General features: G+C 42.8%; 3 protein-coding genes across 4 annotated transcripts in view; 2 read left to right on the top strand and 1 right to left on the bottom strand.

Annotated features, from left to right (window-relative positions):
• Positions 1–39,662: 39,662 nt before the first annotated feature.
• Positions 39,663–71,954, top strand: STEAP4 (STEAP4 metalloreductase). The gene is made up of 5 exons (XM_034760388.1): positions 39,663–39,814; positions 64,432–64,889; positions 66,748–67,275; positions 68,194–68,358; positions 70,779–71,954. The coding sequence occupies exons 2-5, from the start codon at positions 64,434–64,436 to the stop codon at positions 71,046–71,048; spliced, it is 1,419 nt and encodes a 472-aa protein (XP_034616279.1). The 5' UTR covers positions 39,663–39,814; positions 64,432–64,433; the 3' UTR covers positions 71,049–71,954.
• A 25,132-nt stretch (positions 71,955–97,086) lies between these two features.
• Positions 97,087–113,253, top strand: SRI (sorcin). Of its 2 annotated transcripts, XM_034760386.1 has the most exons (9): positions 97,087–97,165; positions 100,521–100,604; positions 104,121–104,190; positions 106,632–106,673; positions 108,537–108,580; positions 110,911–111,058; positions 111,255–111,368; positions 112,298–112,356; positions 112,940–113,253. In XM_034760386.1, the coding sequence occupies exons 1-9, from the start codon at positions 97,115–97,117 to the stop codon at positions 112,964–112,966; spliced, it is 639 nt and encodes a 212-aa protein (XP_034616277.1). In that variant the 5' UTR covers positions 97,087–97,114; the 3' UTR covers positions 112,967–113,253. The 2 variants fall into 2 exon arrangements, with proteins under 2 accessions (XP_034616277.1, XP_034616278.1); XM_034760387.1 differs by lacking the exon at positions 106,632–106,673.
• Positions 113,254–132,166: 18,913 nt separating this feature from the next.
• Positions 132,167–144,179, bottom strand: part of ADAM22 (ADAM metallopeptidase domain 22) — a 197,503-nt gene continuing 185,490 nt past the window's right edge. Inside the window, exons 31-32 of the mRNA XM_034760385.1 lie at positions 135,643–135,766; positions 132,167–133,091 (exon numbers count right to left, since the gene is read on the bottom strand). Of these exons, the coding sequence (XP_034616276.1) occupies positions 133,071–133,091; positions 135,643–135,766 (145 nt within the window). The 3' untranslated portion in view covers positions 132,167–133,070. The remainder of the gene's footprint in view (positions 133,092–135,642; positions 135,767–144,179) is intronic.

Raw genomic sequence — 144,179 nt, 5'->3', positions numbered from 1 at the left:
ACTGGAGTGAGGATGGCCAAACAGCATCTAGGATGCTTTAGGCGGCATCCACACAGCCAGGGTAGGAATGAACAAACATCCACCCATCTTCTCATTTTCACTAGGATTTGGCATCTCTACCCCCTACTTAGCAAGTGAGGTTCAAGTTAGGCTGACACCCTCAGTCAGGGCATGCTAGGTACAGTTCTGCTGCCTTTTACTCATACAGTAAGGACAACATTTCATTACCCCGGCATTCAAATTTAAAATTTTTATTAAAGCTAATGTTAAAAAATTATATAATACACAGGTTAAGAAAAGAGTGTCTGTACATCTGGGTATAGTGTACTAAAGTGAATTGGAAGCCAAAACTGATCACTTTGGCAAAGCAGCTCTGTCTGCTGGGTTCATGTGCCTGTGCAAATACAGTTTGCTCCTGAAGTCTTTTCCCCCAGTTTATCAGTAGATGTCAGGGGAGAACTGATTCAGACCCTGCTTACATCAATCTTATTAGATAGATTTTAATAATACTCATGGGTTTGGATCTTTGCAAAACATGAACAATACTGGGAGGTACTGCACAGAATTTTACAGGATTGACAAATAACAAGATAAGCCCTTTTTGAGGAGGAAATAAATTATTTCAAACTAAATGCTATTCATGATTAACAGCACTGCATGTATTGTAATTGTTTTGAGTGATTTTGCAATTCTTACATTCTTGGAAGAAGCACAAAACAGGATGTATTAATTACACACTATGAATGATTCAACACTTTTAGGTGTTATTATGAAGGCTGAATTTTGAAATTCTTTACTGGAGGGCTTAGTTCTTATTCATATGGTGCTTTTCTCCCCATGGTTTTAGAGCTTTGGATGAGGTTTTATTATAAAAGTAAAAAGAACACCACTATGGGATTTTTGCAAATATTGCACCTGAATACCATATATGAGAATTATTTCAAATGACCTTTAATAATAAAACAAAGGCATGTAGTAGGCTTCTAACATCTTAAATAATGTTTTACAGTAATATCTTACATTTCTGTAGTGTCTTCCATGCTCAAGACTCCCAAAGTGCTTTAAAAACTTTAACAAACTGTTATAGATACACAGGATTGTATAAATTTTACCAGCCACTGGAGTGGAACAGTTCAGCTATTCAGCTGCTCACAGCATAGCAGCTCTGAGCATGGACTGCAGAAGAATATATCCAACAAACTGCAAGGGGATATAGGGTAAGCAAAATATAAAATAGGTCACTAGTGGTTGGAACAGGAGTATGGCCAAGGGTTCAGTAAGGGCACCACACGGTGAGGCTCACAACATACCACTGTGAGATGATTGCAGCTGCTGAGATGCAAGGTCCAAGTGGGCTGCCACATCTAACCCTGTCCAAGTTAGTGGATCTCAGCTTGCAGCCGCAACTCTGGGAATATCTACACTGCAATGTAAGCCCAGGGTCAGTGGGACTTGAGTCAGCTAACCCTGGGTTTGAGAACCCAGGGATTGAGTGTCTACACTGATTGTTAGCCCTAGGTTAAGAATTTTCTAACCTAGACTCAAGCTTGGGGCTCTTACATCCACATTGCAGCATGCAGACCTGAGTCAAACCAACCATATTCCAGATTCCCTAGAGCCCATCCAAAATGTGTCCGCTCTAGCTTTTTCACCATGCTGGACTGTGGGACAGCTTGCCTGTCCACCCAGCACACTACAGGACGTTTGAACAGTCTGCCAACACACCCTGTTGAGCCATCATTTTAGTCAGCGTGCTCCCACCTACTGGTACCAGCAACATGGAGGAGGCACTTTTTGAGGAGCTTCTCTTGCTTGCACTTTCACTCGTGTCAGGAAATGGACTTGGGTGACTAGATGTCCCGATAAAATCGGGACTGTCCTGATATTTAACCCTTTGTCCCACGTCCCAATCAATGTACGATCGGGATGCCATTTGTTCCGATATTCAGGTAGGGAGGCGAGCGGGAGGAGGGAGCGGATTGGAGCACCCACGGGGAAAAATTGCAGCCAAGCTCCCCCCTCCTTGCCTCCTTCTCCCTCCCCTCCCCCCACCCAGCGCTTCCCGCTGCCTAACAGCTGTTTGACAGCACTTAGCGCTTTCCAGGAGGGAGGGGAGAGGAGGGGGGACATGGTGCACTCAGGAGAGGAGGTGGAGAAGAGGCAGGGCAGGGCGGGGACTTGGGGGAAGGGGGCAGAGCGAGGGCGGATGCTTGGGCAGGAAGAGGCGGGGGGTGGGAGAGCACCCACCCAGCAGAGGGGAAGTTGGTGCCATAGGGTGAGTGGGGGGGGGTGAAGAGGTGAGCGGCAGGCAGGTGGGGGGGTGAAGAGGCGAGCGAGTGGCAGGCAGGCATGGGGGTGAGGAGGCGAGCGGTGGGTGGGGGACTGAGAAGGGACACAGCAAGCCAGCAGGAGGCCAGGGAATGAGGAAGGGTGGGGGGGGGGGGGGGGGGGGGGGGGGCGGGACCTGGGGCAGAGTGGGAGCGGAGCCTGGGAGGAGCAGAGGTGGACTGTAGGCAGGGCTGACGGCACCCCAATGTGTCCTGATATTTTAGTGTTGTGATCTGGTCACCCTATACCTGGTACTTTTACTGAGGTCCAATGTTTTGCTATCCTTGCACCAGAGAGTCACCAAAATCAGGCTGTGCACCCATGACGCGACAAGCTTTGCCAAAGACTTGTTCTGTTCAGTCTCCATTGAAAACACAGAAAGCTCTCTGATGGTATATTTGCAGCTCCATGGTCAGAAGACAATGGAAGGGTTAACACTGACTCACTGAGCTGCTGTGGTACATCAAGGGTGGTTGCTTCTGTTTTCAACAGAGTAGATTCAAGATTCTTGGGACTGAGAGGACAAAAGAAGTTGGCCCATGGGATTGTGGGATACTTTGTGGAGGACTACCAGTACCTGAATCAAGCAGGGCTATATCTACATTGCAAAGCAACCCTGGGTTAAGACTTGACCTGGGCTCAGACTCTGAAGCCCTGCAGGGTCCTGGGACCCTGGATCCGAGCCCTGGGTTAGGGGGGAGAGAGAGAGAGAGAGAGAGTGTGTGAGTGTGGATGGAAAGAGGGCTAGGCTTGAGTTTGAGCCTGAGCCCAGGCTTACATTGCAGTGCTGAAGGCAGATATACACAATTGCTGCAAATCAGTAGAGTATATGCTGCATTGGGCAATTATGGCCAAAAGGGAATTACTAGGGTTATAAGGTTCTCCCTTGTGGTCCTTTATTTTTGGAAATGCCTACCTCTTGTATGGCAAGTCACCTCCCCCCTCTTCCTCCAAATCTCACTCTTTCATCAATGATTTCACCCAGGTATTCGCTCCACTTTCAGTTTGAATTGTCAGTTGCTTTGTCATCTCTCTGAGTCTGATTTCAGTTGCAGGGTCTTTGAGGGGGAGCCCAGATGGCAGATCCTCAACTAGTGTCAACTGTCACAGATGCACTGACTTTAATGGAGCTGTGACAATTGATAGCAGCTGAGGATCTGACCCTATATGTTCTTCTACTTGTATACAGTGCACAGCACCTGGATGGCATTGACTACATAATAGTTTGATATAAAGTGCCAAGGATTTGTCATGTATCCCTTTCCTCTGAAGATTGTAATGTGGACTTTTTTCCATGCTGGGGAGCCAAATTCAGGAATACAAGCAAATAGACATCTACAAGCTCCCACTGAACTTGATAAGAATTTCACGTGCCTACTAGAGGGTAAACATTGGCTCTGAGCCTTTTAAAGTGTCATTTACAAATCTGTTAGACCAGTAGGGCATGTTTTCACATTTTATCTTCCTTCAAACACATGTGTAGTTTAGAAGAATGAAAATGCCGATGGAGAGGTTAAAGAAAACAGAAGTTTAGCTAGGATATCTGCATTTTGCATTCCTGAAACTCAAACATGACTGCTACAAAAATGAAAGTATGGACTGATGCCTTTGTAGAGTGTGGACTATGCCATTTTGGTTTTTAAAAATGAATTGAAGAGTTATTAATATTGAAAATGTGGCTACTATGTATGCCCAGTAATTTTCTCATACCTTTTAAATGTGTACACTGGTATTAACATAATGACCACTCACTGCACACTAGGAATTGATAACATCTCAGAGGCTATGAAGAGCTTAGATATTAGTCTTTTGAGTACATTATACCCATGATAAGAATTTAATAATTGATTAAACACATAACCTATTTCTTGTACACTTTATAGTATCATAATGCCATCTAGAGGTGGTATATCAAAGAGGCACCCGATTTATACATTCACCAGCAGAGAAAGATTACAGTGATAGAGGTCTAATGACCTGTATGCTGCAAATACTGGAAAAACACTGGCTAATAAAAGGGAACTAGATCATGCCCCCCCTCCCCCATATTTAGAAACCTATGCAAGGGGGCTAGTGGGGATAAACTGCAAAGCTGAACATGTGGCATTTTCAAGAACTGGCCTTCTAGTGGCAGTGGTTTGGTGGGGAGCATATAGTGGACCAACCTGCCCCAGTCTGAGAATCTGCAGAGAGGGCACCCCCAGATCCACAGAGGCAAGATTTGTCCTGCTTGAACAGCTGCTCCTCTGGATAGCTTACTGGCTGGCCTGGTAGCACAGCTCTACCAGAAACTGGGCTGAAATCAGCAGTCTCCACGCAGTCGGATTGACTCCCAGTTGGAGCCGGACATGGAAATCTCCATGCTGAGCAGGGAACAATGCCCCAGATCATCCCTTCCCAACCCTGGGCTCAACCACAAAACCTTCCAGAAGAATGTCTCCTCAGAACACACATGGGGAGGTTTCTAGGGACTTTGGGGAGCCATGTCAAGGAGGCAGCACATACACACTTCCTGCAACCAGAGTTACTTCCACTCATGTAAGGAAAGGGGACCATCCAATCCACTTTGATTTTAGTAGGTTACTCCCTTGCACTACATGAATTTCAACCAGGACACAGTCAAAAAGGACAGAGCACTCCCCAAAGGATCATCTCTCTTGATCCCCAGACCTCCCTCTAGTCACCCCACACCTGCAGTGCAATGCAATGCTTTACAAAATTGTATAAAGAACAGGAGTACTTGTGGCACTTTAGAGACTAACAAATTTATTTGAGCATAAGCTTTCGAGGGCTACAGCCCACTTCTTCAGATGCATAGAATGGAACATACAGTAAGGAGATATATATACATACAGAACATGAAAAGGTGGAATTAGTCATACCAACTCTAAGAGGCTAATTAATTAAGATGAGCTATAATCAGCAGGAGAAAAAAAACTTTTGTAGTGATAATCAAGATGGTCCATTTCAGACAGTTGACAAGAGGTGTGAGGATACTTAACATGGGGAAATAGATTCAATCTGTGTAATGACTCAGCCATTCCCAGTCTTTATTCGAGCCTAAGTTAATGGTATCTAGTTTGCATATTAATTCAAGTTCAGCAGTTTCTCATTGGAGTCTGTTTTTGAAGCTTTTCTGATGCAAAATTGCCACCTTTAAATCTGTTACTGAGTGAGCAGAGAGATTGAAGTGTTCTCCTACTGGTTTTTGAATGTTAGGATTCCGGATGTCAGATTTGTGTCCATTTATTCTTTTGCATAGAGACTGTCCAGTTTGGCCAATGTACATGGCACAGAGGCATCGCTGGCACATGATGGCATATATCACATTGGTAGATGTGCAGGTGAACGAGCCCTTGATGGGGTGGCTGATGTGATTAGGTTCTATGATGGTGTCAAATTGTATAATTTGTCACTCAAAGCAATCAAACATGGCTGACAAAAGCTGAAAGAGCAACAGTTGGGAATCAATATAGGAAATCTCTTCCCCATATTCCCATGCATGTGAATCCCTCCTCACATTTTTTTTGTGCTGGAGGACAAAGAAGGGAGGGGGGTGAAGGGGGAGCGAAGGGGAGTAGGCATGAAGATGCTGTGGATGTAGTTACTGGTGGAGACAGGCAGCGGAGATGCTCAGTTGTGATTCTCAATCTAAATCTCCTTTTCACTGTCAAAATGCTTCTTGTCCTCCTACAAGACTACAATAGCAGTCAATTAAACATGTGTATTGCCATTGCAAAGATACATATCAGAAAGAAACCATCTTCCCCTTAGGTAAAGCTTAAAAGTAGACCGTAAGCCAGCCTCAGCATTACGTCTCTGCACATGAAAGCATATAGCAAGCTCGCCTCTGCACCGCAAAATGACATATAAAGGCAAGTGGTAGATCAACCACAACACACCATCACTGCAAAACCACATTGAAAGGCACACAGTAAACCAGTCTCAGTATCAGCAAAACTATAAACTACTAATGTGATTATCCCTAGAGATTTGGTATCTGGCTTATATCGGAATCTAAAGATTGGGCCTAAAGGGGCCCTCAGCAGGTCCCACAGCCCTCCATCCTCACATAATCCTCTTCCAAGCATTGTGATAGCCCATTCCCCTGAAAGCACCCATTCTCCCACTTGCTTTCTTCTCTCGGTAGGAGGACCTGCATTCTGCTAAATTCAGTTACTATCTTTGGTGGACAACAGGTCTGTTCTTTCCATTATGTTTTTCTGCAGGTGTTTCCTCTCCTTTCCTCAAAGGCCTAGAAAACAAACAAACAAACAAAAAAACAGGTCATCATGGTTCCAGCTCACACTACTAAGCACACGGAATAGGCTCAGCCAATCATGTGAGAAACCTCAATACATCCAGTAGGAAATCTGAAAGTTTACCAAGAAATTATCACTAACATCCACTTGGCAGGAAAAAAAGGTTGACTGACTAAATCTGCCGACGTGAACAATTTTGCATGAAACCCTAGTTTCCAAAAAGGCTAATTTTGTCACAAATTTTGCAAAGCTCTAATATGCTATTTCACTTCATTTTGATACGAGTTAGCAAGTCTCTGGGTACTCTGTGCTTAGCAGGGAACAGTTCTGTTCTTTCAAGTAACTTGGATACATTACAAATTCTTGCATGACTTTTTTTTTTAAAGAAAGGAATTATAAGAATATTCATGCCAGGACAGATAAGGATCTCTTTAGTCTAGCAACCTGTCTGAGATCTGCAAATACCAGAGGCTTCAGAGAAGTGATAGTCCTAAGAATTTTTTATCTGTGCTAGTGTAACTGCAGATGCTATTATTTATATACATTCCTACTCTCCTTTGAAACTATACAGATAGAATAGATTATATTTTTCTTAATTCTGGCCAGAGAGCATTTTCTCTCTAATGTTTTTTCAGAATAGTTTTGTGCATTGAATTTGCTCAGACTGAGGGCCAGATTTTCAAGTGCTCAGCACCCACAATTGGGATGAGGTTTTCTGAAAATCTGGCCACTTCTTTTGGTACCCTGGGCTCTCAAAAAATCTGGCCCTCAATTGTAGGTGATGAGTGTCCCTCAAAAATTCTGTAAATAAAACTCCAGCAAAACATTCTATCAGAACACCAATGTATCAGATAGTTTTATAAGCAGGTTGCTTCTCAATTCACAAATCTGGACACACTCAGTCCTATAGTTCAGAATAATAAAAAAAGCTGATTTAATTTTAGTTTTCTTGTGGGCTAGCAGGCTGCAGTGTTCAGATTTTGTAATTTAGCTTTATGTCATTTAGTGCTAAATTTCCCAACATGAGTCTGCTCCATGAGCTGATCTTACAAACCAATAAGCAAAAGTGACCCAAAAAAATGCATCTCTGTGACTGACAGAAATGGCACCTTAACAGGGCAGAAAATAGAAAGAAAAGCAGCTGTCCACTGCAATAAGAGAACAAACTTGTGCATGATATCCCTTGAGGGACAAATTCTATCAAGCCATATTGCATTGATAAGGAATGACAACAACCCCCTAAACAAAGGTAGTGTCACAGTACTGAATAAAACATGAATGAAAGGATGTAATAACATGAATGGCAGTGAAATATTTCCAGCAAAACCCCAAATGAGGAAGATATCAGTGGAATCACTTGACAATGAATAGAATTGGACTTCATACGTGAACCTCTTCATGGCAAAAATTAAGAGCGATCATTCGGAAAAAAAAAATAGCAATGACATTACCCTTTAAAATGCCGCAACAAGGGAGTTATAGGGAGAGTATTGCAAGGTGGTGTCGCCAGACAAGGAGCTTGAGAGATGAATGACAATTTTCCATTGACAGTCCCAAGCAGTTTTTCCATCTAATCATTTATTCTTTCTAACTCATCTTTTTTCTCATCTCATTCAGACGACATGTCATTCCAAGAGAATTAAGCACTGGGACCCAATTAAAAAGAATCCACAGAAATTTTTGCTTCTTTGTCCCTAAAGCTTTATTGGGAATAAATTCTGATCTGATGAAAGGCACGAAGGCACCTTCATGCTAGCACAGGAGGGCACTGTTGCACAATGCTGATTAAATGCACAGTAACTCTTAGTCCTTAGAGTGCCAGAGAATAGGAAACAAGACTCCCTGGACCTCAGTATTATTCAATACTCTTGATGAAGAGTGTTTTGATAAGATTTTGTGCATCTACGACTAAACTCCTTTAGACTAGCTCCACTGAGCTAAAGAGGCCACACACTCAGCAGTGGAGCACATGGGTAATTCCCCCCAGAGCTGCCATATGGTTCTATCACCCCCCCCACACACACACACAGGTAGCCTTTCCCAGCAGAGGGGATGTAACAGGGGAAATCCTGGGGAATGGAGGCATGGCCTGAATGCCACTATTCCGAGATGCTGCAACAATACAATGGGACAACAGGCAATCAGGCACACATTAGAGCAACTCTGGGGCTGCTCTAATCTGACCCAGGGTTTTAAAGTGGCCCCAAGATGGGGCAGCGTAACAGTGGCATAAGGCCCCTCAACCCCTTGGGCTCTTCATCGTGTTCCTGCTTTTCTGTATGCCATGATGCTTAATGATCTTTAGCAGAAGGCCATGTTGTTGTAGCCATGTCAGTTCCAGGATATTAGAGGTGGATCAGGTAATATCTTTTACTGGACCAATTTCTGTTGGAGAGCTAGACAGACAAGCTTTGAACTTCCCCTCCTATTTTGATCTCTCAATCACATGACTCCCCAAATTTTCTTTGAGAAACATTAACAAGTTCCATCAACAGTGGACTCAAAATCTCTCGCCTGGTCCATCTTACACTTAGAAGTATACTGTGCACCAGCTTGTGTATTTCAGGTTGCCCGTTCCCAAGAATGTTTGTCTAGTGAGAATTCATTGACCAATCTGGCAAACCTAAATCCTGTATTATTTTGGGTAGAATTTATGATGCTACAAACTACTGCATTTCTTCTGGTATTATGAAATATCAGGCAAGCCATCCAGCTCTATTAAACATTAAAATCTTTATCCAATTTGCTAATTAAACCTCATGTATTATTTAAGATACATAAATATATCTATGTAAATACCTGCAATACCTCGACTGTGGAAATGTAAAATGAATTTAGGCCCAGATCCACAAAAATTCTTAGTTTTAGGCTCCACAAAACTCCAACTCAGCTGACCTAATCCCACAAGTGCCTAAACTCACTTAATACCTAAATTTTCAGGGTAAAAATTCCCCAAAGTGCCTAAATGTCTGCCTCTGAATAGATGCAATGCTCCAGCTATCCTCTGGATAGGCTGCATCACTCTAGGCCAGTGGTTTTCAACCTCTCATTTGCAGACACCTAAAACATTTCAAATGGAGGTGCAGACCCCTTTGGAAATCTTAGGCATAGTCTGCAGACCCATAGGGTTGAGAAACACTACTGTAGGCACCTATCTTCCACCTAAGCCCCAGGGTGACCCACAAACCTAGGGAAGATAAGCACTCCTCTGCAACTCCTGATCTGCTGGGCTAAAAGTTATACAGTGGGCATCTTCTCCTCTAGCCATTGTGTGTGGAGTGCGGCAGGTGCCTAACTCATTCTAAAAAACATAGGTACATAAGCTTCCTGAATCCAGGCGAGGGTTCCTAGTTGTGGATTGCAAGCAGAGATAGGTGCCTCCCTGCAGCCTGTGTTAAGTGCCTACCTCCATGAGAGGAGTGGGACTTATGACACACCCATCTCACCAGCATTTCCCACTGGACAGTTTAACATGCTGGCTTAAAAAAAAAAAAAAAAAAGGTACATTTTAAGGTGCCTCTCTCTCCCCCTTCATTATATAGGAGCCTAGGCACCTAACTCAGGCTTTGTAAGTAGCATTGTTGTTCCTGTGACTTCTTAGGTGTCTAAAAGGCACTCGTTGTGATGCTCAGTATTGCATCTCCTAAGTCCCTTTGTGGACTCTTAGTATCATTTCATTTGTTTTCTTGACAAAACTGAAGAAAATATAAAGAAGATAGGAAATGCCTGCAGTTTTTTCAGGCTTGGGCCTGATGAAATCTGATGTGCTAAACACTTTCTCAAAATAACTACATGCATTGTACTGTTAGCTAATCTATCCTCCCCGATTCCATAGCTTTCTGGACAGGAAGTCTAAGGGTTCATCTCCAGTGAAAGGGCTATAATTATTTCTAGCCTTTTTTCTAACCTTATTTCATATATTGTCAGAGCAATTCAACTCTCTGCTGTGAATATCCATGGGCTTACGTGAAGGGAAGAGCTCATTAATTATTTCCTGTTCTAACAGCATCCTGTGATATTCCTTTTTGTTCTCATTCCAATAAGGTAAAATTCTAAGATTTCAGTGAGCCCTTTATCACTTGGACTCTTGACACCTGTGAGGATGTGCCACCTCAGCTATGAAAAGAGAAAGGAGCTAGAGACTTACTAGCTAGGAGAAGTGAACAAACCGCAACCCTGTAGTAATCAGAAGGCACATTTTACTAGCCTAATACTGCAAGGAGCGGTCTCAGATTTAAAGGGCCAGCAACCAGTCTAAACCCAAATGAGGAGCTCAGTGATGATGAAGCACTCAGAACGGAGGTCATTTGTAGGTGAAAGGGGCAAAATTCCAATCTTTTGAGGGCTAGAGATCCGATATCCTATTATGTGAGCTAGGTATATTTTTCTTTGACATCACATAGAATTACTATCCAGATCTTTTGTGGATATCATTGATGTCTTTTACTTGAGGCTTACCACCATAGCATCAGACTTTTTTTTACAACAGTTTTGTCCAATATGAATTAGAGTAAGTGTTTTGTCAACAGTCCTCTCATGTGATTATTTCTATCTAGTACAGGTAACAGTTGCAATACCATTCAAGCAGAGGTACTGATTCCCACTGTCATTTTAAAAAGTGTCCCTAACATCTTAACTGCAGAGTCTACAGAAAAAAAGTTACGGTAGATCTTCACCCAAGGCTATCCCAGGGCCAGCAACATCTTTAGATGTATATACGCTTATATCCTCCTATTAGGATATTACATAGTGCTATTTATCACATCCCAGCTAATACAATTTTGCTTCTTCACCATACAACATTTACACATAAACATATACTCCTTTGATAGTCCCTATCATGTATAGCAATACTATGTTTATTGAATAGCTGTTAGTCTCAAGTATTATAATGCACCTTACAAAGGTGTCACTCACACTAGTATCTTAACTGTAGAATATTCCCTTTGTTTATTCTCTGAGTGTTGTCTCTTATAAGATATCTTGTGGAAAGGCTGAGAACTAGGTTACTACTTGTTCTCTTGGCATAGAATCATAGAATATCAGGGTTGGAAGGGACCTCAGGAGATCATCTAGTCCAACCCCCTGCTCAAAGCAGGACCAATCCCCAGACAATTTTTTACCCCCTCAGGGATTGAGCTCACAACCCTGGGTTTAGCAGGCCACTGCTCAAACCACCGGGCTATCCCTCCCCCATACTGGTTTGCTGGCGATCACTTCTTATAGGAAGGCTGTGTGTCCTATCTTTGTAAAGTGTTCTGGTTACATATTGTAGCTATATATCAACTGGAGCATATTTTAGGGAATGTCATCTACTCTTACGGTTGCTAGCTCTTCACTGGGATCTCATTATCTATAATGTCACCTTTAAAAAAAGGTCAACAACAAATCAAAACAACATTCAGGTAGATCGATGCCATAAATGAACTTTGAAAAAAAAAATGCACCCTCATACTAGGAGGAAGGACACTCCGCAGAATTTTTAGGTAATAAAAGTCACCTAAGCCCTGAGAGTGACATTTTTAATTGATTATTTGAAGCCAAAGCTTGCAGCTTTATTTAGTCTTAGCTGTACCCTCTGAGCTTTGTCTACTGGCACTGAGTATGCTTTAACTACATTTTAAGGTCATTCCTGGACAAAGGCTACCAGATCTAGTGATTACTACTACTATGAATAGGCCCCTTGAAATCAGTAGTAAACAGTATGCTCGGCAGCTATCTGCAAGACAGAAGATGGTTGAATATGACATACGACAATGAAGACTAATCATCAGAAACAAAATTTCTGAGTATCAGAAAACAATCTGTGCTTTAAATTGAATTTCATCTGAATTGCCATCCCCAAAACAACTTTATTATTATTTTTAAATTAATTGAGTGTCAGGATCCCAACCAGGGCAATTGGGGTCAAGGGTCAGAGCAGGTGCAAACCTCAAGCTGGCAGTAGCTGAGGAGTTCATAGTAAGGATCAATACCAAGGGTCAGAGTCAAAGTCAGGAGGCAAAGTCCAAATCACGCTGAGGTCAAACCCAGGAATTCAGGAGCAAGGAGCAGATACGGTTATGGCAGCTACAGGAAATCCACACTGTTTCCTGGACACTTTATGGAATGCCCCTTGGGTTTATATAGTGTAGGGAGCCAATCAGCTGCTGTCTGTAAAACCCTTGAGATGGAACTTCCCATGGTCTGTGTCCAAGCAGCTCATGGGAAGTGGAGCACAAGTTGCTACAACTGCTACTGGGCAGCAGCCTAGAAATACTAGTTGCCTGGTGGCTCTGCAGGCCTGGATTCTAGACCCGCAGGACCTTATGTTGAGTTTGATGCTGCCTACTGAATTTGTTAATGCCAAATCCCTGATTTCACCTGGAGACATTGTATGGTAAGTTCTTTTATTTACTAGTATTGTTTTTGCAAGAGCTGTTTGTATTATACAATAGATGAGAAATGTGGTTTCATCCCGAGATAGTGGAATTGGAACATCAGCATAATCCTTCTCTAATGTTTTCTTTGCTACTTTGTCTGCACGTTTCTAAATATATCTGTGTGACTAGGGGCCCAACCAAGATCAACAGCAGCTCCAGGCAATTTAAACTGTTCACTGTAATGTATGATTTTAGGGCATCTCTCTTGTCTATTTGGATTGCTAGCAGAGACCCGATAATATTCTATAGGATTTTATCTGCTTATGTATAACTGCATCATGGGTAAATATTAACTAGCATTTAAGGCTAGTATAATGACAAACAGTTCAGCTATACACACACATGTGATCACCCAGTTCATGCAGTGTTCACACTGGTGAACACTTACGTAAGTAATTCCATTGATTTCAGTGGGACCACTTGCATGAGTAAGTGCTCAAGCATGAGCAGAGGATGTACAATTTGACCTTTCTGAACCTGCACAATTCAACTCAATAGGAGTTTTGCCATTGACTTCATGGTAACAAAAATGGATCCCTATTCTGGGGTGAAAGTGAGCTGGTACAGGCCAGTACTGAGTACCGGTAAGAACCCGCACTGGCCCATACCCAGCCCACATTAAAGCGCTGCTTTAATGGTCCGTACCAGCAGAACTGCTGACAGGGGAGGCAAAAGGAGCAGTGACATTAAAGCACTGCCACGGCAGTGCTTTAAGGATGGTCCTTTGCCACGGCAGTGCTTTAACGTTAACGTTAAAGCGCTGCCACGGCAAAGGACCCTGCAGCACTTTAACGTCTCTGCCCCTTCCCCCCCACCCCGGCCACTGACGGGGGGGGGGGGGGGCGCAAAGGTTGCAGTTGCCCTGGGGGCAAACGATTTAAAAGGGCCTGGGGCTCCAGATGCCAGTGCCGCTACCGCAGCAGCGTCTGGAGCTCCGGGCCCTTTAAATCAACATGGGACCCCTAGGCGGCACGGAAGGGCTGGCTGGAGGATGCTGACCCCCAGCCCCACCCCTTCTGCCCCCGGACCCCGCCCCTTCTGGGGGCCAGAGTCACCTCCCCTCCCCCGTACGTGTCCTCAGTTACTATATATAAATAAAAGTTAGATTTCCAAAACTCTGGGCCCCATTCACATTAATTAAACAACTATTTTGTTACTTTAAACCATAAAAAAGTTACATATATTAATGTGTATATCACACACACCAGCTATAATCTAAACACACAATAGACTACCATTAAAACTGACACTGCACTCACCTTTTGTGACTAAGTGCCTCCTATTGGCTGGTGTGGTACTTTAATTTTCTTTTTCTCCCAGGATCCTCTATAGGTTGTTGACTTCATCAGGTGGGTCTTCTTTGGCTCAGCCCTCCAGCTAAATCATGCAGTCAACAATGGCCGAATGAACCCTTCCAGAGTAATCCAACTGGGCCTATCACTGTGCCCTGTTAGTGTCTTTAGCCCATCTCTGGGCTCAGACTCTTCTGGGCTAGCTTTAAGTCCATCCCTACTCTGTTATAGAGCTCTGACCCCAGGGCTTTCTCACAGAAGACAAAGAATCCTGACCTGTTGCTACCCCAGCTCTCCAGCCCAGTCACCTTTTAAATTCAGTCCCCTTTCAGGGTAGCAAAATTCAATAAATGGTTGGCCCTCTTCAGGGTTTTCAGCCCCATCTCTGGGCCTGTTTAAACTCCAGGCCTTTTCTTGGGCTTTTAGTAAAGAGTCTTATCCCCTTCTCAGGGCTTAGGCCACTTCCCCTGTGGCCAGTTAGGGGACCCAGGCCCACCCACTACTCCAGGTAACAACCGAGGGACCCTACAAATAGCAGCCATGTGCTGCTTCATTTAACTCCTTCAATTAGCTGCTACTGTTTTCCCTGGGCTTCTTCCTTTTCACCCAGTCCCTTAGGGTTACAATTTCCAGGTCTGCTCTCTTCTTGCAGAAAGCAAAATGCAGCCAGAACTCAACTTCTAGTTATCTCTTAGGGCCAAGAGCAAAGCACTCTTCCTTGTCACTCAGATTCCACTCAGAAACTGCCAAGCCCCTACAGCTCCTTTTAACTGAGTCTGTGGGATTCTGATTGGCTGTTTCTTATGAGGCCTCTCTAGGAAGGCCTGGAGGACCCACCTTTGCTGCTGTTCTCCTGGGGTGGGGGTGTAGTAGTCCACAAGGCCTCCAGCAGGGAGCCTCAAAGGGCCAGATACACCCCGTTACAACAACAAACAAAACTCTAACAGAATCTACTGTTTTTCCTCCTCTCACTCAAGAATTTAAAATTATTGACTTGTCACATGCTTTTTGGAGTTTGTTCTATGTGGTCATTGCTACATCAACGACTCAATAGTATACAATAAAATCATACTTATTTATATCCAACCATTAGGTAACTTTTCATTACTTTAAAGAAAGTGATGCTAAGGGATGGGTATCTTATCAGTGTCCCATTTCTGAGTACAATCTGGGAATGGGCTCTGGATACTGTAATATTTTTAGTGAAGACTTCTATAGGATTAACAACTAGCTCCATGCTGATGGAACTTTTACAGTAATATTTGAATAACTCCCACTTCAGTTACTTAAAATGTCACCTTTACTTTTTTATCAATTACTGCTAATGTATGCAGAAAAAATCCTTTAGGGAAATGATCAATTGCTAATGGATCTTTTGATAAGACTCTCCAGGGTCACTTGTGAGCTAGGTCTGCTTAATACAATTCTACATCAATAAGATATAAATGGACATTAATTAAATTCATTCCTGATACCTGAGCTGAGCCTATCACTATATTGAAGTAATTAATCAGATCCTCCAAACATTTACCATTATGGTCTAATTTTCAGCGATCACAGATTGGACTAAAACCATTAAACTCTGCACATATGACAAAATAGCTGTGAAATCATTTATGACTTCCCACAGTTTTTCTAATTGTAAGCACAGACAGAGATAACACTGCACTGCATTCAGATTTACCAGTTATAGTTTAATTTCAAAATTGGTTACACCAGGCTGTATTCACTCGCAAGTTGGAGCTCCTTATAACACATTTTGACCTGATTGACTTTATGCAGTCATCACAACAATGCCAGGTAGGTATAAAATGCTATCAGATCAGAAAGGTAGCATTTTATATACACTTTGTATTGGTGTACGTGAAATGGAGAATCAAGCCCTCTGTCTCTAATAAAGAAGCATGCATGGTGTCTTAATCATATCATTCCATTTTCCCTGATAACTTTAGAGCCTGAAATTTTAAAATCTAAGCTTAGTTTTAACTATGTTTCTTGAACACTAATTACTTTAGGGTTTCATATTCTCATATACAGTGTATGAAAATGTGTGTGGGTGTGTGTATTTACCATTTGAGATTAAATTAAGAACACTGATTAAATACAACCATTCTAAAGTGTACTTGATGTAAGAAGCTTGTGTTAATTGTCACTGGAGAAACAATTTAACACTAAGTGCATAGATGGCAAGTTATATGGGCCAGTGATGCCAGTGCTCCACCAATATTCAGGAACATGGGCCCGGCTCCACCAATGTTTGGGCTTATATTTTCAGAGCCGTCCCGTCCATAGGACGGACCAGGGCAACCGCCCTGGGACCTGTGCTTTGGGAGGCCCCGTGCGTCAGGGGGACGCAGGGTCCAGGGTGGCCTGGGGAGTTAGCAGGGGCCCTGCCACTGCCAGCAGCAAGCGACCTGGCCCCAGCCCGCCCTGCCCCACTCTGTTCCCCCCCTTTCCACCCGTTCCCCCAAACCCCCACCCCACCTCTTCCCGCCCCTGCTCCGCCCCCACCCTGATTCTTCTCACCCCTGCTCTGCCCCCACCCTGCCCCCATTCCACCCCTTCCCACAAGCCTCCGCCCCCACCCCGCCTCTTTCAGGCTTCCACCACCTCCCCCGAGCGACGCTGGGAGCTGGTGGGGTGGAGCAGAGCGGGGTGGGTTGGGGTCAGGTCACTTGCTGCTGCCGGCACCAAGCCCCCCACTAACCTCCCAGGCCGCTCTGGACCCCGCGTCCCCCTGAAGTGCAGGGCCCCCCAAAGCATGGGGCACGGGGTGGTTGCCCCGGTCCATCCTATGGACGTGATGGCTCTGCTTGAACCCGTTCTGGGCATCACCAAAAATTATATAAACCTTGCACCCATGACTAAATGGTTTTCTGCAGCTTTAGAGATAATTTTTAAGATTTTCATTTTTTCGGGTGTCAGAGAAAACAGCAATAAACTGGCTATTATAAACCAGCATGAGTTTCCACTATGTTTGCAATATTTATCAGGATACTTCTCCATGACTGCTGCTTCCCTTATGGGCCCATGTTTTATGGTTCATGTCACTTACTGTGCCAGAATTTTATTGCACCATCCTACTGTTACTGGTCCAGACCATCCTTTCCTGCAGCAAATCCTATGGGATGCATCTGAGAGGGAGGCAATCTGCATGAGGATACCCTCTACATGATCACATCAGGGAGCAGAGTTTGCTCTAGCATGAAGTCAAGCTTTTCTCCCAAACCTGGCTGATGCCCAGATAATCGCAGGCGGCCAGGAGACAGTACACACAAGCACAGTGCCTCTGCAATACCTCTGGCCCCTTGCCATCCTCTCCCTCACACACCCTTCCTTATAGCAGTGCGTCTGCATTTTAGCCACACTATCCAGGGCTGCCTCCCAGAAGTCCTGGGAGGAGAGAGGGGCAGCTACTGGATGATACAAACCCAGGCTATATTTATCCTTTTTTTGTTGGTTTAAATAACAGTCCCAGAAAATACTCAGATAAAATCTGCTACTCCCAACCCAGGAATGAGCGCACGAACAAAGGAGTGAAAGCCCCCTTGTCTCCTGCACATGGCCTTTACTGTAAAACCAACAGACATTCGTTTTCAAGAGCAGTGGTTTCCCTCATTCCTCCCATTAGGCCCCATAAATAAAACACATATGTATTATATGGATATTTACTCTGGCATTCTGTTGCCCCACAAATCCCTTGAAAGGATGTCCGGATGCCCGGAGTCCATGGGATCACTTGCAAGTTTCACAGCTAACATATTTGGGATTACGTATTGTGGGGCCATTTTAAATAATACCCATGCCCTGGGAGACCTAAATGTTTCCCATTGGAGGTGCCAGGACCGCCTAGTGGGTAACTCCTGGCGCTGGAATGAATGGGTGGCCTGGCGCCATCGAGTCGCGGGTAATACCCTTACCCTCTATTTAGAGACCCCTGGCTTGTATTTTATCTGTGGCCACAGTGTCTACAAAGCTTTCCCTCCAGGTTGGCAAGGTCGGTGTGGTGTGGCCCGGGTGTTACCAGATGTCCAAGTAAACGACACATTGGATTGCAGCCAGATCCTCAACCTGGGCAGCTATTCCCATAAGTTTTTCACCTCCTCCCCCATAAAGACTCAAGCGAAACGCGCCAACGATCCCTTAATAGTCAGACAAACGGGGCTGCACTCCTTTGTTCGTGCACTCATTCCTGGGTTGGGGGTAGCAGAGTTGAAAAGAGCGGTAGTAAATATTTCTGCTGAACTTGAAAAGGCAGCTAATGCCTCTTTAGATGCCTTCCAGAAGTTACAACGAGAAATCGATGAAATAGAAATAACGCTGCAAAATAGGTGTGTGTTAGATGCCATGAATACTGAATTAGGGGGGGCTTGTGCTCGCATCGGGGAAAAATGTTGTTTCTATGTTAATCATTCTGGCTTAATTGAGCAGGATTTACAAGCCATTAAGAATGCTGCTTTTGTTTTCCATGCTGTGTCTCTTGATCATACCTTTAGTTTTGAGGACCTCCTCCCAGACCTTGGGTCATGGTTCATGGGGCTCTTCCGAAAAACTGTCAAGTGGATTATTTTCCTTCTTTTCTTTCTATGTGTTATTTGGGTAATGTTTCAATGTGCAAGATGTTTGTGTAGTGCTGTTACTAAGGGCTCTGCCACCCGTGAGAAAACCCAGTATCTGTCTCTCCGGCTTGATCGCAAATTGCCTAACGGGCCTGACAATTTTTGAGCCTGTCAGGCCCGAAGGGGGGACTGTGACAGTCAGCAGCGACCTCCCACCCCAATAGCTAGCAGCCTTTATGTCAACCAGTGGCCATTAGGGGGAAGCAGATACCTCACTACACAGTAGCCTGAACTTTTGAACTATCTTCTCTCCTCTGCCTTGAGGCAGAGGGAACTAGCCCCAAGCCGGTTTTCACTGACCAGATAGCAGAAGCACGGGTCTGGCAACCACCAGTCAAGTGTTAACATGGCAAGGGCCTTTGTCTGAATGTGTATAAAGGAACTGTAAAATGTGTGTAAGACAGAGTATTTGTACCAAGGTGCAAAGCTCTCCTTTCTTCTGCAGAATAAAGCAACTCTTCCTTATCCCTGTCTGGCTGTTATTGGCTCTCAGCTAGGCGGACCCGACATTTCGGTAACAGCTCCAAAAGGGGAGATGTTTTGCATCCCACCAATCCAGTGGCTACTGACACCTCCCTGTGGCCAGACAACTCTCCACCCCCTTCTCCACCCAACCCAGTGCAGACCCCAGCCCACACAGAGGCCAAATTTGCATACAAATTTTGGAGGTGCATACTCATGCAAAATAAATGGCTGAAAAAAATTCACTCATTTTAATGAAAATGTTTCGCTACTTTTGCACATCTACACTTTAGAATCACACTAGATGGTGAAGTGGTTTATGGGGAATGGTATAACAGGCCAAAAGCAGGAATTAGAGCAAAAAATAAGCTGCATTTTGATTCCTAGTTGATGTCTGCTAGGAAATTCAAACAGACACTTATTCTGAATGATACACAAGAACGAAAGGGGAGAGACATTTAGAAGTTCAAACCCACAATAACTAATAAAAAAAGATATTCAGTTTTATCAGCCTTGTATAAGTTATGTGTACACTGGGAGCTGGGGGGAGGGGATTCCCAGCTTGTGTAGATGTACCCATGCTCTCTCTGCTCAAATTTGCATGCTAAAAATAGCAGTGTGGCCAGGGTAGCACAGGCAGCATCTCGGGCTAACTTTCCAAGTACATACACGGGGGTCCAGGCAGGTACTTGCATGGAGTGACTAGCCTGAGCCACCACCCAGGCTACCCCAGCTACATGCTACTGTTAGTGCACTAGCTTGAGCAGAGTGAGTCTGGGTATATATATGCGAGCTGGGATTCGCATCCCCAGCTCCAGTCTAGACATAGCCATACAGTCACAGCTGTTTCAGTGGAAGGTCTCCACATACATTGTTAATCCATTGCCAAGGTGCCAACGTCTACTGATAAAGGGCTAATGCAATTTAACCCAATTGCTAAATATGTTCCTGGGGAAAAAACTGGTAGTAACAGACACTCTGTCATGGAGCCCAATATCGCATTCAACTACCCATGAACTCGAAGGTGACGTAAAGGCATATGTGAATGGATGTGGATGCATGCAGACCACCATCGGAAAAGAGACTATACCAGCCACAAAAAGCAACCTCACCGGACACACCACTTCAAGAAGTTCTAAGTAACATTAGGGCCATAGTTATCTAAAGGACACTAAGAAAGTGACAAGAGACTACTTTGTGGTACATGGACAATTAAGCAAGTCAAATGGATTCATGATTAAAGATGATTGCATTATAATTCCAAATGAAATAAAAAGAGAAATACTAAACCTCATCCATGAAGGACATCAAGGATTAACTAAATGCCATGACCAGGCCAGACGCAAAGCCAGCCTCTTCCCAATGTGTGTGTTTTTGGGGGCTGAGGTTGGCCAGACAGAAAATTGGGGTGGATGCACCTCCGTGCCCCCCACTTGCCATGACACTGCACCCCAAGGCCAGGTTGGAAGCCGGAGCCAAGCAGTGGGGGGTGCTGCCTGCTCGCAGACCATAAGAGCTGCCCTGGCAATAGCGTGACCAGACAGCAAATGTGACAAATCGGGACAGGGGATGAGGGGGTAATAGGAGCCTATATAAGAAAAAGACCCCAAAATCGGGACTGTTCCTATAAAATCTGGACATCCGATCACCCTACCTGAAGGGAACCTGGCTCCAGGGCTGGCAGAGCCTTTGGGAGCAGTGACTGTAGGAAGCAGGGCCCAGGAGCCCGAGCTGGAGTGGGTCAGTCAGGGCCACTGTGTGGAGCCACAGACTCTCCACCTGCCCTGGGTGATGCGCCTCGGTGGCCGGGGACACGGGTCACAGGCTGCTCTTGGGCACCCTGGCCTCCTGCGCAGGCTTAATTCTCTACTGCTGCCAGCAGCCAGCCAGCCAGCAACTGCCACACTCTCTACTCTGCCTTCGGAGCTGGGTGGCTAGAGTGTGGCAGCTGCCCTGGGGGGGCCAAGGCAAATTTTGGGATGGCTACAGCCCCTGCAAGTCCTCTTCCCCTCACCCTCACCCCAGTGAGCATCAGCAATGACAAAGAATAAAGTATGTGCATCTGAACATTGCAGAACTAACAGACTAACACAACACAAACAACTTTTAACAACAGCACCTCTGCCACACAGAACTTGGACAAGACTAACTTTATGTGAATTCAGAGGACATCATTGCCTGGTTGTAATGGACTATTTTTCCAAGTATATAGAAATAATATATTTAAAAGACATATTATGTTGCAGTGTTATCGAGGAACAGAAGTGCATTTTTGTTCACTTTGGTATTCCAGAACAACTAGTGATGGACAACAGACCACAACACACTGTAGCAGAATTCAAGTCATTCCAATGAAATATGATTTTGATCATAATGCTGGCAGCCCATGGTATCCACAAATGAATAGAGAGGCTGAAAGAGCTGCACAGAGGGTCAAGAAAATCCTACAGCAAGAAGATCCATTCCTTGCTCTTCTGAGCTACAGCTCAACACCACAAGCAGCTACTGGATATAGTCTAGCACAACTCCTGATGGGAAGACAACTCAGATTCTTTTCCAAAGTTGCACCGTAGTTCTGTCTCCAAAGTCACCAGACATGAAGACAATGGCCAAATTGGATAAAAAAGGGAAAAGAGCTTACAAACACTTTTACAACAGATGTCACTCAGTTAGAGAATTGCTGGTCTAGAACCTGGTGACTGTGTTCATCTCAAACTGGATGGAGAAAAAGGAGAACTCCAGCTGTCATAAAGAAAAAGAATTAATTGCCCAGATCATGTGTGACTGAAACTGACAGTGGAGTGTTCAACATCTACTGTTTGTTCCTCAGAAAGGACAGCCGACAGAGAAAACCCCACAGGAGGCAGATACGGAACAAGAAGAAGATTCAAGGGACTCCAAACCGACCACAGCCAGTCATTACCATTAATGGATAGCCAGATCACGAAGTTGTTACGCCTTCAGGATGTGTAATTAGAAAACCAGTACAATTCAGAGAAGTTTAACAGACTGATACACACCGAATTTCAAAGATAGTGTAAATTTTGTACATGTTAGGAATATAGAATTTAAAAGAGGAGATGTAATGGAAAATGAAACTATATTATGTAGTTCAGCAACATACATTATTTAAGCTAACTCAGTCATACGAGGCAGAACATTAAAGGTCTTTAGTGAACACATCTGATGTAGATCTCTCTAAAAAGGAAGCTCTGTGGCCAGTCCATATCCAGTACAGATGCCTGACCTGTTAGTAGCAGCCTTGCAACCCACCACGTACAAGAAATGAATCACACCCACCATCCTGGTAGATTATGGCTGGACAACTACAATGCAGCGTGAAGGCATCTGCCCTTAAAATACTCCAGCTAATTCAGAACAATAATGCATCTCCTCAGCAACACAGGCTACCACGAGCATATCAAACCTGTCCTCCATTCTCTGCACTGATTTCCCATAGAATAGTCAAGTTCAGTGTCAGCCCTTAATTTGAAGGTTCTCAATGGCCTAGACCCAGCATATCTAACAGCTGCAGGACAAAGTCTCTGGTCAGCAACTCTGCTTCTCTGGCACAATGAAACTTTCCACCACAAGAATAAAACTTGTCTGTCCAGGAGACAGCTTTCTTGGGGGGCTGCTTCTAGACTGTGTAACTAACTCCCATAGAAATTAAAAACTGCATGACAGCTAAAATTACCATGAAACTTACCATCTTCGGCTCTAAGCACAAGGCACACTTCTTTGACCCTGCCTTCTACAGTATAGACACATAGCAGTGTGTACGTTTGTTTGTTTTTAAATCCTACCAAAACATTACACTGTACACAGAATTTTCCACCTGGGGAAAGGATGAGAGAGAAAACAAAGCACGCTTAACAGATGTTAATCACATTGCTTAATGCCCTGCTGGTGATGAGGGTGATACAAGCGCCTATATAGAATACAACAGAATAGAATCCGAGAATAAAATTTGTATGTAGCTTTCTGCTCTTCTGAATTTGTTTTTCTTTTTGTGGTTCTGAATTTGATCTTTATGATAACTGATGGGAGTATAGTTGGTTTTAATACTCTCCATCACTCAGCGGTAGAATTGCTGGGAGAAGATAATTGATGGATTATTGGACAGTGTTGCAATGCTCCTTGTCGCAGAGAACTGAATTATTTGCTTGCCCTTTCCCTTATTGTATTGTCTATGGTTTTCTTTGGAAGGTGAGCAGGCTGGAAAGAGGGTACCCACTCTATCCTGGCTTTTGTTTTCTTCATTCATGGCCTGCTCTGAGTTGCTCTTGGTGGCCTTGATCACCCTCTTCCACCCAAAATCAGCACATAAGGGCCCTCATGTATTGACCTTCACACCTCTGCACATAAGGGCTGGCTCAGTAACCTTAGCAGCACCACTCCACCTCCACTTCCTGAGTGTGGGTTAACATTGGAGGAGGAAATGAAGTTGAGGCAGGCTAAGAGGAGGCATGGGTGGGAGGAGGCATGGAGGTATGCACATGCTATCCCCTCCTGTTGCTTTAATCAGAAAAGCTAAACCAATCTATGGCTGTATTTTTCCCCCTGCAGAACTCCCTTTGGTTCCGCAGAGGCAGACACAGGCAGGGAAAGTTCCTGGCTGAACAGCTTCAATTGAATCACATTGCCCAAGAGCTAGCGGGGATATAGAAGACTACTGCTAGTGCAGAGGTCCAGGACTATTGTGTGGATAGCCCTGTCCTCATGCAGATAACACAGAATCTGTGGGAGTCCCTAGGGTTCCCCATGGGGAAGGGGATGGCCCTGGATCTTTTTCTGCAAGGTAGGGAAGCAGGATGATGGGTGGGCAGTCTCGGTGAGAGTATTATTGTAGAAATGTTCTCTGAAGAAGCCTCCCCTTTGTGTTTCACAATGAGCACGGATGATCTGGACCTCTCCGAAGACTGTTTGAGTCTGCCTGTATTCATGCTATTTATCATTATGTATATGTATTGCAGTTGCACCTAAAGGAACCAGTCAAGCATTAATACTTCAGTCAGATCTGTTTTTCCCCAAGTAACTTCCTATGATGTTAGCAGCAGATTGTTGACATAAGTGTGGCTTTGTTGGCATTCATTTCCACAGGGGATGGTTCTGTTCCCTAGTCCATAATTTTGGTCACCAAAAAAAAACAAAAAAGTTCTCACATTACTAAAATTAGTCCAGTGGGTAACTTCTCTTTCCTGGATCTAGTCATTCTGGTGCAGATGCCTTACAAATCCTTACGAGGCCAATTTCATTTAGAGACTTGTGACTTCCTACCATGCTAAAAAAGAAAAGGATGGGGGAGGGGTCAAGTTGATGTAATAAAGGAGACTGTATTAGAAGGATGCACACGCTGAAGAATATGTAACCACTCAGGGTTTAACCTTAAGCACTAACGGGAAGTGTTCTGGGACATGATTATGAAATTAAATGTCTGATTATAACAGAGACACTAGTCAGTAAACAGGACTGCTGAGACTTTACTGTCATGTGGCTCAATGTTTGTGCTTCTGATACCGTCATCTCCACCCATAGATATGGGGAGGTTTGCTACAGGTTCCTGGGTTGGTGTTTCTGTGGTGTGGTGTGTAGTTGCTGGTGAGTATTTGCTTCAGGTTGGGGGGTTGTCTGTAAGCGAGGACTGGCCTGCCTCCCAAGGTCTGTGAGAGTGAGGGATCATTTTCCAGGATAGGTTGTAGATCGTGCCTACTCTGTCCCCATATTTACTCTGGCGACACCATCAGAGGACCCAACCACATCAGCCACACCATCAAGGGCTCATTCACCTGCACATCCACTAATGTTATATATGCCATCATGTGCCAGCAATGCCCCTCTGCCATGTACATTGGCCAAACCGGACAGTCCTTCCACAAAAGAATAAATGGACACAAATCGGACATCAGGAATGGTAACATACATAAGCCAGTAAGTGAACACTTCAATCTCCCTGATCATTCTATTACAGATTTAAAAGTCACTATCATTGAACACAAAAAACTTCAGAAACAGACTTCAAAGAGAAACAGCAGAACTAAAATTCATTTGCAAATTTAACACCATTAATCTGGGCTTGAATAGGGACTGGGAGTGGCTGGCTCATTACAGAAGCAGCTTTTCCTCTCCTGGAATTGACACCTCCTCATCTGTTATTGGGAGTGGACTACATCCACCCTGATTGAATTGGCCCTGTCAACACTGGTTCTCCACTTGCGAAGTAACTCCCTGCTCTCCATGTGTCAGTATATAATGCCTGCATCTGTAACTTTCACTCTATGCATCTGAAGAAGTGAGGTTTTTACCCATGAAAGCTTATGCCCAAATAAATCCGTTAGTCTTTAAGGTGCCACCAGACTCCTTGTTGTTTTTGTAGATACAGAGTAACACGGCTACCCCCTGATACTTGTGAGTGGAATGTCAGCTCAGAGCAAGAAGCAGGAAAGGCTGCACCTAAGGTAATGGGGCCAAACAGAGAGCTTGGAAAGAATGAAATAAATCAAATAGAACAACAGAGAAGAGAAAGAGGGAAACGAAAAGAAGAGCAGAGCAGAAAGTGGTTGATACTGTGAGGACAGGAAGATGGAGGGAAGAGGAAAAGGTGGGGAGAAGAGTTGTCAAGGGGAGAATGTGCATTACAATGTTAAGGTCAAACACAGGAGCTTCTGGAGAAAGTATGGCGGGCACAACCCATCTCCTAGGAGTATAAAGCAAAACGTTTGTACAAATGTACAACACTTCAATCCACATTGAATGTGTCTGTCCACTGATGAACTTGGAAAACTCAGCAAGTAACTTAGGAAGTACAGGCTTTTGGAGCTACTGCAGAGTAACAGTTGCAAGAAAATTTATTTCAAAATACTAGCTTCAGGAAGACAAGCCTCACAACGCTCGGGCTATGTATTCTCTATAGAGTTAACACAGGCAATAGGCACCTGGATCTGAGTACCCGAATTAGCTTAGTTCAGGTGTGAGCAGCCACACTGCAGAGCCAGATCCAAGAGCCAGTGGGTTGCTGCTGGGGGCAGAACCCTGAAGTAGAAGGGCACTGGGGTCTGGGAGGGACATGGGGGGCCAGTGGCTGGTGAGCCACCGGCCTGCAGAGGGTGCTCTGGGCTGGAAAGAGCTAATTCCCGAGATGACCAGCAGGAGGAGCCACGTGGATGAGTTGTTTCCCTGCCACATGTGGTAAAAAAGGAGTTTCATTATAACTGTTCTACGGTGTACATGAGGATGTGGCTGAACACATGCATGTGTGTGAACAATACAAATACTGACTGGTTAGAAGCGCAAGAACAACAATATATTGCTTCAATGGGGAACAAAATGTTTATAGGCACATTTAACTAAATCTTGCTGTCAGTTTCATGTAGGAACCTTCAGTGCTTTTCAGGAAAGGGTACAGGTCATGGTAGGAGCAATGTTGTGGGAAGGATGTTCTAATGATAGCCCTGGGTGGGGAGAATCATAGAAATGTAGGGCTGGAAGGGGATCTTAAGAGGTCATCTAGTCTAGCCCCCACACTTAGGCAGGACCAAGTATACCTAGACCATCCCTGACAGGTGTTTGTCTAACCTGTTCTTAAAATACTCCAATGATGGGGTTTCCATAACCTTCCTTGAAAGCCTATTCCAGTGCTTACTTATCCATACAGTTCAAAAGTTTTTCCTAATACACCTCTACCCCGATATAACGCGACCCGATATAACACAAATTCTGATATAACACGGATCAAAGCAAGTTTGATATAACGCGGCTTCACCTATAACACGGTAAGATTTTTTGGCTCCCGAGGACAGCATTATATCGAGGTAGAGGTGTATCTAACCTAAATCTCCATTGCTGTAGATTAAGCCAATTACTTGTCCCACCTTCAAATGGATATGGAGAACAAATGATCAGCGCCTCTTTATAACAGCCCTTAATATAGTTGAAAATTGTTATCAGGTTCCCCCTTAGTCTTTTCTCAAAACTAAACATGGCCAATTATTTTAACCTTTGCTTAGGCTAGGTCTACACTACCCGCCTGAATTGGCGGGTAAAAATCGACCTCTCGGGGATCGATTTATCGCGTCCCATCGGGACACGACAATCGATCTCCGAATCGACGCTCTTACTCCACCAGCGGAGGTGGAAGTAAGCGCCGTCGACGGGAAGCCGCAGAGGTCGATTTTGCTGCCGTTCCTACAGTGGGGTAAGTCGGCTGCGATACGTCGAATTCAGCTATGCTATTCGCGTAGCTGAATTTGCGTATCTTAAATCGACACCCCCCCCCGTAGTGAAGACCTGCCCTTATACATCAAGTTTTCTAAACCTTGTATCATTCTTGTTGCTCTCCTCTGGATTCTTTCCAATTTGTCCACATCTTTTATAAAGTGTGGCGCCCAGAATTGGACACAGTACTACCTCTGAGGTCTCACCAGTGCCAAATACAGTGAGACAATTACCGTCCATGTCTTATATACTACACATCCCAGAATATTAGTCTTTTTTGCAATTGTATCACACTGTTGTCTCATATTCAATTTGAGATCTGCTATAACCTCCTGATCCTTTTCAGCAGTACCACCACCTAGCCAGTTATTCCCCATTTTGTAGTTGTGCATTTGATTTTTCATTACTAAATGTAGTGCTTTGCACTTATCTCAATCGAATTTAAGCTTATTGATTTCAGATCAGTTCTAAAATTTCTCAGGGTCATTTTGAATTCTAATCTTGTCCCCCAAAGTGCTTGTGCCCCCCCTCCCCACTCCCAGTTTGGTGTCATCTGCAAATTTTATGAGCATACTCTATACTCCATTATCCAAGTCATTAAGGAAAATAGTGAATGCTATCAGACCAAGGACTGACTCCTGTGGGACCCCACCAGATATGTCCTCCCAGTTTGACAGCAAACCATTGATAGTTACATTCTGGGTACAATCTTTTAACCAGTTGTGCAACTACTTTATAATAGTTTAGTGTAGACAACATTTCCCTTGTTTGCTGATGGGATTGTCATGTGGGACTTTGTCAAAAGCCTTACTAAAATTAAGATATATCACATCTACTGCTTCCCCTCATCCACTAAGCTAGTAACCCCATCAAAGAAGGAAATTAAGTTTGTTTGGCATAATTTGTTCTTGACAAGTCCATGTTATTCTTTAAAACCCCATTATCCTGTAGGTGCTTACAAATTGATTTTTTACTACACCACTACCTCGCTATAACGCGACCCGATATAACACAAATTCGGATATAACACGGTAAAGCAGTGCTCCGGGGGGTGGGCATAGCTGCGCACTCCGGTGGATCAAAGCAAGTTCAATATAATGCGGTTTCACCTTTAACGCAGTAAGATTTTTTTGGCTCCCGAGGACAGCGTTATATCGAAGTAGAGGTGTAATTTGTTTGTCTCTTTCCAAGTATCAAAGTTGGGCTGATTGGTCTATAATTCCCCCGGTCCTGTTTTTCCCCTTTTTAAAGATAGGTACTATGTTTGCCCTTCTCCAGCCTTCTGGGACCTCACCTGATTCCATGAGCTCCCAAAGATCATCACCAATGGTTCCAAGATTGCTTCAGCTAGTTCCTTAAGTATTCTAGGAGGAATTTCATCAGGACCTGCCATCTTGAAAACAGCTAATTGAATTAAATATTCTTTAACTTGTTCTTTCCCTATTCTTGTGTTCCTTCCCCCTCGATGGTAATATTAATTGTGTTTAGTACCTGTTCACAATAAACTTTTTAGTGAAGACTGTAGCAAAATAGGCATTACACACCCCAGTCCTCAATCATCCATTACTAGCTCTCCTTCCCCACTAATTATTTCTCCCATTTTCTTTGTCTTTTTCCTGCCCTTAATGTATTTAAAGAACCTATTCTTATTGCCTTATAGATTCATAGATTCTAGGACTGGAAGGGACCTCGAGAGGTCATCGAGTCCAGTCCCCTGCCTCCATGGCAGGACTAAATACTGTCTAGACCATCCCTGATAGACATTTATCTAACCTACTCTTAAATATCTCCAGAGATGGAGATTCCACAACCTCCCTAGGCAATTTATTCCAGTGTTTAACCACCCTGACAGTTAGGAACTTTTTCCTAATGTCCAACCTAAACCTCCTTTGCTGCAGTTTAAGCCCATTGCTTCTTGTTCTATCCTTAGAGGCTAAGGTGAACAAGTTTTCTCCCTCCTCCTTATGACACCCTTTTAGATACCTGAAAACTGCTATCATGTCCCCTCTCAGTCTTCTCTTTTCCGAACTAAACAAATCCAATTCTTTCAGCCTTCCTTCATAGGTCATGTTCTCAAGACCTTTAATCATTCTTGTTGCTCTTCTCTGGACCCTCTCCAATTTCTCCACATCTTTCTTGAAATGCGGTGCCCAGAACTGGACACAATACTCCAGTTGAGGCCTAACCAGCGCAGAGTAGAGTGGAAGAATGACTTCTCGTGTCTTGCTCACAACACACCTGTTAATACATCCCAGAATCATGTTTGCTTTTTTTGCAACAGCATCACACTGTTGACTCATATTTAGCTTGTGGTCCACTATAACCCCTAGATCCCTTTCTGCCGTACTCCTTCCTAGACAGTCTCTTCCCATTCTGTATGTGTGAAACTGATTTTTCCTTCCTAAGTGGAGCACTTTGCATTTGTCTTTGTTAAACTTCATCCTGTTTACCTCAGACCATTTCTCCAATTTGTCCAGATCATTTTGAATTATGACCCTGTCCTCCAAAGCAGTTGCAATCCCTCCCAGTTTGGTATCATCCTCAAACTTAATAAGCGTACTTTCTATGCCTTCTATGTCCCTTGCTAGGTGTAACTCATTTTGTGCCTTAATCTTTCTGGTTTTGCCCCTACATGCTTGTGCTATTCTTTTGTTCTTACCTTTAGCAATTTGTCCATATTTCCTCTTTCTGAAGGATTCCTTTTTATTTTGAGTCATGAAAGAGCTCCTGATGCAGCCATACTGGCCTTTTAACATTCTTCCTATCTTTCCTTTGCATTGGGATAGTTTGCTGTTGTGTTTTTAACATTGTCTCTCTGAGAAACTGCCAGCTCTCCTGAACTCTGTTTTCCCTTAAATATTCTTCCCATGGGACCTTGCCTATCAGTTCTGACTCTGTTAAAGTCTGCTTTTTTTCACATCTATTGTCCTTATTTTGCTGCTGTCACTCATCTCTTTCTTTACAATCATGAAGTCTATCATTTCATGATCACTTTCACCCAAGTTACCTTCCACCTACAGATTCACAACCAATTCATCCTTGTTAGGCAGGATCAAGCCTAAAATGGCTTCCCCTCCTCTTCCTGGTTACTTACTACACCTTCTGAACCAAGAAATTGTCCCCGGTACATGCCAAGAACTTACTGGACATTTAGTGTTTTGCTGTATTACTTTTTCAACAGATGTTTGGGTAGTAAAAATCCCTCATACTACCATGTCTTGTGTTTTTTATATTTCTGTCATTTTAAAAGGCCAAAGGGATGTAATAGGTACACTCTGTAGGGTGTTGTGGGACAGCTTGTCTGCCCTCTCTGGGACTCAGCCAGTGCTGTGCATTTCCTGGCAGACCCAAGTTGTGGTGATGTGCTGTTACAGGCTGGTGGTATGGACCCTGCTCTCCCTGATAACTGGGACTGACAGATGCTGCTTCTAATGGAGGCAAAGTTTCATTTTTGTGCCAGACCATTTGTGCGTGTGCACACGCACACACACACACACACACACAAAGCACTCAAATCAGCTTTCAGGTCTGATTCTGGAAACTGCCTTTCAAGGAAGTCCTAATGCACTAATTAAGGGATTGTCCAACACTCAAGAAAACCTCCATCTCTAAATTTACCCTTAATAATAAATTGGGTCTGGCCACAACTGAAGAGGCAGCCAAGTGCAAAATACCCATCTCAAGGTCAACACCAATGGCATGAAACTGAATGGAAATCACATAATTTGCAGTATTCCTTAGCTGCCTTAGTTTCCCTGCATTTGGCTGGGGTCTGAGCCACAACAACACTGAACTGTGCCTCAGTTCCCATTAAGGGAAGGCAGTTAGCTCATCTCCATGGGGATTTGGTTAGACTTTTTCCCACCTCCTCACAAAGAATCTTCTGAATGAAGCAGCCATGTCTGTTTATCCCTGTCTAACTGAAGATAGACTATTACCTGTGAGGGCACTCACCACATTATATGCTCCCATCCATTCAGCAGGAGCTTTCTCAATGGCTCTTGGCCCCTGTCCCTACATTCTTCTCTGAGTCGAATCAAAGGTGTGTGATCTATAATGTTCTGCCTGCTGAGGACCCACACTCCGTTGACTGCTGCCCACATGGCGGCACTAAGGTGCTTTGCCTAGCCCCTTCATTTCTGGACAATGTGACCTGGGAAATCACAGGTCAATGATTCCAAGCCCTGGAATGTCCCTGCCTCTCCCCCATTCTCATTCCTGTGCTCACAGCTCTGTTGAGGGGGAGGGAAGGGGAAAGCCTGGTAAGCCATCTCAACTCTAGAAGCCACTTTTAGTCCACTTCCAGTCAGGGGGCTTATGGAAAGGGATTGGACGAGCATGTTGTCACCATTGTTGTGACTACCTGTGGCGGCACACCTTCACTGCAGTTACCTTGGGCTCTGCCCCACTAGAGCTCAGGAAGTGGTGTTTACCTCACCACGTAGCACTGATAGAGGCATGTGGATGTGTGAATGCAGAGCATGTCAGGAGAAAAACACACGACAGAGCCTTAGGGTACATCTATACCTACCCACTGGTTCGGCGGCAAGCAATCGATCTTCTGGGATCGATTCATCGCATCTTGTCTAGACGCGATAAATCGATCCCGGAAGTGCTCGCCGTCGACGTCGGTAATCCTGCTCTGTGAGAGGAGTAGGCGGAGTTGACGGGGGAGCCTGCCTGCTGCATGTGGACCCGCGGTAAGTACCTTTAAGTTCGAACTAAGATACTTCGACTTCAGCTACGTTATTCACGTAGCTGAAGTTGCTTATCTTAGTTCAAACTGGGGGCTTAGTGTGGACCAGCCCTTAGTTAATTCTCTGGTGAAGACAAGCCCTGTGACTAAGGGGTTGCCCTTAAGTCCCCTCCCATCCACACACAATACCTTCTCTCCTGAGTTTAGTGGTGTTTCCCACCCAGTCAAACTGGTTTGTCTGGAGCTATGGGCCAAAAGCTGAGTGAGGCCATGTCTACATTACAGTGACACAGCCATGGCGCTTCCTATACCAACAGAAGGGGGGGGTTCTGTCTATGTAATTAATCAACCTCTCTGAGAGGTGTTAGCTAGATGCATCTATGCTGGGGTTAGGTTGCCTTAACTCTGCCATTCAGGGCTCAAAATTTTTCACAGCTCTGAGTGATGCAGTTAGGTTGATCTAATGTTCAAGTGTAGATCAGTGTGGACAAATTGGAGAGAGTCCAGCGAAGAGCAACAAAAATGATTAGGGGGCTGAGTGAGGCACATGACTTATGAGGAAAGGCTGAGGGAACTGGGCTTGTTTAGTCTGCAGAAGAGAAGAGTGAAGGGGGATTTGATATCAGCCTTTAACTACCTGAAGGGGGGTTCCAAAGAGGATGGAGCTAGGCTCTTCTCAGTAGTGGCAGATGACAGAACAAGGAGTAATGGTCTCAAATTGCAGTGTGGGAGGTCTAGGTTGGATATTAGGAAAAACTATTTTACTCGGCGGTTGGTGAAGCACTGGAATGGGTTACCTAGGGAGGTGGTGGAATCTCCATCCTTAGAGGTTTTTAAGGCCCAGCTTGACAAAGACCTGGCTGGGATGATTTAGTTGGGGTTGGACTAGATGACCTCCTGAGGTCTCGTCCAACCCTAATCTTCTATGATTCTATAATCAGGCCTGAGGCTTTCACTTGGGTTGGTAACCTGCCTACTTTGCAGTGAAAATGCAGGGTAAACCACTCCAGTGCTGATTGTCCTCCAAGGCCTCCCCACAATCTCCTCCCACCTCCATGTGACCTGAAGGACAAACTCTCCTACAATTCACTGGGAAAGAATCACAGAGCAGCACAAAGAACCATGGGACGGGTTCCCAGACATCACAGCAACACACCTGGGTGAGTGCAGTACCAGTGAGGTTGCTGTAACTCGGGCGGGTATGGCTTTGCAGTATTGCTGCTCACACCCAGGCTGGGCTAACCCAATTGCTCAGATATGGGTACCAATCACCCGGTCTAACAAACACCTATTTACCTCTATTTGGCACTGGTGCAAGCACTACTGGAATACTGTGTCCAGTTCTGGTGCCCACAATTAAAGAAGGATGTTGATAAATTGGAAAAGGTTCAGAGAAGAACCACAAGAATAATTAAAGGATTAGAAATTATGCCTTATAGTGATAGGCAAGCTAAATTGAGCTCTTTGGGTCTAACAAAGAGAAGGTTAAGGGGAGACTTGATAATAGTCTGTAAGTATCTACATGGGGAACAAATATTTAATAATGGGCTATTCAACCGAGCAGAGAAAGATTTAACATGATTCAATGGCTAGAAGCTGAAGCTAGAAAAATTCAGACAGGGAAATAAGGTGTAAATTCTTAACAGTGAGGGTAATTAACAGTTTACAAACTGTTTGAAACAGTTTACAAAGGGACATGGTGGATTCTCCATCACTGTCCATTTTTAAAATTGGGAATGGATGTTTTTCTGAGAGATCTGCTCTAGGAATTATTTTGGGGGAGTTCTTGTGTATTATACATGATGATGAATGGACCCTTCTGACCTTGAACTCTATGAACTCTGCAGTGAAGAAGTACCATATTTGGGTTTAATTGTACTAATCCCTTTGGGATGCAGCAACTGTGGTCTACTAGTCAGGGGATAATTGATGCATTTCACTGGAATTATCACCTAATTATCTTCTCCCTTTCAGTCATAGCAGAGAAGTTGGCACTTCCCCCACTGGAGGCGGGGGCAAGGAGGGATCCCTAGTTCCTGCCTTGCTAAAGCTACTCCCCAGCTGTGAGAAAAGATGTGCCCTTCCAAAGAATGTGTTCATAACCCTGCTTGCCAATGTCCTGAAACTGCAGGTCCTGGAGAGAGGCCTTGACACCACACTTGGGGCGTAGTAGAGAAGGGATCTTTTGTCAGACAGGTCCTTTCCTATCATAGAGAAACTCAGCTTATAGCAAGTCATTTTGTGACAAAAACCATATCACTGAAGGAGGGTTCCACTGTATATATTTTGAGAGAGAAATTTTTAATCCCTAAATCAACTAGCAGATAAAACATATTGAGTGCTTTTTATTAGTAAATCTCAAAAAGAGCTAGATATTATTTATTTCATTGCTCTGGTAACTTGATTACTATATTTCATGTCTGAAAGGTCATAAACATTATTTTTAAAAGAAAACCCAGAACAACTTTTACAGTATTTAACAATAGGGTTGCAGTATTAAATGAACTTGTTATTTGTATGATAATTAGCTGAATCACCTCCAATGGCACAAGCATAACAGTAAGTATCGGTCTTGAAATTGAACTGTAAACTTAAAAGAGAAAAGGTAATATTCCTCTAATATCCTGAATGTAATTTAAAAAAGCAAGTTAAAGGACAGTTTTGCATAACCATTTTAATAAACATGTATCTGTGACATAATTCAATTACACTGCACACTAAACACATAAAGACCCTGAAAAAGGCTTGACACATCTCAATGGTCTGATGAGATTAGAAACCACTCAAGCTCCATCTGGAGCTTATCATGCTGTCATCAGAAGTTATTTACCCATCTAAGTATAGTTCATTATGGCATGGTCTTAATATGCATAGTTACCTATGCATTACAATCTGTCTCTGCAATTAATTGTACTATCACAAACATAACATCATATACCAGTCCTATTGAAATTGGCACAACTCTAATTACATCAAAGGAATTACACTAGCATTGAATTTGACCCTATATCTTCATCTGCTCCTTCTGCTTGTTCCTCAGTTGAAAATAATGTTCGTGTTTAGAACAGTAAACAAAAGAAAGGGAAATGTAAAACATATGTGGTCCTGAAGAACTTGCCTCTGAATAGGATGTTTTTCAATGTACTCCATGAAACTTCAGCCTTTAACTCCTTAGTTTCAGAAGTTCCCAGCAAGAAGACTAGTACTGAAAATGAATTTTCCAGGAGTCGATAGCAGGATGGATTACAAACAGTGAGCTAAATACTGTACTGTACATAATCAGTAGATCTCTAATTTGATTGCCTGGTCTGGTTTTCATTATATATCTTGTTCAATGTCATTAATATTTTTTTTACTATAGCTTAGTTCATTCATTACATTTTAGTTTCAAAGCTGCTAAATATACAACATAAAATACCAACTGTGGTTACAGCAGCAGAAATACACATTTGTGAGAACTTACAAAGCACAGATATTGAGGGGGGAAAGCTGCCAAGTAGCCTCCTGCTCAAATATAATTAAGTCATAATACATTAAAAATTTCTCTCCAATATCTGAGTCCTACCAAGTGAGCTGGTTTCAGAAAATTATTATGAAGGAAACTACAGGGCAGGCATCAAATCCAGAGTGAGATGGTTGGCTTTCCACAAGACATCCCATGGTAACCCCATCCAAACACAACAGTATTGCTTTGTGGAATTGACATAAATCCAAATAAAGGTATTAAGAGGAGGAGAAAACACCAGCCCAGGCTCATGGACCTTGCTGAATAAACTTTAGGAAAAGACCAGACTGACAGATGTGTTAGGATAGTTTATGGCAGCGGTTCACAACAAGGGGTCCACAGCCCCTGGGTGTCCATGAACTCTTTCAGGTGAGCCATGGGGCTTTGTGGCTAAAACTCAGAGGCCGAGCCCTAGAACCTCCCATGGGGCTGAAGACAGGAGCTGTGGGATTGAAGCCCTGATCCCTGGTGCCCACCGCAGAGCAGAAGCCCTGAGCCCATGGGAAGAGTTGGGGGGACATAGTGTGTTCCCCCCCCCCAAACTACAGTGCAAGAGCTGAGGTGAGTCGGGGTGGAGGTGATGCTTCCTCCCTGGACCCCGCCGTGCGGAGCTGGCTCGACCCACACAGGCTCCTGTCCACCCAGAATAGAAGTCAATCTACACCTATGCCTGAGCGCCCCCTCCCCCTCCTGGCCCAGAGCCTCAAGTTCCCCCCCTCCCCTGCTGGGCCCTGGAGTTTTTATAGCACGTTATAGGGGGACTCGGAAAGAAAAAGGTTGAGAACCCCTGGTTTTGGGACACCTCTAAGCAACTATTCAAATCTGGCCTAGTTTGACAGGAGTTGACAGACTTTACTATCTGTTCAGAGGTCTTTATGAAATAAGTCAGCCAAACAGCCATTCTCATTTCAGTCTCTCTAATCTGTTGGACATGCAGTCACAAAACAAAAATAATGTGTCCAATCCTGTGAGGTGCTCTGCACCCATTGCTGCCATTGCTTGATGATGATGCTCAGCAACTTCCAGAACAAAGCACTTACAGTATCAGACACCATCACAACTACACAATAGCTCACATCCTATTGCAAAAATGTTCCTTTCTGCACCAGCAAGGGTAGGGCAAACCATCACAGCCTAATTCTGCCTCGCCAATTATTTTAAGAATTTTTATCAATATTTTATGCCAATTATTTTCTTTCATTTGACCTGTTGGTGATGATGCTATTCTAGTGAAACTTCAGTTACAGGTATTTTGGTTTCCATCTGAGATTAAAAAACACACACACAACTTTAAAACTACCCGTCAGACAAGATACAGAACCACCATGAAATGTAATTTCAGGGGGTTGTGTAAAATTTAGAGATCACTTTTGTCTAGGATGTCAGTTATTTTGATAAGGATGCTTTAGCATATTGGCAACCAATGTAGTCTGCAGAGGGCATATTCCAAGTAGCAAGTGAACACCTGTGTTCTCCAGTGTTGTAGCCTTGGAATAAATTTCAAGGAAAGACTAATCAGGAGAACTGCAGTCCAGGCTGGCTGTGACAAAAGTATGTATGATTATGGCAAGATCTACATCCCAGGAAAAACTATTGGATTTTCCAGGTAAGACAGACTTATCAAGCATGACTATTGCCTATGGTCACAACATAGTCATATATGCTGAAAGAGCAATCAAGGATGACAACAAATTTCACAGCCGTTTCACCACTGAGAGCCTGACTTATGAATAAGGGGCAACCACTACCAATCAGCACCTCACAATGCAGCATCTCACAATACAGCAAAGACTATATAATGCCCCAATGGGCATTATTTAGTCTTCGCTGCATTGAGTTTTAACCAATTGTCTTTAATCCCAATGAAAAAAAGTTGGCTGGCAAAAAAACAGTCTACTAGCCAAGAAACAGGCAATAATGATAGAACTGAAAGTGCTGCATATAGTGGTGCATTTTGCCATCCATATACTGATGTTATCTCAGATCATAGTTTCATATGATTTCCCCCACTAGCCTTTATGTATGTTTAAGAGTAGGAGGATACTATGGCACCCTATAGGTACCGATGAACAAGTGCCTATGAACACTCCTCCTTTCCAGGAATTCTCAAAGCCATTCAAGAAGAACCCTACCCATTCCTACCAAGAACCACTGCCTCAGACAGACAGTGTCAATGGCTCTTGAAAGATCATCTAACCATCAGCAAGGGCAGCTTATCAGTGTTGTTGTAGTCCTGTTGGTCCCAGGATATTAAATAGACAAAGTGGATGAGGTAATATCTTTTACTGGAACAACTTCTGTTATTAAAGTTGGTCCAGTAAAGGTATTACCTCACCCACCTTGTCGCTCTAGTTCCTTTGCCCACAGTCTGCACTGTTTAGACTGTGCCTTGTTCCCCTTCCCAGCTCTCTAATTCATTGTCTTGTGATTGGCATGAATCCCAAGGGAGCTAGTTTGGCATAGCATGTTGCTTCAAAGTACTTATTATAGCAAACAGGAAAGTACTCAAACATCATTAGTGTCCATTCCCTTACTGTGTCAGTGTGATTCTGACCCAAAAAAAAAAAATTGTGTCCCTCTCCTCTCCCCCTTACCTCTTAAATGCTGTACTTTCTCCAAAGAGAACAGTGACACCCTTTATATTCTCAGGTAGTGATCAAGTTGGGCAAGACCAGTGATTTATTTAGATGAAAGTAGCTAGAAAAGTCACCCCCTCTCTCCAAAAGAATAAGCTGTTCCCTTTTGAACACTTGATAGCTCCCCACTCTCTGTATATTTGTCTTTCGCCTGCATTATCATTTGTTAGATACATTACAAAATGTTGTTTCCCTGGATCTGCAGCTTCAGGACATTTGCGTAACACAGCCACTCCGAACAGTTCCCATCTAGGACTTTTACAAATAAATCACTGGGCAGGAAACAGACCAAAGCCAGCCAACTTTCTGGTGTTTGCATATAGTAATAATTGGGAAATTCCAACAATGTCAAAATCACTGCATGTGTTCCCAGCCCAAAGCCTCTATTCTGATATAATGCCTTGCTAGAAAGCACAGAGGCAGCTACAGAGAAGATTTGGAAGGCTTGTCCCCTACATGGGGGAATTATGAGCTAATGTGCCCCAGAAAACAACCTGTTGCTCAAATCCAGTCGACTAGCTCTTACGGTATGTTCCTGGCTCCATGGTCAGGTTCACGCAAGGGGCGTGACAGGTGACTGCTGCTGCCTTCCAGCCAGGGTGGGCCATAGACACCTGCAGATCCTGCCACGGAAGGGCTTAAACAAGAGTAGCTCCGCTGAGTTTGGGGAGGGTGCAAGGCCCCATCTCAAGGGGCCCACCTTAGGCCCACCCCTACTTTTAAGGGCTCAGGTTCCCACCAGGGCTGTGCCTGGCGCTGGGTGGTGGTAGGGGCAGGGCACAGGCCGTTTTGAAGCCGCCCTGTCACTTGCCCTGTTCTGACCCAGGCAGAGCCCAGCCCCGCCCCGCCTTGGCCTCAGTTAGGCCAGGTGCAGGGCCGCTCTCCTGCCCCAGCGCTGCCAGGCAGCCGCGATCAAACGGAGCCACACGCTGCCCTTCCCGGCCTGGGCACAGAGCCAGCCCCGGGCCTAGGGCTCTGGCCCCATGTCCCACCCGCTCCTGCAGTGCTGTGTCCCCAGCCATGCCCGGCTCGTGCAGCTGCTGCGCCCGCGGGAGCTCGGCCAGACCTGGCCGGGCGCCAGGCGCGTGGCGGTGCCAGCGTGACCTCTCTCGCCCTGCACAGCTGCGGGGTTTTCTCTGGGGCGCTGCCGGGAAATTCTCACCCTGCACAGTGCTCAGACTTGCAAAATCTCTCTTGCTCTCCCCTCCTCCCCGCCCCGCAGGTTGATAAATGCCTGGGAGGCTCGCGAGTCCCAGAGCTCTTCCACTCCGCTCCAAGCTGTGAGACGCGGCTTTTGCAGCGACCCGATCCCGGCTGGGGAGGCGCTGGTTTGCTCACTACAGGCATCATCCCTCACCGAGAGTCGCGGGAGCGGGAGGTAAGTAAGTTTCTCAGGTGTCCCTCGCCTCCCGCAGCTCCAGCGGAGCGGGACTGCTCGCAAAATTGCTCCCTGCCCTTCCTGAGCCGAGGCAGGTTATATTTTTGCCAAGTCTGTACTACTCAGATGGCCATGAACTCAAACTTCTAAAGGGTCCCGTATGAGTTTGCCCTGACTTTCCCCCGTGACATACATAGGGATGGCTTGTTTCCTGTCTCTTTCTTCTCTGTTAATCACCTTTCACAAAATGTTCCCCGCGAAGAGGTGATGGAAAGGGGCACCACCAGAGATTTGTTGGGAGTTTTTTGTAAGATAAAAATTAACGGTGGACTGGAAATCAGGTCTGTCTGTTACACAGTTCATAAAAACACAAAATCTGATCCCAAGTTTATTCAGTCTTTTAAAGGTATTTGTCATAGGAAGTAAGCAAAGCACCCAGAAATACTGCTTTTGTTAAAAAAAAAATACTAACTAGACTGAAAAGCAGAGTTTCTTGGTAACTACAATACCAGAAATTTTGTTTTGGATTTTAGCAATCAAAGCAAAGACATTCCCATGGTATTTGAGTTTCCTGATCCTGTAGTTATAACTCATCAGTTGTTGAAAGGATAGCTAGATACTGTAAATTTCTTTTTCCTTTTGCAGATTCCGATATTTACTTCATTGTTGCTATGGTCAGAAATCAGTGTTTCAATAATAATGTATTATTGTTTAAAATTTATGTTTTATAGGTTGATAAGCAAATGTCTCCATTGTTGCAGAAGGGAAAAGGTTTTTCCTTAACAATGACTTGTACCAGACTGTTAATTCAGAGGCCACTTGAGGCTGTCAGAACTATTCTTATCTTTGATATATGAAAATTTCATATTCCCTGTAAACCTGCAATCATATAAAATGTCACTCAAAGTACAGCACATTTTTTTCAGATTCTTGTTCTTTTATAAAACGATGCATTCGGTTGAGGCTGTAATTTATTTTTTTGAGATATGGCCTTTCCAAAGTTCCCGGATTTGTTGATAGTAATGATTCAGAATAGCATGAAATTGTAATAACTAAGAAAGTACTCTTACTGCACCAAAATATTTCAGTAGTCTATGCGAAATCACGTTTACTAGTACTTTCTTCTTCCAGAGTGAAAAGTACTTAACATGTTTGTATAGCTGTGGGCCAGACAGCATGTTCCAATTACTTCCCTTCTTAGAACACAGAAGACACGTAGCTGGCTAAAGTAGCTCACTTTGTGCTACACAGGAAGATTACAAACACTTTAAAGCATGATATTGAGGATCTGTACATTCTCAGCCTACTCTTTTGTATCCAAATCCCCTTTCTTAGTTCATTTTGAGATTGTCTTAGGACAAAATGGAAGGAGAGAGCAGCTCCAAAACATACTCACTAACAAATGATAGGAAAAAAAACATTATTTCATGTGATTTTTTCATTTGATTTTCAAGAAATTGTCTGGATGACATGATTTTTATTTCAATTTGAAATCAAATTTTAATTTCATTTTTATTTTTGAAGATTAGATTTTTTTTCCAGTTTTAGGGTATCCCTCCTCACACTCACTTTGTCTTTCTTTATTCTTGTTTGTCACTGAGTGCAATAAAACAAATAATGTCTAGGAACCATCCTACCCAACTCCCACCCACACTCCCTTTTCCACTCTAACTTTTTAAAACTTCTCCAACTTTGGAAGAGTTACCAAGTGTCAAGCAGAAAAGTGAAATTCAAACTTTGCAAAAGTTACCAAGTTGGAGAAGCTTGGAAAAGGTAGAAGAGGCTGAGGGGGGAGAGAGGAGAGAAGGGAGGGCAGCTTTGGACATTATTAATGTTATTATATTCAGTCACTAAAAAGGAGGGGCAAGGGAGATGGGGGGGAAAACTTTCAAATTCTTTTCATCTTTCAAAACTAAAACAAAATTTCAATTTGAAATGTCATTTCAAAATTTCCCCATCAAAAATAAAATAAAAAAATAAATCACCAAAAGTGATATTTTCCTACAGAAACACATTGTTTTCAGTGAAACCTCATTTTTCAACAGGAAAGGTTTCAGCCAAAAAATGTCAAGCTGTATTCATTAAACACCCAGGAAAATCCTGTTCTCAAGTGAGGCCAGGGGTCTTTATACAACAAAATCCAACTCAAAATGAACTATAAGACTGGATTTAAAATGTGTGTGCGCGCGCACATACATACACTTAGGGCTAGTTGTAGCTAGACTTGAAAATCTGTTTTGTGATAGAGGGCATGTAAGAAACAGCCCAAGATCAGTTCCAGCATGGGAGACTCACTGTCCGTTTATCCACACCTGCCATAATAAAATGTCTGAACAGTCAGTCATTTTACACAGAAAACTCCCATTGACTTCAACACAAGTTTCACACATGTACTGACTACAGGACTGGGAAATTACTGTTTTTTACTTTGCATTGCAAATAAGGGTGAATTGGAATAATAAGGGAATTGCATCTGATACCAGTCCATAAGGTTGGCTAGATATTCATCATGTTACTATGGAGACCTAACTTTCAGAGTACTGTACCTCCAGAACTCCTGCAGGGCTTAGAGCAGCCACCAAATTGCTAAGAGCAGAACAAACCCAAATCAGCATTATGTCTTATGTATCACATTCTAAAGTACACGGATATAGGAAATATCATGTGGTGTTTCTATAAATCTCTATTGCTTTAGCACCATTACTGGGTGGCAGCAGTCTTCAGAGAGAAGCCACCATAGTTTCTATTATAGAATTTAAGTAACTCATGGTCTCTGAATCAGGCTCATCCCTGGTTTAATTCCACTTATTTCTTTCCACCTGAAATGTGAGAGATCATGGCAGAGGAAATGTTTTGGGTCTTAGAAGATTGAAGTTAGTTTAAACCACACTAACAGGGGGCTTTAGGGGCTATGAGTACAGTTGTAACGAAGAAACAATGAATGATATTAAAGAATGACAGGGTGGCTGAAAAGCCTTGGTTTACGTGCACAGACACCTTTGTGACTGACCTTATTTGATCAGGAAAGGAGTAAGAACAAAAAGATTTCTTTCTGATACCTCCAGTCCTCCTGTTTCACAACAGATTAAGAAGAAAAAAACCCCACAAGCCGTGCTGCAGGAAGTAATTGGTTGTTATTTTGATAGGCAATTTAGATCAGAATAATTTGGTTTTAAATTAAACAATGGCATATTTTAAGAGATTATTCTTTTTCTAAACACTCACTTCAATCTGCATTTTATCAATCAAAATGACCATTGATTGGGGCATTTCTCTTAATAAAACAGCTCGAGTGGTAGTGCTTTACACTGTTGTGTCAAAGACCTGACTTCAGTATCTAACAATGGTATTTAAGAGCAAAATTCTCTTTTCAGATTTAAGTGATGGAAATAGACTGATATTCTGTTGTCCCTGCTGGTACAGACCTTCCATTAATGTTAACGGGAAAGGAGAATATCAGAATTTAGATTTGCTGTGTGTATTTTAGGAGAATTGTCCCCTAAATATCTGAGCAGTCAGGGACTGAGAGCAATTCCAAGGCATTGACCCAAATTCTACCCAAACTGTTTTGCCATCCTGAAGTCAATTGAGATCCATTGGGTGTAAATCTGAGCAGAATTGAGCTTAATCTAGCTGCCAGGAGGTAGAAAACAGTGTACCACATTGCTTTGGGAATGTCCACCTGGACACAGAACTGAGTCATGCTCTGCTGCTGTTTTAACAAGGCGATGCAGGAGGAAGTAAAGAACTGGGTTGTTATCATAAACATGTTGTTAACATTATGTTACTGCTTAATTACCAACTAGGTCTGAATAGCCCTGTCTTCAGCAATTCTTGTTCCTATATTGTGCGGACAACACCTTTAGAATATCCTAGTTCCAGTGATGCCAGCAACTGTTTTGCTGTCCAGCATGTCCAGCAGACAGCCTCTCCAATGTGTAGTGTCATATAGCCAGACCTCTAAGAAACTTGTTCATAGTGTTGACATAATGGACAGAAGAAGATAGATTGTAATAAAATACTTAGGGAACTGTTTACACCATTTATCAATCAGTTTTTAGCAGGTGATCTCATTGGATCCAGTGTATTATAATTGCTGCCATATTTATCTGAAACTCTGGCATGGTTTGGGCTGCAAGGGGTCCAAAAGTATTTATTATTATTCATTTCTCTTCTTGAGGATATTACACTATTTTTGGAAATTGCACACTTTAAATAGCTTTTCTATACATGCAAAATATTTGCAAGCACTGCTGTTCTGTTTTAGAAAATATATTTGGGAAAATGTCAAGAATTTCAAATAAGAATTGATTTAACCCTGCCACTCCCTAAATTCCAGAGTAATTCCGGAGTTCTGCAATTCCCGACATACAGATTAAGAGGCTCAGATTATCCACTCCACTTTGTGTTGCGCCTCCAGTGCAAAGTAATCTGAAAATCAGCATGGTCAGTGACTGAAGGAGCAGCCAAATGACATTGAGCCTGCATAGAAACATAAAGGGTTGGGAAATGGGTGTGACCAAGATTTCCCTGCACCATTGACCCCTCAGAGCCATTGGCAACTGCCATAATTTAGAGCAGCCTTCTGCTGACCGGACCAGTACACAGTGTTAGAAACCTGGACATGGGCAGTTCTGCCTAGTTGTCAGAGCAGGACTCAGGCTTAATGATAGGAGCAGACATCCAGAGCAGGGAAACAGAAGCAAGGGTCAGCATCAAAGTCAGAAACCAGATGCCAAAGCCAACGGTCAAGGGAGAGTCAGAGCCAGAAATCCAAGGCAAAGGTCAGAACAGGGTTACTTGGAATAAGGGAAGATAGGAGCAGGGCTGGGAAAAGGCAGGAGCAGAGACTAATGCATCCACAGTCAAATGCTTTGAGCAACCAGTGCGGCCTGCTGCTGGTTTTAAGAACATATCTGCTGATCCCCTCCACCAGTTGTGCTGTTTAACCAGTCAGGTGGCTGGGCTCTTAAACTGCCTGGGGGTTAAGCTAGCAGGTAAACAGACTAGCTGCGGTCTGACACCCAGGAACTCAGGGAAGGTAAAAGTAGCTTACACTAGCCACCTTTTCACTGACACTATGAACTCTTCAGACATACTGAAGAGTACAGTCATACTATCACACTGGTAGCAGAAATTTTTACAGGTTAGTTTGTTAAACATTTCATTTCTGTAACAAAATATTGAGTAGTTACACATGGGAATAGTCTCCCTCTTCCACATTCTTTAAAATTAGCATAACATTTATGTTCATATTACACAATCAAGAGTTTCCTTTATGGGCACTGCCTACATTAGGTTAAAAGGTGTTGTAAATATACATTACATTAAGCAATACCAGAAAGTTACCGTCTACAGTGTCTGGGGAACTTTACAAGAAATGACTCTTATAGTGTGATTTGATTGCAACATCTATTGACAGATCTTTAGTCAGGTCTGTGGAACCAGTGCATTCTCTAATGATTCTCCCCAGTGGGGATAGTAAGCCAGAAGTATTGCAGCTGGTTCAAACTGTCTCCCTCACTTTGTCCCCTTGTGAGGTACACATTTGCAAATGATTCCAAAATCCCTGCTTTCAACAATAGTACCTGAAAACATGGTTTACAAGGTGTCCCAAAATGCACTGATATAATCACAGTTGTCAGGTAAACCGTGTGTGTACATACCAAAATGGATTGTCAAGAATGATGTTGCCACGTGGACACATCAAATTGCTACAAGGCCAGGGGATATATAAAACATCTCATCACTTTTTGATTTCATAGGTATAGCAGCATTTGTTCACGCAAGCTTTTCAGAAACTACTGCAAGGCTGACTGCTAGCCATTGCTTGGGGATTGTCTTCATCGGCAGTTATTTCCCCAACTCTTCTGTTTGCAAGTAGCACAAGTATAACTGATACTTACTCAGGAGTGCCACCCATCACAAGGCATCTGGGAGACTACACAAGTTGCAACAATAAGTTAGAAAGAATGGAAGCCAGCAGCTTGGGGCGGGGGAAGAAAAAGAGAAAACCGAGCCAATCTGACAAACAGGAGAAAAGGAAATCCAGAAAAGAAAAGGTGATAAAGGAAGGCCAAAATGGGCAATGCTGAACAGAGCTGCAAAGGGAGGCTTCATATCAAGCTTTGAAAACTACAGAAGGACTCTGGTGGACATAAACAGGGAAGGGGGATCATAGGACGGAATGCTGAATTGAGAAGGTGCTGCTCTTAATCCATTCAAGACAGAACCTTAAAATGGATGGAAAACAAGGACAGCCCAAAGGATCTCAGTTGTCTTGGACAGGAGGAGATGGCTAGATGGTGCGTCAGGCCCCAGTTCAATTATTTATATTGGGTGACCAGTTTTAAGTTTACTTTGTTATTAATCTGGCAAGGTTTACATGTAAGTGCTGGTACCAGTCCTTCCTTAAGGCTCTGGAAAGAGGAATGATCAGTTTCAGAACAGTCTTGGTAATATTTTCAAAGTAGTGATCACTTCTTACAGAAATTACAGCAGAACTGGGTCTTTGCCCCTCAATTTACCTTGACTCCAAAGTACCCTGAATCTAAGCACATGTTTTGTGGGTGCAACGTGATTGTGATGCAGGCTCTAATGAGAGAGAAAGTGGATGAATTCTTCAAGAGTCTGTCAAGGACATAGAAAATAAGCAAAAGGGAAAGAAAGGATTCTTTCTGTCTTTAAAATAGTATTTTATCAAAATATGGCAGTCCACAGCATTGTGCAAGCAAGAATGCAGATAAAATGAATGTACTGTAAAATCAGTTCTGGACCATATCCAATGTGTCTTTGATCCTGATCATGTGTTCTGTTTGTTTTGGCAGGCAAAACTCTTGCTTGAGCTGTTTCTCTTTTAATAATTCCAACTTGTTCTCCCTCTTTCTCCCACCCTGCAACTTTATATTTAGTGATGGAGAGCCAAGAAACCCCACTGAAGCCTTTTCACAACAGTAGGTAGCCTGCAGTTTAATTTAGTCTATTCATCTGCATTCCAGAAGCGGTAGGTAACAAAGCGGAATGGGCCTGATTTTCCTCTCAATTGCACCAACACAGAAGCAAGAGTAACTCCACTGAAGTCAACAGTTACCCCAGGGCCAGCGCTTCCACTAGATGACCCTAGGCGGTTGCCTAGGGCGGCAGGATTTGGGGGGCAGCATTTTGCCATCTCGGCAGCAATTCAGTGGCAGGGGTCCTTCCGCTCCGCGTCTTCGGGGCGCTTCGGTGGCAGGTCCTTCACTTGCTCCAGGACCCACTGCCGAAGTGCCCCGAAGACGCGGAGTGGAAGGACCCCCACTGCCGAATGCTCTGAGGAGGAGCGCTGCCGCTTCGGGTGGCAAAAATCCTGGCGCCGCTCCTGAGTTACCCTCATGTAGGTGCGAAGAGAATCAAGCCCATAGTATGTTTCCATAGCTGAATAGCTTGTTTTCTGTGTATTGTTCAAAGTGACTGGTTTTGAACCAGCTGTGTGAATAGTTATCTGGATGCAAGAGCACAGCCAGCTAGTTAACTCATGGATGTGTCTAGCAGTGTCCTACTGATGGACATTCCAAATATTCTACCACCTCATAGTTCTAAGTCTCTCTAGAGACCAAAATAATATAAGAGGATCATAATTCAAACATGTTTGCTCACTTGCTCTCACTAACCTCCTTGTCTTTTGACAAGTAGAGAATATTATATACATATACACCTTTACCCCGATATAACACTGTCCTCAGGAGCCAAAAAATCTTACCGCATTATAGGTGAAACTGCGTTATATTGAACTTGCTTTGATCTGCTAGAGCGCGCAGCCCCGCCCCCCCGGAGTGCTGCTTTACCGCGTTATATCCAAATTCGTGTTATATCGGGTAGCGTTATATTGGGATAGAGGTAAATAGAGCTATATGTACACCTTAGGCACTTTTAGGATACCCCTCATTATAATATTACTGAATATTAAGCACAGGTTGCCTTATTGGCATAGCCCCACATTGAGGGAGCCTGCTCACAGTCCAAGCAGGAACTCCCAGAGGAATTGTTATGGGGTGCACAGGGGATTTGAAAATGTGGGTTTAGGTGACTTAGCCAAGATCCCAGAGCTAATCATTGGTCTAGTTGTAATAGATCTCCCGCCTCTCAGTCCAGTGCTTTAACTAGGCCTCAGACTTCTGGTGGAATCATTTTCTATTCAGTGCGCAGTTCACTGGATTAAATTAGTGCTTGATACTATTAAAACTCTGAACAGTTTGACAACTCTGAAAGTGCAGAGAAAATAACTTGACTTTTAGCTAGGTCTTGTGTATTTATGGGAACAGTCTGAGGCAGTGAGATTTGCAGCTTTTTCAGTAGGGTGTTATGATTTAGACAACATTAAGCACACCTGTTAAGACCTATACTTCATATATTTAAAGAACCTCCAGACAGCTTTAGTGTTCTCCTAATAAAAAGCAGATGTGGGAAACAGAATACCTGTGTGTTGTCTGTAGTAGGATTTATCATCTCCAACAATTTGTTTTATCAGCTTGGTCAAACTCAGAGCTCTGGACCTTTTGCTGAGTGTAACTGCCCAGGAAAGAACCTCATTTACTTAAAAGTAAATTGGCCAATAATTGGTTGTAATATGTTTTTAAGCATTTGATCCCTCACATTGTTTTGTTCTCTTCTGTGTGGGTTTTATATGAGAAACAGTGTAATTTATAGCATAATAATCCAGTTTAGTCACATATAAATCTCCCAGTTGTACGTGAATTAGAAGACAGATTATATAATATATAAATGAGGAGGGAAGGAACTGTTTTTACAATTGTGCACTAATAAAAAACTGAGCAGATTGTATTTTTATTTGTGACAAAGCCATATATATTTCAAAATAGTAAAATGATTTTTTTTTTACATAATTTAAACTAACTGTGGGTATCGCATATATATTTTAGGTTGCTTTTTAAACCGCATTATTCTGTTGTTCTCCAAAATGCATGAAGGTAGTTGATTAAAACACACGGCAAAATACTTAAAGAAAAATACATTCAATATGACAGTACCATTCAATATACATGTCATATAAAATTACTCAGTCTCTTTATCAAGTTGCTGGTAGAGAATTTAGTGTAAGTGCATTTGGTCAGACAGTTTGTCTAACTTGCATATCCATGGATAGCATGGATAGCTTTTTCCCTTTGATAAAATTATTCTGGCCTCAGACATTCCATCACAAACCAAGCATCTCATTACAAGGAGCAGACAGGGATTACTTCTGCTTGTGAGCATATGCAGGAATCAGTCCAGGAACTGATGAGGCAGGATTTACTTCTAGGGAAAGGGCATTTTGTCTGACTCCGTAGGGCAGGGATTGGCAAGCTTTGGCATGCTACCCATCAGGGTAAGCACCCTGGCGGGCCGGGCCGGTCTGTTCACCTGCCGCGTCCACAGGTTTGACCGATCGTGGCTCCCACTGGCCACGGTTCGCCGCTCCAGGCCAGTGGGGGCTGCAGGAAGCAGCGGCCAGCGCATCCCTCAGCCCGCGCCGCTTCCCTGGCAGGCCGCGTGCCAAAGGTTGCTGATCCCTGCCATAGGGCCTGGAGAGAGGAAAGACTGCCAACCAAGATAGGTGAATTCCTCAACAAAAATGTGTACTTGTTTACTCAGAAAAGACTGAGCCCAATTGTGCCCTGCCACTACACAGATGTGCAAGGAAGTATCCTCCACACAGAGGCCAGGCATAACCAAAACCTCTGCTCTCCCTGGACCTGCAGACTGTTTTCATCCAGTGTAGCTCTGGAAGAGATAACAGCTATAACCATTCAGGAGACACAGGCAGAGTGAAGGTGTTGATTTGCAAGGAAGGGCACAGTCCTCACATATAGGTGGGGTGCGGGGTGAAATGTATGTAGGTCGATATGAATGAGAGGACAATGGATGTAATGGTAACAGCTGAACCAATCTGGCTGAGAGCACGAATTAAACACTGGACTCCTTGTGAAGCTAATAGAGATCAGCAGCTGAGAGTCAACACAGGAGCAACACAATGGACTAAATTACTGGCCGGTCAGTGAGAGTGCTTAGTTCCAAGGTGTCATGAGTTTCTCCCCATGCTGTTAGGTAACTATAAACAACCCTTTTTAAATGTGAAGGGGTAGATTTGGTTCACAAAGGTGAATCTAGAAAGCAGGTTTGATATGACATTTTTATCATGTCTCCTCTATGACTTTCTGTAAATTTACCCTGACAAAGCTCAGGCCATGTCTACACTACAAAATTATGTCTACCTAAGTTATATCGGTCTACAGTCACCACCGTTTTTACAGCACTTGTGCGGTGTGCATGCTACTCTCCTTGTGTCAGCGATGTGCGTCCTCACCAGGACTGCTTGTATTGATGCAGAGTGCAGTATACCATGGTTAGGTATCCCACTGTGCAACTTACCACCATCCTGCACAGGGTGTTTTGGGAAGTTTTTGCAATGCCTCATGGGGCTGAAATGAGTCACACGGGAATGACTGGGGCCAAGGGGTCAACTTCCCATAATGAAATGTACCCCATCCCATAATTTCCTCTGCAGCCCATAATATTTCACACCTCTTTTCAAAATTCCCACATCTCTGCATGTCCCTTCTCACCATCTGACATCTCTGACAGAGCATGAAGCCTGCACAGCTCTGCGCTATTGTCATGAGCATTGCAAGCATAGGGCACCTGATCCAGCTGTATTTACAGAGAATTGGACAAGACGACGATTCCTTGGAGGCTAGATTGCTGTGGGACAGACAGAAAGAATTCAAGGTGGTTGTTGGCATTTGTGGAGCAGGTGGAGATGGTGCAGCACCGCTTCTGGGCCCAAGAAACCAGCACTGACTGGTGGGATTGCATTATCATGTAGGTTTGGGATGACGAGCAGTTGCTGCAGAACTTTTAGATGTGCAGGGCTACATTCCTGGATCTGTGTGCCGAATTTGCCCCAGCCCTCCAGCGCAGGGGCATCAGAATTAAAGCCACACTGACAGTTGAGAAGTGAGTGGTGATTGCACTGTGGAAACTGCCAATGCTAGATTGCTATGTCAGTCAGTCAGGAATTAATTTTGAGTTGGGAAATCGACCGCAGGGGGCGTTGTCATGCAAGTGTGTAGGGCTGTTAATTGCTTCCTGCTACGCAGGGCTGTGACTCTGGGCAATGTGCAGGACACAGTGAATGGCTTTGCAACAATGAGCTTCCTGAACTGCAGTGGGGCAAAAGATGGCACGCATATCCTTATTTTAGCACCAGACCACCTTGCCACAGCGTACATCAACAGAAAGGTCTACTTTTCCATAGTAATGCAAGTGCTGGTGGATCACTGGGGTCACTTTACCAATATCAGTGTGGGCTAGTCAGGGAAGATGCATGATGCTTCCATCTTTAAGAACAACAGGACTGTTCAAAAAGCTGCAAGCAGGGACTTTCTTTCCTGATGGCTGATTACCACTGGCAATGTTGAAATGCCAGTGTGATCCTGGGAGTGAACTCCTTGCTCCCAAAGCTCATGATGCCATACACTGGCCACCTCAACAGCACCAAAGGGTGCTTCAACTACAGCTCAGCAGGTGCAGAATGGCAGTTGAATGTGCCTTTGGTCGTAGGAAGGGTTGCTGGCATTGTTTACATAGGAGATTGGACCTCGGTGAGAAAAGCATCCCAATGGTAATAGCACCTCTGTGTCCTGCAAAATATCTGTGAAGCAAAGGAGGAAAGTTTCTGCCAGGATGAACAGGCGGTGGAGCTCAATTAGAAGAGCTCAGTGCAGAGCTATACAGCTCAGGGAGGCTTTGAGAGAACATTTTAATAGTGAGCCAGAGTAAGGTGTGATGCCGTAGTGTGCTCTACCTGGCCTTGCTCTCTTGCAGCCTAGTATGATTATTGTAGTGACTGCTGTCATGTAGGAATAGAACAGTGTTTGTGAATGATTTTATGGGTTTGTGACAAAATGAAGTACCAGGAAATTGGTGTGTGTCAGACCTGCTCAGCGTCAGACAGCATGTGTTATGAACTAATAACGATGAATCTTGATTAAAAAAATAGAATTTTATTCGGTAACATGAACCAGGCAATTTAAAAAAGCCATTTTAAACTTTGATCCCCCAAAAGGGTAAGCATTACATTCTCACTTCTCCACGGGACTGATACAGCACGGTGCCAGTCACCGCACCAGCCAGGTTGAGTATGGCTCTTTGGGGGTGGGGGCAGGGTTTAAGGTTGGGGAAATAGCTCACAGGCATGAGTATATTGATATAGGGCAATGGAACTGAATACCGGCACTGTTTTCCACAGGCAGTGGTGATTTTAGCGGCTATCTCACTCCTGATGGTAACAAAGGAAGAGAGTGCAGCTGGTGTCCTGATGCCATCTGGACCCATATGCTGCTAGGCTTGTACTGCAATGGTGCTTGCTGAAGTACTTGCTGACTGGCATGGGAAAGTGTCCTATCGCAGTGGAAGAAGTATGGCAGCCTTCCCCAGAAACCTTCGGCAGAGGATTGCAGAGTACCTCCATAAAAGTTTCATCAAGATCTCTACGGAGGATTCACAAGATGCACATAAACTGCTCCGCATGACCATTTTTGCTGCACTCTAGAGAGGAATTAAAACCAGATAGCAAACTCTATCTCTCTTGGTTGTTTCACTACCTCTTCTAGCACAGGTAAACAAGAGTAAATCAACAGATGTGGCCTGCTACTTTGGAGGTTCCATACCCTGGAATTTCAAAGCAAACTACCTACTCACCAGAGGTTCCTTCCCCAACATAATGCTCACCTTTGCTCAACAAATCGGGATTGTCTGGACTGCAGTGGAGTCAAAAATATAGAACCACAGGGTTAGAGGGACTGCAAGGGTCATCTAGAGTAACCCCCAACCAAGATGCAGGATTTGTTGTGTCTAAACCATCCAGGACAGATGGCTATCCAGCCTCCTGTTGAAAACCTCCAGTGAAGAAGCTTCCACAACCTCCCGAGGCATCTGTTCCATCGTCCTACTGTTCTTATGTGTCCTGGCTCACTGTGCAACTGGATCCCCCGGTCGCCCATCCCCCACACTCCTCCTTCCTTGTCCTCCTCCCGCCCCTGTTCACAGTGGGGGTCTGTGACTCCTCCGAAGTATCCATGGTGCTCTGGGGGAGGGGGTCTCCACCAAGGATGGCTGGCATGTAGCTTTTTGTAAAAGCAGCAGGTCTCCAACTCCACACCAGATTGATTGTTGACCTCTCTCTTCCCTTCTGGTATGCCTGCCACAGCTCCTTGGCTTTCACGAAGCACTATTGTGTGTTCCTGTTGTAGCCCTTCTCCTGCATCCGCTGAGCAATCTGCTCGTAGATGTACACATTTCTACGGCTGGATCAGAGCTGTTCCTGCACAGCCTCTTCTCCCCACCAGCCCAGGAGATACATATACCTCTTGTGTATCTGCAGCGTGTCGCCGGCGTGGTCAGCTAGGCAGTTACACACATCAATGGAGAGCTGCTAGGTGTGCTCACCTCACCAGGCACCCAGGAAAAGGAATTTCAAAAATTCATGGGGCTTTAAAGGGGAATGGCAGCTGACCCCTGGGCAGAGGAGTTCACAATGGTGACCAGAGCGATCAGTGTGGGGCATTATGGGACAGCTACTGGAGACCAGTAATAGTCAACGTAAGTAATGCAGCACTCACGGTGACACTGTGTTGACCTAACTACATCAACCCTGAGTCTACGCTGCCCGCAGAGGTGGTGTTAAGTCAGTGTAGCGGGGCAGTTACGTCAGCAGGAGTGTCCGTTCTCTGGTGTCTGTGCCTTGTCATGGCAGGACAGTTTGCATGCTATAACGATCCCCAGAGTCTGTGTCAGCGGGGGCTTTTTGCTTCTGATAGGTTCAACCATGCTGGATTGGTCTGTGGGGAAGGGGCCAGGCAAAACAGACACCCTGGTCCTCCAGGTTGGGGGTTAGGCACATAACTAACAACCCTGTCCCATAAAAAAAACAATATATGTTACGGAAACAGTGACAGAGAAATTAACCATTACTGTGTGTGATGGCCTTCAGGAGTCAATGACCCGTAGGACTGCCAGTAGTGGAAGCCACTGGCATGAAGACTGAAGTGCTCAACACCAAGTCAAAAACCAAATTTGTTTTTTGGAACGTATGGACAATTTACGAGGCAGGGAAGCTAGCTCAGGTCACAGCAGAGATGAGACGCCACAACTTACACATCCTGGTTGGAGCAGATAGGTGGGATCAGGAAGATTAACAACAGCCTCAGGAGAAACTTTGCTGTTTTCTGGACGGGATGATGGACAACACCATGAGGGTGTTGCCATACTTTTGAAGAAGGGAGTGGAACATCCCCTGCTTGAATGGAAATCCATCAGCAGCAGACTTATGAGAGCCAGACTGAAAGGGAAACACAATAATATCCCCTTGATTCAGTGTTATGCTCCGACAAATTACAGTGATGAAGAAGTAAAGGACAAATTCTACCTTACACTACAGGCAGAGTTAGAGAAAGTACCACACCACAGCCTAACTATCGTAATGGGAAACCTGAATGCCAAGGTCGGTAAGGACAACACAAACAATGACAGAGCAATGGTAAGACATGGGGGTGGCACCATGAATGAAAACGGAGAGAGGCTTGTTGATTTCTGTAATATGAATGACCTATTCATATGTAATATGAATCGGCGGAACCGTATTTGAACATTGTGAAATTCACAAACTGACATGGTGTTCTCCAAATGGCAGAGATAAGAACCAGATTGACCATATCATGATCAGTGGCAAATGGCAACACTCACTAACAGATGTGAAAGTGAGAAGGGGTGCAGATGTTGGCAGCAACCACCACCTTGTGACAGCCTCCATCAAGCTAAAACTGAGAAAGGTGGGTTCACCAAACAAGGGACATAGATGTTTTGATATTGACAAGCTAAAGTCCCTTGAAATACTGAAAGCCTTCGTTCTGCAGTTAAAGAACAGGTTTCAAGCACTTGCAGACCTTGATGAAGGGGAGGGGACTGCAGATGAGGAGATCAACAAGAAATGGGACAAAGTAACAGCAATTTATAAACAGAGCAGTGAAGCCTGTCTAGGCTACAGGCAGAAGAGAAGGAAGGAGTGGATTACATCCAGCACTTGGAACGCCATAGAAACCAGACGAGCCCTGAAGAAAAATGTTTTAGACACAAAATCCCGGAAGCTAAAGGACAAATACAACGAGCAGTATAGCAAGTCACAACGGGAGATCAAATGCCTCGTGAGAGCGGACAAACAGCATTATATTGATAACCTGACAACACAAGCAGAGGATGCAGCTGCTTGTGGTGAACAAGGAACCATATAAAATGACGCGGCTTATCAGTGGTAAACGGCAGACACCAACAAACACTCATCAGGAACAAACAAGGACACCTACTAACAACCAAAAAAGAACAATAAATGAGCAGGACAGAGCATTTCAAAGAATTGCTGAACAGGGAGCCACCTAAAGAGGAAGCAAACATCCAGGAGGCAGAAGAAGATCTTGATATCAACACAGACACCCCAACTAAGGAAGAGATCATTCAAGCCATCAAATCCTTAAATAATGGGAAAGCTCCTGGCAAGGATAACTTGAATGCAGAATTGTTCAAGGTAAATCTTAAATTAGCAGCATCTATCCTGGCCCCTCCATTTACATCAGTCTGTGAAAGGGAAAAAGTGCCAGATGAGTGGACCAATGGGGTTACAGTGAAGATACCAAAGAAAGGAACTCAGTGATTGTAATAACTGGCATGGTATCACACTTTTATCTGTGCTAAGCAAAGTATTGTGTAAGATCATAGTCCAGCGTATATCAGAGGCAGTTGATAGCATTCTCAGAAAAGAGCGAGCTGGTTTTCAGAAAGGGCGTGGATGCATAGACCAGATCTTCAGTTGGCTAGGACTCTATATTAGGAAGCAACCAACAACAACACTGCAGAGCAAAAAGCAGATAAGCAAATTGTTATAGAACTTATATAAGGATTCTTTTCCAAAGAAGTCAATCTTTACCAAAAAAAAGAAAGCAAGAAAATATTATGGTAGAAAAGCCAGATGCCATGTATTGATAAGCATTTCTTTGGCGTTCATCCCTATAGTATCTGAACACCTAAATAAAAGAACTAAAAATAATTTTTATATGTTTTCTCCCAAGCATTATGTACGTACTGTAAGACTATCACAGAACAAAGCTAGGTTATGTTGCCATCTACTGGCTGAACAGAAATATAGTGGCTCTCTAAGTAAAATTTACAAACCCAAATCCAAAAATAATGCAAAGTGATCATGGTTTGGAGTTTCATTACAAAAGGCAAATTCTCCAAGAAAGGCTCACAAACAAAGGCTACAGATCCATAAGAATCTGAAGAGGAATCAACTGTATTTTCCCCCCTCCCTCTCCTGTAGCAGGACTCAGGTCCACTTGCTTTTAGCTATCGCTGGGTGAGGAAAAGTCAGTGGCTTACAATCACTTCCTCTCACAACATCTGTTCTCGGTCTCCCAAAGAAAGTGATGGAAGCCTTTGCCTTTGGAACACTGAGAACTAGACATGCATAAAGATTCCATTTGCTGCTGTGGATGTCAGGGAACTGGGTATGGCTCCCTGATTCTCTGTACTAGGGACTTGGAGGTTTCCACTCCCTTTGCACCAGAAGCAGACTGGGGTAGAAAATCGGTCTCAATGCTGGAAACAATCCTATATTGGTAGAGAATTGGACTGTATAACATCATAGGTTTCGTTCACTGTCTTATGAGAATCTGATTAATATTGTTTAAGTCAAACTGATTCCGTTTTAGAGCAGGTTGAAAACGGAAAACCATTTTTAGTGGGGGAAAAAAAATAAAAATTGAAGTCACTTGCATTCTGCAGGTTTAGAAAGATTTTTTTAAAATTTCTAAAAGATTTTGTTCGGAAAAATTCTGTTTTCAATTTTGGGTGGGGCGGTTCTTCACGCTTTTCTTTTACCCCTCTCTCCCTTCATTCCCTTTGGCCACTGAAAAAGGGATGTGTAGGAGACAAAGGGTGGAAAGGAAAAAAACAAACTGAACACCCCCCACCATCCACCCACCCACCCACCCACACACTTACTTTTCATTTTCTAGTTTGTTTGGTTTTGGGGGGGGGGAGGAAATCGAGCAACTGAAATTTTCTGAACAATTATTTTGAAACTTTAACTACGTTCTCTTTTTTTCTCTTTCCCAAACATTTTAAGGAAAGACACAAAGGGATATTTCACATTAAACTACTTTCCCTGGTGTTTTACAAATTATTTTCCTCTGAAGTTTCTCAGAGGAGGGGTGAGCAGACAAGTTATTGAATGATTGAATTGGAATAGGGGGATGTATATGTGTCTCGATTCCAGGAAACAAAAGATTAGATTCCTCAAACACCTGTAGAAGCACCAGCCCATGTAAACATAAGAAGAGTGTTTTTAGAACAAGCGAATTACATCTCCACATTCATTGGACAAATAGTTATAGGAGAGTGAGAAGCAGCCCAATATAGGGCACAATCCTGCAAAGTACAGAACATCCTCAACTCCTAGAGCAGTGATTGGGAGACAAGTTCATTATATTCATGTTCTTCTTGCTAAATGAATATGAACAGACATGAAATGCTGACTATTTTAAAATAGTAGGTAGTACACAAGCTTCCACCTTTCCGAAGACACTGAGCATCTGAGAGGATCAGGTCCTGGCTAACAGCATGAGAACCACGTTAAAATCTCTTCAGTGATTTTGCATCAAATGCAGACTGTAGAACAGTGATACTCAGACTGAGGCTCGCAGGCTGCAAGTGGCTCTTTAATGTGTCTCCTGCAGTTCTTGGCAGCATGTGGTATTAAAATACTGTGTGATTTTATTATTAACCAGTCTACGTTATTAACCAAGCAAGATGCTTTTACCATGTTGTTAACCATTGTAGTTGATAAAATAACAACACTTGGTCAGTCATTTTGCTGTGAGAATAAATGAAACAATGACTTTGCACTCCTGTGGCTCTTTTGGGTAATGTTGATTGCTAATTTGGCTCCTGAACCACTGAGATCTGAGCATCACTGCTATAGAACCAGAACAGCATGATAACTACTTTGTAGCATGAGCTATTTAGCATTAGGTCACAGTGTAACAGAAATCTCTGATAAAATATCTGTAATTTAGTGCCCATTTTTTATTTATTTATGTATTTATTTATTTGTAATATATCTTAATGAATAACATTTAGAGGGAAGTAACTAAATCTGTTTCCATGTGATTTATTTTTCATAGCTTCCCACTTTGCTGAAGCTATTTCATAAGGCTGCAACTCATTTTAATTGAAAGAGTAATCAAATATGCATATTTCCAAACCACACAACTCCAGAATTGTTCAAAAGAAGGCTAAATTTAAAGTGCATATTAATTTTTTCTATCCATTTTTGGAATAAGTGGTAGGATGAAACCTGTGTCATTAACTGGATATTAATTATGGATATTTTGAAAGATTCAGTAATGTGCTATTTCAGCATTAATATTCCCTTAAACACTAGTGTAAGACTTTATGTTCATCAGCACTTAGGTTTTTTTGTTTTGTTTTTTTTAGCTAATTACAACAGCATCTACAAGCTCCAACAAAGATCAGCATCAGATTGTGCCAGGTGCTGTGCACACATGCAGCATGAGACAGACTCTGCCTTTAAAAATTTACAGTCTAATAGACAAGACAGACAAAGGAAGTATTATATTCCCATATGACAGCCTGGGAATTGAGCCACAGAAAGTTTAAGTGATCACATGGCCATGATCACACAGGAAATCTGTGATAGAGGTGAGAATTGAACCCAGTCCAAAGTCCTGGGGCTTGGTCCTGGAAGGTACTGAGCATTCCAGCCCTCATCCAGCAAGGCACTTAAGCAAGGAACAATCAGTTTTACACATACAAAATGGGACATGACTGCCTAGGAAGGAGTACTGCAGAAAGGGAACTGGGGGTTATAGTGGACCACAAGCTAAATATGAGTCAACAGTGTAACACTGTTGAGAAAAAAACAAACATTATTCCGGGATGTATTAGCAGGAGTGTTGTAAGCAAGACACAAGAAGTACTTCTTCCACTTTACTCCATGCTGATTAGGCCTCAACTGGAGTATTGTGGCCAGTTCTGAGCACCACATTTCAGGAAAGATGTGGACAAATTGGAGAAAGTCCAGAGAAGAGCAACAAACATGATTAAAGGTCTAGAAAACATGACTTATGATGGAAGATTGAAAAAACTGGGTTTTCTTAGTCTGGAAAAAAGAAGACAGAGAGGGGGCATGATAACAGTTTTCAAGGTACATAAAAGGTTGTTACAAGGAGGAGGGAGAAGAATTGTTTTTCTTAACTTCTGAGGATAGGACAAGAAGCAATGGGCTTAAATTGCAGCAAGGGAGGTTTAGGTTGGCTATTAGGAAAAACTTCCTAACTTTCAGGGCCGTTAAGCACTGGAATAAATTGCCTACAGAGATTGTGGAATCTCCATCATTGGAGATTTTTAAGAGCAGGTTACACAAACACATGTCAGGAATCTAGATCATAGGTTCCCAAACTGGGGGGTGTGCCCTCCGGGGGGGCGTGAAGAAATTCCAAGGGAGGCGCGAGGCTGCCTGGCCCTTGAGCTCCCAGCCGAGGAGGCTAGCCCCTGTTCCCTCCCCTCCTGTCCCCCCTCTCCTGCAGGCACGCCCACTCCCAGGCTTTCCAATAAGCCAGTCCTGCTGCTCTGAGCAGCCTGGTAAGGGGGCAGGAAGCGAGGGGAGGGGGGTTGGATAAGGGGCAGGAGGTCTCGGGGGGCAGTCAGGGGAGAGGGAGCAGTTGGATGGGGCAGAGGTTCTGGGGGTGGTGGTCAAGAGACAGGGACCGGGGGGGTTGGATAGGGAGCGGGGTCCCGGGGAGCGGTTAGGGACGGGGGGTCCTGGGAGGGGGCAGTCAGGGGACAGGGATCGGGGGGGGGGGAGGAGGGTAAAGGAGAGGTGGGGGGCATGAGGGTTTCTCAAAAATTAAAAAGGGGGCGTGATGCCGAAAAGTTTGGGAACCACTGGTCTAGATATTATTTAGTCCTGCCATGAGTGCAGGGGACTGGACTAGATGACCTCTCGAGGTCCCTTCCAGTCCGATAATTCTATGATACTATGTGCTCAACTTTGATCATGTGAATTGTCCCATTAAGTCATGCTTAAAGCAAAGCATATGCCTAAAGCTGTGCTTTATCAGATCTGTTTTCATACACCTCACGGGATTGAACCCTGAGCTGCAAGATGTTATTCTTCATGTACAGTCCTTTATATTGATGTTGTATTAAAATACATCAACTGATGTAGTAAAGTATATTAGTAGGAATTACAACTAAAGCTGTGGGAAACTCACTAGGATCTTTTTGTCATGGATTCTGTCAGACACTTGTTAGTTTTGATTTTCACACATTCATACCCATTGAGTTGCAGCCTGAGTTTTAATTTTGAACCAAATGCACATAGGAAAGCCAAAACTCAGAACAAAATCATCATTGCCTGTAGGTTTCTGAGGTTTTGAGATACCCAGATGACTTACCCTGTGAACTTATCACAGAAGATTCATTACAAATCATAAACCCAGAGGTGAAAGTAGGCCAGTACAGGCCTGTCTGGCATACCGGTAAGAAGTGGCCACCGGTATCGGCCTACGGCAGCGCTTTAACATCGCTCCTCCTTCCTCCCTGCCCCCCATCCAGGGGCGTCAATGGGTAGGCAGCCTACCGGCAGGGCCACTGACAGGGAGTGAGGGGGCCAAAGGGGCAGCTGCCCCAGGGCCCGGTGATTTAAAAGGGCCTGGGGCTCCCAGCCACCTCCACCGTGGCAGCAGCCAGAGCCCCGGGCCCTTTAAATCGTCACCAGAGCCCTGGGCAGCACGGGCTGGGCAGCATGGAAAGGCTGACTGGGGGAGTCTGACCCTCAGCCCCGCCCCTTTCATCCAAGGCCCCACCCCTTCCAGGGGCCCAGAGCCGGGCCCCTGTACTGGTAAGTAATTTATCTTACTTTCACCCCTGCGTAAACCTCAGTCTAGAAAAAAAAATCAAGCCAATTCAGCAACAGGTGGAAATTTTACTAAATTTTGCCAAAAAGCTTGAGGGAATAATAGGACTGAAAAGGGGTTAGATGGAAGTCAACTCATTTCATTTCCATATTTGTTCTTGTAACTAGGCAAGTTACAGATGGCTTGTAGCTTCAAAGCCAACTTTTTCCATATCACTTAGTACAGTGCTGTATTCTTGGATTATGTGTTGCAGGAACAAATGTTAAACTACACAAAGTTATCAAATAAGATTTAACAATGTACAATATCTATGAAGACATTAACTACTGACTAATTTATCTCTGGTATTTGTGTGCCATCAAATCACTACGGTGATGATAATAAGCACCATCATCTTTCATTATGTCTGACACCCAGTATTTCCTAACAAACAAGGCTGAATTCTCCTTACTTTATTCATGCCTCACTGCATGACATGGGACTAGTTGTGAGAGTGAGGCCAGCAAAATTTGGCCTATCAGCTCTAAGGGCCCAATCCTACAAGGTACTGAGCAACCTCAACTTCAGCTTAACTAGGAACTGAAGATGCTCAGAACCCTATAGGAGGCTGTCAGCACCTTGTTGGATAGGGCCCTAAATAGTAGAGCAAAGAAAAAAAAAATTCTGCAGACTTCTCTCTAGGGGAAGAGGAATGGAGAGTTCTAGAAAGGGATGAAAGAGAGAAGAGCCCAGTGTGCTATAGAGCAAAAGGCATACAGACAGCCTTCCTTAAAGGCATTTTTGGGACCTGAGCTTGCCGCCACTGAAGTGAAAGACAGAATTCCCATTGACTTCATTAGGAGCAGGATGGGCCCAGAAATACAGTCATTTAATCATCATTGCTCTCTGACACAAGCCAGTGCAATGTTTATAAGCCTATAAATACCTCTTATACTTTCTGTTCCTACAAAACAGTTTATTACCACTATACTATGCCATAGCCGCCCAAATGTGATTACTGTCACCCTGAAGAGTTGTAAAAGACTATGTTACCTGTCCTGTGTTTCAGATGTGGGTGAATTCAGTTATGTAATCCCTCCTTCTCCAGTTCTCAAGAATCATATGGCAAGGCCTACAAGAGGAACATTTAGTTTTGTGAGTGCTTGGCCTGTAATTGGAGGCATATAAACAGAAAACAATATTTAAGGTCTCTAGAGGTCAGAACATTGCTTGCTGAATCATTTGGGCAAGTGCTTAGCCCCAAACAATCATTGGCGAATTAAATGTTTGGTGTTCTGTTTTAAAGAACACTGGAGATACTTTGTAGATTTGGTTCTTATTGCTGTAGCTTTCATGAATAAAATGTTTATAATATTAATTAATTCTGCACGTCACATAGAAACAGCCATTTGATTTCCATTCAAATCTCAGTTAGGAGAGGACATGACTGCCACACAGTTCACTCAGTGACAGCTTTCTGACTTCTTAAGCTTGGAGGCCCTGGAAGATTTGAACGGGATACTGCCATATTTCGAACAAGGTCAATCCTCCAGTTTATAGTACAGAATATGTTAAAAAAAGGAATGTTGCATCTTACTATGCAGTGGCTCTGAGAAATTAATCAGTATTACAGATGCTGCTATTCTGCTTTGAAATATAAGAATATCCATAAGAGGGAATTATACAGCCTTCCTCTCATTTGCGTCTATGTAAAGGGGTTCACTCATCACAGTTGCACCTCCTTAGCGGTATCTGGGAATTAGCTTTCACCGTGTCTTGTAACCCCTTCTGTCAGTTGCTCATATTGTGGCCCCTCTTTCTCTCTGTGACTCAGGATACTCCCTCTTGGTGACTTGTCCCTCCAGCCGGTCACTGTATAGTCCTCCCCTTTCAAGGTAACAAAGTCCCATCAGACAAGCTGTCCAGATGCCACCTCAGACAGTCTTCCGTTTCACATCGCCAGGTCCCGTGCCATGTTCCCAGTGGCTGGTAGGGGAACCTAGGCCCTCCTTCTACACTGGGTTCCGGGTACAGGAACAGGAACAGTATAACCAGCAGCTATGGTCTGTGCAGTCCCACTCCTTGCTGCTGTTTCCCTGGACTTCTTCCAATCCAGCCTCTCTCAGGCTTTCTTCCTCGTAACTTCTCTGGGTAGACCTTTCTTCCAGGGCTAGGATTAAGGGCTTATTCTCCCCCCTGGGTGTCCTCTTCACCACCTCTCTGTACCCAGAGAGTGACTGAAGACTCCCCCCCCATTTAGCCCTCTTCTGCTCTCATCTTCCCGGCTTTATGCTAACCAGCCTGCTCCTGTCCAGCTGGGCTTCATGATCCATTAAGCCTGGCTCTCCTTCCAAGTGCAGCCAGGTACCATAACTGACCTCTCAGGCTCACATTAACCCTTTCAGGGCCTGTGGGGTACACACCCCATCGCAGTCTCCCAGGACATCAGCATACCGAGCATAGAGTGATTTTTAAACATGTCCAAAGGAAGCACAATGTAGTATCACATGACAGAGCATACAAATAGTAGCTTCTTAGAACTTTCTACTTATGGGTCCCTTTGAATAGGTTTCCTTTGTATAATATGTATAGATTCATAGAGAAAGGACGGTGGTGTGTTAGGACTCTACCAGGGACTCAGGAGACCTGGCGTCAATTCCCTGCACTGCCATAGACTTCTTGCATGACCTTGGGCAATTCACTTTGTCTCTCTGCGCCTCAGTCCACCATCAGTAAAATGAGAATAATAAGCCTTTCCTATCTCACAGGGGTGTTGAGAGGATACATAGACTGTAAGCTCTTTGGGGCAAGGACTGTCTTTTTGTCCTGTATTTGTACAACATCTAACTCAGTAGGGTCCTGGTCACTAGGGATCCTAGGTGATACCACAATGCAAATAAAAAATAAAGATAAAAAAGATTGTGAGGCACTTAGATATTACAGTGAAATGGGTCATATAAGTACCTACTAGATCAATAGTTATACATTGCTTATAATAGAATCATTATAAGTAAAGGAAATACACTCTAGTAGCCCAGTACCTCCGTAGTCTCTTCTCCTGGGGTTCTTTCCTAATAAAACACATTGGCATTGAAGAGCAATAACAATAAAACACTGAGTAGGGCAGGTGAGTTCCCAGCTTGCTCCTTTTGTGAAGTCTTTTCTTTGAGTTTTCCTGCAAAGAGCCTCCAGGTTCTGATTTCTCTTGGTAAGTTCCCCTTTAACTTATTTCTGTCAACAAGGTAAGCAGAAATGACCCAGAAACATGGGGCAAATACTATTCCTTCTTCTCTCTATATCCTGCCCCTTCTCCCCCTTTTCCCCTCAGAGAAGAGAACTGAAACAGTTCTTCTACATGTAGGGTCTGCATCTATCAGCTGAGGGAAAGGTAGGGCGCTATAAGCCCATGGAGAAAAATTAACTTTACTTTTCTTGATAAAATGGCACAGTAAGCCCTCTGACAATGTGTGTTAATTGTTAGACTTTCCTGCTAAATGGTCCAAGAAACAAAGAGAACGTTAATATACATTTTGGTATAATCAAAGCACCATGCTAGTTTGTCCTTTTCAAAGTATTCCTGTTTTGTTTTTCCCTATTACTGTTTTTTAGATATGGAGAAAAATTCTTCCAACATGATCCCTCTTGCTGAAAACTCTCCTAATAAAAAAGAGACTGTGTGTATTTTTGGAACAGGAGATTTTGGAAGATCTCTGGGGTATAAAATGCTCCAGTGTGGCTACTCCATAGTGTTCGGAAGCCGAAATGCACAGACTTCCAGTCTGATTCCCAAAGGCACAGAGGTGCTGAGCCATGGAGAAGCTGCGCAGAAGGCTGACATTATTATTGTAGCAATTCAGAGACAACATTACAACTTCCTCACAGAGTTAACTGAAGTTCTCCATGGAAAAGTATTGGTGGATGTAAGCAACAACCTCCAAATAAACCAATATCCTGAATCCAATGCTGAATACCTTGCTCAGCTGGTGCCAGGCGCTAAGGTAGTGAAAGCATTTAACACCGTGTCAGCATGGGCCTTGCAGTCAGGCACGTTGGATGCAAGCAGACAGGTAAGATGAAAGAACAAGAGCTTCTTGTAAATTATATCATATGGCAATCTCTGAACAGTACAGCAAAATACAGATGTAAATAAGGAGAAAAGTATCAGGCAAGGTTCAGATGCAACTTTCATTATGATCCCCTGTGTTCAGTCAAATAACTAAGCTAAAAAAAATCCTTTCATGCTCAAATATGATTGTTTGATCTTAGCCTAGAAATAAATCTCTATCCCCAACATTTAAAAAACATTGATTTTCCCTGTCTTTTGATCGTTAAGCACCTGTCCCTCACCCCCAAACTGCAGGAAGATGTTAACAGAGATCAGAGAAGGGAACTGCTGTTATGTATCTACAGTGTTGGGAGGATTTTAAAATCATCTAAAAATGTTTGTAAGTTACAAAAGTAAGCAAGAGCAACTTCAAAAAGAGGGAGACGACCAGGATGAAATGAGGGTTGTAGGAAGCTGAAGATAGGAAAGACTAAGGAAAGGAATTGAGAAGAAAGAGCCAAAGAATCAAGAGAAGAGGGAAAGAAGAGAGGAAGAAGCATAATGAGGGAACTTGGACAAAGCAGGAGGAGAACTGAGACAGAAAGGAATGTAGGGTGGAGAAGAAATATCAAGTTGTGTAAATCACACTTCCATTCTGGCTACTTTCAGGTAGTGGATAAGCGTGGAAGCAGATATGTCCCTTCCCACAGAATTCAGAAGCAAGATTGGACTTATCCAGAGTTCAGAAGTGTTGTGGGGATGGGCAGGGAGCAAGAAGGGCATGGAGATTCTGATACTTAGGCAGCTTGGGATGGCTGGAGGAACTATGAAGTTTGTTAGCCGTCTTCATGGTTCTCTGACCCTTGGTCCATTGTGTGCTGGGCTAGGCCTGAGAAACAGCTTATTGCAACTTCAGGGGTTACTTTAAGCTGCTCCAGGTGCAACTGTCCCCAAGGGACTGCTCTGGCAGCCAGGAACCATCAGAGTTCCCTTACGCCGTGTGCTGTCTCAACTGGTCACTTAAGCCATCATTAAACCTGCTTTGTGCTGCTAGGGCAGAGCCAAGGATTTGGTGCCTTGTACTCCTGTCCAGGCTGATCTCTGCACAGATATAGCTCCCTTCAGGCTGCACTATGGTCAGAAGCTCCAAAAATCCCCATTATTGTGGGTCTGAATGAGAGCAGGTTGCTTTTTTTCTCCAGACTCCAAGATGAGTATCGTCTTTCCCAAAACACCCTCCTCCCTCCCACCATCCTTCTGGCTGCCCTGTGCACATGGTAATTGGCTGGTGAGGGTACACTTTTCTATTACCCTGCATACCCATATGAGAGAGGCTCCCTCTACATTGTTCTCAGAATCCTTGAAGAGAAATATTTATTTTAATGACAGGTGATCTATATTCCTATTACCTGTATCCTGATTGCTCTGGGACCCTTGGGAATCCCTGCTTTATATGTGTGGTGCAAAAATGGAAAATTGTGACCATTTATATAAAATCCCCGAGAACCCTTTACCAGTAAGATGCAATTGTGTTTATAAATTGCTTGACAGAGTTGTCTTCCAAAGCGTGTGCTAAAATCCAACAGTTCGAGCTAAATATCATTGTTAAGTGTATTATATTTTACTATTTTCATATATATGATTGTTTCACTTTAAACCTTCCACCTCCCCAATGAAAAGGTTTTACTTCTGATTCTGATTCTCAGTAGCGGAGCATGTTATTGTTTGACCCTTGCATCAAAGACTAGCAAGAAAGCCAATGATTTCTAGAAAGTTTGGAAATACAATCAACTTTAAGGTCTTATTTTATACCCATACAGGTCAATAGTAAAGACTGTCCCAAAGATTTGTCAAAATAAAGCCCATTCTTTTTGTTGCAGGTGTTTGTCTGTGGAGATGACAACAAAGCCAAACAAATGGTGATGGATATTGTTCGGACTCTTGGTCTTACACCATTGGATCAAGGCTCTCTCTTGGCAGCCAAAGAGATAGAAAATTACCCACTGCAACTCTTTCCAATGTGGAAGTTTCCCATCTACTTGGCTATTGGCCTAAGCGCATTTTTTTTCTTCTACAGTTTGATTCGTGATGTAATCTACCCCTACATACATGAAAACAAAGACTTATCATTTTTTATTGCAATTAGCATTCCAAATCGGGTCTGCCCCATAGTGGCACTCATCCTTCTTGCTTTGGTTTACCTTCCCGGCATAATTGCTGCAATTCTCCAGTTACACAGAGGTACAAAATACAGTCGTTTCCCAGACTGGCTGGACAAATGGATGCTTTGTAGGAAACAGCTTGGATTAGTAGCCTTGGTTTTTGCTTTTCTACATGTTTTGTATACGCTTGTTATCCCTATTCGCTATTATGTAAGATGGAAATTAAATGGTTACGTCATCTCTCAGGTAAGTTTCTGTTCATTGCTCCCCCCAACCCCACTTATGTATGCTACTGTTTTGTAGGTTGAGTTTCAGAATTTCATGTCAAAAGTCATATTTGTATTGATTTTATGCTATTGAATTTCTTTGTATGGTTGGTGTTTCCTCTAGACATCTGTATTTCCAAAGATCACTGGTGCTGTGGTTAAATGGGGGACTTCTGATCTCAATCTTCCTTCTGGCTAGTGTAGTGGTTAACAACAGGTGCAGAAAAATATTAATTATAAATAATTTTGAGGTACATGTTCCATATTTCTGCATATCTCTTTGAGGGTGGCACATTTACTGACATGCAGAAAGCCAGGCCTTATTTTTAAAAATAACCACATTCCCGCAGTCATCAAAATGTATGCTCACGTTACAAAGCTTTATTAATGCTACACTAAGGCTGTAGGCAGGAGCAGCGCCAGGGTTTTTGCCGCCCTAGGCAGGGGTCCTTCCGCGCTCCCGGTCTTCGGGGCACTTCGGCGGTGGGTCCTGGAGTGAGTGAAGGACCCGCTGCAGAACTGCCGCCGAAGACCCGGAGCGCAGAAGGACCCCCCGCCGCAGAATTGCCGCCAAGGACGGCAAAATGCCGCCTCCCAAATCCTGCTGCCCTAGGCGACCGCCTAGGTCGCCTAAATGGAAGCACCAGCCATGGCTGTATGCAACACTGTATCTGCTGCCTCTGCGTGGCACATGCTATGGAAGGCCCTGCATGCTGGCAGTTCAGAACACCCCGCTCTGTTCAGGAGACAAGCTGGTCTGCTGTTTCAGATTGTTTTAATCTATTTACAAAAACCTTTTCAGTTCACCTTAAAGGAAACCTCATGTTAAAGGGCATTTTTCTGTCCATTGGAGATGCAGCTACTGCACTATTAAAGTATATGTGATATTTTTCTTCAGATAAAGGACAACAGAACAGATCCATTTAACAACACTAACGGCTGGATTAGTGACTCTTACGTGGCTTTAGGCATCCTGGGATTTTTTCTGTTTGTCTTGCTGGGAATAACTTCCTTGCCCTCTGTCAGCAACAGCGTCAACTGGAGAGAATTTCGATTTGTACAGGTGAGAAATATACCTTCTTTCAACTAAAAAACTAAGTTCGTGTCCTTTCTCTCTGCTATATTCCCTGCACTCTTCTGTCAACTTTCATGTTTCCCTGGTAGCTCATGATGGTGGCACTGCGGTCACCACTTACATAAAGTAAAAATAAACCCTGAACTTCCAAACAACAAATGAGAAGTTGCAATGACAAATTTGTTGCTTTCAGAAGATGGTTATACAAAACAGAGTGATCAGTTACATTCAGTAAACCCCTGAAATATTCAGCCACTGATTAAAAACCCATGTTCTTTCACTAATTATTTTGACTCAAAGTATTTATTCCAGGTTGAAATTTCAGTTAGCATTAGTCTGGAAATTCACTGCGTTAAATAAATTGACAGTTATTGTCACTGTGAAGTGCCAACAATATTCAGATAACATACAAGCAACTATACTGCCACTTTTTGACGTTTCGTAAATGAAAAGTCAATATTAACAATCCATTTCCTCCTCTCAACACTGGAAAAATGTGGTGATTTTCTAAGTGATTGTCATAAAATGATGCACTCTGTCTGGCAGGAGGTAGCTTTTCTTTAGACTCTCCATATAAGCAACACAGCCTTCCCTCCTCATCTTTGTGAGACCATAAGCATCTCTTAAAAGGAATTGTGCAAAACATGCCCCATCCCCCAGAACAAGAGATTGGCTGAAAATCAGAAGTATTAGCCAAAAATATGTTCATATGGGTGAGGATGAGAGAGTTAGCTCATATTTCATTGCCGCATTTACCTCATTTTCAAACACAGCAATTGGACATCATAGGTCCCGGGGTTTGAAAATCCAGACTTACATATTTGTAGTAGTACTGGTGCTATTGTACATCTGTAAAGGAATGCAGTGTGTGATTAAAAGGTACTGTTCCTTTAAGGGGACAGGCTGGAGCCGAAAGCCTGGGAATAATCAAAGAGGCCCTGGCAGGGTTGAGTTTTATAAAAGGAACAGGAAGCACAGGGTGTCAGGTAGGCTGAAGTGAATGACAGTTGCTCTTATAGGCACTAGGAGAGAGACTTGGAACTGATTCAGAGACTTGGGGTGTGGAATTTGGGCAGCTTGAACCAGGGCCTGACGAGCTATTTGTTGTAATGGTTCCTGGGCTGAAGCCTTTTTAAAAGGGGATATGGTATTTTGTTTAAAAAAAATGTTTGCTTCTTCTTGCCTGGGCTGTTAAACTGAAATCTACTGCTGCTCTGCTGGGGGCAATCTAGGTGGGGCACTCCAGCAGCGTCACGCTGGGCTGCAAAGGGGTGCTTATCGACTGCCTGCACCTTTATAGCATCCTAGTCAGATGAGAAGTTTATGCTCCATTTATGGAAAAGAATTTAAGGCTACAAAACGGTTTCATTATATAAATTGTAAAATGGTTAGTCCACTGAGGTGGTCAGCAATGGAGAACTTTTTTGAGCACAAAGTATCAACATTTTATTTTGTATAATGCCATCAAGTGCCAACCTTAGCCAGGCTGAAATTGCCTCTGCTCATGTGCACTTGTTCTTTCTGCCTCCTCTTCCTCCTCTTCAGCCCCTTTATGCCTCTACTCCATCTTTGACCCTTTCCCGCTCTCTGTGTTTGAATTCTGTAAGTCTGTCAATGGCACTCATCTGGCACTTGACCGCATTATCTACCCCTATTGCTCACTCGTCCTGACACTGCTCGTCCCAAAGATGTGGGCCATCCACACTGCTAGTCCTACCTCACCAGATATCAGAGAGCCAGTGGGGCATGTCACAGCTTGTTTGGCTGCATTAACAGCCATCCCTGCTGCTACAAATCCTGCCTCCCCACTCCATGTTGGACACCTATAGGGAGCCTGCCTTTCCTCTAGTGAGTCACCTGTTCTAAGGTCCAGCTCATGTGCAAGCAAAACTGGTAAACCCATGGCACATAATATCATGTGGGTATAAAGAGTACAACCCTGGTGACAGTGCAACACTGATAACTGTTAGCACTTGGTTCATAGGAAGCATTGCAGCCACTGGTTGGCTTCAATGCACCCATTCTGGGCTACGGGGGCTGGGGGTGGGGAGTCTACTGTCAAGAAAGCTTTGGTGTATTGAAGAAACCCAAATGATATGAAAACTCTTGTTGGACTATCACTATGGCCTCTAAAGAGCTAGGGCTTCTGGATTAATTTTCACCAATTTTCATGAAAATTACAACCAGATGGACGTAGGTGTGACCTGGTAAAAATTATCAGAATTGCCAAGCAAACATTTTGAGAAGTAAAAAGCTTTGGTTAAGAATATAAATCAATTTCACCTAAACAGTCTCAGTTCATTTCCAATTTTGGTTATATCCCAATAGTTTATATAGTTTATAAATAGTATTTACTGTAAAGTTTATTTTACAATCTTAACCGATGCTCTTTTTTTCTCTCCCAATAGTCCAAACTGGGATACGTGACACTGATTTTGTGCACTGCACATACACTGGTCTACGGTGGGAAGAGATTCTTGTACCCTTCAATGTATAGATGGTATCTTCCTGCAGCATATATGCTTTCTCTCATTGTTCCGTGCATTGTCCTGGTCATTAAATTTGTTCTGATATTCCCGTGTATAGACCGACCACTCACACAAATTCGACAGGGCTGGGAGAGGAACTCCAAAGGTTCAAAACAATCATACTACAATGATAGCAAGTCAGCAGTATAATCACGTAGTAAACACCCAATCTGTATATCATTGCAATGTCTCAAAAATTTAAACTTTTATATTAAAGTAATGTCCTTTCCCAGTTTTATGTACAGGAAAAGGCAAAAAGGAGGAAACTTTGCCAGGCCTGAGCAATTTATCGATAGAAAAAATGACCCAGGGCCAATCTTAAACACAAATAAAGCCAGAAGCCACTGGGAATGCTCTGTGACCCATGAGCTGGCTTCATCTCCCTCTCATTCATACTATAAACTCACCGCTAGTCTGCCCCTTCCCACTCTCCTGGCATCAAGACAGCGGGAAGAAACTCTGCCTGATTTCCCTCCTTCTATTAGTATGGAATCCCACTCTGGATAGGGCACCACCAATTGTTAGGCTGGCCCTGCCTGGACCATAGGCAAAGAGGAGCTCAGCTCTTTGATGGCTTTGCTTGCTCTCCATTAACCTCTGTTTCAGTAGAGGTCTATAGCTACACCCTATGTATACCTGAAAGATAACGGGCCAAGGTTTGTTTGATTTGTGTACAGAAATTTTATTGTTGGAAGTGGTTGGGCCAGTGGTCCCACTGGACTACTGCAAACTCAGGCATCAGGCTGCTGGGAAGTGGGGAAGACAGAGACTTTCCAAAAATCATTTGGTAAGGAAAGTGGTATCAGGAAAAGACAGACCTTGGTTATGGTGGTTACAAATGTGTGCTTCTCCATCTAGTGCAAATGAAGAGAGACCAGTGATGGAGACTGTGATTATGCTGCATTCTCAAGTTAAATCAATTAGTCATTTTGCTTAATATGAATTTGTGGCCAAATTTGTTTAGTCTATGCTTGTAATGAGTTATAATCACTGATGTAATATGCTGTTTTATTGTGTTATAAGTTCAATAAAGATGAGGTCTTTTGCTTTCCAAAATCCTGGGGTTCAATATGACCAACTGTTCCTCAGCAGCAGTTATGCTGTGCATATTGCAGTGACAATGAAGCAAATCCTTAAAATAATTGATTTCTGAGAGTCATTTTGGGGATCCTGTAACGCAGAAGGACTGTAAGTGTTCTATAGATTTTATGCTTAGCCACCAAGTCACCTGTGAGTGACCATGCTGCTGATAAACAGGGAGCAGATGGTGAATGATGACTTTGTGCTACAATTGGGGTGACTAGAGAAACCACCAGACCTCTTTGCAGTGGGAGGGGAAAGAAAAGAATGAATAATAGGTTTTAACAGGAACAGACTTGCTCACCAACTCTTCGGTCTTCTCCTCACTGTTTCAGTGACAAGATAAACACATACAAATGGGTACTTGTAATCATGAAATGACTAATTGAAATTTCAAATGGGTACTATCAACCAGGCCAGAACAAACAAACAATCATTATCTGACACTTTCTAAAACCTTCACAATATGGAAGTAATTTTACTCCAGTACAACCACCATAAAGAAAAAAGTACGTAGCATGTACTTGACTCCTAAAAAAGGATAGGACTGATGGTGGAATGATAAACGAGACAAATGTACTAGTAACTGGCCCAGCCAGATTCCTTATGTCTAGTCTAACACCAGTGTTATCCACCTGCTAACTACAGCCACTAGTCACTGGTGCAAACTTCATACCTCAAGGTGTATTAAGCTATATGTACCATTGGTGCAATTAAGAAGTTTTCTTTCCCCTTTTAACTGATAGGTGGGGGTCCATAGAGGGTCTATTTAAAGTTGTTTCAAATTAATGTTAAGAAATTATTGACTGAAGAAAGTGCAAAGGTCACAGTCCTAGCTCAATGTCCTTTCGGCTAAGTAAAAACACAGACAAGATTATCCTTAAAATTCAACCCTCTCACACTCCAAGAGTAAAGTGGCTGGCTGTGGGGAGAAGAAAAGCTGAAAATAACAAAATAATGGATAAGTAGAAATCTTACAAACTTGCCGTCTAGGGGCAAATTCTGCCTTCAGTAACACCTGTGTCAACAGAGTTATTTCAGACTAACAGAACAGGAATATTTCCAAGATAGATCAATTGCTTGTGTTGCTTGTAACTTCAGAAAATTACTGTTAAGAGCTCTGCAAATATAGGTGCAGTTTCAGGAATTCCCCTTTCACTGTAAAACTCCTAGAAAATTATCTCTGGGCTAGAGTATAAACTTCATCAATGACAGCCAAGTAACAAAAGTCCAGTATCTCTGATTTATCAAATACAAATATAGTGTGTACTTCATTGCCCCTTGTTTTAGGGAACAGGGTTCCACAGACGCCAACTTTTCATTGTGCCAGAGGGTGCTCAACCCCTGGCTTTGCCCCAGACCCCGCACCCCCTCCACCCTTTCCCTGAAGGCCCCACCCCACCTCTTTCCAACCCCGCTCCACCCCTGCCACCCTCTTCCTGCCCCATTCCGCCCCCTCCTCCAAGCACACCGCATCCTCATTCCTCCCCACTTCCTCCCAGCCTCCTGCATGCCACAAAACAGCTGATTGCGGTGGGTGGGAGGTGCAGGGAGGGAGGGAGAAGTGCTGATTGGCGGAGCCACCGGCGGGCAGGAGGCGCTGGGGGGAGGGGGAAGCCCTGATAGGGCGACTGCCAGTAGGTGCTCAGCACCCACCATTTTTTCTCCTTGGGTGCTCCAGCCCCGAAGCATCCACGTAGTCAGTGCCTATGCAGGGTTCTATGTACAGAGTTCTTTGTTTCAGGGTACTGAATACAAGGCCAAATCCTGTAGTCTTTACTCAGGCAAAATTCCCACTGCAAAGTAGTCCCTCTTAGTACAAAACTACAGCTGCAGGATTTCATATAATCTTTATACTCAGTAAGGGCTGTCACAGATCCACAGGATCAGTGCTATAACCCCAACTTTGGAACAGTCTCTGGGAGGACCCCACTCTTTCTTCAGGGTAAACTGCGCAGCTTCATTGCCTCCTTAGACTGGATCTCTGAGCCTTCAGCACTCCTGTTTCACATCATGAGCGCCGTTCAGCAAGTCCCACTGAGGCAGGCCCCTGAGGGAGACTTGTACAGTCTTAAGGAACAATGCACCTCCACAAGCACCTGCAGTCACACTCCACCAGCATTGTGAAACAGTAGGATTTATTAGCTGACTGGAACACAGCATAGGAAGACTTCAGTTAGCATAGAGAAATGAAGGTTATAGAACAGTCCATTCTGGGTAGCCAGAGCCCAGTGAAGCTGCAGTGAGCCCCCATTATTCAAGCTCTGTCTGTCCCTCTGTCTAATTTCCTATGTCAGACTCCTAGATGTGCCCCCGACTGCTTCCCAAAGCTGACCCTTAAATTCCACCTCACCCCAGTTCTTTGTCTCCAAGCTGGAGAGATGCAGCTTGAAGTCCATAGCTCTCTCTGGATTGTTGATTCCTAGGTGTCCAGGTCCAGGCAATTGGATTTGACATTGTCTTCTCAAGAGCTCCATTGATATGGGGTCTAAGGCTCCAGAAAATGAGTCACCCTTTGCACCTGTGTCTTAGCTTGCCCCAGGAACAAACAGTCCCTTTTCATCCACTAGGTCACAATGCAGCATATAGGCATTAAAATATTACAAAAAATTCCCACTTCATCACACGGGCTAAATAGTACCACCAAATGAAGTAAGACCATGGAATATACACTTTGCTTCATGGGGAGACTGAGGGTAGGGGGCCCTTTCTGTAAAGATTGATATCAAATTTGTTTCGTGACTAGTATATGAACTAAAATGATTCCATTTATTTAAAGTGAGACATATTTTTACTAAGGGTTTGTCTATATGAGGAAGTTAGTCCAGAGTTGCTAGTATGCTTTAAATTCACACCCTAACTTACTGCCCCGTCCTGTGAATGTTCTTACGGCACGCTACAAGTGTACTTGAGTAGTTTAACTTAATGTGCTTCCAAAGTGCACTAAACCACTGCACACAAAGGCACTCCCAATGGTCAGTAAGCGTGTCCACATGGGGAGTTAGTGCAGAGTACCTCCCTCACATTACCTACTGTGGCCTTTTTCCGCATGTAAACAAGTCCTGTGATGTTTCGTAGCTGTAGTCTGCAATTTTCTCTTTAGTCTGAGTTCTTTTGCATTACTCCAGCTGGAATGAGACTAAAGGAGTAAAGCCCCAGAATCTGATGTGGTCAACCCAATAAATAATGACATCTTGTTTAGTGTTGGGGATGGTGAAAAGTAATGTGGGTGCAGGCAGCACTAAAGGATTGATCCAAAGCCCTTTGACTGATAGGGAATGGTCCAGGGATGTTTCCTATAAAAGTTTTTTCAAGTCTTTGCAATGGCCCCCGGTGGTGGAACTGCCATCCAACAGGACATATTTTTCCTGTCTGAGCTGGAATGATTTCATATCCTGTTGTCCTTGGGCAGAATTATTTTAACTATTTATTATCAGAACACTTTAACAGAAATCGTAATGTGTAAGTATATTTATTTTTCTATAGTAATCTTTACATATTTTAACTAGTCCATAACAACTTTAAAACAATAATGGTCAGCTGCGTAAAACAGCACCTGTACATTGTACATATAATTACTGGCTGAGTTTTAAATATGCCAGGTATGTTAGAAGTGTTATTAAATTAAGAGCATATAGATTTTGGATTGGATGTGTGCTGTTCATCTCTCAGAAGCCTAGAAAAGCCTTTGTGTGCATAAGTGTCTCCTGCCATCTTACGACTCCATACTGTAACAGCACATTAGCTTTCTGACTACACTGTTAAATCCAAATCAATGAATGGGTGCTTTAGAAAATGTGAAATGCAGCCCTTTAAGCAATCGTTAAAATATAAGAATAGGATACTGGTGAAATTTACAGACTACATGGAGATCAGCACCACAAGCCAGGTTTGGGTTTCATAGCATAGGAATGCTTTATTCTGCCGAACAGGGATCAGCATAAGATCTTTTAAAAAATCTACATACAGAACAATAGGTGTGACTTAGGTTTGCTTTTGCCTTTTTACCAGTAAATGTTAGGGAATGTTTAAGGAATATCTGTTGGAACCAATAAAATAATACTCTTCCTATTAGTAACAAGACCTCAAAACATTTTAATTGCATCAATTGTATGTGAGGCTTGAGACATTTTGGGGTGTCATGTATGCACCAGAACCCAGTACTGCAGCTGGCACACAGATAATAGTGCTGTTGGGACTACAGATAATTTGGCTGGGTCGATCACTAGTCACATTTGGTTCCACTACAATTACACCCCCAGTCCCACAGTTTGCACCCTATTTTACCCTCAAGCAAGATCTTATGCAGGCTATAAATTGACATCTCTGAAATTCTTCCTAGCATCTGAATTCCTTGGCCAGAGCTTTCTAACCCTTGCTTCTAGGCTCAATCTCTCGTCCCAAATCCAAGTTGTGACTTCTCAGGAGTCTTTCTGTAAAGAACCCCCTTCTCCTGCTTGTCATGGTTTTCTCAGGGCCTCATTATTGTCACTATCTATTAGACAAGGTGAATTAGAAAAGTGTACCTTGTCCCAAATACAGTGACTTCTTCAGACCCACCAACCCAGATACTGGAGTGATGAGTGGTATAAATAGGTAGATGGAACAATTTTTCTTAACATGCTGCCCTGATCAGAAACCTCTTATTTTTAACCCCTCTCTGCTGCTATTTGCTAAAATTAGCATGTTATTAAGTCTTTAACATGCAAGCAATAGCCTCTGTTCATTTCCTTTTTCACACACTCCTTTTTAAAGCTTTTCTTTAGTTCAACTTTTTTTCCATTTTATTTGCTTTTGCCCTGATCCGCCACTTGTTTCTAATCCTGTCTGATAAACTGAGCAGTTCTTTCATTAAAAGGAAATCTACAACTCCCAAGAGGCACTTGGGTATTACATCAGTTAGACAAATAGCACATATCTCACAGTTATGGCTTGTCTAACAATGTTCTCAATTTTGGGGCCCCGGAATTGCCCTAAAGATATGGTATAGACATCTTCACATAAATGATACCCCAGACAAGACTAGGGCCATTGAACTATTGATTTCTGAGGAGGAATATTACTGCTGTAAAACACAGCACTACAGAGCCCTGAAAATACAATTAATCACTTGTGCTGACCACAGGTTTGTGTGAACCTAGTAACTTATCAGAAGCATGCAAACCCAAACTGGCATTTTTAGTTCATGTGTGTTCACAGTCCGCCAGGTTTGCTTAGCTTGGGGCTCATTCAGACACAATCTCTCTAAGCACACCTTGTTGAAACTTAATATCTGAGTCTCCTCTCACTTACATGGATTTAAATCAGGAATAATTCTATTGAAATCAATAGTCACATCTATGTAAAACTGGTGCAAGACAAACCATTGCCCTTTAGCATTTTACAGTGCCCTTATTTTCCTACAGTTTTCATGAGTGACAAACTGCCCCTCTCTCTCTATCCAGCTTGTCAGAGAGTTCACCAAGTAGTTCCTCTGCCATCCTGCCTTTTCCCAAAGAAAATCCATGGATTTAGGGAAGGCAGAAGGTCTATTTACTAAGTCCCCAAAGAATCAAATGGGAAAATGACCAGATGACTACTCCCAAAGACATCAGGAAGGGATAGCCACCACCTTCATAAAATACAGAAAAGTGAGGGTAATTTTTAGGAGAAAAGGGAGAATGACTGGAGGAGAAGAGGTCCAGGATAACAGTGGATGGACCAAACCTTAAAAAAAAGTACCCTAAACTAGATCCAGATTTGAGAACCTGTGATGATATTAGAGTCTCTAATAAAATATGAGAGAAAGCAAATGTCTCCCATTTTCATGTTTTATTATCAGAGAATCATAGAAAAGTAGGTCTGCAAGGGACCTTTAGAGATCACCTAATCCTTCCCATTGCACTGAGATAGGACCAAGTATACTTAGACCATCCCTGACAGGTGTTTGTCTAGCCTGTTTTTAAAATTCTTCAAGACTTGGATTCCACAACCTCCCTGAGTAACCTATTCCAGTACTGAAATATTCTTACAGCTGAAGTTTTTCCTAATATCTAACCTAACTCTCCCTTGTTGCAGATTAAGCCCATTACTTCTTGTCCTACCTTCAGTGGACATGGAGAACAACTGATCACAGCCTGCCTTATAACACCCCTTCCCAGAGCTGATATCAGGTCTTCCTTCCCCCCAGTCTTCTTTTCTCAAGACTAAACATGACTAGATATGTTAACCTTTCCTCATACATCGTTTTCTACATTTCTTATCTTTTTTGTTTCTCTCCTCTGGACTCCAATTTGTCTACATCTTTCTAAAAAGTGTGGTGCCCAAAACTGGACACAATACTTCAACTGAGGCCTCACTACTGCTGAGAAGAGCAGAACAGTTACCTCCTGGCTTACATGTATCTCTTCAGTTAATACACCACATAATGATATTAACCTTTTTCACAACTGCATCACATTGTTGCCTCATATTCAATTTGTAATCCAGTATAATTCCCACATACTTTTCTGCAGTACTGCTGCCTAGCCAGTTATTATTTGTATTTGTGCATTTGATTTTTCCTTCCTAAGTATAGGCCTTTGCACTTGTCTTTATTGAATTTCATCTTGTTGATTTCAGACCACTTTTCCAATTTATCAAACTCCTTTTAAATTATAATCTTGCCCTCCATAGTGCATGGGACTCCTTTCACCTTTGTGTCAGCCACAAATTGTATAAGTGTACTCTCCACTCCATTATCCAAGTCATTAAGGAAAATATTGACTATTATCAAACCAAGGACAGACCTCTGCATGACCCCAATAGATATACTTTACCAGTTTGACAATGAACCATTGATACCTACTCTTTGAATATTGTCTTTCAGCTAGTTATGCACCCACCTACTAGTAATTTAATCTAGACCACATTTCCATAGTTTGCTTATGAGAATGTCCTGAAGGACTGTCAAAAGCCTTACTAAAATTAAGATACAACATGTCTACTGCTTCTCCCCATTTGCTAGGACAACAACACTGTCAAAGAAGAAAATTAGTTTGGTTTGGCATGATTAGTTCTTGGTAAAACCATGCTGCCTTTTATTTATCACCCAATTATCCATAGGTGTTTACAAATGGATTGTTTAATCATTTGTTTCAGTAGCTTTCCAGTATTAAAGTTAAGTGACTGAACTATAATTCCCTGGGTCTTCATTGTTCCCTTTTTAAAGATAGATACTATGTTTGCTTTTCTACAGTCCTCCAGCACCTCACCTGTCCTCTATGAGTTCTTGAAGATAAGCACTAGTGGTTTCAACATTGCTTTAGCTAGTTCCTTAAGTAACCCAGGAGGAATTTCATCAGGCCCTGCCAACTTGAATACATCTAACTTATCTAAATATTCTTTAATCCGTTCTTTCCCTATTCAAGCTTGTGTTTCTTTCCCCTCGTTATTAATATTATTTATGTTAAGCATCTGATCACAATTAATCTTTTTAGTAAAGACCAAAATAAAATAGTTATTAAACTCCTCATACTTTTTGGTGTTGTTCATTATTAGGTGTCTTTTCCCACTAAGTAGTGGACCCTCACTTTCCTTCATCTATCTCTTGATCCTAATGTATATATGGAACCTCTTCTTATTGTCTTTTATGTCTCTTGCTAAGTGTAACTCATTTTGTGCCTTAGCCTTTTTTATTTTGTTCCTACACGTTTGCACTATTCTTTTGCACTATTTTCATCCTTAGCAATTTGTCCATGTTTCCATTTCTTGTAGGATTCCTTTCTGATTTTCAGGTCATTAAAGAGATCTTTATGCAGCCATAAGAGCCTCTTACTATTCTTCCTATTTTTCCTTTTAACCAGGATAGTTTGCTGTTGTGCCTTTAATATTGTCTCTTTGAGAAACTGCCTGTTGTCCTGAAGTCCTTTTTCCCTTAATTTTTTTCCCCAAAGGACCATGCCTACCAGTTCTCTGAGTTTGTTAAAGTCTGCTTTTTTGAAGTCCATTACCCTTATTCTGCTGCTCTTATTCCTTCCTTTCCTTAAAATAATGAAGTCTACCATTTCAAATCACAAAGTTGCCTTCTACCTTCAGAACTGGCAACCAATTCCTCCCTGTTATTCAGAATCAGATCTAAAACGACTGCCCCCTGGTTATTTACTCCACCTTTCCAAAAAAGAAGTTGTCCCCAACATATTCCAAGAACTTTTTTGGACATTGTGTGTTCTACTGTATTATGATATTTAGTACAGATCTAGCTGACAATATTAATACTGTGAAATCTTTCACCCAGTTCTTAGAGCACATGGCATACCATAACTACAGGCCAGACTGTCTGTGTTTGTTATGGATACAAACTTGATGAAAAACAGATCTGTGTGGTGCTCTAAGCTGTGTTTCCGGTCCTGAAGAACATTCATGGTATCTGTCTTGAGAATGACAAGCAGAAATGGAAAAAACATTGAGGAACTCTGCCAAACATCTAAGGAGAATCTGTCTGACATATAAGAAGACAAAGCTCTTACATATACACAGGAGTCTCTCTCGTGTACTTAAATGACCCTAGTATCTGAGTACCTCACTATATTTTAATTTATTTATCCTCACAACTCCTCAAAGAGGTAGGGAGGCACTATTATCCCCATTTTATAGATCAAGAAGTGAGGCACAGAGAAGCCAAGTGATGTGCCCAAGGTCACACAGGAAGCCTGTGGCAGAGCTAGGAACTGAACATGTGTCTCTGTAGTGCAAGGGTAGTACCCCTGGACGCTCCTCTCTCAAAGGCCTTTGGATCTAGCCCTTATGTCACATTCCTGGTGCAATCCAGACCAGGGGGGATTGCGTCACCACCTGCCCTGCAACTTTGGGTATCTCACAATGCTTTGCTGTTGTAGCTCCCAAGTAGGCCTCTCACAAACAGACAAACAACATGCAGATCACACCCGGAGTGTCTGTGTATAGTTATAGCCCTGGTCCAGCAGCTCTGACCCCAGCAGACTGTCAGCAACACACCAGCCACACTATGGCTTCCAGCAGCCGTGGTTACTACCTGCGAAATGACCCCAACACAGTCCCAGTCCTGAAAGTTCCCCAAAACATGTGTTCTGCACTGTCCAGTCCTCTCCATTACAGTTCAAATATTAGCAGTCCATTGCCCCTGTAAGGGCTCAATTGACAACAGTTTGTCACTTTCCCTGGAGTTACCAAACAATTCAGTTTAAACACAGCACTGGATTAGTTTCGATTAAAAAATGAAACAAATGTATTTAACTACAAAAAAAGGGGGGGTTTTAAGTGAGTACAAGTATAATGTATTAAAGTCAGAAATAGTTACAAGAGAAATAAAGATAAAATGCTTTCTAGTAGCTAAAACTTAACGAACTGCACTTGGTTCAAGGTAAAACCTTTACCACACATTCCAGCAACAGGGCTGGCCAAATTCTCAGGTCAGAACCCCTCCTAAAGTCCAAAGGGTGTGTGTGTGTGTGTGTGTGAGAGAGAGAGAGAGAGAGAGAGAGAGAGAGAGAGAGAATATGAATGAATACCTGGATGTTTTCACCCCTCAATTTTATAGTCCAGTCAAAAGGAAGAACAGGAGTACTTGTGGCACCTTAGAGACTAACAAATTTATTAGAGCATAAGCTTTCGTGGACTACAGCCCACTTCTTCGGATGCATAGTCCAGTCATTCTTTGAAATGCATTTTCCTGCAGTCTACCTCTGGATAAATAGATGCAGTTCCTTTCCACTGTGAGGATGGAGACATGGTGTCTCATGATGAGAGGTTCCATGTTGTTGTTTGTTAAAAGGCAGATATATCTGTTCCTGCCCCACTTCATTGCCAAAGAATGGCCACTTGACTGGTGATTGTCAATCAACTTTGACACTTGGCTACAGGTGTCACCTTGTCCTTTGCCTTTGAGAAACAGGTTTACTCCCTCCCCACACTTGTCTGGTAAACACATTTCAGTCATAATTCCAACTTATGTTCATAAATTTACATATAATGTTGCTACACACATTGCACCCTGATATTATTGACCAGCAAATATCTCACAAGGCATATTTTATACAAAGATTATTATACCCAGTGGAGGGTATGAATACAGGGGTGAATTCAGTCACACCTTAGTGCTGCCCTCACCCACATTACTTTCCAGCATCCCTAACACCAAACAAGATGTTGTTCTTTATTGGTTTGAACATATCAGATATGGGGGATCTATTCCTTAGACTTATTCTAGCTGGAGTAATGCAAAAATAACTCAGATGATTCAGAAAATTGCAAACTGCAGTTACCAAACATCATAGGGCTTGTCTACATGAGGGGATAGCTAGTGCAGGCTACCTACTCTGCACAATTCCCCATTTGGACACTTATACCACACTCATTGACTTTAAGGCCAGAAGAGACCATCATGATCATCTAGTCTGACCTCCTGCACATTGCAGACCCTCCCCCACCCACTCCTGTAATAGACCCCCCCCAAAACCTCTGGCTGAGTTACTGAAGTCCTCAAATCATGATTTAAAGACTTCAAGTTACAGAGAATCCACCATTTACTCTAGTTTAATCCTGCAAATGACCCGTGCCCCATGCTGCAGATGAAGGCGAAAAACCCCAAGGATTTGATCTGGGGGAAAATTCCTTCCTGACCCCAATATGGCAATCAGTTAGATCCTGAGCAAAACCCACCAGCCAGACACCTGGGAAAGAATTCGGAGAGCTTGTCTACACAATTACACTGCAGCAAACTGGGTGAGACTCTACCTCTTACTAACCTGCTGTGGTCTAACTGGTCATGTGCACCCTGCTGAAGCATGTTAACAGTTCTTTAATGTGCTTTGAGCTAGTCTCCTTTTAAAGAGAACTAGATCAAAGCAACTTCAAATCACATTCTCTTTATTTTCAAGTAGAGTAAAACTAAATAAAAACATATTGATGAAGAACAAGGCATCCCTTCACATTGCAATTTCTTCAGTGCATTTGGAAATTGCTGTGGTTTGAAGGACAAGAAGAAAGCAATGCAGTGCAGCATAATGCAACTTACGCACTGTATTTACTGTACTTTTGAGATATACAATTTTAGGAACTCCTCAATCCCCAATTAGTTTGTAAAACAGGGAGTCTATTGTAGTTAATATAATAGTCTCAAAAATAATTGTCAAAGGGAGATCATCGTCAAACTGGCGTGTTTCTAATGAGCTTCTATAGCAATTGGTTATAGGTCCAATACTATTCAATACTTCTATTAATGTCCTCAAATCCCCGTCCGGGGGGAAAATCCAAAAAGCCGGACATGTCCGGGAAAATAGGGAGGGGTCATGGGGCTTGGATCCGGGCTGGAGCTGCTGGGACCAGCGCCAGAGCTGCTAGGGCCGGCGGTGCTCGGCCGCCGGCCGGTGCCACTCACCCGGAGCCGGTGCCGGTGCCAGGGCTGGCCGGGCTGGTGTCCCGGGGCCCGATCTGAGCTGGAGTCGCTGGGGCCAGAGCCGCTCGGCTGGGGGGCCGCACCTCGCCATGCCCCCCCCCAGCCCCAGCCCCGGCCCCGGCCCCGGCTTACCTGCTGCCTGCCTGTTTCAGGCTTCCCGCGAACATTTGATTCGCAGGAAGCAGGTGAGGGGGAGAAGCAGGGGGCGGAGTGTTCAGGGGAGGGGGTGGAGTTGGGGCGGGGACTTTGGGAAAGGGACGGAGTTGGGGTGGGGCCGGGGCGGCGGCGGAGTTGGGGCGGGGACGGGGCCCCTTGGAGTGTTCTCCTTTTGTTATTTTAAAATATGGTAACCCTAATCAAGCACCATGGGCTCCTCCGGGTACTCGGCTAGCGGTAGGCTTAGCAGCTCCTCTGGGTCGCTTCTCTCCAGTAGAGTTGACAGCTTCTCCGGGGTTTGGTCGTCATCAGGTCTTGACTGGTATGGCCAGTCTTCGGGTCGGTCACAGGCAGTAGGAGTCTCCCCAGCGGGGGCTAGGCCCCCAGCGTCTGGCTTCTCCGGTGGCCAGGCAGCTTCCGAGCCCTGGGATGCAGCTTTTATACTTCCGGTCCTGCACTTTGACCTTTGGGGGGGGTGGACACAGGCTCCAGTGGCTCCGCCCACTTTGGCATCCAAAGACGCTTGTCCCTCTCTGGGTGGCTGGGAGCCAGACCGCCTCACTACAGGGTCATAGTAGACAACAGCTGAACATGAGCTTTCCAAGAGATGCTATAGAAAAATGGGCTAATGCAATTCTTGGATCTATAACGAGAGAAGATGATTTTACCTCCGTATACAGCAATGGTCAGACTAATACCAAAAACTGCATAAAATTCTAGTCTCCAAGTTTTTACATCATTGTCCCAGCCCGGGGCCCTAACAACGGCAGGCAGCCTGCTGCTGTGTCAGTGGGGATCCTGGCCACAACACACTGACATCGGCTCTGGGTGTGCCGCAGCCAGACTAGGGTTGGCTGCCCCCGGGCTACTTTCTACCTCCCCCTCTAGCAGTACCTGCATCTGGTCGGAGTCCTCCACGGAATCAAGCACAGAGTTGGTGAGGATCCTGGTCCCATTTTACTTAATCAAAAACGTGTAAGGGAGTTTGGGTAAATGATTGCAATTTTGGCCCTGTTTAAAATCCTCCAAACTTCCAGTAAGAATTGAAGGTTTCTCCCTTCCCCATAGGAAAATAAACCAGGAAGGAATACATAGATGATGTGCAAAATAAGTAGACAGGAAAATTGTCTTGGCCCAAAATATATAACTCCTCCATTTTCCTTATTTATTTTTTTAAAGATGCAGTACAACATCTTTTGGAACCATTAACCTGCAAGTTACTGGGAGTCAGAAACTAGCTTTTCTGCCTTGTGACTGAAACACAATACTTTAGCTTTAATTCGGTTATCTTTGTATAAGGTTGACACTGACCCCAGAGGAGTTTGAAAAATTATTTAACGAGTGTACTGTGCTTTGAACATGTAAAGTACAAGATACATGCTAACCACTATTATTTCAGGAACAGCTGATTGTACCTGCTGACTCCTAAGTCAACAAGGGATAACAATGCCACATTATAGACAGGAGTAGCTATGCCTCATATTATTAAGATTCACACCATTCCCATTATCAGACCCTGCTTATAACTTTGCCAAACATCAACCATTCAGGGTGAAGGTGTACATGCTTGCTGTCTGCCTCAGGGTGATTTTTAAATTTGAGCCAAAATGGCTCAGCCATTTCTGACAGAAGGCTAGGGGAAAATATGCTGTTTTTCCCATGTTAAAAAATTCCATAGACCTTTCCTTTGAACACCTCAGTATCCCAGGCTTTGGAGCACGGTCTTGAAATTTGGCAGGGCCTGACCTTTGTGTAAGGGAAGTTTCTTTTGCTGTTTTGATGAACAAGTTATTGGCCTTTGAAAAATTGCACAAGCTCAGTAGAAACTTTCAGTTTTAGCGGCTGAACACTCCAAAGATTCCATCTTCACTGAGCATGCTTGAGTCAAGGGTTGCCAACTCTCCAGGATTGTCCTGGAGTCTACAGGAATTAAAGATTAATCTTTAAAAAAAGTTTATGTCATGTTATGAAATCTCCAGGAATGTGTCCAACCCACATTGGCAACCCTACTGAGCCTCTTATAGCTCCTAGTGCTGACCAGATTGCTCATGTGCCACCCCCACTGTGCGAATGAGTACGCTCCACCCCCTCACAGCTCCTACTTTGACCAAATTGTGCATCACTATCCTCACAGAGCAATTGAACATGCCCAGAGCTACAGGAGCAAAGCTAGATTTTCACTGTAATGGCTGCGCTGGTGCCAGGCACTGGAACTGAGAGCAGGAGCCTTTCTCTCCTGTGCTCTCAATGACCCTCCTGCTGGCATTCAGGCAGCTTGGAGGAGGAAACCAACTGATATAGAATGAGGGGAAGAAAAGGAGTAGATTGGGACAAGGAACAGAAACTATTACTGGAACTGGCTGGGCAAGGAGAGTGGGACTCAGAGCTGGTGGGAAGGGGAAGGTAGACTGGTTGGGCAAGAAGACTGGGGCTCATGGAGGAGACTGGGACTGGGAGAACGATTATATAAACAGATAGGGGAGACTGGGAGCCAGTTGGCTGTTCAGGGAACACTGAGATCAGATGTGGAGTTGTGGGGAGACTGGGACTGGATGGACGTGAGGACTCCAAATAGGAACCACTGCTGATGAAGCATGTGGGTGTAAACATGCTGGAATTTCTGTTTTTTCAGTTTGCTTTTTTTAATGTAGGAAATTACACACCGAAAACTGTGTTAAAAGTAGTATGAGATCATGTAATTAAAGACTATATTGTAATGCATGCACACACAGAAGCGAATTAAGACTGCACAAGCAAACTTAATTCTGGAGTGTCCTAACTTTTGAGTGCTTGGCTTTGTAACCTTAATAATGTTCTTTTAACATAGCTTTGTGGGTAGTTATTTATAATGTTAGTGCCTTCTTACTGAATTTATCTTTCAAATGAATCATTACATCACCTCTTGAGATTATTCTCCCAGGCAACCCTTTCTATATAAATATTTACAGACACACACCCACAGGCCACCAGTCATCTGTTTGCTGGAGAGCAGTTGAAGGTAATCTGCAAACTTTTTTCAATTAAAAATTTTATGGCTTGCTGTCCAATGCCTTAAATATGCCAGGTAGGCACGTCAGCAGATCTGACCTTTAATCCCTAATTTCCTTTCCATTCTTGCTCCACAGCCACTTGTATTGTAGGTCTGCGAAGAGCAAATTCCTCACCCAGTTTGCCAGCAAACTTAGAGGCCTCAACATGCAGTCACCAGCCCAGGACAGTCAAGTAAGTTACCACCATAGTGCAGTTTCAGGCTTTTAATCCAGGGGGTTTAACTTTAAGGTTTGCATGTGAGCCCATGTCATGTTTAAACACTAATAATGTTGGTTAAGTGTGAGCAATCGTGGTAAGCAAAATTAATATCTCTTGTAAAAAGATTTGTCTGATGCTAACAGTGCTTCCCAGTATAAAACCTCCTGCCTTAAGAGAATCCCACTTTCCCCTCTTAAGGTAGGGGACTCCTCTAAGTTAGTAGTGAATTTACTCTTAATATCCTTTTCTCCTATGTATCATGAAGAACCTAGCAAAATTCATGTACTATAAAATAATAAATAATAATGTTTTGTTTCCCAGGGTAAGAAATTATTTTAATGACAACCTTCTCTTGAGAAAGCAGAGTAAACTTTCTAACATGGGCCACTCTGTTGGCCTTCTCCATTTCTAGTCTCCCATCTTTCCACTAGAGCAGTGGTCACCAACCAGTCGATCGTAATCTTCGGTGGTATAGCAGGGCTGCCGTTAAGGCTTGCTCCCTGCCTGCCCCGGCCCCATGCCACTCTCAAAAGCGGCCAGCATGGCCCTGTGGTCTCAGGGTCGTGGGGGCAGGGATCTCCCACCGCGCGCTGCTCTTGCCTGCAAGCACCGCCCCCGCAGCTCCCATTGGCCGGGAACAGGGAGCTGTGGCCAATGGGAGCTGCGCGGGTGGTCCTTGCAGAGAGGGGCAGCACACAGAGCCACGTGTCCCCTGCCTCCTGCCCTCGGGCCTGCAGTATAAATGTAAAATTATAATAAAAACTAAATGCACTTGAGCTAAAAGATGCCTGCCCGACAAATAATCCATATGATATTACATTACTTCATTACATCTTCCTCCCAGTTCCTTTGCTTATATATTGTCTAATTAGAGTGCAATCCTGTGAACATTTTCTACTGGGTACATTGTTCATTACCAGGAGGAGTCCGGTTACAACTGGTAGTAAGTGTTTGCAGGATCAGACCGTTAGATTGTAATCTATTTAGGGCAGGGACATTATCTTCTTATTTGGTTATATAACACTCGGCACATTTGTGACTCTATATTATTCATAATACAACTTCATTTCTAAAAAGCACTTTTCATCCATAGATCTCAAAGCACTTGATTTGATGACAAATATTTGCATGAAATCAGCCTCATGTGCCGTCTTCTCCCCAGCTGCTACATTTTACCCAGCAATTGTGTGTTATATAGCACAGGTATTTCATGTAATCTGAAGATTACACTAATGCTCCAATGTGACAATTTCTTTTGGCTTGGGGCAAGAGAATAATAAAGACACACAATTAACAAAGCGTGGCTTCCTTTAAGATGCACAGTTATGTATGATATGATCAGCTACTTCAGTTCATGCCCAGAGGGCCAGATTTTCAATTGTTCAACACCCACTGTTGGGGCCAGACTTTCAAAAGGTCTTAACTCCTAGTTATGCATCTAAATAACCATCTTATTTTCCAAAGAGCTCAGCATCAAATAACACCTATGGTAACACTTATAGCCAGTTTTCCTGAAATCATGTAAAATATTGATTTTATCATTTTTATAAGAGAAACAGCTTCACTAATAAAAGTCACTCCTTTTTCTAAAATGAAATTTGCAACCAGAGTGATCACTACATTGTGGCATGTTCAGAAAGATACCCTGCACATGAAGACAATATTAGATCATATAAGCAGATTTTCAAGAACGTGACTACTGCTCTGGATTCTTATTTTCAAATAAAAAAATAACGTAGGAAAAAAGTCTTTAATAGAGTGCACAGATAAGCTTAGTTATAGAACCAATATGTGCTGCATATACAGTTAGTGTTCTGTAACTAGTTCGACACAGATCCTCTTGCGATGCATACAGTATGTACGAGTTACATTCAGTAAATCAAACTATTTGCCTGTTGCACTCTCTGATATCAACGAATGCTAGTCAAACATTTCTGTGAGCTAGATAAATGTTTTGTTAACAACAAAAAGAAAAAGAAAAACAATAGCTGCATTGTTTCCCAACCGCTTTGAAAGGAATGGTGTCATTTGGGTGTGCCACTGCTTGTGTGGTGAAGGTATTCTATTGTATTAAACTTCACAAGATAAACAAGCGATCCCTAGGTGTGTTACTAGCAACATAAACAATATGAGTCCAAATGAAGCTGTGGGGGTGGAATAATGAAGATGTAGGCTGATAGCCATGTTTCTAGGATGATCTGGAAGCTGGTTCAGAAAGCCAAATAACACCAATGGAAAAGTCCAATAGAATTTAAAAGGGATTAAATCAATGGGGTTCTATACAAATTTATTAGAGTTCTTCAGAAATTATGCTAAAAAGACCTGTAGAATTTAAAAGAAAACTATATCCTTTCTTCATGTATTCTGAACCACCCAATTCTTTGCCTCAAAGTCTCGGTTAGTGGGTTTGTTTCAGTACTAGGCAGTCTGGTAAATTAGAGTTCTGTCTGTGAGGTAGTTCATTTAAGCCCCTCTCACCACGAGGATATTCTATGACACTTTGCAAATAAAATCATTCTGATTCAGACCACCCTGTGTGTGTTCATGTTCAGGGTGAAGACAAAGGCTTAAGTCTTCTCTCCTTTAATTTCAGTGTTGCTTATTGAGATGCTGGAAGTGTTGAAAATTCTTAATCACACAACCTGAGTTTTGAACCCAGGTCTCTCCTGGCTGGGAGAGTCCAGTGGAAAGAATTTAGTTCATTGCTGGTAGAGACTCTCAACACATCCCTTAGTTAAATTGCTCAGGCTAGAGTTGCCTTATTTTAAGAGATCAGTGACTGCTGGCAGGACATTGTCTGGGAAAGGGGCCGTTATAATTCTGGCAAGACTTTGTAATTCACACCTCTTCTCTAGTCCAAAATAATATGGATTTGTTGACCTTCCAGGCACATTGCACAGCTCATCTATTTTCTCAGGCTTTTGGAGAGAGGGCAGGGGGAGGAGAGTAATGGATTTGGATGTTGAAGAAAGGGAAGGATATATTTAAGATAAATTAATGTTATCTGTGGTGTATGCGTAAAAGGAAATAAACTGCTGAGTTTGTAAATGTATTGTAATATCCAATTTTTAAAATTCTCCTAGATCATAGAATAGGTGCTTTTAAAAAAATTAATAATAAATCAAAATCCATAAATAACAGGTATACAAGATTTATGATGTGTTCATCAATTGGATTGTTTTTAACTTTTTAAAAATTGTATCATTATTTTAGTTTGCCTGTCCATACTAACTATGAAAAGCCCATTAGAACATATTTTCTTACACTGATCTTTAAAAAACAAGATAAAAACACAGTGATGAATTAGAGGGAAGCTCTTGGGAACCCCTTGTTAAAATTCCACTGAAGGAAGAATTGAGATGATTTTCTGTCCCTGATAAAGTAAATTCCTCTCTGGATACTGCTGAAACCTGTCAACTAGACATGATGCATCCCAGGGGTTCAAAACATACTTCCGCAAAACTAGGGTGACCAGATGTCCCGATTTTATAGGGACAGTCCCGATTTTGGGGCCTTTTTCTTATATAGGCTCCTATTACTCCCCACCCCCGTCCCGATTTTTCACACTTGCTGTCTGGTCACCCTAAGCAAAACAAATAGTTTCTCTTTGAAATACATCAATGTACACCAAGTGTGTGTGATTACCAGACCAGTTTGCATGAGGCCACAAATGGCTTTAGTAGGCCTAGCTTATCCAGACAACCCAACGTCTGAGACTGGGATTCAGTCTTTTTTATCCACCTCAAAATTCTTTGTTGCAGTTTTTCCCACCTGGCTCCTTCCTCCTGGGTTACAGGCCAGATTGTGGAACAGCATGGTCAGAAGTAAAACTTCAAAGCGAATGATATCAGTATTATTTGTTAAGTACTAGAAATATCTGAAGCTATCTGAAGCTATTGTTTACCTTCCTATATATGTGCTATCAGCTTCTCTTGGAATTAACCACTTATCATATAGCAAATAACACAATATGCCAACAGATAGAACATGTAATATTCATAAAATATTATAGGCAGCTTCTATTTCCTTTACACACAATACCACATACTGTGTAAAAAAAATGCAAAGTTATACGCCATTATTGTTTTGCCACTGTTTAAACAAGTATGATTATTCTTTGACCACAAAGAGTTTTCTACTACCTCATAAAGGATTTTGTACTGCCACCCGTAATCTAACTATCTGAATAGGTTCCATGTAAAGTCCCTAGTGGACTTCATGGAATCTCTGGCACTTCTCCCTTATTAATATGCAGATAACACCAGCTTCATTTAAAAAAACAAAAACAAATTGATTTAATATTCATGTTGGATCATCTTTCCAAGATAATTATTTCTTTCCCGCATAATTAAAAAAAAGTCACTTTCTAATTAATTGTATCAAGATCAATTAAAAATGCAGCCAGTTTCCTCAAGCTATTAATTTTCATGTAGCAGCCTTGTAATGTAAATGAATTCATATTATGCACATTTAACATACAGTACATTAAATGTTTTTTCCTTTTTGTAAACGAAACACTATTATATGTAAATGTTCAGCAATGCACACGGTAATGTTAGCTGCTGAGTCACATTAATATTATTAATAACTATCAGGTTAGCCCCCCTTTCACACCACAGTGAAAATCAGCCTCTTAATTTTAGAAGAGAAGATACTACCAAACTATATTACAAAACATTTTTTCATTGGAAACTGATTGAAACTTTTCATGGAAATGTATCTGTTTCAACGGAGAGAGACACCCACCTCAGAATATCCCAGTGACCAGAGCACTCGTAGGGAAAATTCAGATTCAAGTCCCTGCTCCTACTCAAGGTAGCAGGGGAAATTGAAACTGGGTCCCCCACATCACATGTGAAAGTCCGAACTACAGGGCTAGAGTCAATCTCATGTTCAAGTTCTTGAGGCAGAGTTGTTCTACTTTATATCAATAAGTGAATATTCATTGGGCCAAAGTAAAAGATACTGACTCTATTAACTGGCAGGCAGGGTATTCACCTGGGATGTGGGAGACCTAGATTCAACTACTTGCTCTATGAGATTCAGAGCAACAACTTGAATCCCAGATGAGTACCCTAAACACTGAGTTACTGGCTATTCTGGGGTGGGTGAGTCTATTTCCAGGGCTGCTGAAACAATTTGTATAGTGGGGGTGCTGAGAGCCATTGAACCAAACTGTAAACCCTGTATATGATGGAAACCACTTCAAGCCAGGGGATGCTGCCGCACTCCCAGGACCCCTAGTTCAGCACGTATGTCTATTTCCCTCTCTTTTTTTCACAAAAAAATCAAAATGTCTCATTTTCATTCCTCATCAGAACAGAAACAAATGTCAAAACCTGAAATTTTTGTGTGAAAAGGAAGTCTTGTTTTCTGGCCAGTCCTAACTTCAAATTCCTGCTGAAGTTCTTTGCATCCCAAATGCCCACGTAAATGCAGCAGCATGTATTATTATGTTCCAATGGTATAGACTTAATTCATTATAGCAAGACCAAAATTCTCAAAAGCAGCCTCTGATTTTGGGTGTCCAGTTTGAAAGACCTTATATATTTAATTGCTAAGCACGCACAGCTTTCATTGATTTCAAATGGCATTTTGGATGCACTTCTGCAAAAACAAATCGTTTCTGTTTTTTCAGAACAAATGTTCATGTTACAAGAATGAAGAGCTGGCCAATGTTGCTGAATGTAAATGTGTGGCTTGCTTTCATTTGGCCTTTCAGCCAATTTAGAAAGCATTCATAATTGCTCATTGTTTCATTGCATGTTGGAATCAATAATTTTTTTCACTGCTCTCATTTTTTCTTTCTTCTGGTGTTTGCACTAACAGTTTTCCTTTCCTTATACGTATGCACTCAATGCTGTGCTGGATAGAACCCCCTTATTAAAAATCTGATATTACACTGAAGGGAAGCTTGGAATGACGTCCTTGCCTCTGATGGGATTTACTCCCCATTTTAGATACTGCTGACTCACCCTGCTAGGAAAGGCTTCTCCTTGGGCTTCAAACTTCTGAGGAACACATTTTTTTTACCTTTTTTGAATGGACCAAGTTGTATCAGAAGTCATTTAAAAAAAATCTGCTGAAAGATACTCAAAATGCCCCCCAAAAAAGTCTTCACCCACACATCTAATTATGCAAGCTGAACATTGTGCTATGTTCTTGATAAATTCAGTGTAATTTTCAGGAACAGAGTATAAACATTTCCAGCAAATGCACTTAATATAATCTTGTCTGACAAGTGGTGTTGTTGCCACTTTCCCTGTTAATGTTTGTGAGGATGTGGTTTTATTTTAATAGAAAAACAAATGAATAGATTCCCCTAGTCCTTCAGCTCCCTGAAAGAGCACTCATGTGAACAGAGGGTTTATCATGGGCTATGTTTCTAGGAACCTCTTGTGAAATTATTGCCAGCACATCAGTGTAATAATCCATATTTTTGATTTAGACTTATTAGCAAACCAGCCAAATCTATATTCTTCTTTCCTACCCCACTATGTTGCCATCTTCTGAAAATTAAGCCTGAAGAAGGAAACGATTGTCAGGAGTTTTCAGTGCTGTGTGCCTTTACACTCTCATCATTGAGACTGCAAACAAGGGTGACAATTTGGATGGTGTTTCTTGAAATCTTGTTACTATGAATATTATATTGGCAACAGTGTTCTTTGTAGGCAAAAACTCTTCCTATGATTCTTCCGTATTATCACAAGCCCAGACTTTTTCTTTGATTTAGTATTGTTACTTAACTAATGCTCATTCTCCAAAGTGATCAATGTATCTTGTTCTATGAGCCAGCAGATTAAGAGGCTGGCAAACGGCAAATCTTGTAAAAGTGTATACATCAGGGGTCAGCAATGTTTGGCACGTGGCTCGCCAGGGTAAGCATCCTGGCGGACCGGGCCAGTTTATTTACCTGCTGACGTGGCAGGTTCGGCCGATCGCGGCCCCCACTCATCCCGGGCCAATGGGGGCGGCGAGAAGCGGCGCGGGCAAGGGATGTGCTGGCCGCGGCTTCCCGCCTCCCCCATTGGCCCGGGATGGCGAACCGTGGCCCGTGGGGGCTGCGATCGGCCGAACCTGCCGCGTCAGCAGGTAAATAAACTGGCCTGGTCCGCCAGGGTGCTTACCGTGGCAAGCCATGTGCCAAACGTTGCCGACCCCTGGTATACATCTATTTGTGAGATCATCGCATTATAGGGATGTCGGACTGACAAGGACCTCAAGAAAACATTGAGTCCAGCCTCTTGCACTGAGGCAGGACAAAGTAACCTAGACCATCCCTGACAGGTGTTTGTCCAAACTGTTCTTTAAAACCTCCAATTACAGGTATTCTACAAACTCTCTTGGAAGATGGTTCTAGAGCTTAATTACCCTTATAGTTACAAAGTTTTTCCTAATAGTTAACCTAAATCTCCCCTGCTGCAGATAAAGCCTATTACTTCTTGTCCTACCTTCAGTGTATATGGAGAACAATTGATCACTTTCCTCTTTATATCAGACCTTTCATTAACATTTGAAGACTATTATAAGATCTCCCCTGTCTTCTTTTCTCAAGACTAAAGATGCGTAGTTTTTTTTTTAACATTTCCTCAAGGTCAGATTTTCTAACTCTTTTATCATTTTTATTGCTCTCCTCCTAACTCTGTCCAATTTGTCCCCATCTTTCCTAAAGTGTCGTGCCCAGAACTCTACCAGTGCTGAATGGACAATTCCCTCCCGTGTCTTATAAACAACACTCCTGTTAATTCAGCCAAAATATTAACATTTTTCACAACTGCATCACATTGTTGACTCTCATTCAATTCGTGATCCGTGAATGCTAATGTTAAAGATGCTAAAGAATAGAATAGCAAGGATGCTGTAGGTAAGAATAGAACACCACTGGAAGAGCTACGTAGTAAAGAAGGCATGCCAAGGTTGAATGAATGGTTGACATGAAGAAGAAATCTGTGTAAGCTCGAAAGCTTCTCTCTCTCACAAACAGAAGTTGGTCCAATAAAAGATATCACCTCACCCACCCTGTCTCTCTAATATCCTGGGACCAACATGGCTACTAAAACACTGCATATGAGGTTGAATTAACTTTTTGTATTATATTTTGGACCTTTCACCAGATCTGCCAGAACTATGCCTTGTTCTAGGCTTGACCAATAGCCCTTCAATTTTACTCTTTCCACATGACCTGGGAAAGGGGCTGTGATTCTCAGTAGTATGCATGTTAATTTTTTCTAACATATAAGCTAAAGAATAATAAGAGGAATCACCTCTAGCTTCCTCATTTAAAGTCTCTGATGTCTGGAATACCACTAATACCGTTTCTAGTCCTGTAATATTAGTCTGAATGAATTGCTGGAGAACACTGTGTTAAGGAAAGAATCAAACTTTAGTAGATGAGGGGACACGATAAGTATCTGGCTTTTGCAACTGGTACCGTCGGCTGCCATTTTAAATGAGGGGCCTCTTAAATGAGGAGCCAGCAGCTCCCATTCAACTGTATACATTCCTTTTAAAACTGTACACTGCTTAGTACTGGGACTGTTGTCCTATGTGTTTGGAAACTGCCTGCTAATACACTGTGAATGCTACTATTGCCTAAACAGTAATTCTAACTCATCATATTACTTGATCGGCTCCCACTCCCAGCCTGATAGCAACAGGTTATAACATGCACAGCTGACCCAGCTGTGGCCATGTGTTACTGCATTGGATAGGGTAATAATTTGGTCTATTTAAATGAATACTTATTGCCCCAAAAAGTCTGGAACCCATGTAGAGCAAGATGAACTCATTTCTATATTAGATTTTTTGTTTTCATTGATATTGATTATGAACAGGGGGATTATTTGCACTTTTATATTCACTGTTTTTCAGGTGTATTTTCATTATTATTCTCAATATTATTTACATGATTAATATGTTTTATTAAGCACAGACCATGAAAAGATGATGGTCAGAACTTTTCCTTCACAATACTCTGTTGTCAGTTCTCACAATATCTTGTATTTTTCTTTAAATTCCAGCTCTTGTAGTCCTATGTGAGAATCTCAGCATAGATTTTTTATTTATTTTTTAAGAAAAGTCTATGGCCTTCATGATTTCAGAGAAAGCTCAAAGTTGTCAAAGCTAAAGGGTCAGAAACAAAATAAAAACAAAACAAACAACACAAAAGAATCTAAAGTATATTGTTTCCAAAGTCTTATACCACTTAAGCCAATCTCATGATTTTGAGAGTCTGGCTCATAATTTGTGAATGCTTGTGGTTACTAATAGTCAGTAATATGCAAACTCTGTTCAAAAATAATTTCAAATATGAGATTTTTAAAACATAATCAATTTGGCAGCATCTCTTTTTTGTCCTTCTAGATTTTGAGCCCTTAGGGTACACATCAGTCACATTTTCAAGCTCTCTTACAACCACGCTAGAAACGTCTTTTAAAAACATGGTTGCAGAGATTCTCACATGACCCCAGGAGCTGGAGCTTTAAGAAAAAAACCACTAAGTATTATGAGAATCTGGATAAAATTGCAAGAGTTGGCAACACTGCCGTAGTCTAACACAGGGGTAGGCCACCTATGGCACCTATGCCAAAGGTCACACTGCCTGGGTCCTGGCCACTGGTTTGGGGGGGGGCTCTGCATTTTAATTTAATTTTAAATGAAGCTTCTTAAACATTTTAAAAACCTTATTTACTTTACATACAACAATAGTTTAGTTATATATTAAAGACTTATAGAAAGAGACCTTAACAATGTTAAAATGTATTACTGGCACGCGAAATCTTAAATCAGCGTGAATAAATGAAGACTTGGCACATCACTTCTGAAAGGTTGCCGACCCCTGGTCTAGCAGCAGCAGCCAATTATCGCGCACCCCCCCCCCCCTTCTTGTCCAGCATGAGCAATAAAGTTGCTTTTTAAGCCGGGTCCCAGGCCAGGCTGCAGGCTGCGTTGCGCAGCGCCGGCACACAGCCCCTCGCACACTGAGAGGGCGCAGCGCTCCCCGAGCTGCGCCTGCGTGTGGATAAAGTTTTTGTTTAAAAAAAAAAAACAACCCGCCCGCTGGGGCTTTGGCCTGTACCATTACAGCGGAGGGGTGTTCTCTCTCTTCTGAGCGAGCCAAAGGGAATACTTTCCTAAAATGGGGGTCTAACAGAGCAAGAAACCGCGCAGCCTCTCAGCGATTCGCAGTCGCTCACACCCCGCAGGAGGGAAGGGAGAAGCGGTGCCGCAAGTAGTGCGCCCTGCTCCGGACCGCCCCCGGAGATGGTGTGACCCGGGCGTCCCCGCCCGGCCTGTGGTGCAGCTGGGAGGGGCAGCAGCAGACCGCGGCGCGCTAGACATGGCGTATCCTGGGCACCCCGGCGCCGGAGGCGGCTACTACCAGGGCGGGGTAAGCGCGGCCCGGGGCCCTGCAGCGGGGCGTTGAGGGGCTGGGACGAGCCTCCCGCCGGGCGCCCCGCTCGGGTGTCGGTGCTGCGGGGCGAGAGGAGCCCCCCCCGCGGGCTGTGCTGGGGGAGGGGCGGGAGGAGACGCCCTCCCCTGACTCGGGGCCGTGGCAGTGTCCGGGCTGCAGGTGCCCGGGGGGTCAGACACGCTCCGCAGGCCTATGCCGTGTATGTAGTAGGGAGCTCGGCTTCTCTGGCCAGCCACAGAGCTGGCGGGGCACATGCCAGTGCTAACGCTCAAGTATCAGTGCAACATCCACTCCCCCAGCAACAGCACGGCCCTGTCCCGTCCTCTAGGGAGCACCCCTCTTTCCCCTGCGTATCAATCCTCCCTGCCAGCCCTGGGGCTACGCGGCGTTCACGCCATCGGCACTAGACGCCCAACTAGTTTAAGATCCTTTGTCCCCTGTCTCCCCCCAGCACTGATCGAGATGCTTTCAGTTGCAGGGCCCACTCCCTAACCCCCGTCACAAAAGCAGTGGATTCTAGATTTTGAAGAGCCACCCAGCTTGATCTCAGTGTGTTCCCTCCCTAGTTCTAAAATGGTTCAGACTGAACTGGTTCCTAGGCCTGTTGAAAGCATTTGTCTCGTTAGTGTAATCATGTAAACAGTTCTCAGATCAAAGGTAAACTAGTTGGAGTACATGAGTCTTACAAGCTTGCGGGGGTTGGGAGAAGAATGAGTCAGAATAGTACATTTCTGTAGCAAGCCTGGGGTGGTTAATGGTTTTATTTTCCTGTTATAGTTAGGGTTAGAGGGGGATTTTTGCTGCTGCCTCTGGTGGACCAGAAACTGGCCTATCACAGCCCATAGTCTCGCCCTTTCCTCTTGCAATAAAAAAAGCTGCTGGCTCAGGCAGCTGACTGTAAATAATAGGCCTATCCTTTGTTAAATAAAACTAGTTTAGCTAGAATCAAAGCTCTGGTTAAAACATTAGTTAACGTTTTAACCAGAGCTTTGATTCTAGCTAAATTAGTTTTATTTAACAAAGGATACATTTAGTATGCTATTACCTCTACAGAGGATGATGGAAGACTATATCTTGAACTGGATTTGCTGGAGCAGAGAGGGGATTCAAATCAAGTAGACCTCTTTTCTGAGGTATTCGGCATCTACAACTCTCACTGATTTCAATGGCTTCCGTTAACACCAGCACATTGAAAAAGAACTGTAGAAAGGGCGAAGACTATTATTTACAAAAATAAAGGCTGTGCCACGGGACTTTTAGCGGCCCGGAGATCGCGAGGGGGCAGCCAAAGAGCCTGGCAGGCCAGACCGAAACGTTACATGGGGCTGGATCCAGCCTGCGGGCTGTATTTTGCCCACCCCTGCTCTAAAGCAAATGAATACTAATAATTTGTGGTGTCATCTCAGTCAAGCAGCGTTCATTCTTTCAACCTCAAAGCACTAGAGCAGGGATGGGCAATCTACTGCCTGTAGGCTGTTTTAAGCCGGCCCGCGAGCTCCCACTGGGGAGCGGGATGTGAGGCTTGACCCACTTCGGTGCTCCAGCTGGGGAGCAGGGTCGGGGGCCGCTCCATCTGGCTCCCAGAAGCAGCCAGATGGCCCTGCTCTGGCACTCCAGCCAGGGTGCAGGGTCGGGGGCCGCACCACGTGGCTCCCAGAAGCCACGGCATGTCCCCACTCCGGCTCCTATACGCTCCAATGGCCCCCTCCGGCGCTCTAATGGGAGCTGCAGGGGCAGTGCCTGTGGACGGGGCAGCATGCAGAGCTGCCTGGACTTGCCTCCGCGTAGGAGTGGGGTACGAGGGTGAGGGCTCTGGCTCAGGGTGTGGAAAAGGGACATGCACTGCTTCCGGGAGCTACTTGAGATAAGCGCCGCTCAAAGCCTGTGCCCCAAGCCCTCGTACCCCACTCCCCCAGCCTGGAGCCCCCATCTGCACCCTGAACTCCTCATTTCTGGCCCCACTCCAGAGCCCGCATCCCTAGCTAGAGCCTGCACCCCTTCCTGCACCCCAATCCCCCTGCCCCAATCCCCCTCCCACCCTCCAAACCCCTCAATCCCAGCCCAGAGCACCCAGAGCACCCTCCTGATGACCCCAAACTCGTCATCCCCAGCCTAACCCCAGAGTCTGCACCCCGAGTCAGAGCCCTCACCCTTGTACCCCACTCCCCCAGCCTGGAGCCCCCGCCTGCACCCTGAACTCCTCATTTCTGGCCCCACCCCAGAGCGCGCACTCCCAACCAGACCCTTCACCCCCTCCCACACCCCAACCTTGTGAGCATTCACAGCCTGCCATACAATTTCTATTCCCAGATGTGACCTTCGGGCCAAAAAGTTTGCCCACCCCTGAACTAGAGTATAAATCTGACTCCCTAATTTAGGCATATTTGCTATGCAACTGACAGTTCTGGTGGCTGATTCTGAAGGAGGTCTGATGAAGTTAGTGGAGTTACATATGGTTTAGAGTTGAATGTGGACAAGATAAAAATTATAGTGGTATGTGCAAGGATCCTGTGAAAACATGCAAGATTCTAGTGAACAGTCATACAGCAAGTGAGAAATTATTGCTACTTAGAAAGCATCATTACAGAAGATGGAAGATCTGATACTGAAATCAGCACCAGAACAACAAGAGCAAAAGAGACATTCTGGAAGAATAAATATCTGAGGAGAAGGGATATAAATCTGAAGACTAGATTCTGACTCTTAAAAACCTACATTTGGTCTGTGTTACATTACAGCTCTAAAACATGGACATTCAAACAAAGAAACTACAGTCCTTTGAATTATGTTGTTATAGAAGAATTCTGAAAATATCATGTATAGAATATGTAACCAGTGAAAACATACTAGAGAACTGTGCAAGTGCTAGTGAAAAGACAGATGGGGTTTGCAGTGCGTGATGTATGTTACAGGCACTTGAAGGGAACGTTGATAGAGAACAACACAGAAAAAGAAGATCTTTGAAGATGGACAATGTGGTATCCTGCGTGGATCAAAAGGACTAGATTTGCAGAGGATCGTACAAAATGGGCTACCATGGTTGCAAACCTTTAGTAATGGAGATGCCATGTACGAATAATTTAAGCAGTCTGTGCTACTATAACTGTTAGATCACTGGGCTGACTCAAATGTAAGATTTTATGTAGGCCTGCTTTACATTGTAGCAAGTATATACACCAAAGTTGTGTGCTCTCTTTTAAAGCAGTTATAGGTTTTGACAAGGTGTATATAAAAATGACACTCAGAATTGATGCTGAAATGTAAGATTACAAATATTGTAGTCAACTAAAAGCATTAATTGCATCTTAATCATCTATTTCTTGTTTTAAAGTATGGAGCTGCTCCAGGAGGACCAGTGTTCCATGGACAGACTCAAGATCCTTTGTATGGTTATTTTGCTGCAGTAGCTGGGCAGGTATGTCTCTCCCCCCCCCCCCAAAAAAAAACAAAAAACACTATTTGGTTGAAGTTATGGCATAAGACAAAATTATTCTCATTGTATTGCAACTTAAATATTGGACATCAGTATTTGCCACAGAGGTGTATGTATAGCAGAACTTCCTAGCATATTGAAACTGTGTATGAGGACAAGCTGAGGAATCAAGTCAAATTGAATTAAATACTGTGAGTTTATGCTGTCTCACTTTAAAACTATACACATGGGTGGGGAGGGCCCATCACTTATCGTGTAAGAATCCAACCAGAAATGTCAGCTGCATGGATGGAATTAAGAGCCAGGAGAGGTTAGGTAAGAGTTAGGTCATTATGTAAGGGGATGGCTTCACTAGATATGGGAACACAGGAGTACCAGAACCTGGTGGCATGAACTACCTGGAGTAGTTTGCTGAACAGAGTATAGGAGAATTGTGTTTTTTGTTTGTTTGTTTGTTTTTTGGGGGGGGGGGGGGAAGGGGGGGTTTGTTTCCGTTTTTTTTGTTTGTTTGTTTGTTTTTTTTAAGATATTTGCATCTTAATTTTTCTATGCCTGGTTTTGACTACCTATTTATTACTCTAAGGATTTGGTATACTGTAATTTTGTATTTTCTACATGTCTTTAAACTTTTATATATTCCTGTAAGTAACAGTTTCTAATCCATTTTAAAAACTTATTTTAAACAAGTAAGCTAGCTAGAGGCTTTATTGCTCTGACAAAATAGATTTACATCTTTCTAGTCATTTGTCTAATAAATCCTATGTACTGTTCAGTAAACAACTTGTCTGTCAGACTGTTGGTTTATTTGCAAAAACCCATTAATGCAGTTTCAAGGGTGAAATTGTGGAAGTCAAGACATTCAGAGTTAAGGATCCCAGAGTACCCTTGGTCTCCACTCCCTTTTCACTATTCTCTTTCAATAACTGACTTCTTACAACCTACGCAACACTTAAAGTGTAATAGTTTCAAAAATACACCGCTATTGAATCAATGCATTCTGGCAGCAAAGACGACAAATGAGGATATTAGAACAAACCACATGCAAGTAGTCAAATGAGTACATATGTAAGGATTCTCCTTATTTGTGAGGAATCTGGTTCTTCACTGAAATAAAGTAGAGACCTTTAGAAATGTTTCTTACTGAGCTAAAGAAGAATCTGTTATCTATCTGTAGTAGTCCTTTTGATGAATGAACCTGTAAGCAAAGAGTGACTGAATTGATAAAAAGAACAGGACTAAAGTAGTATCACATGGCCATCCATGAAAATACTTAACGAGCCAAACCCACCTAACTTTTCAAGTCAAATTATTATAGAACCTCAAGCTGGTTTGACCGCCCTTTTTCACTTGCAGCCTGTTGTGACTCACAATATATTTATCACAAGATGAAGTCGTACATCTGCAATATCAATTTGAGTTTTATATCAAATTTATACTGGAAATTATCCTAAGAGAAAACCAGATGAATGTTAATGTCTTAGATATTAAAAAAAAAAAAAACTATACTAACTTTTTTTCAGAATCTCCATTCAGTGATTTGAATTTGTCTCTCTGTGGGAGCTGTTCATTTTATAACTGCTTGTCTGTAAAGCCCTGTCTAATGTAAAGTTGGACTGTTAAAGTTTTTTTTTTTTTTTTACGTAGGACTTGCCTTATAGCTCTGTTTCCAATTTCCATTCTTTCAGTTCTCCTTCACATCTTCAGGTTGTCAAGATATTGGCTTCTTGTTTTGATTCTTAATTTAAAGAATTTTAAAAATGTGATTGACCACTTATACTGATTTGATGTAATTTAATTTCTTACACTGGAGTTTTCCTATGGTTCTACCACACCTGTATTATAATAGTAGTGTATATAGTGCACTGTCTATAAAACTGGTCTAAAGACCAAAGATACTAGAAGTTGGGGAGCAATGAATTTAATTGGTCAAAAGGTACAATTGCCTTTTGTCAGGCCTTGTAAAATGTCAGCTAGAATAAAAACCACTTATTTACAGGACATATTCAGAGGAGTATATCTGGAGTTGATAGATAAACGTGTTTTTCCCCCACTAGTCTCTTCTGGAAGTACTATAGTTATAAATTTGAGGACTGGTATCCTTTCTTGGATAATGTTATCTGGATGTCATCTGTAGTCAGCAGTTTATCATTCTTTCAGGCTTAAATTAGATATGTACTAGATATAAAAACTCTGGAAAATGCTGGGGAAAATTAGATAGGCTTCAAATATAAAACATCTCTTGTTTTAGTACTTAATGCTTCTGGAATCAGTCAAGTCTATTTGCATCTAAAAAACATTTAATCTTAGAATGAGGTTAAATTGCACTTTAGAACTTTTTATGAATTTTAATGGTGGGTGTAAGGAATGTGACATACAATTCCAACTCCACTTTTGACAGCTCATTGCTTTACCTGACTTGGCAGTTGTTCATAATCTCTAACTGGCCTTGAGAGGGATGCTTTGGAAGGAAATCGTATTCCTAATTGAGCAGATAGGTATTTTTTCTGTTTTATTACTTTAAAATATTTTGCTTTCTGCTTTAATTTGCTCTATTAACAATTCACTGTTCCAAACAACTTTTTTTGAACTGTCAATCTAATGTCTATCTCGGGAAGTGGGGATGTATGTTATCTGATGTAGTTTACTTTGTTTTGTAGAGTCCTGTTATAGAAACTAGAATGCAAATCTTTAAACCAGGACTGCCTATGTTGTCCTCAACAAGTTCATTGCACTTTTAGTTATATATTATGGTAACAACTAATCTTATCTCATGCTTCAGGAGATAAGGAAGGAGTCGTCATCCCCCATGCACATTTGTAATCTTGGGAATGTCTTTCTCCTTCCTCTGAAGGATCAGATTGAACATAACTAGAGATGGGATACCAGTTTGGGTGGAGTGGTGCTCGAGGCGGTACAGAGAATCTTCTGATGCCTTGCTGATGTCTTGCTCATATGTTCAGGGTCAAACTGATTGCTGGATTTGGGGTTGGGAAGGAATTTTCCCTCCACTCAGATCAGCTAGGACCTTGCTGTTTTTTTCACCTCCGCGGCATGGATCTCCTGGTAGAATCATCTGGACTTGTTTCACCCAACGAATTCCCTGCTCTCGCAGGGACATTGATGGCATGTTAGTATTTTCTGTTCTCTGCCTATGGCATGCAACAGTTCAGTTTTCTGAGGATTAAAGTGCTTTAGTTTAACTGAGGTCATTGGGCACGACAAAGGTATTTGGGTGATATTTAAATAGCCTGTGATATACAGGAGGTCAGACTAGATGATCTAGTGGTCCATGCTGGTCTTAAACTCTATGAATCAACAGATAAAATAATTTGGAGTGAATTTAAATTAAATTGAAATTAGTACACTCAGTAGAGCCAGTCTTTTGTATAAGGTTCCATGCATAGGTTTATCAGTGAACATGGATTGTGATGTGAAAGTTTATCGACATTTACTGATGAAAAGCTAACTTTTCCAAGCCTACTTTTCTGTTTTCAAAAGGATGGACAAATAGATGCTGATGAGCTGCAGAGATGTCTGACCCAGTCGGGTATAGCAGGAGGGTATAAACGTAAGTTGACAATTTAAATAAAAGTATATTTGATTCATATTAGACAATCATTAGTTGTACTGTCTGCATAGTTATTAAGTTCACATGGTAAGAAGTACTTGCATTTGTTTTTGAAAGTAGTCTAACTGCTTCCAAACGTTCCACTCTGGAGTCATATGCACTATGCTGCAAGAACTTAGTCATAGGGAGTAGTTGGCCCCGAGAACACTTCTTTAGAGAAGGATTTTAGTTTTGTCTTCTCGCTTCCTATTGGCTCACCTGGAACTGCTAATGTTTCACCAAATTTAGTTTGTGTTATCAAGTAGGCTAGCAAGTACATTACTATTAGATAATTTTTAGGACTGTCAATTAATTGCAGTTATCTCATGCGATTAACTTAAAAAAAGTCAATTAAATTGCAGTTTTAATTGCACTGTTAAACAATAGAATACCAATTGAAATTTATTAAATATTTTGGATGATTTTCTACATTTTCATATATATTGTATTCTGTGTTGTAATTGACTAACCCCAACTAACTCATCCCAGCCAGGGCTTTATCAAGCCGGCCCTTTAAAATCTCTAAGGATGGTGATTCCACCACTTCCCTAGGTAACCCATTCCAGTGCTTCATCACTCTCCTAGTGAAATAGTTTTTCCTAATATCCAACCTAAACCTTCCCCACTGCAACTTGAGAACATTGCTCCTTGTTCTGTCATGTGCCACCACTGAGAACAGCCTAGCTCCATCCTCTTTGGAACCCACCTTCAGGTAGTCAAAGGCTGCTTTCAAATTCCCCCCTTACTCTTCTCTTCTGCAGACTAAATAAGCCCAGTTTCCTCAGCCTCTCCTCATAAGTCATGTGCTCCAGCCTCCTAATGGTTTTCATTGCCCTCCACTGGACTCTCTCCAATTTGTCCATATCCTTTCTGTAGTGGGGGACCCAAAACTGGATGCTGTACTCCAGATGTGGCCTCACCAGTTCCAAATAGAGGGAATAATCACTTCTCTTGATCTGCTGGCAACACTCCTACTTTTTAGCTGACATTGCAAGGTATTTACTTGCCAGATATGCTAAACATTTGTTTGTCCCTTTGTGCTTCGGCCACCATTCCAGAGGACGTTTCCATGCTGATGACACTAGATTAAAAAAAAAAAAGTGTTAATTAAATTTGACTGAAATCCATGGAGGAGAATTGTATGTCCCCTGCTCGGTTTTACCTGCATTCTGCCATATATTTCGTGTTATAGCAGTCTTGAATGACCCAGCACATCTGGTTCATTTTAAGAATGCTTTCGCTGCAGATTTGACAAAATGCAAAGAAGGTACCAATATGAAATTTCTAAAGATAGCTACAGCACACGACCCAAGGTTTAAGAATCTCTAGTACCTTCCAAAAATCTGATTGGGACAGGGTGTGGAGCGTGCTTTCTGAAGTCTTAAAAGAGCAACACTATGATGCACAAACTACAGAAACCGAACCACCAAAAAAGAAAAATCAACCTTCTGCTGGTGGCATCTGATTCAGATATGCAAATGAACATGCGTCGGTCCACGCTGTTTGGATTGTAATCAAATAGAACCAGTCATCAGCATGGACGCATGTCCCCTGGAATGGTGGTTGAAGCATGAAGGGACATATGAATCTTTAGCACATCTGGCACGTAAATATCTTGAGACGCTGGCTACGACAGTGCCATGAGAATGCCTGTCTCGCTTTCAGGAGACATTGTAAACAAGAAGCGGGCAGCATTATCTCCTGCAAATGTAAACAAACTTGTTTGAGCGATTGGCTGAACAACAAGTAGGACTGAGTGGACTTGCAGGCGCTAAAATTTTACATTGTTTTATTTTTGAATGCAGTTTATTTTGTACATGTAAGTTCAACTTTTATGATAGAGATTACACCACAGTACTTGTATTAGGTGAATTGCAAAATATTACTATTTTTTGTTTTTTACAGTGCAAATAATTGTAATCAAATCAATATAAAGCTCACTTTATATTGTACACTTTCAATTCTGTGTTGTAATTGAAATCAATATATTTGAAAATGTAGAAAACATCCAAAAATATTTAAATAAATGGTATTCTATTAAGTGTGATTAATCACAATTAATTTTTTTAATTGCTTGACAGCCCTAATAATTTTGTGAATGTGGTATTCCAATGTACAATTAAGATTTATGTTGGACCAAGTGTTGTGGATACCCAGATTCAATAAATGAGATCCTTCCACAGAATCCATTAGAAACCAGCATAAAAGGTCCCCTTGGAACAGGCCTTTTATTGAGAAGGTCTGAATTCTCTTTTCATCCCTAGGCCCCTGGTTCCTTGAGTGTGTTTAGTACTAGATTTTCAGAGGATCAGTTCAAGGACTTTTTGATACAGTTTCTCTAATTAGTCTGTCACAGAATTCAGGGGCTTAAGTAAGTATCTTGTTGATTTTTCACTCTACAGTATTTGGCTGTCTAGGAGATATCTGTCTGTTTCAGATGTTGGGTAAGTTTTAACTCAGAACAGCCACTCTCCAAAAATTAATGCTTAGAATTCTGAATTCTAAATGGTAGTGTGTAAAAGAGTTCATGTTTCAGAAGTGGTCTTTCTGCAACTCAGTGGCAACATCTATTTGACTAGATATTCATCTCTATAGAACTCCAGTGAAGGAGTTTTACACCTAATCCTGTCATCAGCTGTTTGAGCAACACAGGTTTTATTGATTACTACGTCAAACAGATGAATTTGATGACCTAGGACCTTTTTTAATATTGATCTTGTCTGCATGATACTCTTCATACAAAGATAGAGGGTTTATAGCAGAAGCTGACATATCTTCAGTTGAGTTGAGCCCCATGTGTTTACAAGCATATTTAGTAGGTGTAGGGCTGCCAATTTTTGTTGGATGTGTTCCTGGAGGTTACATTGCATGACAATCTTTAATTAAAGATTAATCTTTAATTCCTGGAGCCTCCAGGACAGTCCTAGAGGTTTCACAACCCTGAGTAGGTGGTTACAATGAGGAAACTTCTATAGAAGTTCCCAAAATTATATTTTAATTTTTATCCTGAGCAGTAAAGAAATCTGGAGTGAAGGCTATAACTCAGACTACAAATCTGGGTTGATGATCTTTAGACACTACAGACAGAAAGTACTAAAGTTAAATTTAGACCTTCCTAATCTTAAAGTTCATGCAACTGACTTTTGAAATTTAAAACAAATGTGCAGATTCTTTAATGTGAAGCTGTGTTCTGAAAAGGTACTATAAAAGTATCATGGAGTGATTCCATGTTTTCCTCTCAGTGAGTCCAACTCTAACTTGTACAGTTACAAATAAAGATTTTTCTTGCTGCCTGCTTTGGAAACTTGGGAAATGAAAGTCAAGCTCTGCCCCCTCCCCTCCCCCCCCCACTGCTTGGATCATCACCAATAATGAAGATTCTGTGGGCCAAATTCTCCCCTCTTTTACACCTGTGCAGCCCCATTTCTCTTAGAACATAAATTCCAAATGAGCTACTATGTTTTCTTAACTAATCTGACATGCAGCGAGACTAATGACAAGATTAGTGTGGATTCTCAAGCAAGCAGGTATAATTCTGAATCCACCAAGAACAGATCTGTTTTGTAAGAATGTGCCATTTTTCACAAAGTTACTTTGCAGAGTTGACACACATTCATGGTGTCTAAAGTCTTGTACTTACAGTAACAAAACAACTTAAAGCGCAGTTAGAGGCCGGTGATCAGATTCAAGAAAACAGCTCTGTGTCAAGCTTTTGAGAAGTTCAAAATAAACTAGTTCAACAACATTATAAAATATTAAGATGACCAATGTTAAAACATTTAGGAAAGTGACACCCGCATGCATCTATTGATCACCAAAGAATGCTGTGAGTAGACTTGATGATCCAAGTACCTATATATGGTGTCCACAAAGTTAAATTTGTGTTGTGAGTAGAGCTGAATTGCTCAGGCCACCAGTAATGGTCTAGATGTGAAACATTCTGTTTTCCAACAGTTTGACTCCAGTCTAGGCTGGTAGAGTTTACAGTGCTATTACTGTCCTGATCAGACTGCCCATTTTGATGTAGCCAAAAGCTTACATGAGTTGAGATTGACTAAAATTTATCTAATTTGTAATTTAAGACTGGATTCCAAAAATAACAGGCTAAAATAACCACCTCTTGCACCACCCACCTCAGAATAGAAGATCTTTTCTTTATTTGAATCAGAGTGAGATTGCTAATTGCAAGACTGCAGCTTTCCAGTGGGAGTGATGTTTTATTTCATGTATATATTATGAAACCAAACTGAGAAATCAGTAATTCATATTTACTGCTACTAATCTATTTTTCCCCCTCATTTAAACAGCTTTCAACCTAGAGACGTGCAGGCTCATGGTTTCTATGCTGGATGTATCCTTTGTCTTGTGTGTACTGTATAATTATTACAAAAGGAAACTGCTAAAAGAACATTAAGGTTGCAAAATCAGGTACTCATATATTAAGAAATACCAGAATTAGTTTGCATAGGCAATCTTAATTCTGCCCCTTGTAATACTTTTTTCTACAGTGGGCACATTTAGTCTTGAGGAAAGATGTCTGGGCGGGGGGGGGGGAACCTGGTATCAATAATCAAGTATGTTAAGGGAAGGGCTGTTATAAAGAGGATGGTAATAAATTGTTTTCCATGTCTATTGAAAGTAGGACAAGTAGTAGTGTGATTAATCTGCAGCAAGGGACATTTAGGTTAGCTATTAGGAAAAACGTTCAGACTATAAGGGTAGTTAAGCTCTGGAATAAGCTTCCAGTGGAGGTTGTGGAACCCCCATCATTGGATAACTTATTCTTGAAATTTTAGCTGCTAAAGTCTAAGATGTCTCTATTGAACTTGTGTGAACTGTGGTTTTTTTTTCCCCATGATTTGGGCAGTTTTTCCACAGGGATGCTAAAAGACACATTTCTGACACAAAGGCCAAGCACCGGCCAGATTTCAAGTCCCTATTTCAAAGCATAGGGACATTAAAGCTGTTCAAAGAAATGTCTGTCAATTTTTATAATGGACAAAATGATGTATTTTTCCCTAGGCTCATTTTCAGAAATAGCTGAACCATTTTGGCTGAAGTTTTCCAGGCTTTTGTTCTGGAAAATTTCAGACCAAATGGTTAGAGATTGGCAAAGTTGTAAGTAACTGAAAACAGGATGTTATAATGGAAAGGGTCAGGCAACCTTAGTATGTGGTGCTATCAGGCCTGCCTATAATTGCATTAACATGAAACCTCTGGCTTGAACTGCTTTTATAAACACATTGGTTAACCTTTAGGCAGAATGAGTTGCTAGTTATTTGTTATTAAGTAGAAAAACTCCATGGAAGAGTATCCAAGGTAGTATAGCTCTAACACACAACTGGAATTGGGAGGATTAGCTACATTAGAACCACTATTTTATGAACATCAATCCTATGAATGATGGGTTATGTTAATCTTTTTTTTCTTTCTTTTGCTGGCCAAGTCCTTTTTCTGCCACAGAATGTGACTTCAGTCCTTCAGCCAGCATTCAAGTGGCTACACGTTTGCCTCCAAACCGTAGTCTTGTCAAAGAGATGCAATTAAAAAAAACAAAAAAACCTGTATACATTTGTTATGAACAATTAACTTATGCATTATACCTATGTAATTCTGAGATGTTTGATATTATGAACTGAATACCCAATAGAAAAAATAGGGGTTCTACTGTGTTAATTTATAAACTTTCTTTGAACTGATGTGACTAATTGGTACTCCCTGCACTGATAGATCACTTGATATTTAGCATACCGATAGTTGATTTTTGTGACTGACAGAACACAAAGCTTAAAAATATTCCTTCATTTTCTAACTCAAAATTCCAAAGAAATGAGAAGGGAAAAATACAAGAGGAGGGTTGGTTTCTTTTGTACACTATTGGAACTATAACTGATATTCCAAATGCTTTGCTGCAAGACATTATCAGAAATAAAATAAGAGGTGTTAGGACTTGTAGGCTCGCCACTGACAAAATATTTAGATGATTAACTTCCCTATAGTTCTTTGGTCCTCTACCTTTAGAGTATGCACGGATACAAAAATTTGGATCTGCATCCACAATAATTAATTTTATATTTATCCACACCCACATCACCCTGTCTCACTGTTAAAGCCCTGTGCAGATAAAAAAAATTTGGATCCACATGCAATCCGCAAAGATGATAAACAATACAACCACATTCGCAGATATAAAGCAGATATCCACGGATTTGCAGGACTCTATCTACTTTAATTTTCTTATTTTACTCTTAGTACATGACCTGCAAAACAAATCTCTTATTTTTAGGAGATCAAATACTAGTATATGCACAAGCCTTTATTTTATTGCTAGCTTTTCTGATGTTTGGACAAAACTAATGATGAAAACTGCATGGAAGCAGTACAGCACCAGAGAGGCGATGCTGTATTTCTTTTTCAAATGGATGGAGGAGGCCCTTTGGCTTTCTGATTGCTGACTTTTAGCCAAAAGTATTCTGTCTGCCAGAGCTCTTGGATAGTTTTGTGATCTAGAGGAGGGTAACACTAGCACAATGGGGGGGGGGGGGGAGGAATTAAAGATACCCTTTATTTCCCACACTTAAGTAAATAAATTTCAATCTTGCATGACTAAATATAGATCCTAATTGAGGAATATTTAGCACTTGCTTAGAATTAAACATTTTTTCCTTAGCCATGGTTCAGAGGGATATGTCTGGTACATTGGGATTCAATGAATTTAAAGAGCTCTGGGCTGTGTTGAACGGGTGGAGACAACACTTCATAAGTTTTGACAGTGACAGAAGTGGTACAGTGGATCCTCAAGAGTTGCAGAAAGCCTTGACAACTATGGGTAAATTGTGAAACTTCCCTATTACTGGCTGTTGAAATTTCCCCTGCTTCTAATATCATGACATTGACATGGTGGGATTTCCCAACATAACAATGTTTTGCATAAACTGGCACACAACAAATCTTCCCATAAAAACTGCCTTGGATCTCTGTAACTTGGTTGTCATTTCACTATTTTTCCTGACTCTTTCAATTAGGATTTAGGTTGAGCCCACAGACAGTGACTGCAGTCGCAAAACGATACAGCACCCATGGGAAGATTACATTTGATGATTACATTGCCTGCTGTGTAAAACTCAGAGCTCTCACTGGTATGTTATAGAGAAGCATCTGGTAATACATTTTTATTTTATGAAATCAGTTTAATCTAAGGTGTCCCAGAAAACTTTAACCTCTTAATCCCAGGAGTTGGCTCTTCCTACAGCAGATTAGCCATTTTCAGTCAGAGCTGATACCATATATTATTATTGAAGTTCTCCCATTTGTCCTCTTCTGAAATGGCTTAATCACTTCAGGAAAACCAACTTTTATACCACATCACATAACCATAGCAGCTGTTATAAAGATTGTTTTGTTAGCCAGAGCAGAAGTCTCTTCAACTATTCATTACCATCTTGGGAGTTTCAACAGTAGTATGAGTCTTTTCCTGTCTGACCTTATCTATTATCTTCCCACATCTTTCCTTATTTCTTCTATTTTTAGTTTGTTCTCTTGTCATTCTCCCCCTTAACTTCTTGCTGTCACCCTTTCTCCAAAACCCTCTCCATTGCTCTCTTCAGCTCTTCTCTCCCATCTTGCTCCTGTCCCATAAGAAAGTTTCGCTACTGGAGGAAGCATTATGAACATAGTGCATTATAAGAGGGCCACAGCCTACTCTGCTGAACCAGTGTTCACAGTAGAAGGTGTAGAGTGTTAATTATTTGATGACATCAGAGCTCTTCTGCATTAGAAAGAGACCTATTAATCCTCACAAAACCAGTCTCCAGGTCTTTGCTGAGAATTAAAACTGGCCTTTGGACAAACTGGCACATGAAAACCTTGTGCCAACTGAGCAGTGCTTATAAGCAACAAATTTTAAGTAGACTTCAGGATTTTTTTTTTTTCTCTTTGCAAATGCAGCTTAGTAATAAAGGAGGGTCAATTTTAATCAGAAGGATAGCATCTAAATACTCAATGTATTGATAAAATACAGTGCTTCCACTGATTCCAGTAATACACAATTCTTTATATATTTTTGCAGACAGTTTTCGAAGAAGGGACACAGCCCAGCAGGGTGTTGTCAATTTCCAGTATGATGATGTAAGTGCACCTAAGACATTTGTTTACTCCTAGCTAAAATTGTAATTAAAGAAAAAGTACTTAAGACTGGAGCCAAAAAATCATTACACTAAAGACTATTACAATTGGCACCCTTATTTACTATTGTAGCTGAGAGTCCACGGATAGAATAAGCATTGAGAAAGTTGTCTCTTACCATCCGCTCTCCCCCCCCAACCAATTGTGGAGGGAAAAAACATGGTGGTGCATGCTCGTCACTCTTCCCTCAGAGACAGTAGATGTTATAGATTTTCAAAATATCATGTGCTTTCTGTGCTGGGATCCAGGTATAGCTAGGTTTCTGTTTCACTCCTCCGGGTTGGCTTGGCTTCCCCTCAGTAAAGCTCTCATGCCCTTGTAAGCTTTTTTTAGCTTACTCTGATGCTCTGGTAGCCTCCTTGGGCGTGGCTCCCTGATTGTGCCTTGTTTGGCTGAAGATAGTTTGTGGAAAATGGAGTTGAGGTCAATGAGTATATGTGGAGAACATTTCAAGCAACGTCGGGGGGGGGGGGGGTTATTTGTGTTCCCCTGCACTTATTTAACAGGGATGCCTGTTTTCTTTCAGTTCATACAGTGTGTTATGAGCATCTAATTGAAGAGGAAGGAAGATGTGGATGGGCATGATTAACATTCCACTTTGTGTTTTGCTTTGCACCTAAAGTTATCATGGCTATGTAACTAAATATTAGTATTTGCATATTTTATAAAGATACTGCTTTGTGATTTTTTTTTTTAGTTTTGATAAATACAGATGAACAAAAAAGGGTGTTTTAAAAATGAAATCTCAGCTCATCCTTAATCTTATGGTTCTTTTTTTAATTTTGCATATACTTGTAAATCACTTTTTACGTATAACTTAAATGATTATGTAAAACTTAAGACTTTCTGTTGTGTGTTTACTTTCCCCTCTCATGAGCTACTAAAAACATTCATCAGAGTGGAGCTTGTCTTATTTCCTGTCCTACGTAGTAGCATGGAGCCATGGTGGTGTTTTTGTTCCATGACAATACTGCATCGAAGAGTCAACACAATAGGGTGATGATCATGATAGAAAGCAAGGTGGAAAATTGGGAAACTAAGGTTAATCTGTAACCTGAGTTCTTCACGATGGACTCAGCCCATTTTGCCATGGATGGCAAGTTGCACATCCCTGTGCAGAGGCCATTTGAAGAATTTCTTTTCCCATCAGGTGATCTTGTAGTGGGCTGCTCTCGTTGCCTTAAAACTAACTGTATAGTCTGTGCCACTTGAAAATAATATTGGTTTATATCTTCTATACATACATGCAGTTATTCACAGAATTAGGTTTATATTTCCCATAACTACCTTCAACTCCCACCTTTGCAAGCAAAAATACTTCAGCTTATGGAGGCTTAAATTCATGTTTCCTAGCTTAAAGGGCTCTTTACCTTAAAGTAAATGTAGGCCTTCTTTAAATGCCAAATAACCCAAAAGGCACAAACCCACTTTCTGTAAAATTCTTTGCAGCCCAAGGAGTCTCCCTTCTCCTCAGTCACCTGCCTAAGGAGTCTTGGTGCTGTCCAGCAGCTCCTCTGGCTGGCTCCATACTTGGTCTGGCTTATTTTACTTTTCTTTTTATTAAAAAAGCTGTTACTCTAATTAAGATATTTTACTACTATTTTCGTGTTCAAAAGTGTTGATTGTTATGAAACAGTTTGATGCTTTTAACAAGAAAATAAAATAGCCTGGAAAAATTCCAAGCTTAATACAAGGATATTGAACAGCTGCTTCTCTAATTTTTAGTGAGTGTTTTTCTAATGTTCTTGTTAAAAGTGCCAAACTGTTTCATTAAAACAGGAGGTACTTTTAAGAAGAAAGTAAGATGTTTCACTCTGAGTAAAAGCTGCTAAGTCAAAATCAAACCATTTCGATTAGTAAAAAAAAAAAAAAAAAAACACTAAGGGCTGGTCCACACTAACCCCCCACTTTGAACTAAGATACGCAACTTCAGCTACGTTATTCACATAGCTGAAGTTGAACTATCTTAGTTCGAACTTACCGCGGATCCACACGCAGCAGGCAGGCTCCCCTGTCGACTCCGCGTACTCCTCTCGCCGAGCAGGAGTACCGGCGTCGATGGTGAGCACTTCCGGGGTAGATTTATCGCGTCTAGACAAGACGCGATAAATCGATCCCAGAAGATCGATTGCTTACCGCCGGACCCGGAGGTAAGTATAGACGTACCCTAGACTGAAGGTTTTTTTTCAGAATGCCTGTTCTGTGGGAAATGTTGAAATATCCACTTTTTCATTTAAACCTGAACAATTATTTTTCAAAATTTTAGAGTTCCTACCAAATTCTAAAGAAGCAAACAAGCCAACACCCGCTCTTTGGCCATATAGGAGCTCCATATTGGTGGTAAAAACCTCGAAAAGTGATCCAGTTGCATCCAATCCACTAGAATAGAGTCAGAATTCAATGCCAGAAGGGACTATCAGATCTAGTGTGACCTCCTGTGTATCACAGTGTCAGTACCACCTCACCATCACCCACACACTAAACACAGCAACTGAAAGTAGACCAAAGTATTGCAGCCCCTAGGAGACTAAATTATTATGTATCACATGCTGAGAACAGGGAATGCTGTAGCCACATAATGAGGAATGTGACTGATTCCTTCCCTCCCCCCAGTCACTGCCAATCTGACCTGGAGGAAAATTTCTTCCTGACCCCACATATGGTGATCAGTTAGAGCCTGAGCATAGGAGCAAGAACCGGTCAGCTATGCACCAGAGAAAGAGACTGCTTGATGCCATGTCAGAGCCCTGGCCCACATCCATCTGTGGCCATTTTTGATGCTTTTAGAGGAAAAAGATTAAAAAACAAAAAAACCTAGAATACCCGGGGGGGGAGGGGAGGTCTCTTCCTAATCCCTTCTGGCTGACCAGCTGAAAACCTGAAGTATGAACTTGTAACAGCATAAGATATAAACCAGAAGTGAGCCTCAGGACTGCTGCGGACTGCTGCTGACCCCTGACCCATCCCATCAGATGCGACCCCATCATACAATTGCACTCATAAATTTGTCCTCTCAAAAACCTTGCCAGAATTTAAGTCCCCCTGATGGTTTAAAACGGTCTTCTAATTTCCACCCTGACTTTGTTTGTGGCCATTTTAAACCGATTGGTTTTGTGACAATGCTGTCCCTTTACTTAAATAGCTCTTCATCCTCTGATTCTTACCCCCTGATAAATTTATAGAGCGCAATCAAATAATCATATCCCCTCTTTTTTTTTTTTATTGGCTAAACTAAACAAGCCAAGCATTTGTCTTGGTAAAACAGGCCCTCCATTCACCTGATTATCCTAATAGCTCTTCTCTGCAGCTGTTCCAGTTTAAATTCATCTGTCTTGAACATGGGTGACCAAAACTGTACACAGTATTCCAGATGAGGTCTTACGAGTGCCTTGTACAATGGCATTAATACTTCCCAGTGTCTTCTGGAAATGCCTCACCTGATATACCCTAGGATTGCATTTGCCTTTTTCACAATCTAATCACATTGCTGGCTCAGTCATCCTGTAATCAACCTACACACGCAGGTCTCTCTCCTCTATCACTTCTAACGGATGAACCCCAGCTTTTGGCAGAAATTCTTATTAGACCCAAATTCATGACCTTGCGTGTAGTATTATTGAATTCCATCCCAGTTCAGTCACTGCACTATTCAAGGTCATCCAGATCTTCCTGTATAATGTTCCAATCCTCCTCTCTGTTGACAATATATATACACACACATACAGAGAGCATGAACAGGTGGGAGTTGTCTTACCAACTCTGAGAGGCCAGTTAAGTCAGACGAGTACCCAGAAGTCACCTCCTACAAGACAGGCCCAACAAAGAAAATAACAGAACACCACTAGCTGTCACCTTCAGCCCCCAACTAAAACCTCTCCAGCGCATCATCAGAGATCTACAACCTATCCTGAAAGATGATCCTTTACTCTCACAGATCTTGGGAGACAGACCTGTCCTCACTTACAGACAACCCCCCAACCTAAAGCAAATACTCACCAGCAACCACACATCACTGAACAAAACCACTAACCCAGGAACCTATCCTTGTAACAAACCCTAATGCCAACTCTGTCCACATATCTATTCAAGTGACATCATCATAGGACCTAATCACATCAGCCATACCATCAGAGGCTCGTTCACCTGCACATCTACCAATGTGATATATGCCATCATGTGCCAGCAATGCCCCTCTGCCATGTACATTGGCCAAACCAGACAGTCTCTATGCAAAAGAATTAATGGACACAAATCTGACATCAGGAATCATAATACTCAAAAACCAGTGGGAGAACACTTTAACCTGTCTGGTCATTCAATGACAGACCTGCGGGTGGCTATCTTACAACAGAAAAACTTCAAAAACAGACTCCAACGAGAGACTGCTGAGCTGGAATTGATATGCAAACTATACACAATCAACAAAGGATTGAATAAAGACTGGGAATGGCTGAGCCATTACAAACATTGACTCTATCTCCCCTTGTAAGTATTCTCACACTTCTTATCAACCTGTCTGTACTGGGCTAGCTTGATTGTCACTTCAAAAGTTTTTTTTCTCTTACTTAATTGGCCTCTCAGAGTTGGTAAGACAACTCCCACCTGTTCATGCTCTCTGTATGTGTGTATATATATCTCCTCAATATATGTTCCATTCTGTATGCATCCGAAGAAGTGGGCTGTAGTCCACGAAAGCTTATGCTCTAATAAATTTGTTAGTCTCTAAGGTGCCACAAGTACTCCTGTTCTTTTTGCGGATACAGACTAACACGGCTGCTACTCTGAAATCTGTTGACAATGCCTCCCAACTTCGTAGCAGCAGCGCATTTCATTAATACACACTTACTTTTTGTGCTAAGGTCATTAATTGAATAAGATAATCCCAAAACCAATCCTTAAAGTAATTCACTAGTAACCTCCCTCCAGTCCATTAATTCACCTTTCAGCACAACCCACTGCCTTCCCCCCTTTAGCCAGTTCTGCATCCATCTTACTATTCTTGTACTGATCCCCAGCATCACTAAATTTACTAACAATTTCCCATATGGTACCATGTAAAATGCTTTAGTGAAGTCCCAGTATATTAGATCTACACTTCCTTCTTGGAGAAAATAACTGATTTCTTAGATAAGGGAAGTCAGGTTAGTCTGGCATGATCTACCAGTGGTAAACTCATGTTGCATTACATCCCCTTTGTACTTTGCCTCCATGACTGTAATTATTCTTCACAATTTGTTCTAAAGTCTTGCACGCTACTGAGGTCAGACACAAAGGTCTGTAATTGCCAGGATCACTTTTTCCCCCAACCTTTCTTAAATATTAATACAGCATTAGCTGTTCTGCAGTAATATGGTTCATCTCTCCCCCCTCCCAGTCCCCCCACCCCCACAAATTGACTTGTAGAAATGTAGGGCTGGAAGGGACCTCAAGAGGTCATCAAATCCACACCACCACCACCACCCCCCGGCGCTTAAGCACGACCCAGTAAACCTAGACCATCCCTGACAAGTGTTTATCCAACCTGTTCTTAAAAATCTCCAGTGATGGATTTCACAACCTCCCTTGGAAGCCTATTCCAGAACTTAGATATATTAAGAACATAAGAACAGCCGTACTGGGTCAGACCAAAGGTCCATCCAGCCCAGTATCCTGTCTACCGACAGTGGCCAATGTCAGGTGCCCCAGAGGGAGTGAACCTAACAGGTAATGATCAAGTGATCTCTCTCTTGCCATCTATCTCCATCCTCTGAGAAACAGAGGCTAGGGACACCCATTCTGGCTAATAGCCATTAATGGACTTAACTTCCATGAATTTATCTAGTTCTCTTTTAAACCCTGTTATAGGCCTAGCCTTCACAACCTCCTCAGGCAAGGAGTTCCACAAGTTGACTGTGTGCTGTGTGAAGAAGAACTTCATTTTATTTGTTTTAAAGCTGCTGCCCATTAATTTCATTTGGTGGCCCCTAGTTCTTATACTATGGGAACAAGTAAATAACTTCCTTATTCACTTTCCGCACACCACTCCTGATTTTATATACCTCTATCATATCCCCCCTTAGTCTTCTCTTTTCCAAGCTGAAAAGTCTCAGTCTTATTAATCTCTTCTCATATGGGACCCGTTCCAAACCCCTAATCATTTTAGTTGCCCTTTTCGGAAATCCTTAAAAATCCTTGCTACCAGACTAGTGATCTTGTGACAGTTTTTTTAAGTATTCTGGGATGGAAATTATCCAGCCCCTCCCACTTTGAGTACATTAAGCTCATTTCCATCAGCCATACTACCTTCAAGCACATGTTCCAGATTATCATTCTTACTGAAAACCACGGCAGTGTATTCATTCAGTTTTTGGGCCATACCTAAATCAGCTTTAAGCTCCTTCCCATTCATACTGCATAGCAGCCCAACCATATCCTTCCTTATTCTCTTTTTACATACAACTTCCCGCAGCTCCCATTGGCTGGGAGCTGTGCCTGCGGATGGTCAATGTCAGCAAAATGTCTCTCGGCCTGCAATCAGATTACCCTGATGGGCCACATGCGGGCCGCAGGTTGCCCACCACTGCTGTAAACGAAGCCATACAACTACATTTTCAAGGGTGATTACTGATGTTGGGTGCCCAGCTTGACACACCTGGCCCTGACATTGATTTCAGTTGGTTCATGTAAGTGCTCAGCAATGCTGAAAATCAGGCCCAAGATGGAAACCCAAGTCAAAACCTTTTACCTCAGGTGTACTTTGGTTAATATTGCCTTAAATGTTAATTGGAAAAGTTTGACTCTACATCAGTCATTTTAACTATTCCCCATCCTTTTGCACTAAAGGAGTCTCAAGCTGCTTTATAAACATTAATGAACTTAACCTCCTTATGAAGTAGGGGAATATTCAAGTTCATTAAGAGAAGTTTTGTTTGGATACAGCCTGGGGTAATTAACATTCTGTTTAGGTTTTTGTCATGACCTAACAGCCTGAATTTCAGATGTCCAAACAATCAGCCTTTAATTAACCAAATATTGCCAGATTGCAAGCTGAATTTTTTAGCCAACATTAATCTCAGCTCTAATATTTATTTGCATTTTTATAGCTGACAAAATCTGAAGTAGAGAGAGATTAGATGATTTGACTAAGGTCACAAAGTGTGGCAGTATCAGGACTAGAACTCCAGTCTCTCAACAACAAGTCTTTGGCCTGATCCAAAACCCATTAAATCAATGGGAATCTTTTCATTGATAACAATGGACTTTTGCCCTTTGTGCCTTAAGAGCAATAGCTTACTTCTTACCTTGTTAATGCCCCACTACAATTCCTGAGACAAGACTTTTTTGCTCTTGGACTCAATATCTGTTTATTTAAGGGGAAACAAATAAAAGTTTTTTTTTTTGGCATAGAACTATTTATGACTAGATGAATGGGACTTTCCTGCTGTAGATGAATACAGTAAATTAAACAGTCTATTCTGGGTTTTCAGAGCCTCAATCTGTTGTGTGCAAAGCTGTGTCTCTAATGAAATGGCAATACAAATCATGAAACAGTTGCAGATGCAACTATGTGGTGTGAAGTTTAGCCAAATGTTTGAAAATAAGGCTGGGAAATACTGCAAAGGAGCAGAAAGAGCCCACAAACTGTTTTGCTCAATTTACCTCTTTTAAAGAGCATGCACCCACATCTGACCCAGTTTACACAACAGATGAGAAGTGAGCCTGTCATTCCACCAGAGGAAATAGTAGTAGAATGCTGCCTTAAATTATTTTACGACATCTATGTGCTTATTGCCAAGCGTTCTTCTTACCTGTTAAAGTTCCAAACTCCACACTGCTGTATCTGTAAAATGAAGCCTTGTGCAATCAAAAAAGGAATATAGTCAGTGAAAAGTAGGGGAGTGACCTTTGGCTTGTTAAAGTTGTTAAGCTTCATTCAGCAGCCTAAAAAAAAATTCCTATGTGTGGCCTATACTAGTATCACTAAATACTTTGTTAAGAAAGCTGTTCACCTCACTGGAATTCTACAAGGGTCAATAAGAATTATCCAGCTTTCTGTCCTTTTAAACATGGTTCTCAAAGCTTTTAGAGCACATATTCTCTTCTTGCATCTGAAGAAGTGAGGTTCTTACCCACGAAAGCTTATGCTCCCAATACTTCTGTTAGTCTCAAAGGTGCCACAGGCCCCTCTGTTGCTTTTTACAGATTCAGACTAACATGGCTACCCCTCTGATACATGTTCTCTTTTGGAGCTTCAGAGGCCCTAGGATACATCCAGGGAGTTGGGTCACCTAGGCCTGGTCTACACTAGGCGTTTATGTCGAAGTTAGCGCCATTACATCGAATTAACCCTGCACCCGTCCACACTGCGATGCTATTTAGTTCGACATAGAGGTCTCTTTAATTCGACTTCTGTACTCCTCCCCGACGAGGGGAGTAGTGCTAAATTCGACATGGCCATGTCGAATTAGGCTAGGTGTGGATGGAAATCGACGCTAATAGCTCCGGGAGCTATCCCACAGTGCACCACTCTGTTGACGCTCTGGACAGCAGTACGAGCTCGGATGCTCTGACCAGCCACACAGGAAAAGCCCCGGGAAAATTTGAATTTGAATTCCTTTTCCTGTCTGGCCAGTTTGAATCTCATTTCCTGTCTGGACATCGTGGCGATCACAGCAGCACTGGCAACGATGCAGAGCTCTCCAGCAGTGATGGCCGTGCAGTCTGTGAATAGAAAGAGGGCCCCAGCATGGACTGATCGGGAAGTATTGGATCTCATCGCTGTGTGGGGCGATGAGTCCGTGCTTTCTGAGCTGCGCTCCAAGAAACGGAATGCAAAGATCTATGAGAAGATCTCTAAAGACATGGCAGAGAGAGGATACAGCCGGGATGTAACGCAGTGCCGCGTGAAAATCAAGGAGCTGAGACAAGGCTACCAGAAGACCAAAGAGGCAAACGGACGCTCCGGATCCCATCCCCAGACATCCCGTTTCTATGAGGCACTGCATTCCATCCTCGGTGCGGCCGCCACCACTACCCCACCACTGACCGTGGACTCTGAGGATGGGATATTGTCCACGGCCGGTTCCTCGCACATGTTAGCGGACGGGGAAGATGAGGAAGGAGATAAGGAGGACGAGGCAGTCGGCAGCGCTCACAACGCTGATTTCCCCGACAGCCAGGATCTCTTCATCACCCTTACAGAGATCCCCTACCAACCCTCCCCAGCCGTTACCCCGGACACAGAATCTGGTGAAGGATCATCCAGTAAGTGTTGTAAACATCTAAACATTTATTTTTAACAGAACAGGAATATTAACAATTAAAAGAATGGGTTGTTCATGATTAGTTTGCCCTAGGCACTTAACGGTTCAGTCATGGGCAGTGCAAGTTTTGAAAAAAAATCTAGCAATGTCCGGTTTTCCGTGATTGTCCTGCCCAAGCCGCTCTACTGTTTAGTCCCTGCTACTGCAGCTAGAGTAAGATGCGGTCTATATGTGCAGGGATAGAGCAGTAATCCTCCCGGGACATCTCGATGAAGCTCTCCTGGAGGTAATTGGAAAGCCGTTGCATGAGGTTCCTGGGGAGAGCGGCCTTATTGGGTCCTCCGAAGTACGACACGTTGCCGCGCCACGAGACTAGCAAGTACTCGGGAATCATTGCTCTGCACAGCAGGGCGGCATACGGCCCTGGTCTTTGGAGGCTTTCCCGGAGCATTCTCTCTCTCTCGCTGTCAGAGATCCTCATCAGGGTGATGTCGCCCATGGTGACCTGCTTTGAATTAGGTAGGGGAATGTTAGTGTTGGGACTGCTTGCTCGTTCCTTTACAGAACTGTAACCGCTGGTTTGCAGCCACGCGGTGGAGGCGGGAGAGGGGCTGCCGAAAGGGATCGTTCCTGGGGACAGCCGCGAGGGGGTGGGACAGGGGCAGAGTTCCCGCTTGCCGGATTGCTGGCAGCAGGTACTGACATTGCTTTAAATGTGAAATGAGGCCAGTAGTAATATAAAAGTTTTAAACTGCCACAAGTCTACGGCTTACCATGTCTGCCTGCAACAGAAATTCCGTTGTGCTGCCCCGCTTCTCAAATGTGCTGTGGAAGACCCCAGGCACTGAATGCGAAGGCCGAGAATTCGACCTTGTGCTGAGTGCGCATGTGATAGGTGCTGTGCATGGTCTTGTTCACAGAGAAAGACTATGTTCTTTGTTCACAACTACATTTATCTTTCTGAGGAATTCACTCCCTTTTTCCCATTCCCACAGCCACATCTGCGACTGTCTCACAACCTAGCCTGGCATCACACTCCCAGAGGCTAGCGAAGATTAGGCATAGGAAGAAGAGGACACGGGAGGACATGTTCTCTGAACTTATGGCCTGTTCCCAAGCCCAGGCAGCACAGCAGACCCAGTGGCGGGAGAAATTGACCCAAATGCAGCAAGCAAACATGGATCGGGAGGAGAGGTGGCGGCAGGAAGACCAGCAGGCGACTCAAACGCTGCTTGGACTACTGAGGGAGCAAACAGACACGCTCCGGCGCCTTGTGGATGTTCTGCAGGAACGGAGGCAGGAGGACAGAGCCCCGCTGCAGTCCATCTCTAACCGCCCTCCCCCGCCACCAAGTCCCATACCCACCTCACCCAAAGTGCAAAGAAGGAGAGGCGGCAGAGTCCCTGCTAACTCTCACTCCACCCCTGCAGAGAGCTCTAGTAGCAGAAGGCTCTCATTCCCCAAAACTTGAAAAGTTCTTTCCTTCCCGCCTGACACAAGCCCCCGTCCAAGTTTCACCTCCCAGTTCCATGTGTAGTTGATAATAAAAAATACGTTCATGTTAACTACTGTTTCAATCATGTTCTTTTGGAGGAGGAGGGGAAAGGGGGTTGGTAATTGGACAGGACAGTCACCTTTGGCAGGGTACATAGGCGGGGGCAGGCACAGCAGCAGGGCACATACACAGTGCAGTGATGCAGTGACTAGTTACCCTGGTTAGTCTGGGAGGTTGTTTTCATGTTATGTGGTGGGGGGTGGGTTGCTCTGTGACTTTGTGGCGGGGGAGGGCAGTTACAGATCTTAAGCGGCAGTCCTTATGCAGGATCACAGAGCCATGCAGCAGGGGATCTGTAATCGTCCTCCCCCTGCCACAAAGTCACATAGCCCCCCCATACACACAGTCCCGATCAGGAGGGGTGACAGGCTCCGTTGAAACAACCATCCCACCGCAGCGGAGCCCGTCAATCCTTGAGTTTAGAAGCTTCATTCGCGTCACTACACTACACCCGCTCCGCACCACAGTCTGCGTCCCAGTTTTAAAAAATTCCCGCGAAAACAGTATAAAAAAAAACGGTGTGCATTAACAAAGTAGAACTATTTTTATTTCGAAACGTGTGTTGGAAGGGGGTGAAGGGGGTATGTAACTGGGTAGGATAGTCAACATTAACTGGGTAAAGAAAGGGGGGCAGGTTCAGCTTCTCTGTACACAAACTTAAAAGTCACAGGTTACCCTGCTCACTCAGGAACTTTGCTTTCAAAGCCTCCCGGATGCACAGCGCTTCCCGCAGGTCTCTTCTAATCGCCCGGCTGTCTGGCTGAGCGTAATCAGCAGCCAGGCTATTTTCATCAACCTCCCACCCCGCCATAAAGGTCTCCCCCTTGCTCTCACAGAGATTGTGGAGCACACAGCAAGCTGCTATAACAATGGGGATATTGGTTTCGCTGAGATCACAGCGAGTCATCAAGCTTCTCCATCTCCCCTTGAGACGGCCAAAAGCACACTCCACCACCATTCTGCACTTGCTCAGCCGGTAGTTGAAGAGTTCTTTTTCAGTGTCCAGGGCGCCAGTATAGGGCTTCATGAGCCAGGGCATTAGCGGGTAGGCTGGGTCCCCGAGGATGACTATAGGCATCTCCACATCCCCAACAGTTATTTTGTGGTCCGGGAAGTAAATACCTTGTTGCAGCCGTCTAAACAGACCAGAGTTCCTGAAAACACGAGCGTCATGAACCTTGCCCGGCCATCCCACGTAGATGTTGGTAAAACGTCCCCTGTGGTCCACCAGTGCTTGCAGCACCATGGAAAAATAGCCCTTTCGGTTAATGTACTGGGTGGCTTGGTGGTCCGGTGCCAGAATAGGGATGTGAGTTCCATCTATGGCCCCACCGCAGTTTGGGAATCCCATCGCTGCGAAGCCATCTATGATCGCCTCCACGTTTCCCAGGGTCACTACCTTTGGCAGCAGTACATCAACGATTGCCTTGGCTACTTGCATCACAACAACCCCCACGGTAGATTTGCCCACCCCGAACTGGTTCGCGACTGACCGGTAGCTGTCTGGCGTTGCAAGCTTCCAGAGGGCTATGGCCACTCGCTTCTGTACACTCAGTGCAGCTCGCAACCGGGTGTCATTGCGCTTCAGGGCAGGGGACAGCAACTCACAAAGTTCCAGGAAAGTTCCCTTCCGCATGCGAAAGTTTCGCAGCCACTGGGATTCATCCCAGACCTGCAGCACTATGCGGTCCCACCACTCAGTGCTTGTTTCCCGTGCCCAGAATCGCCGTTCCACGGCATCAACATGACCCATTGCCATCGTGATGTCCTCGGCGCTGGGTCCCCTGCTTTCTGAGAGGTCTGTGCTACTCTCAGACTTCAGGACATCACCGCGGTGCCGTAGCCTCCTCGCCTGACTTTTCTGCATCTGCCTCAGGGAAAGGTGTATGATAAGCTGCGAGGCGTTGAGAGCGGCCACAACTGCAGCGATGGTCGCAGCGTGCTCCATGCTCGCAGTGCTGTGGCATCCGCGCTGTCAATGACTGGAAAAGTGCGCGAACTGATTTCCCGCCGGCGCTTTCAGGGAGGGAGGGCGGGAGTGATGGACGGATGACGACAGTTACCCAAAAGCACCCTCGACACATTTTGTTACCCAGAAGGCATTGCCGGCTACACCCAGAATTCCAATGGGCAGAGGGGACTGCGGGAACTGTGGGATAGCTGACCACAGTGCACTGCTTCGAATGTCGACGCTTTCACCGTTAGTGTGGACTCACAAAGTCGAATTACTGTCCTTAGTGTGGACACAGACGTTCGACTTTGCAATATCGATTCCAAAAATTCGATGCAAGTAAATTCGAACTACTCTCGTAGTGTAGACAAGGCCTTAGAGGGGATGGAAGGCATAACAATTTTCACCTCTGTCTAGGTTTAAATCAGGCCTGGATTAGCAATTAAACAAAATTGCCATAGGATGACTATTTGTCTGTATGAAGTTGCAATCATCTCAGAAATAAGAATAGGAAAACATAACAGGAGTTAAGAATTACCTACAAGCTAGAAACAAGGGCACTATAGGAAGCAGCTGTCAGCTTGTCAGCAAATGGAGCTGCAGCTGTGACTCACTGCCAGATTAAATGGGCCAACCCCCAGAAAGGCATGCTGGGGGAAAAAAATCCTACATGAGAATAACTCTGTGCTCTTAAGAGTCAATAGAGATCACATAATCACTAAGAATGTGACTGTTATTTCTGTGTTGTGTGGTTTATGCCTACAGCATTTTGGCCTATATAAAATAAGTTATGGTTAGTCTGCTTTTTTAGTGGAGAAACATCTTTCTGGTAAGCCGCTTATGCAGACAGCCCGAGGGAAGAGAAACTAAAACCAGGCTCTTATTTCTTCAAATAGTTCCTCCTGCACACAACTGGGGCATACTCGGAGGTCACTGGGTGAGAGGCTTGCCCTGCTATTTACCAAGCTTCAACTATAGTGTTGTTTAAAAGTATTTGGAGTCCTCTACGGTAAACGGTGTACTCTGCTGAATGTTGAGTGTTCTTTTTTTTAAGAAGCCTTTTAATAAAAGGTATCTATATACAAATTTTAAAAAATGCACACACACCACAGCCTTATTCATTGAAAGTCACTTTACTGATGTTACAATATGTCAGTAACATTGGAAACCACAGGCATTTGTATTAAATACTCTCATAGAAGTGGTTATTACGATGTTAATAAAACTGTGCAAGAATTTAGAACCCCAAATTACAATGAGATTATTTTATAAAAGCAACATTTTGTTTAGCTATAGGAAAGCCAGTTTCACTCACTTGAATGGCCCAATGCCTATAATGTTTGTCAAAAATATCACACTCAAAGCTGCAATGATAGAATGTGCAGCATTTCTTGTTGGTGTTTGTCAAAACCTGATGTTTCTGTAATGTAGTGTAAGAATTAGGAGGGTTTCGGGTAGCAAAGACAATGATTTGCAAAATGATTGTTTGTCAACTTTAGCCAGTCCCCAATAATGAAACCAAGTACTTGTCCACTATGAATGTTTTACTTGCAGTGGTTAGCTTCAGAAATTAATAGATCTTTTTTATAGCAACACATGATAAAAATACTAACACAAAACAAAGCTGGCAGACTCAACTACTATGTACAATGCCAAAAGTTTTTCTGAAAGTGGTCATCGTGTAAATAGTATTTTCTCCTGCAGATTATACAGTGCATAATTTGCTATTTTGGAAAAATAACATTTTGCATCTATGCAATGATCGTAATAAAAAACGAAAAGTACAATATTCTGTATAAAACACTAAGTACTGAAATATTTTTTACCCATAAGAAAATAAACAGGTCATATACTCATAGTCTGAACCTACACTCGATTATTCCCTAGCATAAAATGCAAAGGCAGTGAGCAGGAATCCTTCTACTATTACAATAGGATATATTAGCACTTACTGTATTACAGCCTTACAGTATCGTATGTTTATCTGTTAGCACCACTGTACTTGAAGGTCAGTCGGGCAAATTTACAGGAGTTTCTAACCTGCTTGTAAAAAAAATACTCGGCATGCTAAAGCTTGAATACATAAGGTCTTAAGGCCTTGTGTACGTTTTTAAAAAGAAAACATTTTTAAGTCATAATAATGCAGAGAAACAGAAATGAAGTGGTGTATTGGTTTTGAACTCCTGTAATTAAAACCAGCATTAAAAATGTTATCAACTGAATTGATACCCCACTCTGACTCCTGAGTCACTCAGCCCTCCCTCCCCATAGAGTGCTTTTTAATTGTCTAGTTCTTTGTATTTCCCCTAATCCTCATTTCTCTCTGAATCCTGTGGCAATTCAGGTCTGTCTATACTGCAAACATTTTCTGACTGGTTTAAAGCTGGTTCAGCTAAACTGATGGAAGCTGTGATTTAGACCTGGTTTCAGGGGGCTAAAGAAGCCAGACTGGCTTAGCTGAATTGGTTTTAAAACCAGGTATAAAGTTTGCCCAATGTAAGACAGGCCTTTAAAACCCCAACACAGTACAGCATTACTATATCCTGACATGGTTTCCAGCACTTGTTCCTGTTATCTGGTTTAAGCAATACAGTTGTGGACTTTTCCCAAATAGTTGTTGAAAACTGTTCTGGAGGCTCAGACTCTATCCCCTGAGCCAAGAAATACTTTTTAAAAGTTATGTGCTATCCACACAGGCTGACACTAGCAGCCACACATGAGTCTGGCCAGCAATCCCATATTGCCCAATAGAGGGGATAATGCATGGAAGCTACGCACACAGTGGGGCATCAGCAGCACGTGAGACAATGCACTCTAGGATGTCCTATGGCACACACGGCTGGAGGAGCCAAACCTGTAAGGAGGTGTTGGTTAAAATGTCCTGCAGTTTTTACAATTTAGATGCAGGAATGTCTGTCCACAAACTACACTCAGCCAACCAAGCAACAAACTGGTTACATATTTGGTTAGAAATTGTAGTGTATAAGGTCTTACACCAGCAAATGTGGCTATTTCTGGCTCTGATGTTGAAAACGGTTGTTGCACTGGTGTAGATAGGCTCAGATGAGTTAATTTAACACCAGTGAAGATAGGAGGGGAAGGAAAAGGCTTGATATCTGTTGTCAAAGTTCTTTCTTTTTTTAATTGTAGCCATGCTCTAAAGGCCCATTATTTTATGATTAACCAAGACAGTAAATTGTATTGTATACATGGGGCCTATGTACATCAGCTTAGCAGGTTCAAAGTCTCAGACACCAAGGAGAAAACTGTTAGTCATTTAGAAGTATCTGTACTTAAAGAAACATGTCCAGAAAAATCTCATAAGACTTAAGGTTAAATTCACAACATATTTATACACAGACACACTGTATAATTAAAGAATCTTTTTTAACTAGATGTGCTTATTTGTTTGCATATAATACATTTATGTGCAAATTAGCAATCAGACATTTCTGATACTTTGTATGAATTTGTTCATCAGAAACTGTAGCATGGATTCCTTATGATGTTACCTCCTTGCTGATAGCTTCATTCTCAGCAAATCCAGCATCAGCAGGTGAGCTTCAGTTCTAAGAGCTGTGGCATGAAGAATTTAATACACAAAAGAGCAAAATCATCGTGCAAAATTACTATTTGAATGCAGTGCCTGCTTTTCAATCCTCAACATTTTGGTCATATTAATCTTATTTTAAATACACAACATTCTTAGCCCACAGTATGAAACCGAGATCATTGCTTTTAAATATAGCTCACTTTACTAGTAACCAAAAATCCTAATTATCAGACACCTGTTTGTGGTATGTTTGAAATAACTTAGGCTCAGATCCCTCAAGGTATTTAGGCACCTAACTTCCTTTGATTTCAATGGAAGTTAGGAGCCTAAATCCCTTTGAGGAGCTGGGCCTTAGTGACCTCTCAGCACTCTTAGTCAGCAGGTATGTGCATCACAGCTGGCACTAATTGACACCCATATTGGAAGACTCAGCAAACAAGCCAATTAACTGAATGGGCCATGACAACTGTGTATCTTCTCTACTCTGTAGTTGCTCCAGCTTGAGCAAGGTGAAGTTTTGCCTGACAACCTATGGCACCACTGTCTGTGCTGCAACTTACATGATTAGAGAGGTCTGCAATCTCCAGGGTTATCCAGCTAGCTCCTTTCAGAGGCATTAAACTAAACTAGTGGCAAATTATGTAATATAAAAACCAAACAACTGTTCTGGGTTTAACCTGGTCAGTCTTCATTGGCTTTTGAGGTTCATACACCTTACAAGTTCCAGTTTTTGTGCAATTACTTAATTCACTGTTCAGGTCACTAACTTAGTGCAGCATTTTCCTTCAGAATGCATTTGAAAAAAGGTGAAATTTACATTAAGTGCCAGGTGTTTTCACTCTCTAGAATACCAAAGAGAAAGCTAATATTTATTTAATTTAAATTTTGTGCTTACTTCTAGATTACCAATCACTGCATATGTCAATCATGTCCATTAAATTACCCTACACACAAATCGCGGTATTATCAAATCCTACGAATGAGTGACACCAGAAAGAGAAAAAGGCCACAAGTACAGAATACAACATAGATAATACAGTTAGGAGACCTATTCATTTTCAAAACAAGATACTATGAATGTTCTATAATCTGCCACTATGTTACATTCAGTTTCGGCCGCCAAATCTTGCTGTGTCTTAATGGGAAAATGGAAAGGGAGGAATGAATGAATATATAGAAAAATATAAACAAGATTATTCAAAATTACACACTAGTTTGTATTCAAACTAAATATCAGAAAAGGCACATGATAAACATTTCAGTTACTAGGGTCAAAAAATTAATGCGTGGAGAAGTTATCTTCCTTGTGGTGGAACAATGAGTTGGACATTTTTACATAAGAATTTCCTTATTTGGGAGAAATTTAAGGGCCTGATTCAAACCCCCTTGACGGCAACAGGACTCCCACTGACTTCAGTGGGCTATGGATAAGACCCTTCTTCCATAAGATGTACATTGTTAACAGTTCTCTGTCCTGTTGTCTTTGGCCTATGTTCAAACTAAACCTTTGCAAAATTAGAGAGACAAGGTGGGTGCGGTAATATCTTTTACTAGACTAACTTCTGTTGGTGAGAGAGACAAGCTTTTGAGCTACAGAGAGCACTTCTTCAGGTCAGTTCCAAAACTAATCAATTACATACTTCTGTACCGACAAATCTATAATCTGCATTAAAGTGCAAAATCTTTGTCCAAAGCCATTGTAGATGCCAATGCTTTTCAAATGTACCCACGCTCTCTGTTCTCATTCATATTTGTCATAATTCACAACGCTTACCAAAATCTCTTACCATGAAGAGGATAAGTTCCTCTGGTAGGCCAGTGTTGTGTAGATGTAAACCTACACACTGTCTTATAAATAAAATATAATACTTCTAAACTCTTACATACTTAACAGTTGCTGACATCTTAAAAAATGTCTTAATTTAAAACTAACCTAAATTTGACTAAGTATCAGAGGGGTAGCCATGTTAGTCTGTATCCACAAAAACAGTGAGGAGTCCGGTGGCACCTTAAAGACTAACAGTTTTATTTGGGCATAAGCTTTCCTGGTTAAAAAACACACTTCAAGTGGTTTTTTCGTGGGGTTTTTACCCATGAAAGCTTATGCCCAAATAAATCTGTTAGTCTTTAAGGTGTCACTGGACTCCTCTAAATTTGACTTGCTTTAATCAGAGAGAAATTTGATAAACTGAACTCTGTTACACTAAAAGGCTGTAAGTGGTAGGTTTACTTACTAAAGGGATTACGTGAAAGAGGTAGAAGATTCAGAAGCACACATTATGTTCCTGTCAGCAACTAATTGATTATATTACTGTGGGCCATGTATTCTAATATTTCTTATTAGAAGAGATCTTTTGTTCTGCAATGGAATTACCAGAGGTTGGATGTTTGTCACTTCTGGAGAGGTTCTGACAGGAGAGGTGTTTTAACTGATTTATAATTGCCATTTTTATTATTTAAAGAACATTTACAATTGAAAATGCCCAGGGATTTTACAGCATCCTTTTGAATCCTTCGGGTGTTATAACTATATCTACTCTACATTCTTTAGCACACAGCATACAGTTGACCAGCAGTCAGGTTAATGCCATCTTGCCACGTCTCCTTTGTAACAAGTTTGTTTTTGCATCCTCAATTTCATTGGTCTGGATCCACTTGTATTCAGCTCAAGGCCCTTGCTACCTGCAAAGGAGACCTCTGCTGCTGCACTTGGGGTGTGTCTACACTGCAGGTGGCAGTGAGCTGCCCAGCCAGGATAGACAGACTGGGGCTCAAGTTAGCACTCTAAAAATAGCTGTGTGGACACTGTGGCTCTGGCAAAGACTCCGGAGCCAACCAAGCTCAAGACCATCCAACCTCTAGGCTTCAGCTCAAATGGGTAGCCTGAGTCTCCGCCGGAGCGGCAAAGTCCACATAACTATTTTTAGGACACTAGTTCAAGCCTTGCTAGTGTGAGTCTGTCTACCTGCGCTGCGAGACTTACTCCCAGCAGCAGAGTGGATGGACCCTCAGTATGCTAATACATGGTACAAGTAATAGCAGTAAAAAAAGGCGGGGAGGGGAAATCGGCCAATTGCCCAGCTTTCAGTTTTTGTGTAGCACTATGATAGCATCATGCCCATCATAACCTGTATACTCTGCCAGGTTGCTCCAGCATTGGGTCTGAAATGCTTTACACACACACACACACACACACACACACACACACACACACACCCCAAATCTGCCACTGAGACCCCACTTCCACCCCCTTAACTCATGACCTTAAATTATTCGTCAATTTCCAGTAAATGTATCAAGTATCAGAGGGGTAGCCGTGTTAGTCTGAATTTTTTTACAGTAAATGTATGTTCACTATTAGTTAAAGACTCCAGCTCTGATTTCAGTGGGGTTGCTCCTGATTTACCCAGCGTGAGAGAAGAGACAAATACACATCACCACTATCAGACAACTTATTTTTGCTGGTTCCTTGGGTGGTGATTTAAGCCAAAGCATCATTGAACTTTGATTTTTCTGGTGATTAGAACAAATATATTCCCAGATTGTGGAGATTTTGGTCAAACACCAGTTTGCTGAGAAACACATTTACAGCACTAGAACTGTTGTATTTCCAAAGCTGTCTGCTCATAATATTCAGAACACTTGAAGTGTGATGATGTTAGTCATGATTGTTTCTTTAGGCATTTGGCAAAATACATGTGTGTTACAGCTGTTTTCACATTTTAAAATGTTTACATATATACAATTTATATATGGAGATTATAAACACGAAAGGTAAAAAAGATATAGTTCTTGTTTGTTTGAAGTTTATGCCTCTCAAAACTTAACATCCTGTAGCAAAATTCTACATTTCTTACTCCTGCATGCTAATTTCTACTACAGTACGTGGTTTTCCCCTTACTTGTAAAGAACTGAGGGTTCATGCACATAGCATAATGTTTACATTGGTCACGTGCTTCAGAATACAAAATTCTGAACTCAATTTTGTTGTTATTTGGGACTGCATAAACCAAAGAAAAACCTCTTTTATTCGGGATTTGTACATGAGTTTTAGTTGTATTTCTACATATATTGGTCATCATGCAGAATAATCTTATCATATTCAATCTATTTATCCCATGTTAATTTTTGTGATTTTTGGTTATTCTTTACAGATTTAATAGAATTCTAATCAACAGCAAAACATGTTGTTTTTTCCCCCTTGGGTATGAGAGCAGGTTCTCTCTGTGATCACTGGCATCTCTGTTGTTCTTTCAAATTGTCTGAAGAGCAGATGAATGTGCAATGACTCAGTGATGCTGAGTTTCTATAAAATTTGAAGTAACAGTTCTGATGTCACCCAGGTAAACTGTAGAACTAAATGGAAGTCTCCCATAGCTGGAGGGGAAAAAAGGAACACGCATATACATTACCAAAGTTATAATACAGTTATTAACTAAATTATATTAGAGTTTTGTTGGGGAAGAAAGTCTACTTTGTTTAGGTCTCATCCTAGTCCCTAGTGGATATCTGTTTATATCAGAATGTCATCATACGATTGGGAACATTTCAGAAGGACTGCAAGCTGCATAATAGAAACCTGGGACTCGGAGAATAAAGTTTGAAGAAACAATGTCAGCTTCAACTATCAAGCTTGTGTCAGAATGCTTTTACCCACTATTGTTACAACTAACACTTCGGTTACCATAACTAATTTTAGAGAGAAAGCAAAATTTCCCCCTATGTTTGCCTGCTCAGAACTTCTTTAATTTATGCCAGGGGACTGGACTGGTACTCAGGCTGCCCCATGATTGGGAAAAATAAGTGTGTCTTAACTTCCTCTGCGCCCCTCTGCCTGTGCTGTGCTGGACCAAGATCTCCTTGACCACAACTCAGTGGGTGAGATTCTGTGCTGTGCCTCTAAGGGCATGTCTACATATACCTCTGGAGCAATCGATCCAGCGGGGGTCGATTTATCACATCTAGTGAAGTCGTGATAAATTGACCACTCGACTCCAGTACTCCAGCAGAGCGAGAAGTGCAGGCGGAGTCAACGGCATAGGTGCCGACTCCGTGGGTGCTCCGGGGCTGGAGCACCCACGTAAAAAATTGGTGGGTGCTCAGCACTCACCGGCAGCTCCCCCTGGCCCCGCCCCACCCCCCTGCTCCAGCTCGCCTCTGCCTCCACCTCCTCTGCGAGCGCGCCACTGCGTCCAGCTTCTCCCCCCTCCCTTCCAGCGCTTGTGCCGCAAAACAGCTGATTTGCAGGGCAGGGAGGGAGGGGGGAAGAGGGGGAACGAGGCATGGTGGGGGAAGAGGCGGGACCGGGGCGGGGATTTGGGGAAGGGATCCAATGGGGCAGGGATGGGGCGGAGTTAGGGTGAGGACTTTGGGGATGGGGTTGGAATGAGGGCGGGGCCAGAGGCGGAGATGGGGTGGAGTCGGGACAGGGGCAGGGAAAGGGGCGGGGGGGCACAAGCACCCACCGACACCAGAGAAAGTTGGCACTATAGTCAACGGGGGAGCATCAACAGTTGACCTACCACAGTGAAGACATCACGGTAAGTAGATCTAAGTATGTCGACTTCAGCTATGTTATTTACATAGCTGAAGTTGCATAACTTAGATTGATTCCCCCCCTCCAGTGTAGACCAGGCCTAAGTATTGCAGCACAGAGCTTGCAACACAGGGAGGTGGGGGGCCACGAAGGTGGCTTTAGCCCTGCCGATTCTGGGCTGCTGCAGGAGTTGGAGCAGATCCCAGGGTAATTTAGACAGCTCTGGCAATAGACAATACACTCCAGAAATCCTGGCAAGGAACAGTTATTTAGGATTCATTATCTGCCAGCACAAGTTAAAGAATCCTTGTGCTAGAAGCCAGCTCAGCCCCCAGCAGTCTCAAAGTTTATAGAGGAGGAAGACTGGCACTTGTGCCCGGACAGCTCCCCAGGGGCCTTGGCTGCTGCTCTGGCGCATCTGGGAATCTGTCTCTGTTTTCCCTTTAAAGACTGACAGCAAAATTAGTCACTATGTTGCAGGCTGGCTGGCCCTTTAAGGCAAGCTGGGCTCAGCCTCGGCCAGGACTTAGCGGCTATCCCTCACCCTCACTGAGGAGCTGGCAACATAAAGGCCAATTAGAGAACCCAGCTGGGTGTAATGGGGCTTAATTAGAAAGACTGACCCCAGCTGTAGTGATGAAGCAGGGAGAGCACAATTTTAAATAGAGGGGGGAAATGGGAGTGGATGACAGGGGATGTATCCCTTGATGATTGCCTGTTCTGGGCATTCCCTCTGGAGCATCTGCCATTGACCACTGCCAGAAGATAGGAGTCTGGACTAGACAGACCATTGGTCTGACCTAGTATGGCTGTTCTTATGTGCTTAATTTGGAGAAGGAAGAGCCTGGAGAGAGAAACAAGGATAGTTCTCCTCTGGGAAGCGCCTGAGGAAGTCAGGCTGAATCAACCACTAGGAGCAGGGTAGGCTCCAGTGGGAGAGAGCCTTGAGTTAGGGTCTGCAACAGGAGAAAGACACCCACAGGGAGTGGAGTAGACTCCTGTGAGGGAGTCCTGAGATAGGGCCTACAAGGAGCAGGGAGATCCTCAGAGGCACAATGCTGGTGTTCCTGGTGAAGGAAGAGTAGCTCTGAAGGGGCCAGGAAGCACAGGGTTTCAGCCAAGCCTGAGAAGGGCAGAAGAACTATAAAGGTTGACCTTATTTGAACTTTAAGTTGGACCTTTAGTCTCCCCTTAAGAGGACTGAATGATTATGAGATTTGGCCAGAGGGGATCAGGAGAAGATGCTGGCTAGGACTGGCCACTGTGGGGCTAAGGAAATACGAGCGGGAAATCCCCTGCAATGCTATGTCCAGGCATGAGGGGGCCACATTAAAACATTTCCTCAATTAAGAGTTTTTCTCTGACTATACATAAAGAAGGAGAGACACATACCCTGGCACTTTGTCTTTTAGCTTTCTTCTCCTCATCAGGAAGTGGAGGCATCGGGTATGGGTATTTTCTGCTGGAGGCGATAGATCCAGTAGAGGAAGATGGAGACTTTGCAGGAGACAGAGTCCTGAGATGTTGAAACACACAAAATAAATGTGATGTCTTTGGGCACCGGCACTTCAACTGCAAGTACTTGGAAGCTTGATTCAAAATGTAAATGCATACTTTAGAAATTCAGTATTAGAAAAAAATTGATCAGTACTCTAAATATTAAATTATTATAAATAAAAATCATTCCGATGCTTACAGCTTTCATTCATACTGGAAGGAAAACTTAAGATGGCTGCTTATCTTTCATTAATGTACTTTCCCATAATAAACAGTTTCTTAAACTATATTCCATAGCATTTTATCTTATCATTATAAAGTTAACAAACCAAGTCACCTAGAGAATAAATAGAGAACTAAAACACAGAAAGGACACTGACCTTTAAATATAAACAATGCTAGTATAATCACAACCAGTGAGTCAATAAATGACAATAGCTAGTGGTCTTTTAAATAACTTTTATACATTCCAATGCTAAAATACGAACACAGCAGATAAACTACTATTTATAGAGAAGATATTAATTTACATAAAATGCATGCACTTGGAGGCCAAACTGTTAGTTGTGAAGAAACAAAGGCAAATACAAAGTGCTAACAACAAATTATTAGACATGCAAGCGTCAAACAGTGCATAGTGTTCCAGCCAAAGAAAGAGTCTCATGAGAATATACAAAAATGAACTGATTAGTCTACCGCAATCAGCATTTCTGTACAAGGTGAGCAGAGTAAGCAGGAGCAAGTCAATGTTTGTATCACATGAAAGGCATTCTTTTTACGTCAATAAGGTGGCAGGACTTTATTGACTGGAATTTTACACATGGGAAAATCTCTGACACATCCCTTTTGAGATTCTGCACTTTTATCCAATGAGAGGATCCTATGAGGCTCCATCTGTGGATAATAGAGAAGAAAAAAAACAAACTGGAAGTAGAAAATCTAAATTACCCTATCTTGTTAGTTTCATTTTGCAGACAGAAGGCCAAACTTTGACCAGGGGCCTCCATATGGCTGCCATTAGCGGCTATCCCTCATGTCCCTCACACACTTTTTGAGCACATTTACCTACATGCTCCAATTCTAGGATGTGCTTGAGGAAAATGTTGCCATTCAGTTTGTGCATGCACATTCTCAACCACTGCACACATAGCCAGGGCTGGCTCTGGCTTTTTTGCCACCCCAGGCAAAAAAGCCTCCGGCCGCCCCTTCCCCTAGCGCGGCAGGGGAGGGTGGCCAGAGCACCGGGGGGAGGGCAGCGGGCAGTGAGCCCGCCACAGCTCTGCTGTCCCCGGCGGCCAGAGCGCCAGGGGGAGGGCAGCGAGCCCACCCGGGGCTCCGCTGTCCCCGGCGGCCAGAGCGCCGGGGGGAGGGCGGCGAGCCCGCCTGGGGCTCCGCTGTCCCCGGCGGCCAGAGCGCCGGGGGGGAGGGCGGCGAGCCCTCCCCGGGCTCCGCTGTCCCCGGCGGCCGGAGCCGGAGCACCATGCCGCCCCCCTCCAGGTGCAGCCCCAAGCACAAGCTTGGTGGGCTGGTGCCTGGAGCCGGCCCTGCACACAGCAAGAGACTGCAGTCGTGAGATACATTAACCTCACAGTCATCAGGAGCTCAAATCAAACAGGACTACTCATTGTAGTCAATACAATGCCCAGTAGTAAGTTTTTGTAGGGTTGGGCCCTTATATACTAGTGTAGGCTCAGAAAAAGGCTAAGGGCTCTTAGTGATGAAAACTTTGCTCTCCGTTATGTTTAATAGCAACTCATTTAAATATAAAGAGTTTTTTAAAAAATTTTTTAGTCTTGTACATTGTCATGATTGTGTCTGCGATGGCCTATAACTGCACGCTCTTGTTTCCCCTACAAACAATGGCTGATCGTAGTTATGACCAGCAAGGTGTCAATGGAAATTACATGGGAGCTTGTGACAGGTGTGAAATTAATGTAATCAGTGTACATGTACTGTACTTCTAAAGTCCTGTGCTTAAATATCTCAAATGTCATACTAGTTTATGAAAGAACAAAATTATAACTATACTGTTCTATACGATATTCAAAAGTAAGTCCTCAGCAACTGCTTTTTGAGCACACGGTGAGATAGAACAGCACACACACAGATATTTCCAGGATGACAATTTTAAGCCTCTACTGAAATATGAAATGAAGTATTTTTGTGTGCAACATTGCATATCTAACTGAACACCAAACTGCCAATGCAAAAAATCAGGCTGTTTTTAAAACTCAAGGGAAAGGCTCACAATTTTTCAGACCCATCCGCTCACTAATGCTCATCTCATTTGCACTGACAAAGGTTTGTAATGATATTTTTCTCCTTCATTCAAAGGAACAATGGGCTCTATAGTTAAAAAGAAAACCAGGAGCCTTTTTTACACTGATAATGAGACCTAAAGGTTAAAAACCCTTCATTTTCATTTTTTAAAACACAAAATATGAAGTAGCAGGAGATAAGACCTGAGGGTGTTCACTTTGGATTCTGGAGTCTCTATCTGAGAATAAGATGTTTATCTCAATATCATGGCCAAATTTTGTGTGTGTGTGTTTGTGTGTGTGCGCGTGCACAGGGATCAGGGAAGAGAACATTCCCTCATCCCGGGATCAGGCTATGCTCCCGCCTACTGGTCCTCTTGGTGATGCAAGCCACCCCAAGAAGAGGAAGCACAGAGAGGAGGCAAGGCTATGGTCCTCCCCAGCTCTGCACCAGTCTGTGCAGGGGTGGACAGTTATATAGAGACAGAAGCAAGCAGCAGCAGCCCAAGGAATGGTGGAGCATGCACATTCTCTCTCTGCAGCAGGGTCCTCGGGGAGGATTCCTAGCTTACCCGGTGGAAACTACAGCTCTGCATCATTGGCCAAAGCGTAAATGGCCCAATCTGACCCTGTGCTTGTTACTGGGAGGGGTGGGGGAACCAGAAATAGATACAATGTTTCAAATTCTGCTCCCAGGCACATTGGTGCAGTCTGACTGGACTTATAGGGGTTGCACAGATGTAATGAGGAGCAGAATTTGGAGTAATGGGCTAGATTCGCCAACATTTTTATTATATCTTTGTTAGGTCTCATTTATAACCACCTATCACAGATTTACAATGTGTATGCGTCGTCTTCTTTTGGTTTTCTATATTTGTCACTGTAGAGGGTTTTTTTGTCTTAAAAACTTCGTAGAAACAGCATATAATGAATTTTTAAAATTATTTCAAAATCAGATGCTGCGTATTACCCAAGAAAATTTTTTGTTTTGCCTTGCAGAAAACAGAAAACAATCTCCAGAGGAAATGTTTCTGAATAAATCAGTTCTCCATGCACGCACAATGCTACATTTTCAAACTGGGGGTGAAACTGGTGCACCCACAAAATGGTTTGCCAATGTGTTGCTCCTACAAAAAGCCCACCTGTGCACACACACACACACACACACAGATACAGATACCAACCTCAACATGCAAACCTAGAGTGTTTTGAGGCGCACCAGCTGCACCCACATCTGTGAAGTTTAGATGCCCAGTTGGAGGCCTACAACATTGAAAATGCAGTTGCACACTTAAATAAACATGCCCTTCCCTCACAATCCCTGGCCACTTATTTCTGCTACTCATTTAGGCACTCTGTATTTTTTTTTTTTAATGGTCTGGACTATGTGCCACCTGTAGAGAGAGTGAAAACATATTGCAAGTACAGTTGCGTACGGCATCAGATGCACAATCACTGATTTTTTTTTACATGTAAAATGCTGTCATTTTGAAAATATCACCCTAAAGGCTCTATCCTGCCATTGTTTATGTGCTGTGTATCCCAGATTTATATGCACTTTAAATGAGAGAGCCATGTAAGAACTTTCTCATTTACAGTATGGAAGAAAGTCAGCATCCAGCTACAGGGATACTTGCGGGTAATGCAAGGGTTAGCGCTGGGCAAAACTCTGCAGTTTTGGTTCAGGTGGGTTTCATTGAGCTTTTACCAGAGGTTTCAGTTCTCGTGGTTTCACATCTGCTAACTTTCACATCAAGTTTTGTTTTCATCTGAACTCATATGCAAGGCCTGAAATACAATGCAAGACTCATAAGTCTCATTCATTCTTACACATTGTATGGTAGAAAGGTTTGAGCTCAGATTTTACTAGCAATCCAAAATGAAGCTATGAATCTCAGGGGCTCTGGGAGTTTTCATCCTGGGGTCTGAGGCCAAGAAGGAAGAGTTAATGACTCATTTGTGTGTCTATGTTTGAAGCTGAAACTATGAGATTTTTGTAATCATATTGGGTTTCAAAACAAAATACTGGCACAACACTAGTCATTTAGACAATGCTGAGGTCAAAAGAGATGGCGTGAAATAAATGTCACTTAGCCCACAACTAAATGACACATGATCTCCTAAAACACAACTACTATCAAAATTAGAGAAGAAAACTATGCTAGGTACCCCTTATTCCTCAATGGTGCTGTTTATCACCTCATTTTGTAAATGGCACTAAATCAATTTAAAAATCCATCTGGTTAAAGCGGCACACACTCCTAATGCAATCAAACTGAAATAAAACCATGCTTATACTGGTTTAGCTTAAATCAGTAAATTATCAGTTTAAGAGTATCTGTACTAAGGATTTGCACAAGTTTAACCAGATTGATTGCATTAAACAAGTATATATTTTTTCTAGTATAGATTAGGCCATATTTTAAAACATAAATAGGCCCATTTGTCCTCTCAAGTTTTTTTTCAGGGGTGCAGGAAGAAGAGGGCTGAATAGAAGCTGAAAGTGGGGACAGTTTTAGTTCTAAGGGTGGATCTGCAAGAATAGGCTGATGTTCCAGTGTGGGGACATAAATTCTAAATATTGCACGAAGTTTCTAAATGATCCTACATGTTCCCAGAGCACTAGATTCACAAAGCTTATTAAACACATTTATCTTGAGAGTCTCAAGGTGAAATCCTGGCTCCACTGAAGTCAATGGGAGTTTTGCCATTGGCTTCAACCAGGGCCGGGATTTCACCCTCGCCACTAATCTTCTGCATGGAAAGGAGTCAACCTACCTAAGAAAATGGGTTCTCACCATTACAATGGCTTTATTAAACAGCTCTCTTCCATAGGAACTGTAAATCCCACAGGTAGAGCTTGTCAGAGTGAGAATCGGGGCCTTCTTCATCATGGAGCCATGATGTGGGAACTTATTACTGGAGGAGATGAGTGACTATAAACTGCTCGCTGCCTTCAGTATGCAGTATAGAGCTTACTTGTACTTTCCAACAACTGCATACAGCAATGAAGAAGAAAGAAGTAACTGAAAGTAAAAAGGAAGAGAGAGCGCTATTGAGAGAAAGGGGCGAATGAGGCAGGAAGGGAGGAAGGAAAGAAATAAAAAAAAAAAATGTCTTTTAAAAAAGCACAATCTGACCGTCCCAGATGAAACAAGGAGAAAATGAGCCAGTGGCCCCGTGTGACTATGACCAGTCAGAGATGTGCTCACACACAAAGGCAATGAATGATGGGATAAAAACCTGGAAATTCGAGGTTAGAGCTGGTGGCGCAAAGCAGAGTTAAAGCTGGTTTAAGTGGCCAGCTGAGGAGAAGCAGAGGAGAAAGTGCAGAACAGGAACAAGCAAACAAAAGCAGAAAAATATGAGAGGGGAACAGAAGACTTATTCTCTCTTCCCCTCCATCCCTGTAACATGTCCCCCCACCCCACCCCACCCTCCTCCCTTGGGACAAGTGTCCTGGGTTCTCACCTTAAAAATCTTGTTTCTCTGTAAACTATTTACTATTACTGTAAATATTTGCAGTAACTCAAACTCGGGCAGCTCAGTGTTTCGGAGGGATCCTTTGCATCATTTGTGCACAAATGAATCTATGGGATTGGCATACTTAACGCTTTGACAGTTCACATTCTAATGATGCCATCACAATCCCGGAGAGTCTGGCTTGCCTCAGTGAGGCCTGCAAGTAGTTCTTGATCACTGTTCAAAAGGTTACTGTCAGCAGAAACTGCAGTAGTAGGCACAGAGCTGGCATGAAAGGGACAAGTAGTCTGCCTCTTGTGTAAGACCAGGAGCAGACTGCTCTCCCCCTGGAGCAAGGCCAGGAGCCAGGAAGAGATTTCCCTGCTTTGTCCGCAGCTGGGACTGTGCAGCAATAGGCTGCCCCTTACACAGATTGTACATATACAATAAAAGGAAGGGCTAGATTGTAAGTGAAAGATTAAATTCTCCTTTACAGTTCTTGGTCCCGCCTATTTGGGGAACCCACAGCTGGGGGCTTTGTGGGACCAGAAAGGCCAGCTCTGCTTATTAACTATTAAGAGTAATTATACCTATGTATATACACACATACTTGATTCACCGTGTGGAAAATGTTCGGTAAATAGGCCACTATCGGAAACCTAGGACCAACTTTGACTTACTTTAAGATTTTTTTTTAAGTCTGCTGGGGGAAGTCCTCAGGATGCTCTGTTTTCTGAAAATCTACAACAGCCTAGTTTGGCAGTTATCAATGTTTTGTGATTCTATATTCCCTCCGCTGGCTTCAACAACAGCACTTAACAACACACTATTCCCAGAACTATGCTGACATCACTGAGGGTAGCACAGAAACAGGGAAGTAAACAAAACAGCTGTGTCAATTTCAGCTTTCTTAAAAGAGAGCACAAATGAAGCAACTACAAAAAAGTATTGTTCTGGGTTAACTGTCTCCATTCTTGGATCATGGTTTCTAAAGCCAAGCATAAGATGGCATTTTCCTTGAATCTGACTAACCACTTGGGTTATAAAATAGGCCCTTTAAACAATTAATTAATTAGTTTGGTTTTTTCCAAGCCTACACTTTATACTATAAGCCACTATCTTTCTGAAGTTTTGCAAGGTTATTTTGTTCAAAAATTGCTTTTAAAAGATTGGTTTCAGAGTAGCAGCCGTGTTAGTCTGTATCCGCAAAAAGAAGAACAGGAGTACTTGTGGCACCTTAGAGACTAACAAATTTATTAGAGCATAAGCTTTCGTGGACTACAGCCCACTTCTTCGGATGCATATAGAATGGAACATATATTGAGGAGATATATATACACACATACAGAGAGCATGAACAGGTGGGAGTTGTCTTACCAACTCTGAGAGGCCAATTAATTAAGAGAAAAAAAACTTTTGAAGTGATAATCAAGATAGCCCAGTACAGACTGTCTGTATTGGGCTATCTTGATTATCACTTCAGAAGTTTTTTTTCTCTTAATTAATTGGCCTCTGGGCTATCTTGATTATCACTTCAGAAGTTTTTTTTCTCTTAATTAATTGGCCTCTCAGAGTTGGTAAGACAACTCCCACCTGTTTATGCTCTCTGTATGTGTGTATATATATCTCCTCAATATATGTTCCATTCTATATGCATCCGAAGAAGTGGGCTGTAGTCCACGAAAGCTTATGCTCTAATAAATTTGTTAGTCTCTAAGGTGCCACAAGTACTCCTGTTCTTCTTTTTAAAAGATTGTATATTTAAGAGCTCAGAAAGCTGCTGTGTGATTTTTAAACAAAGTGTCCTTAGTAATAATAATGTCTTTTTTCTCGTGTCTGAGAAGAAGCACCAGTTTAACTAAAATAGTTTATTACAATTGATTTAGTGAAGTGTTGCAAACGGCTCTGTGGGTTTAAACTTAAGTCAATTTCAACCAGTTCCCCAATTAAGCTAAATCAATATAAGCAGATACAAAAATCAAAGGAAGAGTCCATGCAGGGTTTGCACAGTTTAACTAAACTGATTTAAATAAAGTATGTTAGTTAAACTGGTGCAATTTTTGTGTTTCATCAATGCCTTGGTCTGCTGAAGTTGCAGGCTTCCACTGCATTTTGATACATTCTCCAGCAGTCAGCATACTTCTGTTTCTTCTAGATGGTTTCCTAAGGAATTTAATATGGAGCTACTGCTGAACTGGAAAGTTTTGCAGAAAAGTTCTGTGACATTTAATGTGTACCTTGCTGCCAAAGCTCTTCAGTAGTTCTTAAAATTATATAACTAGTCCCTAACTCTTTGGGGTTGGGGAAGGTGTGAAAGAGCATATTCCTAGAGAGATTGTCCTCAGATAAACACATTCAGTTCCAAGAGACTTCAGGTATTTGAAGCCAAATTTTGGCCCAGGGATTAACTTAATTTAAATAATTACTGTAGCTTTAAACTGTAATTATGAGATAAAAGTTCTAACGCTACTAATGCAAAGAGCACCCAGTTCTTTTTTTAATGACAAGATATGCAGTCGGGTACTTCAGGTGGATCTTTTGCCTGTACAAATATCTTTTTGTATTTTCAAAATGCAGCTGTTCTAAGTAACATGTAGATGATGTAATGGAAATATTTCACAGCTATCATTTAAAATACTAAAAGTATAATTGTGGGATTCTGAGTTCACCTGCCTTTTTAAAATGTTTCTTTATTCATGATTTTTGGTCGCT

This window comes from Trachemys scripta, chromosome 2 (assembly GCF_013100865.1).
Source record: "Trachemys scripta elegans isolate TJP31775 chromosome 2, CAS_Tse_1.0, whole genome shotgun sequence".
NCBI classification, from domain to species: domain Eukaryota; kingdom Metazoa; phylum Chordata; order Testudines; family Emydidae; genus Trachemys; species Trachemys scripta.
The sequence above is the reverse complement of the archived record's forward strand: the minus strand, read 5'-3'. Positions and strand labels throughout refer to the sequence as shown.

What these genes read in the sequence shown, in the direction of transcription:
- STEAP4 (XM_034760388.1), top strand. Translation starts at nt 64,434, where the DNA reads ATGGAGAAAAATTCTTCCAACATGATCCCTCTTGCTGAAAACTCTCCT. An exon ending in CGTTGGATGCAAGCAGACAG is followed by an intron (nt 64,890 to 66,747) that starts GTAAGATGAAAG and finishes TTTTTGTTGCAG; the next exon opens with GTGTTTGTCTGTGGAGATGA. An exon ending in GAGAATTTCGATTTGTACAG is followed by an intron (nt 68,359 to 70,778) that starts GTGAGAAATATA and finishes CTCTCCCAATAG; the next exon opens with TCCAAACTGGGATACGTGAC.
- SRI (XM_034760386.1), top strand. Translation starts at nt 97,115, where the DNA reads ATGGCGTATCCTGGGCACCCCGGCGCCGGAGGCGGCTACTACCAGGGC. An exon ending in TTGCTGCAGTAGCTGGGCAG is followed by an intron (nt 100,605 to 104,120) that starts GTATGTCTCTCC and finishes TGTTTTCAAAAG; the next exon opens with GATGGACAAATAGATGCTGA. An exon ending in TCAATTTCCAGTATGATGAT is followed by an intron (nt 112,357 to 112,939) that starts GTAAGTGCACCT and finishes GTTTTCTTTCAG; the next exon opens with TTCATACAGTGTGTTATGAG.